Below are 144,179 nucleotides of genomic sequence, written 5' to 3'. Positions count from 1 at the left end.
GGACAGCAGAGGGAGGAATCCTCAGCAGGAGACACAGTACAACAGATATGTCCCAGGACAGATGTCAAAGAGTCAAATATCCAGGGCCACACAAGTATATTCAGTATTCCAACATGCAAAAAGACAATGACAGAAAGTACCATCAGGATGGAAGGCATGGAGCCACACAAAGTGCATATGCAGCTCATAGATGTCGTGCCCAGTATAGAATACTTTCTAAGCAGGGGCCCCCAGATATTACCTATACATCACCGGTCACAGATTATTTTTAACAAATCACTTCAGCTGCCATCTGTCATGTACAACTCTCAATTCTCTAATCAATTAGTAATGGCTAATGGCTATGAATGCCTCAGGTCATAGGTAGCAGAGGCACATATTTCAATACCACAGTCAGTGGGTGGAATGACATGAGAACAGGAGAATGCAGCAAACATAGCTCTTTACTGGTCTGTACATTGAAGATGTGAATGTAGGAAACTGCAGTGAGTACACCTGTTAGAGTTGAGACACTTTTACTGTGCACCTAACATTCAATCAGCCACCTCCCCCAACACACACATAGGGATAGGACCACATTACACCCCCACTGATGAGTCAAATCAGGAGGACTATTGTCAGCTATTCGTGTGGATACAGAGCAGTTACAAACTTACTCTCACCATACCTGTATGCCACTGGAAGTACTGATTGATGAGCTTAGTCCTAGAGTCAGCTGCACCTTCCTTCTCTACCTCCTCAACACTTACCATGTCAGTATTACCAGCCACTAGTCCAGCTGTGTCACCCTTATCTGTTAGAAATGGTATCTGGAATCTCAGGGCTAGATTGTGGAGCATACAGAAGCATGCTGTTCTCTGGCATACCTTTTGGGGTGAGTAGAGGAGGGCACCTCTAGATAAGTCCAGGCACCTGAATGAGGCCTTCAGGAAGCCAAATGTTCTTTCAATTACACGCCTTTTCCTCCCATGGGCCTCATTGAAAAGGAGTTCCCCTTCTGTGGCAGGGTACCTCACTGGTGTCAACAGCCAAAGAGGGTTAGGATAGCCAAAGTCACCTGTGGTAAAAAATGTAGGACCAGTTAAATTTCAAGTCTAGTGACAGAGAAGAATGTGATGACAGGTGCCATAACAGTGAAAAACCTTCATCTGCATACATACGAAGGAGCCAGGCCCTCTCTGTGTGTATTTGTGCCATTATGTGTGGTACATTGCTGTTCCTCAAAATGTAGGGGTCATGCACAGATCCTGAAAACTTGGTTGTGACTTGTGTGATGTACTGGACTGCCAGACACACCACCTGAACATTTATGGAGTGGTAGTTCTTCCTGTTCCTAAATACCTCTTCATTGGCACTCGATGTAACGCCGCGCTCAGACGCGGCATCTCTTTCTGTCCTCGCGGATGGAACGCGCTACCGATACTCGGAGCGCCGTTCCCCACGTTTTTTGACTACACATTCTGGGAAGCATATATTTCGCTCCCAGTCGCGCTACACTTACCTGTAGCCCTTTTTTCTTCTTTTTTTGTTGTTGGTGGGTTTGTCTGGTCTTTTTACCTGTCTCTGTCGATGTTGTGTCCATCTTGTCTTCTTCGTGTTTTTGTCCCAGCATGCTCTGTTTTTCTTTTATACTACTTTGTTTTTCCTTTACTGGTCTATGGGCTATCTCCAATTCAAGATGGTGTTCTTTCGTTTTCCTGTGATGTCACTTCCCTTTTCTCAGTATATAAATCAGTCAGTCTTGTTCCAGCTTGCGTTGCAAACACTTCCTTCTGGTTGTGCTGTTCGCTCCTGTTCTTTGTTCCTGCTTTTTGCCTTGGGAGATTTTTGCCTGTTCTTTGTTCCTGCTTTTTGCCTTGGGAGTATTTGCCTGTTCTTTGTTCCTGCTTTTTGCCTTGGGAGATTTTTGCCTATTTTTGTTTCCTGTTGTTTAGTCCTGTTTTTTCTTGTTTTTCTTCAGGAGTTCCTGTTTGAGTTTTTTTCCACAGTGTTGGTTTTTTTTCCCTCTGGGACTCCTTCTGGAGGGTACGGTCTGCTTTGACGTAGCCTGTCAAGCGGCACCGTGGCTACTAGAAGGGGTCGCCCTTATCTGGGAGTATCTAGAACCTGTAGAAGACTTGGTGTATTCGCCAACCCGGTATCCAGAGGTGAGAAGTCCAGCGCAGTACGTAACAGATTGCAACGACCAAAAGATTCCACGTTGCGAGATCGACATGGAAGATCCACAGGGGGAGGCGTCAGAAAATGCTCAAGCCATGTTGCAGACTGTCCAACAACAAGCCCAAGAGTTACAACAGTTACAGGCAGAGAAGACTGCGCTACAACAGGTCTTGTCTTCCCGATCAATGGACATACCACCCGTATCTGCCACTACTCCTCGATATTCTGGAGATCCTCTAAAGATGAAGGAATGTTTGGACGCCCTGACAGTTTTCTTTGCCTTTCGTCCACTCCAGTTTTCTTCGGATAAAGCTAAGGTGGGCTAACTGATCAGCGCCTTGTCTGGTCCGGCGCTTGCTTGGGCGACTCCTCTGGTTTCTGCAGAAGACCCAGTCCTGGCTAACTATTCCACTTTCCTGACTCTTTTCAAACAAATGTTTGAGAGACCAGGGGTAGAAGCAGCAGCTGAAGAAGCCTTATGTGACATTCAGCAGGGTAATCAGGATAATCTGCAGTATATAACCCGCTTCAAACAGCTGGCAGCCGAAACCTCCTGGGTGGAACGTACCTTCATAACCCTTTTCCACCGAGGCCTGCATGAAGAAATTAAAGATGAGCTTATACATTTTTCTCCAGCTTGTTCTTTGAAGGAATTAATGGATCAATCTATGAACATCGAATATAGACTTTGAGAGCGCAAGATGGAGAGACGTAGAATGCAAGCTCCATACCAGTCTGGTACCTTTCGTGCTAGCAGTCGGCGAACAGAAGATATTCCATCTGAAGCCCCTCCAACTCCCCCTGAAGAACCCATGCAGATAGATCTGGTTTGTGGGCCATTGATGGAGTTAGAAAGGGAGGAACGACGATGAAAGGGACGTTGTCTGTACTGTGGTAAGGCTGGCCACCTGATCCGTAGTTGTCCGGTACGTCCCTCAAGACCTGCGGGAAATGCCAGCTCCTGTAAGGAGGAAGGAGACGGGAGGAGCTGAAGCACCATCAATATGTTCCTCCAAAGAAAGCAGGTCCACCCTGTTTATTCTCTCGGTCAAGTTACAAAGTTCACAAGATCAAGAAGAACACCTTCTGGCACTCCTTGATTGTGGAGCCAGTGGACTCTATCTGGATGAGACCTGGGCTACGAGTAGAGGAATTCCCCGCATTCTTAAAGAGACTCCTGAGCAGGTTCACACAGTGGATGGTTCTCCATTAACCTCAGGACCTGTGGTGGCCTCAACTCCTACTCTTTATTTGACATTTGGGGGGCATCAAGAACATGTTGCCTTTGATCTTATAGCCTCACCAAATCACATCATGATTTTGGGAATACCCTGGTTAGCCCGACACAACCCCTATATCAATCGGGAAACAAGAACTAAATCCCTAACGTCTTCATTTTGTCAACAGAATTGTTTTTCCACTACTTCTTATTGGACTCCCAAAAGGTCCTGTCAGTCAACTAAGGATAACACTAACTCTATCAATATGATCCAGGGAGTTCCAGATTGTTATCAGGAATATATCAGGATTTTTCAGAAACCTAGTAATCCTTTTTTGCCGCCTCATCGCAGTTATGACTGTGCTATTCCTTTAATTCCTGATGAATTCGTCCCCTTTGGTCGAATGTATTCTCTGACAGACCAAGAAAAGAAGGTGCTAAAGGAATATTTAGACGATAACTTGCACAACGGTTTGATTACTCCTTCCACGTCCCCGGCTGGGGCTCCTCTCTTCTTCATCCCAAAGAAGACCAAGGATCTGCGTCCTTGTGTTGACTTTCGTGAACTCAACAGAATAACGATTAAGGATGGATATCCACCACCTTTAATCAGAGATATATTAGATGCCATTCAAGGAGCCAAAATGTTTACCAAATTAGACTTACGGAGTGCCTATCATCTCCTTCGGATCAAGGAAGAAGATGAATGGAAGACAGCTTTCTGTACCCCTTTTGGGCACTATGAGTACCGTGTTATGCCTTTTGGACTGACCAACGCCCCTTCTGTTTTTCAACAATTTATGGATTCGATGTTCTCTGATGTACTCAACCAATATGTAGTCATTTATTTGGATGATATCTTGATATATTCCAGTGATTCTGAGCAACATATAAATCATGTCCTGCAAGTCCTGGAAAGACTCAAGAAAAACCAATTGTTTTGTAAACCTGAGAAGTGTGAGTTCCATAAATCTGAAGTAAAGTATTTGGGGTTCTGTATTAATCAACACGGAATATCCATGGATCCTGACAAGGTCAGTGCCATATTAGATTGGCCTTCTCCAACGTCTATTAAGGAAACGTAATGCTTCCTTGGTTTATCAAACTTTTATCGTCAGTTTATTCAGAACTTTGCCAACCTACAAAGTTTCATAACACAAACAATTAAGAAAGAGAACCTGAAGAAGGGTTTCGTTTGGACCAAGGATGCTGAACATGCGTTTCAAGAATTGAAGACAGCCTTTACCCAAGCACCCGTGTTGTGTCATCCTGACAATACCAAGAAATTTATAGTTGAGATTGATGCCTCAGACAGAGCTATTGGGGCAGTTCTGCTACAAAAACAAAGCAACGACGGACTGGAACATCCTATCTTTTATCTGTCTCATATCCTATCAGAGGCAGAGTGCAATTATTCTGTACTGGAACGAGAACTACTCGCGCTCAAAGTAGCTTGTAAAGAATGGAAGCATTTCTTGATGGGTTCCAGAGAGCCTTTTGAAGCCAGGACTGATCATCGTAATCTCCAATGTCTTCGGAGTTTTCAGTATCGCAATAGTCGTCAGGCTCAATGGGCTTTCTTCTTTAGCCAGTACAATTTCGTGATCACGTACATACCTGGTTCCCAGAATTCAGTGGCAGATGCCTTATCCCGCAGATATCCTGACATAGCCCAGAACTCCTCTCCACCTCTTACTGAGTCTAGCAGAATCATCAGAGCTACTCAATCTTTTCAAGAACGCGTTCAGTCCAAGTACCAGTTTCTGTCTGCTTCAGAATGGGATAGAGTGACTCCTTTTTTGCAGAAGAAGGACAACTACTTCTATCATCAATATGCTCTTTTTCTACCTACCAAGAAAGTGCAGACAGAAGCTCTACAAATGTGCCATGATTCTCCTATAGCCGGTCATCGAGGTATCAGGAAGACCCAGGAGCTGCTTCAGCGATCTTTTGGTGGCCTTCGCTTAAGACAGACACTGAAACCTATGTGTCAGCATGCCCAGTCTGCGCTCAGACTAAGACACCCAGAACTAAGGTGGCAGGTTTATTAAGACCTTTACCGGTTCCTTCTGCTCCTTGGTGTACTCTATCCACGGATTTCATATGCTCTCTACCTACTTCCTCTGGTAACCAAGTAATCATGGTGACCGTAGATTCATTCACCAAGATGTCCCATTTCTCAGGCTTGAAGAAACTACCGACAGCCCCAGAAATTAGTCGCATTTTTCTGCGGGATATTTTTCGCCTCCATGGTCTTCCGCAAGAGGTCATTTCAGACAGAGGGCCTCGATATGTATCACGTTTCTGGAGGGCCTTTTGTCCCTTATTTAACATTGAGATTTCTTTATCTTCTGGTTTCCATCCACAAACTAATGGGCAAACTGAAAGAGTGAATCAAGAACTTCAGCAGTATCTGAGATGTTACTGCAATGCCACACAAAGCAATTGGTCAGAGTATCTTGCTCTTGCTGTGTTCTCCTATAACAACACAATACATAGTGCGAACAAGACCACACCCTTTTATTGTACCTATGGATTTCATCCGAGGGCTTTCACTACTGTTTCCCGAACATCCTCTTCTGTGCCTGCTGTCACTTCTTTTTCACAACAGATCCGTCGAATACAGGGCCTACTTCACACAACTCTCCTAGCTTCAAAACAAGCAATGAAACGAAAGGCGGATCGTTATCGACAAGCTGCACCTTTGTATCAAGTGGGCCACAAGGTGTGGCTTTCTTTCAGATTAATACCTTCCCGGTTTTCCACCAATAAGTTCAAGCCACGTTTTTATGGACCTTTTCGGATTTCGCAAGTCCTGAATCCTGTGGTTGTGTGTCTCCGCTTACCTCATAGCTGGAGGGTTCATCCTGTTTTCCATGTGTCCCAGTTAAAACTCTTTGTTCCTGATCCATACCATCGACAGTTCCAGCGTCCGCCTCCTCTTTCTATTAACAGACAGCCTGAGTATGAAGTCCAGGAAATCTGTGACTCCAGAATTTTTCGACGCAAACTACAGTTTTTGGTCCATTGGAAAGGATACCCTCTCAGTGACTATTCTTGGGAGGATGCTTCCTCCGTCCATGCTCCCTGTTTGGCCCGCCTGTCTTTTGAAAGTCATCCTGACAAACCTGGTGCCTCGGGGAGGGGACCTACTGTAACGGCGCGCTCAGACGCGGCGTCTCTTTCTGTCCTTGCGGATGGAACACGCTACCGATACTCAGAGCACGGTTCCCCACGTTTTTTGACTACACATTCTGGGAAGCATATATTTCGCTCCCGGTCGCGCTTCAATTACCTGTAGCCCTTTTTTATTTTTTACTGTTGTTGGTGGGTTTATCTGGTCTTTTTACCTGTCTCTGTCCATGTTGTGTCCATCTTGTCTTCTTCGTGTTTTTGTCCCAGCATGCTTTGTTTTTCTTTTATACTACTTTCTTTTTCCTATACTGGTCTATGGGCTCTTCCCAATTCAAGATGGTGTTCTTTCCTTTTATGTGATGTCACTTCCCTTTTCTCAGTATATAAGTCAGTCAGTCTTGTTCCACCTTGAGTTGCAAACACTTCCTTCTGGTTGTGCTGTTCTTTGTTCCTGCTTTTTGCCTTGGGAGATTTTTGCCTGTTCTTTGTTCCTGCTTTTTGCCTGTTCTTTGTTCCTGCTTTTTGCCTTGGGAGATTTTTGTCTATTTTTGTTTCCAGTTTTTTCATGTTTTTCTTCAGGAGTTCCTGTATGAGTTTTTTTCCCCAGTGTTGGGTTTTTTTCCCTTTGGAACTCCTTCTGGAGGGTACGGTCTGCTTTGGCGTAGCCTGTCAAGCGGCACCATGGCTACTAGAAGGGGTCGTCCTTATCTGGGAGTATCCAGAACCTGTAGAAGACTTGGTGTATTCACCAACCCGGTATCCAGAGGTGAGAAGTCCAGCGCAGTATGTAACACTCAGAGGGACAAGGGCTATGTGGGTGCCATAAATGACCCCTATCACATGAGGGATGTGTCCCATATCATGAAAGTGTCCCTTCACATGGGCCAAATCTGCACGTTGGGGGAACCTGGTGTAGCTGTCCAGCACAAGACTGAACATGGGCTGAGACATCCCTTCTGTCAAGCCCACTGTATTCTGAAAGGAGCCTGTGGCAAAGAAGTGTAGCACTGGCAGGACTTGTACTGGGAGAGGGATGCAATAGCAATAGGGCTGGTAAGAGATCAGGCTCTAACTGTGTACATAGATCCATGATGGTCTGATGATTCAGACAATAGGTCTGGATGAAATGTCTGTCCCCCATGGTTGCAAGGTCAGCTAGTGGATGGTACACTAATGGTTATCTCAATCTCCTCATTGCAGGATATCTAGGTAGAAAGGAGAGAATGTACATTAAGAAAAGCATTTGACACATGTTAGTGGGATATGTCAAAATAGCATACACCTACCACTGTAGGACATGCGTAGCACTGCTGACATACACCATTGTGGCCATGCTTAAGTACTTTGGACACCATCCTCGCAGCATATTGCTCTAATGTAATTCATATTGGACACATATCACATATGTTATGTACCATATGTGGCAGACTGAGCTGTCCTGCACTGTTCAAAAGAATAGTTGGGCGATATACCAATATAGTGCCACCACCAATGTGCCTCTTAATATCTAAACATGCCCATTATCAGATATTCTGCCACATCAGGTCACTATGTCATTCATGTCACATTTCTTTGCACTGCCATGATGGCACAACAGAGGCTTACTCCACCATTTGGGAAAATATGTGGATGGCGCACTTATTTTGGCACATCAATGCATTATATATACACAAAGTGGCAGCCACCTTTCCTGCTGCACTGGACAGTTGGAAGTGACATAAGTCTGCCGGCGAATGTCGCCATGGCAGTAGGTGGTCGCAACCGCCGTGCTACTTGTCATTGGGTGACACTGCTGCCTATGATGGACTGGACCCAATGGCAATGACGGTCCTGTATGTGGCAGCCATGACTGCCATTTTCTGCAGCCTTGCTCACTTGACTACTGACACTGTTGCTAGCAAAACTTCCATGACCTGAGCTGCTGTGTACTGTCTCTGGGAGCCATCATACCACATCCTGCAGGTGATAGGGCCCCAGCCAAAAAACCCAAAAGAGCTTGAGAATCTTGTGGAGGGGGTCTTACCCCTGTATGAACAGCTATATGGGGCACCAGAGGAGCAGGTGAGTCCAATGCCACAGTCATGTGTGATAGGGGTTGCATGTGACGGTGAATCAGGCAAGTACAGTGGTGAGGGAGTACATGCATGAAGAGGGCATAAAGTGAAGCCAAGTGAGCAGAGAGAATAGGTATGTGTGGGCACTTGGTAAGTCAGATGTGTTTAGGTCATTCCTGTTGGTATGGTGCCAGTGTACATGACTTTCTCTTTTTGTCTGTGTCATCCATACAGGTGAAAGCCCATCAGAAGAAAGGGATCTGGTGTGCCATCACCAAGCAAGTGCAGACCCTGGGTGTGCAGGGCTGGCGGAGCAGCCATTGTTGCAAGCGATGGGATGACCTGAAACGCTGGGCCTGGAAGACCATGGAGGCCCAGCTGGGGATGTCCTCCCAATAAGGGAGGGGTGCCCATTGGCCCTGACCCTCCTAATGGCCTGTATTTTGGCAGTGGCCTACCCTGAGGTGGATAGGTATTTGAGGGCAACACAGCAGCACAAGGGAGTGAGTTCTGACTGTGTCCTGGGACTTGGCTCAGGTTGTATGGGATAAGCTGCCTCGCTGTAGCTCATGTGACAATGTAGTTAATGCAACATGCATGTACACTAGTGGAAATAGGTAGTAAATACCCAGCCTGAGTATAAGTTGTAGATGTGCATTGACGGATTGCTGTCAGTGGATGTACATCTCCGATTGCAAGTCATCTCCATGTCTGCATTGTGGAGATGGTCTAATGACTTTGGCACATGTGTGACTCAATCCTGCCTTTACAATGGATGTGAACTTGTGTATTTCCCTACCCATTGAGTATGACCTGCTCCATCCATCTGCATTTGAGCATTTATGGCTCTAAGGTGTCAGTCCACTCCAATCTGTTTAGCACACCTGTATAGGTAACTGTGAGACTCTTATTTTATCACAGGTTCTATTTACGTCAAGTACTGGTAATGGTATTGACTTCATGTGAGGCAGCCATTACATTTCCATCACAGATATGGCCTCTATAGGACTGGACTAATTGCTTGATATTTGTATCCTCATATATTGGTTTTCTGCTATCTTTAGGGTATGTGAAGGCTGCTAAAGTAGGATAATTTGAAATGTACATTTGATTTGGTCTGATTGCAATCATCATGCCTTTCTAAGTGCTAGACTTGTGGGGATAAAACCTTGAACCCAATGGGATATTACTAGAGGTGGTAATTGCCTAGGCAGGCCTCATCATTGTCAATTTGTAATATAAATGCAATGTATACCCCTGCCCTAGCAGGTACAGTGCAAATTAGCTTAGTTTCTGCCTACATCATGTCACAATGGTTACTTGGGGGCACATTTGATGCAGTGGGACAAAGTTTGCAACCCTTGGCCTAGCTGAAGTGGGTGGTTAGGACAGGATTGTGTATTGTATGACTTATGAGATGTTGATGTAAATGAAATGTTGTATTTTATCTTCTGAGGCTGCCCTATTTAGTAGTTGGATGTGCTGTCAATGCAAAGGCAGTGATGTTGGTTCATGTGTGCATAATGTTTACATGTATTTACTGTCTGAAATGTGTGTTGTCTGGACTTAGACACAAGCATTCACGATTCTGGAATGGTGTGAGTGAGGGTTGTGTTATCATGTTGTGAAGTCCTACTATGTGTGTTTGCAGATCTTCCCCTGTGATTGAGTCAGAGCAATCAAATTGTGGTACCCCAGACTTGTGTTGTACACATCAGATGTCACCTTTATTGGTGTCTAACTTGTAGTGGCTTCATCAGTTATTAGATCTATATTGGCAACACTGTACAGAGTGTTAGGTCATCCATGTACTGTGGCAGGCAGCTGCTGTGTGGTGTATGAGTGGAGTAGTCTTCAATGTCATGGATATTTAACAAAGGGCATGTACTAATCAGCTGTCATAACTATACAGGCTTGATGTGTTTTGTTCAGTCAGCTGCACTTCTAATGAGTTAGAGCAGTATGGAGAGGTATGATGTGAAATCAGTGAGTCATTTGTACTTCATCCAGGGCATGATGAACATGCTAAAATGGCTTTGGTGGTGATCATGCGGATGACTTCATTCCTACTGATATACTAGGATTTAGATGTAGGCATGAGGGATGGCATACATGGGTGGGTAGTAGTGACATGTTGTGACATGATGTAGGAAATGTGTATTGGCACTTGAGATAGCCTAGCCAAAATATGTATTCTCACAGATGTGCATGTTTACATGTGTGTATGTGAGATATATGTAAGCCCTCTCTCACCTTCTCTCTCTCTCTCCTCCCTCTCTCTCTCTCTCTATTCATGTGCATCAGCATCAGCAGGCAAAGGTGAAGGGGCACAGGTGAGTGGGGATGCTGCAGGCATCGGGACCCGGAGTTCTGCTAACAGCAACAGCGAGGGACCCAGTGGCATGGAGGGCGAGTGGAGTGCCACAGGATAGACAGGATCTTCCACATCATCTTCTGAATCCTCCTCCATTAGACACTCCCTGTCGGATCCTTCTGGTACCACCCCAGCACCATCTTTGGCCGCCTCCTCCTTACTACCACCGCCCTCCCTGTAGCTCACCCACCCAGTTGGCTGTGCCCACTCTCTAAGGGGGTGGGCATCTCCTTTGCCAAAGGCACCTCTGCCCACAAGACCCACCACTGACATGCACACAAACAAGCCCGACCTGCAGACACACCAACACTCACTACCTGCACAGACTCCCCACCACCATCTCCTTCACAGACACCAAACCAGACTTACCTGCAGCCACCACACCAACATTCACTGATCCAGCCACAGCTCCTATCTTCCCCGCAGTCAGCACAATATCAGACCTGCAGACATCCACCTGAGTCACCACATCCGCAGACACCACAACCACCGAGACACCCACATGCAATACATATTCCATACCTGCAGACAGCACCCCAACAGTCAGCCACCCATCCAGCATGGCAACTCCGAGCACCTCCTCCCCCCTTCTTCCCAAGACACATAAGCACCTGCACTAACCCACCCAATAGACACCCAGCACCCACAAGCATTCCTCGCATGCAACTTCACCCAAGGCATCCCCCAAGACACCTCCCACAACCACTCCCTCTACCTCCACTCCCAAATCATTTTGCCATGACCACCCCGTGTGTCTAAGAAGCATTACCTTTCGGAGTTTTCCATGTTCCCTAATTCTCTCCCATGCTGTGATAACCCAAACGGTTTGTATCCCTTCCCAAGTCCATCTCTTCCACCTCAAAGTCCATCCCTACCTCCCCTGCCAGTACCCAGCCCAGTCCCCCTGCAAAGAAGTCAACCCTTCCCAAGTGTTCCCAGCCCTCCCCTAAAGCTCGCCCTCCCAAGCCTGAGCCCAAACTCCTCTCCACCACCCCAATCCCTGAGGTGCCTGTCTACCCCCTTGATGTCCCTACCGTGTGGAGGTCACAGAGCAGTCAGGAATAATGTAGGGCCACACAGAAGTGCCATTTGTGCCTTGAGCACTTTGAACTTTGGACAGGCCAATGGCCTTCTCTTTGTACATAGTTACTTATTTATTGGCATATATAGACATATTTATTATATCTGGGCCAACCAGTTGTTAGTTCGATGGTTACATATGTGTCCTGCCTTTCTTTACACATGGCTGTTTTAGTCTTGCCTGTTTTTGTTTGTGTGTGAGTGACATGTGTGTGTGTTTGTTGGTTGTGTTAGTTGTTGCATCTGGGCAGCATGTGTGGGTGTGGCCATGCCATTTGTCACACTGTGATGGCTGCGTATTGTTTGTAGGATATGTTTGTGTTTGGAACATGCATGTATGTTGATAATTTGTCAGTTGTTTGTGTTGACATGTCTAATGGTGGTTTTGTGTGCCCTTGTGTGGTTGTTGTGTGTACGTGAGTGTGTGTGGTGATAGGTAAGTCAGAAGCTTTGTGCGTTGTATTAGCGTGATATGACGTATGCTTTGTTGTATGGCTGCATGATTGTGATTATTGGTTGTCAGCTATTTTTACATGTTGTTGTAAGTATGTAGTGTCATGTGGAGGTGTGTAATGTGTTAGCTTGCAGAAGTGTTGTTGTGGTTATGGTGTAGTTGTGTGAATCGGTGGTGTTGCGTATTGTTGTGTTGGACTGTACCAGTGCGCTGTCTCTGCGGGTTGGTGTGTGTATTGTACATGTGTATTGGCTGTGGTGTGTGTAGTATGGGTATGCACGTGTGTAAGTGGGTGTGTGTGTGCATACATGGGTGTGTGGTTAAGTGTGTGTGTCGCTGTTGCCTGCCATCCCGGATGTGCATGCTGTGTATGCACGTGTACTTTGGGTTTTCCCTACAGTGTCAGATAGGTGTGTGTACTCACAGTTGTTATCGTTGTCACCGTCGCTGGTTCCGGAGTAATTGTGCAATCAGGAGCAGTAGGAGGACATGCAGTTCAGGTTCCATGGCGGCTCCAGACAGGTATGTGTTACAGAAAGTGAGTGTCTCCTTTTATATAGTTAGTTTCCACCAGGGTTTTTGTGGAGGTGCAACCACGGTGGAAACCTTGGCGGTGTGCAGCCTCGTAATATGTCTGGTGGGAACATTGTGTCTGCTGGCCCGGAAGTGACTACTGCCATCTGTGGCGGCATGACCATACTGATGGTACTGGTGGTGGTTTGGCTGTCTTCTGTTGGGAAGACCACCATGGTCATAATTTGGCAGTCTTCTCCACCGGCCCGTCGTTGGTACGACCAAGGCTGCCAACATAACGGTCCTGGGAACGCCAAACTTGTAATGGCCCCCATAATCTTTAGCCTCATAAGTATATGGCTAGCTATTGGATTTATTGTAGGGGCTGAGTTAACGCTGAGCAATACTATGGAATTATATCTAGTATATATAATTACCCTAATATGTCCCCTTATGGGTATAATTGTATAGATCAGACCAAATGCATATTTGTAATCTTAGCATGAAGTGACCAACGTAAGAACTCCAACTCACGACAATCACTGCGTTCGATAGTTTAAAATCCAATGTATTTATCTTTTTAAATTGATGGCTCCTATGTAATATTTTTTTAAAAAATAGGCCAATTATTATATCTTATCTTGACTGTATTAAAGCCTAAAAAGATGGAAGGAACATTGACGCGTGAGTGCTACCCCTCGATCACGCTTTTTCTTTATTTCTTTCACTAGGTCAGCACTGTAAAAGATGTATTTTTATAACAAATAACTCCATCCAACAAGGATTCCTTTGTTATTTCACATAATTAAGATTCGTGAGCGACCACAAGTACCTTAATAGAGTGCAATCAGTTGCCCTTTCCTTGATTTGTTCTCATTATGGTGGCCTAGTTGATAATATATCAACATAGTTCAGCGGTACTGCTATATAATTGACAGAACACAGCTAGCATGTTAGTAGTTAGCAGTTAGCAGCTGTATGTGCACAATGCGTGTATTACAACTCTTCCAATTTTAAAGTACTTGATATAATCACAAATTAGGTCTGGTATAAATGTGTGTTGTAATCAAAAGACAGAACAGAGTCAAATGCGAAATTTAGTGGCCGAAAGTCATAATTCGAAGAAGTTAAAATAAAGAGTGCAAATTCTTATTTTGAAATGTGGATCACGATGCTCACATAACAAACGAATGTGATTCCGAAGGGGAAAGAGGATGTCAAACGCCCGTTCCTCGGTGTTTGCATCTTGTCAGAATAATAAATACCTGCGCCTAAAATTGGGCCAGTAGGTCATCTTTTGAGAAAATTACATTCACATAAATGCACTCGTGAATTGACAGAACCTTATTTGTGATTGTGGTGTTGTTACTATTTGTAACCCGCACCTTCTAATAGACCTCTTTTCAACACTTTGATACTACGGAAATCAAAAGCATTGTGACAAGTTCTGGGAAGTTTTAAAAACACCCGGTGTAGTAAAGAACGGTGCTCCTGAAGTAAAGTTTTCACCCTTTTCTTTGGTGCGGTAAATGTTCCTCTTCTTTTCAAGCGCCTAATATCAAATTAGAGGTGCAATGCCAGAATCAACATCGCTTAAATTTGCCACTTGATACCATCCCTTGTGTCAATCTTACCCAGCCCATAGCCATATCTTGCAACCCATTTAGCATTGTTGCACCCCATACTTTCGCACCTCAGAGTGCATTAGGTGCTGTTTTTCCTTCTTAATAGGAGCTCTAGGGATATTTATTTCCATACAATACAGTTTTATATATTGGTGCGTATTAACGAAGATCTGTGAACGGGAAAGCCGTCACTGGTTCTCTTATCACATTTCTCAGCCACGTGAGGTGAGGGAGAGGGAAAGGTAGGAAAATAACGTATGGGTGAAGACTTGAGTCATCTTAACCAGAGGATCCATTATCGTTGTAGGATAGCTCTGTTTAAATAAACTGAGTAATTTGAACCAGAATGATTTTTGGCCGGTAAGTTTATTAGAATGTGGATCCGGCCCACTTTGTGGTTGTTCCTTAGCATTGTTCTTTTTATTTTTCAAACATAAGTCAAGTCATTATTTATTCGGCATATAATGCCATAAAAGTATAAAACATAAATGCATACTATAATAAGCAATTGATACAACTGACATGGAGCATAAATTGCAGCCCTATAAATTTGTTAGTGATTCATATAGATTTCTGATTTGAAATGCACCCTTAATAAAATTCAATATTGCACGACCTATCTCGATTGATGAAAGTCTTTGTATAAACTTCACAGCAGGCATATGTTATGCAAAACCAGCCTGGAGCAGTAACAGTACTATGAAAGTTGATCTAGTGTTTGAATGGAGAGGGCGAAACAAGATAAAGTAACACATGCATTGCTTTGAAAAACAATTACAGTGGCATGGGAGTAAAATATATTTCTATGACCTTGGGTGGGGAAAGCAACTTTAAAATGCATAAAATGTAATCTAAACCAAGTTAAATAAAAACGATGGCTTGGATTCTCGAACCAATATAAATATATTTTGGACTCTTTCACTGTAACTATTGGGACATATGCCTCCACAGACTTCAGTCTCAATGCACTGCATAATCTTTCATCTTCATGGAGAGATCTTACACTATCTTTAGCACTACTTTTTATTGACAGGGGATCGGAGAACATTTCTAAAGACCCCAGCTTATAAAATATTGCTTTTATGTATGCCAGCCACTGTATTTGATTAATATTTTGTAAGGAGAAACACTGTGCAATGCATTCTCCTACCAATTTTGCATCGGGGTTCTGCCAACATTTAGGGTAATATGTAAGAGCTCCTAGCGCCACCAAAGAGTCACTATTAGTGATGCTCCGGGGCGCTGTGCCCTTCGCCGTGTTTACAAGGTGACGTTAAGTCACTTTTGGTGGCTTAACGCCACCTTGTAAATACAGCCTCTTCACATGCAGCCCTTTGCATGGTAGGGGTGTGCAGTGGGTGTTGCTTCGGGCGTGTCACAGCAACACCCATTACATTTTGACGCTGCCTCAGATTTACGGGATTTCGTAAACCTGAGTCAGCATCAAAATCTAATGCTACTGTTGCATAGGCTCTGATTATTCTAATGAGACTACTGGATTTGAGCGGCAGAATCATCTGTCACCTAATACGGGTTTTGCTCCGGCTAACTAGCAGTACCTCAACTCTAACCAAGAGCAGGGATGATTGGGCAGCCGAACGCATGACACAATTGACTGCTCAGGGAAATCATGGTCACTCAGATCGCATCCGTTTCTCTCGGTTACATTAGTCTCACATATGGAAAGACAGTCAGAGGCAGTATATGTTTCAATAAGGTTTTAATGAAGCAACTGCATCTTAGATAATAAAACATGTACTGCAATAACCAGGATGATGAAGCATGACAGGATTAAAATTGTGACAAGTAGAGTAAAGCATAAAACATAATGCTACCATATTGTCACTAGAATCATTAAACTAATTCCTACCTAGGCTATGTTAGAGCACATCATGTTAAGCTCTAAATCTGCCCTTCAGGTTCCCCTGGGAAAACATCATCCCTCATACCTGAGCAAGAGGCCTAAAGTCTGCATAAGCAGCTGTAGCAAAGCATTCAGCAATCAGCATGCAGTCATGGTCATCTGGCTAGAATCTCCCTAAAACGTGTACAGGACAGGGCAGTGTTTTTATAATAAAACAGCTGACGTTCTAAGAAAATGTCCATATGTAAGGATGTGTATGTTTCTATGGGCGTTATCACGTTTACCGGCAACCTATCTTACTGCAGCCTTGAGAAAAGCACAGAGTGAAAGAAATGTCTTGTTTAAGAACACAGTGCTGGCCTAGGCAAAGAACAGCTAGATAGAGAGCAATAAAACAAGACCACAAATGTGGCTATTGTTAAAATAATAAACAAAGCTGAATAAAATATATCTGGGTTAAAGTGCACAGCTTCAGGCCTGGTTTGCTAAAATAATGTGTATGATACTGTAACTAAGATGGCTACACAACACTACCACAGGTGGTGTTAGCTAAATGCAACAAGGAGGAATACTTTTATTCCACCTATTTTTTTGCTTTTTCTCTGCGTGCTGAATTCTGCAGCATGCATAGAAAGAGCAAAATGCCAGACATGCTTGTTTATTTGCATGCGGGAAGGAGTCCCTTCCTTCTTATGAACAATCATTTCAAAATGCCGCTTTGGCACTTTTGTATGTGCTGCTTTTTGCAGCACACATAGAAGTGCCATATCACCATTAGTGATTGTTTATGTGCAAGAAGGGACACCTTCCCACAGAGAAACAATCAAACCCCTCAACGCAGGCAGCTTAATTTAGCACCAGCGCAGGGGACAAAACATCAATTCGGCACACCCCTGCATTGTGAAAATGATGGAGTGCAGCACTGCCAATTTTGGCGCAGCGTTGCACTCCGTCATTTTCTTTTAAATAAGGGCCTCAATCCATAATAAAAGTGGGGCAATTTTTATCTGATCCGCCAAAAAAGACAGACCCAGCTCTACATGGCTGATAAAATGTGCATTTTTTGGGGGGGCACGGAATAGCCTGTGACCAAACCCATTTTCAAAATGCTGCAGAGCATCTACATTTTGATAGCCCCAAACTCTTGCCCCGTAAACTGCATCCAAAATGCACTTTGTCTTAAATAGAGTGAGCATCTCCCTCCATGGTTTATGGTTTAGAATCATTGCAAAGCGAAAAAGCGCTTCACTATTCCTTGCAATTTGTGCGGATTTCATTAAAATATGTGCTTTCCAATTTAAGCTGGAGCTAAAAGTTATACCCAAATAATTAAGATGCTTTGTCTTTTTTATTAGGGTTCCTCCTATCCCATAAAACTTGGTTTTTACATGCTAAGGCCCACACAATATGATTTAACATTTGGACTGGCTTATTTTTAAGTCCAACCCCTTCTATGTGCTGTATGAAAAAGTCCAATCATTTCTGCAGCCCATTCGAGCAATTAAAACCACATAATCATCGCATAAATGTACGGGGAGAAATTTCGCACCCATCTTGCGAATGTCCACCCCTGCCTATGTAAGATATTCAGTTGTCCTATTCATATATAGCAAAAAACAGGAAAGAGGCTAAAATGCACCCCAGTCAGACCCTCTAAATGAATTTATTTGGGTCATTAACTGTCTGCGGACCATACCGTACGACAAACTTTAGATCATAGTGCAATCGTTTTAGTAGGGAAAGGATGTCTGACTCAAAGCTCATCTTCTCCATTATTGCCCAAGGTTTATCCCTATTTAGTAGATAAAAAGCGCTGGATAAGTCTATAAAGGCCATATGAATGGCTTTCTTTTTTGCTATTACATACTTCCTGGTAATAAGATATAAATTTAAGGTTTGCTCGATGATGCCAATACCAGGTCTAAACCCAAACTGCACAGTGGTTAAAATTGTATTTTCCTCTGCTCATAATTCCAAATGCACCACAATTATCCTCCCCAAGTCCTTAGTGGGAGAGTCTATCAAAGAGATTCGCCTGTATCATGAAGGTGACGATGTGTCTTCTTTTTTTAAAATGGGGACTAAAACAACAGTTTTATAAGAATCTGAGATTTTAACTTCCACTGCTCTTCTTAAGACTTTAATTAGGATTGCCCCCCACAGGGATATATCTGATATAAAAAGGTCTGCAGGCACCCGTCTGGTCCAGGGGCTTTACCAGGTGCCTCAGTAAGTGTAATCAGAGTTGTTAAAGGTAAAGATGATGCATATGATGCTAACACCCCCAATATGTCATCCAAAAGAGGCTGGGTCTCCACACTAGACTGAAACACTCTTATGTAGTGGGTTACCCACTCCTCTTCAGGGATCAGGGCTTCCATTTTTTATATATCCAGCTCAGATTAAAAGGGTGGTTTATGACCTCCCAAAATTTCACATTATTCCAAGGCCTTTGCCCTGATCTCCCTTGTTCTTGCTTCCACAGAGTGATTGTATTCTCGCCTTGCTATACACACACCCAGTGGAGAAGTGTGGCACAATGGTTAGAGTGGCAGACCCTCATGCAGAGATCTGGCCTGGGACCAGGGTACATTCCCACTTCGGTGTGTTTTGGGCTCAATTCCCTTCGACCAGATAATTCTTGCTTCGCTGCCTAATCTAATTAATAGGTCTCACTCTGTTACTCTGGGCAATAGCTTGCTTAATCTCCACAACGACCCTGACAGTGCTTGGATACCTGCCTTCACCCTGGGGGTTACCCAGGAGTGGGTGCCTCACAGGGAAAAGCCAGGAGGGGTTGTACAGTGCCTTGAGACCCTAACAGGTGATAAGTGCGAAGTTTTACAGTTTACAGTGGGCAATGCTGCACTGATTTCAAAGCATTTTTTAGACATTTACATGCTCCAAAGCATGCTGTTTTAAACAACTAATATATGGGAGTCCCAGTGATGCTTTATGGGCAATCAAACCCTCTCTAATTGCCCCACATTGATGGCTATATCCCCTTAACACCATTGAGCCCAATGAATCATCAGCCAGACACTGTTCCACAAATTCCCGATTCTCCTGTACTAGTTCATGCATGAAACTAGCTGGGTCAACCTGCTGACATTTTACCCATATAACTTTTTTTGTTAAACATCTGTTTTTGGCCTATTTCAGAAAAGTTTACCCTTTAATTGAAGATTGATACAGGCTGGGTTATGGTCACCAAGGCAATTGGGCATAATTGTATATTCTGAATCCAGGGGCCCAAATCTACTGAGGTTATTATAAAATCTTTATAATACTCGCTTTAGTCCCACCTGTGAAGGTGGAGACTGAATTATTAACATTGACCGTCAATTTGCTCAAAATCTGAAGATCAAACTTAATGATAATTACATACAAGATATCGCCTAGAGGACTATGTTCAAAGTTGATCTTGTTCACCCCTTCCTCATCCAGTGGCATACACATGCCTGACTATCTATTAATGGGCAGAGTGTAAAATTAAAATCCCCAACCCATGCCATGATTATTCTCTTTGTTGAATCGGACAGATAGGAATTCCTCTTAACTCTTGAATCACTTTCAACACGATTCTTGAAAATATTCTTATAAAAAGTGGTCAACAGTATATCCTGCTCAACCCTTACAAATACCAGGAACTGAGGAGTTGACCATGTAACTGCTACCTTTACTTTGTCAGTCTTAATGGAGACAAAAATCACAAATTGCCTCATGATCTGCTTGCTATTGAAGACAAGTGGGGTTGATAGACAGCATGGAAGCCATCAATGTTAAAAAGACTTGTCATCCACGTCTCTTGAAGACAAATCACATCAAATGTGATGATGAAGCTCAGCCAATCAGGTTTATCAAATTTATTGCATGTGCCTGCAATATTCCGTGTGGCCAAATTTAAACCTCTTTGGTGATCATTAAAATGTGAAGAAGGCTGAAAAGGTACTGTTAGAAATGGGGTCTTTTGTTGGCAGTCAGGTTACCCCCTGTCCAAGCAGGGACCCTCACTCTAGTCAGGGTAAAGGAGAAACACACTTAGATAACCCCTGCTTACACCCTTTGTAGCTAGGCACAAGCAGTCAGGCTTATCTCAGAAGCAATGTGTAAAGTATGTGTACCAACATACACAGTAATACAGTGAAAATACTACACAATAGACACCACACCAGTTTAAAAATATAGGGAATATTTACCTAAATAAAACAAGTCCAAAACTACAAAAATACAACATACACAACTTAAAATATGAATTTTCAAAAGAAAAAGAGTCTTATCACATAGAAAATAATGGAAACGATGATTTTGACAAAGTACCTGGTTAGCATCAAAAATAAAGCTGCGGCAAGCGTGCGTCAGAAAAGGCAGTGATGCATCAATTCCTTCCTCACAAGTGAGGCAGTGCGTTATTTCTTCTCCGGTTAGGCCGGCGATGCATTGTTTTTCTCCCTTGCAAGAGAGCGATACGTCGATTTCTGGACGGGGCATCTCGAATTCGGGTTGACTTTGAAACCTAGGGACAATGGGTAGAAAATCCTGTTGCACGATGTTAGAAAACAGCAATGCGTGGGGTTTGCGTCATTATCAGCAGCCGTTAGCAGATGGTGCACATCATTTCTCCAGCCATGATGCGCCGATCTCCCAGCTGTGATGCAGGTGGAGCATTGATTTTAGCTGTGTGGACGGCGGCGCATCGTTTATCAGATGGGTCGCAGATGGTGTGTCAAAAATGTCCCTGCACACCATTCTGTGTATGGATTTTCAGCTCTTGTCTGCCATCTTCACCTTTCAAGTGCCCAGGGACTGCATAGGGCACAACTTGGAAGGACAGGAGTCTCATCAGAGAGTCCAGGTTTTGGCAGAGGAAGTCTTTGATGGCCCTGAGACTTCAAAACAGGAGGCAAGCTCAATCAAGCCCTTAGAGATTCTTCTCAAGCAGGAATGTACAAACAAGTCCAGTATTTGTTCCCTTTCACAGGCAGAAGCAGCAACTACAGGATATCCCAACAAAGCATAGTCACAGGCATGGGCAGCACTTCTCCTCAGGTCTTCAGCTCTTCTCCTTGGAATATGTTCCTTTTGGTCCTAGAAGTGATCTTGAAGTAATCTTCAGTCTGGGGTTTTGGGTCCACTAATTATAATCCTTTCTGCCTTTGAAGAAGGAAAACTTCAAAGGAAAGTCTCTGTTGTTTCACAAGATCCTGCCTTGGCCAGGCCCAGACAAACACCAGGGGATTGGATACTGCATTGTGAGTGGGCAGGCAAAGTCCATTCAGGTGTAAGTGACCACTCCTCCTTCCAGTCTAGCACAGATGGCTCATCAGGATATGCACACTACACCCAAGCTCCCTTTTTCTCACTGTCTAGATGGGATTCACAAACCGCCCAACTGTTAAACTTACCCAGACATGCAATCCACAAACAGGCAGAGGCACAGAATGGTTTGAGCAAATAGACGCCTACTTTCTAAAAGTGGCATTTTCAAACCAAAAATCTAAAAGATGCATGTTTAAATTGTGAGTTCATAGACCCTAAACTCCATATTTCTATCTGCTCTCAAAGGGAATCTGAACCTTAATGATATTTAGAGGCAGCCCTCATGTTAACCTCTGAGAGAGATAGGCCTTGCAACAGTGAAGACTGAATGTAGCAGTATTTCACTGTTAGGAGATGTAACACACATCAGTACATGCCCCACCTTTAACATACACTTTACCCTCCCCTGGGGCTACCTAGGGCTTACCTTAGGGGTGGCTTACGTGTATAAAAAGTGAAGGTATACGCCTGGCAAGTGGATATACTAGCAATGTCGAATTGGCAGTGCAAGACTGCACTCTGAGACACTGCATTGGCAGGTCTGAGCCATGTTTACAGGTCTAATCATGTGGGTGGCACCACCAGTGCTGCAGTCCCACTGGTAGCATTTTATGTACAGGCCCTAGGCACCTCTAGTGCACTTTACTAAGGATTTTCTAATAAATCAAATAGGCCATTCATGGATAAACAAATCACCATTTCAATTTACACAGAGAGCATGCGCTTTAGCACTGGTTAGCAGTGGTAAAGTGCCCAGAGTCGTTAAGCCAACAAAAAATTGGTCAGGAAAACTAGGAGGAAGGAGGTAAAAAGTTTAGGGATGACCGTGCAAAAAAGGTTCATTTCCAAAAGGAGCAAGTTGTGTACCCAATTCCCGGTTTGCATTGAATTAGCGTCATTTGTTTTACACTAATTCAGCGCAAACCTAACTCTATATTTATACCTTGGCGCTAGACACGTCTAGCGCTAAAGTTATGGAGTTAACATCATTGTCTTTACTTAGACAGAAGCCATGTCCTTCGGATGTCCCGGCTCTTACCAGCTTAGAATGGAGAATGAATATGGGAAAGCTGCAGGAACTCCTCAGATCACTGCCTGGAACATCAGAAGAATAAGGACCACCCTACCGTACCCTTGGACTGCACTACATTCAGAAGGGGCTGCTCCTTTTGCACTCAAAGGGCTCCTCAAACAAAGGACATTGCCTGATGCAGGGAAAAAGAGTGAACACCCTGAGCAGCAACAGGTAGAAGAGTGCAGAAATAAGTTACCTGCAGCAGAGAATGAGATGCGTACCTCAGCTGACCAGTTACAGCATGATTTTCCTCGGCATCACAGGTGCATTGTGGGAGTTTGAGTGCTAACACCCAACAGTCAATCGAGAGCTTCTGAACCCTTGGCTGGTTCTGCTGGACACTTCTGCCCAAAGGAAACAACAAGTAAGCAGTTCTGAAAGTTTTGACTCTTTCAACAAAGTTTTGCTAAAAAGCTCCAGGAGGAGACCAGATTGACATAGAGAATCAAGTCACTGTCAATTTGGCCTGACCACGCTGGTTTGTTTCCTTGAAATCTCCAGAACCCCCACCGTTGACATTGAGATATTGTAGGGTGCCATAGTTGAATCAAACTCTGGCTCTGAGGAAACCAAGTACTTAATATCAAGAGAAAAGCTCCAAGAAAAAGACTGAGGACCTGATTTAGACTTTGGTGGATGAGTTTCTCCAAAAGTGACTCAATCAATCAATCAATCAATCACATTTATAAAGCGCGCTACTCACCCATAAGGGTCTCAAGGCGCTGGGGGGGAGGGGGTCAGTGCTCGAAGAGCCAGGTCTTAAGCTGCCTTCTGAAGGGGAGGTGTTCGGGTATGGCGCGAAGGTGACTGGGCAGGGAGTTCCAGGTCTTCGCTGCCAGAAAAGAGAAGGATTTTCCTCCGGCGGTGGTTTTGCGGATGCGGGGAACGGCTGCCAAGGCCTGACCGGTGGAGCGCAGAGTGGTGTAGAAGGAGACGCGGGAGTTGATGAGTTTGGGTCCGAGGTTGTAGAGGGCTTTGTGTGCGTGGGTGAGGAGTCTGAAGGTGATCCTCTTGCTGACCGGGAGCCAGTGGAGTTTTCTCAGGTGTCCGGAGATGTGGTGGTGGCGAGGTATGTCCAGGATGAGTCGTGCTGCGGCGTTCTGGATCCGTTGAAGTTTCCTCTGCAGCTTGGTGGTGATGCCGGCGTACAGAGTGTTCCTGTAGTCCAGGCGGCTGGTGACGAGGGCGTGGGTGACGGTCTTCCTGGTGTCGATGGGGATCCAGCGGAAGATCTTGCGGAGCATGCGGAGGGTGTTGAAGCACGCTGAGGTCACCTAGTTGACCTGTCTGGTCATCGAGAGGGAGGAGTCCAGGATGAAGCCGAGGTTGCGTGCGTGGTTGGTCGGTTGGGGAGTGCTGCCTAGGGCGGGGGGCCACCAGGAGTCGTCCCATGCGGAGGGGGTAGGGCCGAGGATGAGGACCTCCGTTTTATCTGTGTTCAGTTTCAGTCGGCTGTCTGTCATCCAGGTCGCTACTTCCTTCATGCCGTCGTGCAGTCTGGTCCTTGCTGATGTGGGGTTGTTGGTGAGGGATAAGATGAGCTGGGTGTCGTCGGCGTAGGATATGATGTCGAGTCCGTGTTTGCGTGCGATGTTTGCCAGGGGGGTCATGTAGACGTTGAATAGGGTGGGGCTGAGGGAGGATCCTTGGGGTACGCCGCAGATGATCTCCGTGGCTGCGGATCTGAAGGGGGGGAGGCGGACTCTCTGGGTCCTTCCGGAGAGGAAGGAGATGACCCATTCCAGGGCCTTGCCTCTGATGCCGGCGCTGCAGAGGCGGTCTATCAGGGTGCGGTGGCAGACCGTGTCGAAGGCTGCAGAGAGATCCAGGAGAATGAGGGCCACGGTTTCACCCTTGTCGGTCAGGGCTCGGATGTCGTCCGTGGCTGCGATGAGGGCGGTTTCGGTGCTGTGGTTGGCCCTGAATCCGAACTGAGTGGAGTCGAGGGAGTCGGAGGTTTCCAGGGCGGCGGTGAGTTGAGCGTTGACGATTTTCTCAATCACTTTGGCGGGGAACGGTAGGAGGGAAGTTTTTGAGTTCGGTGGGGTCTGCTGTAGGTTTCTTTAAGAGGGCGTTGAGTTCTGCGTGTTTCCAGCTTTCAGGGAAGGTAGCAGTGGTGAGGGAGGCGTTGATGACGTCTCGGAGGTGGGGTGCGATGATGTTGTCGGCCTTGTTGTAAATGTGGTGAGGACAGGGGTCGGAGGGTGATCCCGAGTGGATCGAGTTCATGACGCGGGTGGTTTCCTCGGTGGTGGTAGGGTTCCAGGCGAGGATGGTGGAGATGTCGTTTGCGGCTTCCGGGGGCGGGTTCATGTTGGTGGTCGTGAAGCTGTTGTAGATGTCGGCAATCTTACGGTGGAAGAAGGTCGCGAGGGAGTCGCAGAGGTCCTGTGAGGGAGGGATGGGGTTGGTTTCTGCGTCCGGGTTGGAGAGCTCTTTGACGATGCCAAATAGTTCCTTGCTGTTGTGGGCGTTGTTGTCAAGTCTGTTCTGGTAGGCTGTTTTTCGTGCGGTGCGGAGGCGTTGGTGGTGTTGGCGGGTGGTGTCCTTGAGAGCTGTCAGGTTTTCCTCTGTTGGGTTGAGGCGCCATGTCTTCTCGCGGAGGCGGCATTCTTTCTTGGAGTTTTTGAGTTCGGTGGTGAACCAGGAGTTTTTCTTGTGGTTGTTGGTGTTGGTTTGGGTCTTCAGAGGGGCCAGGAGGTTGGCGCAGTCGGAGATCCAGTTGGTGAGGTTGTTGGCGGCCTCGTTGGGGTTGCTGGTGCTGGTGGGTTGGTTCAGGGAGAGCGTTGCTGCGAGTTGTTCTGTGGTGATTCGGTTCCAGTATCTTTTTGGTGGTTGCCGGGTGTGGTGATGCACGGTGGTTTTCTTGAAGCTGAAGTGGACGCAGCTGTGGTCCGACCATGTGAGTTCGGTGGTGTGGCTGAAGGTGATGTGTTTGCTTGAGGAGAAGATGGGGTCGAGCGTGTGTCCGGCGTAGTGGGTGGGGGTGTTGACCAGTTGTTTCAGTCCCAGGTTGGCGAGGTTGTCTAGAACGGCGGTGGTGTTGTTGTCGGTGTGGTTCTCCAGGTGAAAGTTGAGGTCTCCTAGGAGGATGTAGTCGTGGATGAGAGTGCGTGGGGGTTGACGAAGTCTGCGATGTCTTCGCTGAACTTGGTGCGGGGTCCTGGTGGTCTGTACATGAGGGTGCCTCTTAGGGTTGTCTTGGGGTCGATGTGGATCGCGAAGTGGAGGTGTTCGGCGTCGGGAAGTGAGTTGTCGGTGTGGGTCGAGATGCTGATGGAGCTTTTGTGTGCGATGGCGATGCCTCCTCCGGTGCGGTTGAAGCGGTCTCTCCGGATGATTTTGTAGCCGTCGGGGATGGCTATGGCGATGTCGGGTGCCGAGGAGGGGTTCATCCAGGTCTCGGTGAGGAAGGCGATGTCTCGGTTCGTTGAGTTGATGAGGTTCCACAGTTCGATGGCGTGCCTGTGGACGGAGCGGGTGTTGACCAGGATGCATTCGAGGTTGCTTCCGGGGGCGTCGTTCTTGGTGGTGGCGGTGTGGGTCCGTAGGCAGGTGAAGCGGCAGTTGCTGCAGGTGAAGGGTCCGTGGGTACATTTGGGGGTGGCGCGGTAGCAGCCCGGCGCGCGGCCGGGGTTGAGGTTGGCGAGGGTGGCGGAGTCATAGGTCAAGCGGGGGGCGCGGGGGCCAGGGGTTCGGGCACTAGGCGCGGTCCAGGCGCGGACGGGCGCAGACGGGCTTGCCTTAGGCGCGCCTTCGGCGCGCCAGCGGCGCGCCCGCTGCGCGGCCTCGCAGCGGCCGCCATTTAAGGGGTAGGTGGGGAGGCGGGGTCAGCTGGGAGGCGGGAGGTGGGCGGGCAGGGGAGCTGGAAGCGGCAAAAAAGAGCGGCAAAAAAGAGCGGCAAAAAAGAGCGGCAAAAAACGGCGGGAAAAGCGCGGTAGGAGCGGCGGGAAAAGCGGCAAGACGGCGAAAAGGGAACAAGAGCCTACTAAAATCTACTAAAAAGGAGGGGCTGAGAGGGGAGGACGGCGCACGGCACTCGGGGGCACACGCACGGGATACAAGGAGAGAAAAGGGGAATTTCAGTCACTCAGGGGCACACGCATGGGATACAAGGAGAGAAAAGGGATTTCAGTCAGCACCAGCACAAGCTCAAGCACTCGGGGTACACGGGCAAGAAGGGGGGAGCACACTCACAGGAGAGGAAGGCAGTCAGGGACTGGAGGCGCTGCGTGAGCAGGGGAGCGACCTACCCGAGGGTCAGTGGTCGTTACCTCTGCCTCGCAGCGGCCGCCATTTAAGGGGTAGGTGGGGAGGCGGGGTCAGCTGGGAGGCGGGAGGTGGGCGGGCAGGGGAGCTGGAAGCGGCAAAAAAGAGCGGCAAAAAAGAGCGGCAAAAAAGAGCGGCAAAAAACGGCAGGAAAAGCGCGGTAGGAGCGGCGGGAAAAGCGGCAAGATGGCGAAAAGGGAACAAGAGCCTACTAAAATCTACTAAAAAGGAGGGGCTGAGAGGGGAGGACGGCGCACGGCACTCGGGGGCACACGCACGGGATACAAGGAGAGAAAAGGGGAATTTCAGTCACTCGGGGGCACACGCATGGGATACAAGGAGAGAAAAGGGATTTCAGTCAGCACCAGCACAAGCTCAAGCACTCGGGGTACACGGGCAAGAAGGGGGGAGCACACTCACAGGAGAGGAAGGCAGTCAGGGACTGGAGGCGCTGCGTGAGCAGGGGAGCGACCTACCCGAGGGTCAGTGGTCGTTACCTCTGCCTCGCAGCGGCCGCCATTTAAGGGGTAGGTGGGGAGGCGGGGTCAGCTGGGAGGCGGGAGGTGGGCGGGCAGGGGAGCTGGAAGCGGCAAAAAAGAGCGGCAAAAAAGAGCGGCAAAAAAGAGCGGCAAAAAACGGCGGGAAAAGCGCGGTAGGAGCGGCGGGAAAAGCGGCAAGATGGCGAAAAGGGAACAAGAGCCTACTAAAATCTACTAAAAAGGAGGGGCTGAGAGGGGAGGACGGCGCACGGCACTCGGGGGCACACGCACGGGATACAAGGAGAGAAAAGGGGAATTTCAGTCACTCGGGGGCACACGCATGGGATACAAGGAGAGAAAAGGGATTTCAGTCAGCACCAGCACAAGCTCAAGCACTCGGGGTACACGGGCAAGAAGGGGGGAGCACACTCACAGGAGAGGAAGGCAGTCAGGGACTGGAGGCGCTGCGTGAGCAGGGGAGCGACCTACCCGACTGATATTCCGTCCACAGGATTACGATGTCCATATGATATAATTAAATCATAATTCAGCAGATGTGATATCTGTCACGTTCGTGACTTAGTAACCTCATCCACCAAACTATAAATCAGACACTAAGGCACATATTTATACTATTTTTGTGCCGCATTTGCACCGCTTTTTGACACAAAAGTGGTGCAAACTTACAAAATATAGTTGTATTTTGTAAGTTTGCACCGCTTTTGCGTAAAAAAAATGATGCAAATGCTGTGCTAAAAAAGTATGAATATGGGTCTAAGTCCTAAGGTAAACTTTAACCAGGACCCAAGGCTCAACCTATCTGACCATGCTTCATCAGGGTCAGAATAAAACTTTGGCGCTTTATGTTTTTTGCCACTATAATTCAATTTGTTTTTATTTAATCTTAAAAAAATAATATCCTCTGTTCTATACATTGGATTTTTACCTTTTTGAAATCATTTTAAAGATAAAAATAGTCTTCATTTATTTAATTGACTTTTAGTAAATATAGCACTACATTTGACATTGGTCCTTTTACATAATTAGCTACTGTTGATGGTATTACAATTGTTATTCCTTGCAATGTTCAGGAGGTTTTCACAGAATCATCTATATCATTTTTGTGTTCTAGGTTAACCCCTTTGCCTCTCTCCTCCCCCCAGTGCTAATTCTTTTTGTCCACATAAGCTACCCACGCCAAATGTGTGGCCTAATTTTTCAATATTATCCGGAGTCTACAGGTGCCGGGATTTGTGGATTCCCCTTGAGGGCAATATGGATACATTTTCAGTGAAAAATGGGAAAGAAAGTGCTGTAGAAGAAAGCATCTGTTTTTATTTTCTATGCATACAGCATCAACAAAAGGTTTCCTGGGCTAAAATCACCATTTTCCAGCTTTCAGGAACAGGCAGATTTGTATCAGAAAAACAATTGTTTTCACAGTTTTGGCATTTTACTGTGACATAGCCCATTTTTTTATTTTTTGTGCGTTCAACATCCTGCCAGTTAGTGGCAGAATTGGGGATGAAACCAATGGTGGATCCCAGAAAGCTATCCATTTGTAAAGAACAGACAAAATTCCAAGTTCTGCAAGGGGCCATTTGTGTATATACTTGAAGGTTTTCCTGTAGAAAGTAACAGTTGAAATAAAAACAAATATTACAATTGAGTTTAAAAACAGCCATTTGTGTCTATGTTTTCATCTGTAACTTTTTCTAACTATGGCAGATTTTCAAAAGAAATATACCATCATGCCTTATTTTAGGTATTGGCATGTAGGTTCACCAAGAGCCCTAGGTACCTAGAGCCAATAACTGAGCTGCACCTTGCAATGTGTATTCATTGTATACCGGGTATACAGCAATTCACTTGGCAAAATATAAATAGAGAAAAGTAGGTATCAAGGAAATCAATGTTTTTCCAAAATAGGCGCAAGAGAGAGAGTTTAGCAGAAGGGGTTATTTGCACATCTCTGAATTTGTGGGTACCTATACTTGCATGTGAATTAGACAGTATTTCTCAAAACCATTGACACATTGCCTTATATTTGGAAGGTGCAAATGCAGAGAAATACAATTGGTAATAACACTTTGTTATAACTGTCAGCACTTGGCAAGAGTTCCCCTGTATGTTTTTCTTCTGACCTCCTGATTTTGATCTTGTGCTGAGTTTTGTTTTTGCTGGCTTTAAGGCTCTGGGCTCTTCATGAATGCTGACCAGTGCTAAAGTGTACTATGTGTTCCCAGGGCATGTAAATAAAATGTTACTAGTGGGCCTGTAGCACTGATTGTGCCGCACACGAGTAGCCTTGTAAACATATGACAGACCTGTCACTGCAGTGTCTGTGTGTGCAGTTTTAAACTGCCAATGCAACCTGGCGAGTGAACCCTCTTTTCAAGGCCCAAACCATCCCTTTTATTACATATGTCACCCCTAATGTAGGCCCTGAGCAACCCCATGGGCAGGATGCAGTGTATTTAAAAGGCAGGGCAGGTACAGGTGTGTTTTGCATGTCCTGGTAGTGAAATACTGCCAAATTCAGTGTTTACTAATGCAAGGCCTATCTCTCCTATAGGTTCACATGGGGATTGATTTTAAATATCTTTAAAGTGCTGTTTCCCACTTGGCGCAGATAGAGATTTGGAGTTTGTGGTATCTGAACTCACAATTTTAAAATACATCTTTTGCTAAAGTGGTGTTTTAGATTGTGAGCTTGCAAATGCCACTTTTAGAAAATGGGCATTTTCTTGCTTAACCATTCTGTACCTTTGCTTGGCTTCCGAATCCATGTTCATGAATCCACTCTAGACAGTAACACAAAGGGAGCTGAGGTGTGTCCTGCATATTCTGGTGAGTTTTCCTGGGCTAGAGTGGGAGGGAAGAGCTGGCACCGGCACTTGAAAGGGCTGTGTCTGTCCCCTCACAATACAGTCTCCTACTCCCTAGAGTGTGTCTGGGGCAGGGCAAGGAAGAGGCAGGGTGTTGTGCACTACAAAGACTTTCCTTTGAAGTTTGCCTACTTCAAAGCAGAAATGAGTATACATATTGGACTGTTAGTCCCACTACTTTAAATTACTTCTGAATCAAGAGAACGTCTGCCAAGGAGAAGAGCTTGATGATTGAGGAGGACCTGCCACTCTGCCTATTGCTTTGAAGTGCTGGCCTGCTGATGCTGCTGCTTCTGCAAGTCCTGCTTGTGAAGTTTAACTAAGGGCTTGGACTGAGTTTGCCCCTGTTCTAAAGTCTCAGGGCCATCAAAAACTTCATCTGTCGGCAGCTGAGCTCTCTTGCTGAGACCTCTACCCTGCAAAGTGGTGCCACATCCAGTCCTTGGGACTTTGATAGGAGAAGCTGGTAAACCCAAAGTTGAAAATCCGTGCACCAGAGCCAAGCAGCATAAAATCGATGAACGCCTGCACTGTGGCTGAAAAATCGACGCAGCACCAGTGAAATCAACGCAGATTAATTGCTGCCATGTATCCAGATTTTCCATGCATTGTCCCTGGGTGTCAAAATCTTCAACATCAACCGCACAGACCCAAGGCTGCTTGTCCAGAAATTGATGCATCCCTTCCCTATGAGGAAAGAATTGATGTATCGCATACCCAGCGGAGAAAGAATTGACGCATGGCCTTACTTGAAAGTAAGGAATCAATGTATCGCTTTCAGTTTTGATGCACGCTCGCCTCTGCTGCTTTATTTTTGATGCACACCAGGTACTTTGTGGTAAAACAATGACTCTTTTTACTTTAAAATTTGATATCTTTAATTGTGTATGTTGGATTTTTGTTGTTTTGTCTTGTTTTATTTAGATAAATATTCACTATATTTCTATACTGCTGTAGAGTTCTTTTGTGGTGTTTTTCTTGTGTTACTGTATGCGTTTGTGCAAATACTTTACATATTGCCTCTGAGATAAGCCTGACTGCTTGTGCCAAGCTATCAAGGGGGTGAGCAGGGGTTATCTGAGCTGTGTATCTCCCTTACCCTGACTAGAGTGAGGGTCCCTACTTGGACAGGTTGTAAATTGACTGCCAACTAGATACCCCACTTCTAACATTGGTGATAAGCAGTGAGGATAAGACTTTTATTTGTACTTTACATACACTGATTGGTGTACAGTAGTGTTTTATTGCAAACCTTTATGTAACCACATACTGTTTTTGTCTTGGATTTTTGCTTAACTTTTTTCCTTTTTGGGATCTCTCTGCCGCTTGAAATGTTGCACCTTTGGTGAACCTTATCCCCGAGCATGTCTCAGTCTGGGAGCCATCAGCAGTTGCTACAAATGTGGTGTTTGACCTGGAGAAGTTGGATATCTATAATGTGTCTCAGCTCAAGCAATTTTGTAAGGAATTCAAGTGTCCAATCAAAAGCTCCAACAGAAAGGGGGAGCTGCAAAAGGCCCTGAGGGTCTGGTTAATAGCAAAAGAGGCTAAGAAGCACACAGAGGAGGAGAATGTCACTGTGGATGAGGAGGTGCAGGCCACACATGATGTTTTGATAGATAACCAGAATCTGTCTAGGAGGGAGGCGGCCTCCAGGGCAGGTACCAGTGTTTCCTCCAGCGGTCTGACCCAAAAGAAGCTGGAGGATAGGAGGGCAAGTCAGAGGCATCAGCTGGAAATGGAAAAGCTCAAGCTACAGCATGAAAGGGCCCTTCAGCTGGAGCTGGCTAAGATAAGAAGGGAGGAAGAGAAAGACAAAATTGCTGTGGAAAAAAAGAGAATTGTTGTGGAGAAAGAGAATATGCTTTTAGCTCAGGAGCTGAGCTTGAAGGAGTTGGAATGCAGGAGCAAGTCCAGCACAGATGTTGGCAGCAGTTCTACAGTTCAGTCTGAGTCAAAGGTAAATAAGCCCAAGGCTGTGGTAAAGGATCTTGTGGCGGGTGTTGACATAGAGCAGTTGCTCAAGGGCACTGAGGACGCACAGGGTCCCTAAGAGAGATTCTGGGCAGGCCTGTGAAAGTATGTTTCAGTGGAGGGGAGGGATACCTTGTTGGTCTTAGAAATAGAGGATCAGGTGAGGTACCCTGTCATGAGGGACACCCTAACCAGGAGGTGTGTTCTCACCCCAGTGTTACAGGGTCACATTTACAGAGAGTGCCAAAATTGGGTCACAAACTTGGGTGGAGTATGTGGATTCTTTCTACCGAGCACTGAATGGTTGGGAAGCTATCCCCCTGAGGACAGTGACTGCATATACAGTGGCAAGGGCACTGAAGGGGATCTTTACCCTTGTGGGTTTCCTCAAGGAGGTGGTATCTGATTGGAGTACCAATTTCATGTCGCTGTACATGAAGGCCATGTGGAAGGTGTGTAGTGTAACATAGAAGTTCATCATGCCTTACCACCCTCAAAGCAATGGTTGAAAGGTTCAACTGTACCCTGAAGGCCATGATTATAGGTCTCTCAGAACCTGTGGGGCATAAGTGGGATGTCCTGTTACCATGCTTGTTGTTTGCCTAAAGGGAGGTACACAGATGGGGGTTGGATTCAGCCCTTTTGAACTTCTATAATGACACCCTGTGAAAGTGCTTCTCAGCCTGGTGAAGCAGGGTTGGGAGCAAGCTTCCCGGAAGCCACCCCAGGGTGTATACAGTTAACTGCTGGACTTCAGGAACCAGACAGCCCGCTTCCAGAAGCTCGCCCTGGAGAATTTGGAAGCTAACCAGGAGGAAATGAAACTATAGTATGACCAGAATACCACTTTGGTTGAATTTCAGCCTGGCCAGAAAGTGTGGGTGATGGCACCAGGAGAGCCCTGTGCTCTCCAAGACTGCTGGTCTGGGCCATTTGAAATGAAGGAGCACAAAATTGATTTCACCTACTTGGTGGACATGCAGAGTCCTAGGAACCCTTTGAGGGTCCTGCACATGAACCGCCTCAAACCACATTTTCAGAGGTGTGAGTTGACCATGCTCTTGGTCACAGATGATGGTTTGAAGAGGAGAGTGAACCTCTCCCTGTCTGCCTATCTTCCAAAGAGCAGGATGGGTCAGTGGTGGGTGTGAACCTCCCCCCTACTCTGACCCTAGAACAGCAGAGGGATTGTCAACAGTTGCTTGGGACAGTTTGCATCTCTGTTTTCACTCACCCCTCAGGTCACCAATTGGTGCAGCCATCTCATTGATTTTGGGGACAATCTACTCGTCAAGCACAAGTCTTACAGGGTGACTGACAGAGAAAGGAACAGCATCATGGAAGGAGGTCTCCAAGATGGTAGAGCTAGGGGTGGTTGAGCACTCCAACAGCCCTCGGCCCAGTCCTGTTGTCTGGTCTCCAAGGCTGCTCCACCTGGAGTCACACCTAAACTGAGGTTCTGTGCTGACTACCGGGGGCTAAATGATGTGATGAGGACTGACTCCCAACCCCAGAGCTGATGAGCTCATCAGCTGGTTGGGAGCTGCTAAGCTCCTCATTACATTTTACCTAACGTTTGAGTACTGGCCGATTGCCTTAAAAGAGGGGTAAGAGAGGTCAGCATTTGCAACACCAGAGGGGCACTACCAGTTCTGAGCTATGCCCTTTGGGTTGAAGAATTCCCTTGCCACCTTCCAGTGGCTGGTCAACCAGGTCCTGGCTGGGTTGGAGGGCCTCAGTGCCACCTAACTGGATAACATTGGAGCTTTTAGTTCTAGCTGGGGGGGAGGGTTGTATGACCTCCAGGAGGTGTTGAGGGCCCTGCAGAGTGCAGGCCTCACTATCAAGGTCAGTAAGTGCCAGATAGGGCAGGGGTCTGTGCTGTACCTGGGACATCAGGCAGGGAGTGGCCAGGTAGTGTTCCTTAAGGCAAAGATTGACACTACTCTGGCTTGGACATATCCCAAAATCCAGACAGAAGTGAGGGCCTTCTTAGGCTTCACTGGCTATTACATGAAATTTGTCAAGGAGTATGGCACTATTGTTGCCCCAGTGACAAAGCTGACTTCCAGGAAGCAGCCCATTCAGGTGATCTGGACAGAGGCATACCAGACTGCTTTTGACAACCTGGAGGAGGCCTCCAAGGCTCCTAACTTTTCCAAGACCTTTGTGGTGTAGACAGATGCTTTAGTGAGTGGTGTGGGAGCCATGCTCCCACAGCTTAATGAACATGGCCTAGGTCAACCTTTAGCCTTCATCAGATTACTTTCCCAGGAACAGAGTTAGAGCGCATTAGACTTTAGATCTAAAATTAGACGTTTTGGCCTAAACTTAGACTTTTTGTCTAAGTTTACCTATGGGAATCGGTCCCATGGAGGTTGCGGGCTCTGAACTCACAATTCAAAAATGCATCTTTTGGTAAAGTGGGTTATTACATTGTGAGTTTGAAAACACCACGTTTAGAAAGTGAAAAGGTTAGGGAACCCAGAGATCTGAACACAAAAACACATCCACATTCAAATCCAATCAAATATAACACAAACAAAAGGAAAGCGTAATTCACAAACAGGTTGTTTTTTCCAAAAAGTGCCATATCATATCCACAGGAAGACTGCACTTAAATGCAAAGTATTACATGGTAGGAGGTGACAACAATGTAACATTGTAACATTGCAAAGCCAAATAACACAGGCTGTCAAACAGAGACACAGAAATATACTGTAGGTTGTTTCAATAAATGGTATATATAATCATACATAAGAAGCTAATATTAGGAGTTAAGGAACAATTGTTGACGTAACGATTCGATCTCTAAACCAAAATGAGCAAGTTCATCATCAGGCCAAAACAATTCAACGTGAGAGGAAGTATGATGGTTATATGCCTGCTGCGAAAACGAAGAAAAAAAAAAAGGTTGGGAACAAGTGCAGAGGGAGATAAAGAAAATTATGGTTAGACCAACCGCTGTCTAAAACACATAGGGGGTCATTATGACCCTCGCGGTCAGTGATAATATGGCGGTACGTACTGCCAACAGGCTGACAGTACTTACCGCCATATTATGACATTGGTGGGTTGGCTGAAGCCAACCCGCCAATGTACCACTCCGACCACCATGGGGGTAACAGCAGCCGGGCTGGAGATATTCATCTCCAGACAGCGGCCGTCACTGTTCCGCCTGCTTGATTATGACCCCGCCTACTGCCATGGTTTTTGTGGCTTCCTTTATGCCACGAAAACCATTGTGGTAGGCACTATCAGTCACAGGGAATTCCTTCCCTGTCACTGATATGGGTCTTCCGACTCCCCCTCCCCCTCCAATTAGCCCCTCCCACCCCCTACCTCTCCACAGCACCCCCACCACCCCAGCAGCGTCCACCAGCAGAACACCGCCAGACCGTATTATTTCTCAAAATACAGCTGGTGGCAATCTACTGGCCGATCTACTGGCTGGCATGGCCACAGCTGGCATGGTCATAATACGGCAGATGGCTGGTAGCCGAGGCAACGGTCTTTTGGTGGCTGTTGCTGCAGTGTTAGGTGTTTTTTACCACCAATGTCATAATGAGGGCCATAGTTTATATACAGGAAGTGTGCCTGTTCTAAGTGACTAATTTAACTGAAGCATCCACGTAAAAAAGCCAGACCATTTAGTGCAATCTGGAAGCAAAAAAAACATGAAGCTCAAATTGTGTAGAAAGAGACATGACATAGCCAACAGTCAACCAAGCGAACAACTGTTATTGTTCAACATTGCTATGAATAGAAACTGCCACCATAAAATACTCAGTCATGAAGCCATGAATAGACAAACAACACACAAAACCACCAAGAATTGAATCAAGTACCGCAACGATTCAGACCACAGCTCAGCAACTTTGCTAGTCATTAAGTAGCGTTGTTCTAACATTTGTGTGATGGAGAGTTCTGAAATCTGTACAGAGTCACAAAAGTCTTTTCACCCAGCATGTACCTAAGTCTACTGATCAAAATGGTACCTCACTTGTGTGGGAAGGCATAGTGCCTGCAACAGGAACTGGTCCAAAACATAACATGGATACATCAAAAACAAATGCTGTGGTTTTTGGGCCCTACCTCAGCTGGTGCCTAGGGAAACCTAGCAAACCTGTACAGTTTAAAAGAAATAAGATAACTAGGGGGGACCTGTATGGAGTGACTTGTGTGGCTCTCACCAGATTGTCTTACCCAGAATCCCTTGTAAACCTCAAACTTTGACTAAAAAACATTTTCCTCACATTTTTGTGATGGTAAGGTCTGAAACCTGTACAGAGCCACAAACCTCCTATGACCAAGCATTCTCTTATTTCTTCTGATGACAATGGTACCTCACTTGTGTGGGTAGGCCTGGTGCCTGCAACATCAAGTTTTTCTACGCAAAACTGAGCCATTTTTTTCCAAAGTGGGTAGATGTGGTTTTTGGGCCCTTCCTCAGCTGGCACGTAGGGAAACCTAGCAAATCTAAATATTCTTGAAAACTAGACACCTAGAGGAATCTAGGGTGGGATGATTTGTGTGGCACTTACCAGATTGCTTTATCCGGAAACCCTTGCAATCCTCGAGTAAAAAAAACAAATTTTTCTTATATTTCTGTGATGGAAAGTTCTGCAATATGCATAGAGCCACAAAAGTCCTTCTACTCAGCATTCTTTTACATCTTCCGGTATCTCACATGTGTGGGTACGCATAGTGTCCACAACAGGAAAAGGCCCAAAATGCATGGCTACATCAAATTTTTCCATGCAAAACATGGGCAGCTGTGATTTTTAGGCCATATCTCAGCCAGCACCTAGGGCATTCTAGCAAACCTGTAAAATTCAGAAAAGTAGACACCTAGGGAAATCCAGGGAAGGGTGAATGGGGAAGCTCTCATCGCAACTTTTTACCCAGAATCTCTTGCAAACCTCAAATTTTGTCTAAAAAACACATTTTCCTCATATTTCTGTGATGGAAAAATCTGGAATCTTAGGGGAGCCACACATTTCCTACCACTCAGCTTTCTCCTTAGTCTCCTTATAAAAACAATGCCTCACTTGTATGGGTGGGTTATATGCCTGCGACTGGTAAGGGCCAAAACATATACAGTTTGAGGGGGAATCGAAGCAGGTCAAAAAGGAAATATTTTAATATGTTTTTTTAGGCTGACTCTGCTTTAGGCATCAACACAAGTGAGGTATCATTTTTATCTGGAGACCAAGGGGAATGATGGGAGGTAAGACATTTCTGGTTTATTTCTGTTTCCGGAAAATTATTACACAGAAATGCAAGGAAAATGTATGATTTTAGTCACATTTTGAGGTGTGCAGGGGATTGTGGGCAGGAAAATGGTGTTGGATGGATGTGAAACACATAACCCTGGACCCCCAGATATCTATTTTGTAGAATTCTGTGGGTCAGGTAGGTTTATCCAGGGGACAGCCAACCCAAGCCCCAAAAAGTGCATCTGTTCACCATTGTAAGTGAGATGATACTGGGAGTTAGCCAAACTCTCCTGGCCTAATTTGTAAAAACAACTCCCAAAAAAATCAAATATCCTCTTTTTTGCCACTGAGATGAAATGCTTTAGTCCGCAAGGAAGCAGAAAGTTTCTAAATTTTTGAGAGAGTGGGGCATGGCCATGCTCCTGATGGGTAGCCCCCACCCCTCCAAAAAAAGTGTTCCTGATGTGTAGTGGACTTTCAGCCCCACCGGTGGGTTCATGGGGGTGATTGCCCCCAGAAAGGCTGTTTCCCTATTTTGGGGGGCATGGCCATGCCCATGCTTGGCAGCCCCCACCAATACCAATAAAAAAGCAATCCCTGGTGTCCAGTGGGCTTTCTATCCCCCACCAGAGAAAGATGTGGGTAATTGTCCTCATCTTCCCCCAGGAAGGGGCAGAAAGATTTTTCCTATTTGTGTCTGGGGGATGGGGGCATTGTCATGCCTATTGTGGGCAGCCCCTATTTCTCTTTTACATTAAAAAAATCCCTGGTTTGTAGAGGCTTCCTACCTCCTGGGGAGGCATTTTGGAGGCTAAAGACTGAGGGGCATATTTACAAGAAATTGGCGCATCATAGATGAAGCCCCACTTTTCTTGCACCCCACTACCAGCACCTAACAACACCATGGTAGTGCCATATTTGTGATACAGTGCACCATGGTGGGTGTTAGGCCAATAGCATCAGAATTTTGACGCGACTGTGGCACTTTGCTGCACTACCATCAAAAATGTTTATGCTAGTGCAGTGAAGTGCAAGGAGGCCCATACTATGGGTGTGTTATTATAATGCCTGCTTTGAGCAGGCCTCAAAATGAGGCCCAAAATGGCACTGCACATTTTTGTAGGCCTCCTAGCTCCAGAAAACCTACAAGCATACATTATGCCTGGCACAGGCATAATGTGGTTTAAGGGGTCACAAAGTGGTGCAATGCATCCATTGCACCACTTTGTAAATATGGTGCAGCAAAAATGCCTCCTTAACACCACATTAGTGTCAATGTGGCACCAAGAGGCATTAGTGGCTTATGAATAGGCCCCTGCTTATATGCAAAAAAGTACAGGGGGAGCAAAAGCCTTTGACCAAGGGGCTACTCCCCCATTCCTGGTGTTTAGTGAGTAAATCCCTTTCCAATGATTCCTCTCCTGTCTGCCTAGGTGCTTGGCAGGCTGAGATAACCCCACACACACCTAGGCAGTGAGAGTAAAATGAGCTGATCAGGATAAGGATGGAATGGTTCTGTCCTCCGTACACAATTGCCAGTGCACATGATGGAACCATTCCATCATGTTCACCAAAGGGGTTACAAAATCTATACAGAATAAGAATGAAAAAAAATGCTTATATCCAATTCCTTCAGATAATATGGGGACCAACCATTCTGTATTCAAGATCCACAGTGTGTGGCTAAGAGGGGTCAGATGCCAAAATATTTTTGTTGCACTTCATGTCTTTGGTGGTAAATTAACTTGTGTATGTTCCAAACAGCTCCTACCACCATATCATAATACAAATAGTAGTATCTGACAAGAATTTTGTAAACATATGTTGTGCAGCATTTTGCTGGTGATGTGTTATTTTGTTGTTTCTTCTGCAATGTTTTTTGCACCATTATTAGGAAGTGATGTAGTGCTTTGCTTTGCTTTGTGGTAATTTGTTCAGTTTTGGCTTGCTTTGTTGTTCTCTGCCCTGTTACATTTTTATTGCATTGTTAAATTGCTTTCTGTATGCTATTGTTTCATTTTGTTTCATTTTCACACAAAAACATAACAGGACACAACCAGTCCAAAGGGAATGCACCACCAACGATGTCAGCCAGCCAGTACAGCTGCCAGTCTCCGAATGACCCACATGGAACTTAACCTCCAGGGCAAATGTAAACATTCCTGGCATGCGCTGCTTACATGTGCTTAAAGGAACTACACATTCAATACAACCACAACACAACCCCCTACATAACAATAAAATAAATAGCAAAAAATAAATAAACTGAAGAACCATAAGTTGGAATATGCCAAAAAATAAGGAAAGACATTTATTTTTTTACTAGAACCAGAAAGGTACCAGCATGGTGAGTAATTATTTCTTTTCTTAATCTTTCAATCAAGCCAGTACCCTTTTAGATCTCATGCTTGAATTAACTCAAGGCCATTTCCAGAAGCACCCCTCCTGGGAGAGTTATTAGATGAGGTCACAGCACTATAAGAACTCCTTACCCCCCACCAAATCACTGTGGATATTAACCCCTAGCAGGACAGTGTAAGTTCCAACTTGCAAACTGTCCCTGTTATCAGAGTACCTGACCAACCTGGATGTGCTGCATGTGTAACCTGTGTGAAGTTGTGCCACCTTTTTCTTGATGAAAGTAATAGCAAATGGACCTATAAACTCATTCACACCCTTCCTTTCCCACGTTGGTTTCTTCATTAGAACTAGATGCCCCACACTCCACTTCTTGTCTTGACTGATTGTTCTCATCATATCTGAATGTGTCAGTGATCCACTATCCTGAGATTGTGCAGTGAAATTGCTTGCTTCTGATTGCAGATGTATTTTCCCCACCAATGGCACCAAATGGGAATCAAAAGGTTCCTTCTATTGTTTCCTTTGAACTGTGGTTTCTCCTTTCTCAAATAGAAAAGCTGGGGGCTGTGACAAGTTGCTGACAGACATTCTTATAATAACAGTTCTAGACTAGTAGCACAGAATGTTTTACCTTAATGGGATGTCAATGTAATATTAAGATGCTATAAGTTGTAATTCTGGCATACCACTGTTATATGCACAGTCTAGCTGACCGGTATTCCATTGTGCACCACAGCACTTCTTTTGTTGGTCGGATGTCAATCTGTTGTATGCCATGCTAATGCACGCATTTACAAGGATGAAAATCATGACCGCTGTTATAACCAATGCACATTTTCCCAATTCAAGATGGCAGCCATTGTCATGCTCGATGACAAAGCAGCATAGCATGTTTTCACGTCTTCACCTACTGCTGCAATTGCTGATTGAGCCACTGGCAAGCATGCTGAGTCACCCAGGGACAGGTGGAAGAAGTCCAGTTTGCTCAAGCTGATTGAGCATCCAATGTAAGGTGAAAGTACTCTGTTCAGAGTCATTAACCACACACAAGATCTGGCTGAATGAAGCTGCTGAAGGAGGCTGGCCCTCTATTCATTGTGCAAAACTAGGCACACTGTGCAAGTGGTCCAGGCACCCACCATTGGTTTCCAGGGGTTAAAATGAGACCACCTAATGCTCCAATTTTTAAGGTAGCTGGTTGAACAGTTAGGCTAATTCAGGAGATATGGTAAGCATGTGTTATACTCATAAAATCAATCATGCAAAACACACACTCAATGAAAAAACTTGATACCAGAATTTATAAAAATACTTCAGACTTTTATATAATTTTTAAGACCAAAATGGTCTTAAAGTTTCAATAAACTTAGTCTTTCTGTGCGTAATTACGCACCCTAGGAATCAATTTGAAGGTAACCTATAAAAATGCATATAAAATCACATAGGTGAGTTACCAGTCTCTTTTTATGCACGATGGTCGATGAGGTTGATGGGCACACCGTGCCAGCTGGAGAGCCTCAGGTGGCTCCCGGTTCCGGCAGGAGCAGTGCTTGAAAGTCTCAGCACAGGGCTACTTGGAGGGACCACCTGGAAAAGGAGTTGGTTTGCAGATTGAAAGGTGATGCGTTTGGGTCCACTTCGGCTGTAGATGTTGCAAGGGGTTAGGAACCTGTGGCACACAGCAGGTTCCTCAATGAAGGGCTCAGGGCAGCCAGATGAGGGGTGAGTTGGAGCTAGAGATAAGTCTTCTTCCAGGGGCCTTGGAGGACGATTTGAGTGGTCTGGTGGGAGGTCCAAGGTGTTCTTGAAGTCACTTATTTGGCAATTCCTCCTAGTCCAGTTGCAACTCTGGGTGAGCTGTTTTTGCTGTTGTCCGATGTGCACTGACTAGTACCTTGGAGACTGGCACAATTCCGCCATGGGAGGGCACAGTGCCACCAACTTTGGCACACTTGTAGGTCTCATCTGGGCTGTAATTGGTGTGTCTTTGGGTCTAGCTGTGACCTCTGGTTGGGTAGATATCATCCAGTCGGTGCAGTGACCTCACCCGTTTGCTACTTCTTTGCATGTTTCTTTTGTTTCTTGAGTAGTGCCTCCACTCAGGATGGAGATCTGTGGCTATTTGGAAGGCCTGAGTTCCCCTGGGTCTTTTGAGGTCGGTCCAGTGGTTAGCTCCTCCGCAGCAGCGATTGTCAGGACTATGGTGCAGCAAGCAGGGGTCTTGGAGCCTCTTCTGGTGCAGCAGGTCCTCTGTTCCTGTCCTGTCAGGTTCTTTGGTGCTGTCTTCTTTTCTCCCTGATGAATCTAGTTTCTTGGTCTAAGAGAACCCACTAAATACTGAATTTAGTGGGCATTTTAGGGGGAACCTGATAGTGTCCAATGGGACTCTTACCCTTGGGTAGCTACACCTACTACACTGATCACTTCCTGTGGTAAGGGTCACTGCCCTAAACCTCATTGGCTATTTTCCTGCCATCCAACATGGAAGAAAATTAAATGGAGGGTCCACTTCACGTGAAAGCCCCTAGGGATGGTGCATGCTCAGTGAGACCCCTCCTCTTACCCTATGTGTGTTTTCCCACCTTTGCTCCTGCAAAAAGTGGGGTTTGCAGAGGGGAAGCCATCTGCTGCTAGCAGCAGGCCTGAGGACTCCAGTTTCAAGGGGACTAGCTCTTTGAAGTTCACTGCCAGGAGAGTGCACATTCCTGAGGGAGGGGTTGTTAGATCTATTGTTTTACAAACCAGAGACCCCAATGTTTGTATATTGGCGGTCTGGAGGTGGCATGCTGGATAGAATCAGTCAGCAACCATGCCAGTTAGGTTAGCTTTTACAGGGGGCACCTCTAAGGTGACCCTTGGGTATATTTAAGGATAAATCCTATACTGTTACCAGTTTGGATGTATCTTCCTGAGTTGCTTCATACCAAATAACCAAGGGTACAGAGTGGCCATCATATAACTGGGGAGCTCATGTTTGACCAGTGTCTAGTACATGTATTTAAAATGGCTGCTCAGATCACTTACTATGTCTCAGTTTTTGCAAGGACACAGTGGGAGCATATTGCTCATGCAACTATGCCCTCACATATAGTATGGTGCACTCTGCCTTAGGGCTGAATGGCCTGCTAGAGGGGTGATTTACCCATAACCTATGCAGTGTAGAATCGGCAGGGCACACAGGGATAGTCCCATGTCAAATTTGTCTTTTTAGGTTTGCCCTAGGACACTCAGCCTACAATGGCAGTGCAGGGTGCATCTGGGTGCAGTGACCTAGAGGGTGGCACAATCAGTGCTGCTGCCCTCAGGGGACTACCCTTAATACCCCATGCCCTGGGTACATGGGTACCCATTTAGTAGGGAGTTACAGGGAAAGTTAAGAGTGTATCCAATTGTGCCAAGCATCACAACAGTTTAGGGAAAGAGGGAACCTGGTTAGCAGGGGCCCTGGGCACTACAACTTCTAGGACACATCAACATCAGGCACAAAGAGGCCTCCTCTCACAGCTGCTCACTAAACCACTGGGATTTCAAACACTTCAATAAACATTGTAATCCTATTGCAATCTGTGGTATTCAGACAAAATGTTGAATCAAAACTTTCAAGTTGCACAAATATCGATTTTTGAATATTGTGACACAGAAATATCGTTAGTAAGAATATCATTGGCAGAAATATTGCTCTTTTAATGTAACAAATATTGATTTTAAGTTTCTTTATTTGTTTAAATGATATTTTAAATGTATATGTTTTAGTTTGTTTGTGTACTTGTTAATGTTTTTAAATATAGTTTGCACTTTTAAGCTACTTTTTTTATTTTAATCATACAAAATTAATTTATAGTGCTGTAGCCGGTTGAGAGGTTTGTAGGGTTGCAGGGTGGGAAGTATAAATCATTTATATATTTTAAATAGTTATTAATTATTTATTTTTTTATTAAGTGTGTAAAATGTGTAAGTATTATTTTAAGGTTTTTATTTTAGGTGTGGGTTGTTGGGTTTGTAGGGGTGTAAGGTGGGAAGTTTATTAAATAATAATGTATTAATCATTAACTTTTGATAAGCTAGTAATTATTAAATTGTTAAATAATGCTTAGTTAATTAACTATGTAAATTGTGTAATTATTATATTTTTTCATTTAGAAATATGTTAAATGTGCAACTGTAGTTTGGGAATTTAATAACATATTTATTGAATATTTTGATATTTTAATGATTTAAAAAAATATATTGTTTACTTGTTTTTATAAAGTTATGAAATTCATAATTGCATTAAATTAAGGAATGTTCTTGAAGTGAAGTACTTTCCCTACCGTTGCACAGATTGGAGTGGAAATAGTAGATTTGACCCCTCCTGAGTCCAATGCTTTCCTTACTGTGCACTGACTGTAGTAGGAATAGTACATTATACCTCTTCTGAGTCCAACTATTTTCTTACTGTTGCACTGACTGGAGTAGGAATAGTACATTTTACCTCTTCTGAGTCGAATGCTTTCTTTACTGTTGCAAAGACTGGAGTAGAAATAGCACATTTTATTCCTCCTGAGTCCAACCCTTTCACTACTATTGCACTATTGCACAGACTGGAGTGAGAATAGTCATTTTACTCCTACTAAAGCCAACACTTTCCCTACTATTGCACGGACTGGTGTGGGAATATTCAATTTAACCCCTCCTGAGGACAACTCTTTCCCTACTGTTGTACTGACTGGAGTGGTAAAAGTTATTTTTACCACTCCTGAGTGGAAAGCTTTCCCTACTGTTGCACCAACTGGAGTGGAAACAGAAAGTTTTACCACTCCTCAGTCTTACGCTTTCTCTACTGTTGCACACACTGGAATGGAAACAGTATATATATTAGTTTTAGAATTTTAAATGTTTATATTGTTTACAAATATATTATGAGTTTTTTGAGTAAAAATTATATTTGTTTTAATTAGTAATGCTTGTAATATATAATATATTTTTAACAATATGTATTTTGTACATTGTTTCTTTTTATGTGTAAATACATTGGTCGTGTTTTACATTTTTTCCAGTTTATTTCTTCCAGTTTTGACTGTCTATCTATCTATCTATCTATCTATCTATCTATCTATCTATCTATCTAATATTATTACATTGGAAAAAATGTAAAATATAAAAGAATTCCAAAAATATATTTTAATAGTAATTTTAAATTATATATGTGTAAATAAACATGCACATATACATATATGTGTGCATGGGTGTTTGTTTAAATATGTATTTATATATTTTTTGTATTATTTAAATATATTTAATATACAATAAATTACTGTTCCATGTTAATATATTTAATGTTTACTATTTTTAACTATATTTTTTAAATCACAATATTTTTGGCTATTTTTTTATATTTTTTCTTTAATTTTGTCATTGTCTTTATAGGTATAGGATAACGGGTTCGATATTTTTGCTCTGAGTATTTTGTGTCACAATATTTAGGATTCCAATATTCTGTCAGAGAACCAAAATCCATAGAAAGTCATGTATGGATCCTTCAGCGATTTGGTGGTGTGGGCTTGTCCCCAATCAAATGTTGCTCGTCGCCAGTGTTATGAGATAGAGTCCTGTAGATCAGCGGTTCCCAACTTGTGGTCCGGGGTCCCCTTGGGGTCCAGGAAGCCTCCTCAGGGGGTCCGCGACTGCTTAAAAAATTAAATAATATTAACAGATTAAGGCCCTCATTACGACCTTGGCGGGTGAGTGAAGCAGCCAGCCAAGATCGGACCACTGTGCGGCCACCAATGCAGCCCCACCCCGCCGTGGCCATTTGGAGATCCCCGCTGGGCCGCAACACAGCAGCCGGTGGTGTGCGGGCATGCGACGGGTGCAGTCGCACCCGTCACGCTTTTCACTGTCTGCTATGTCCGCGACTCCCCGTACCACCAGCCTTTAAAAGGCTGGCGTTAGGGGGACTCGTAATCCCCTGGGCAGCGCTGCCCTGGCAGATTACTACCGCCGGGGCCATTGTGGCGGGAAACCGCTGGCCCCGCCGCGGTCGTAATGACCTGGGAAGCACCGCCAGCGTGTTGGCGGTGCTTCCGTCGTTACAGCCCTGGCGGTCTTGTACCGCCAGGGTTGTGATGACCCCCTAAGTCCCCAGCTTTTAGTAATGACTCAGTGGGGCCTCTGTATTCCAAGAAAGATTCAGTGGGGGGTCCTTGGGCTCCAGTAATGATAAAGTGGGGGTCCACAGGGGTCAAAAGTTTGGGAACCACTGCTGTAGGTTGTCACAATGTATTAGGTGAAGTGCAACACCATCAACGATGTCAGCCAGGCAGTACAGCTCCCAGTCTCCAACTGACAGACATGGAACTTCACCTCCATGGAGACTATAAATATTACTGGTGTGCGCTCCTTACGGGAAAATACACATTCACTGCAACACAATACAACAACGTCATTACAACAAAAAGATAACACAATTCATTAATGCAACACAAAACTAAAAACTCTCAAATTCAGCAGATCACCATCACAACAAATGCACACAAACATGCAGAAATGTATTTTAAACATAACACCTCAACAAATAAACTTTCCAAATAGTGGCAAAATAGGCTAACACTTATACTTGCATCAGATTTCACCAAGGCCATATAATACCAGCGAAATATGTTTTGGGATCAGGCCCAGTACCTTTAATTATCCTGCCAGTGCTTATAAATCTAAAGAGCCGTTTAATAATTTCTACTCAGTCTACGAATGTTAATACTTCATGACCTTTCAGCCCCCAAACCTCAATGCATCTTTTTATGTCTTGCTGCCTATTAAAACACTTGGATGCGGTCGTCCAGCGCCCTCACTGTTGTTCGAAAATGTGCTAAAAGTGTGGCAGTACCCAGGAACGAATTGTTCAGTAATTATTATATCTACTGATATATTTCTTGTTCAGTATTTATGCCAATGCATTTAGATGTTCCATGCAACAGAAAATAAACAAGCGCAGCTTATTTAAAATTCAGCGCAGAATAGTCTATCCACAGAGAGTTTTTTTCATACATGTGCAGAAACTGCGCTGATTAAAGGAATCCGACTGCATTATTTGCAAGCAACCACAGCGAATGGCCTGATTGCTATTAATAAGCACAACCCTAGCACATTGATAATGTCAGAAAGGTCAGTAAACACAGTCAATTGCAGTATCATTAAACGCATGACATTTATATGTCGTTCCTCTAAACTTTAAGAGGTTGATGCACTGCATTCTTCATGCGTGTCAGCACACTTGAAAGCAATATATAATTATCAAAGTTCAGGTCGGAAATTCATCTGTTATTGTAGTGCTGTTGCTGACTACCAACTCATTCTCAAGGAAAAAAAAGCCTACTTACATCTGAAGAAGAAAAGAAAGTGTGGTATAGACTGCTTATTACTTAAGATTTCAGGTAGTGGTCCAAACAAGAATGCACAACTGTCCAACTATCTGGTGCATCACATCCAGGCTTGTGTAGACATAATAATCAGTTACCATATTGAGAAGAGAATCAGCAATAGGACAGCAGTGGCCATATTAGGAAGCCCCAAAGATATATAGGCCCTCATTATGAGTTTGACGGATGTGAAAACCTTTCCTTCAAACTACCGACAAGGTGGCTGCAGGCTTTGTTGCGACCACCTCCTAGACCTATTACGAGTTTCCTGCTAGGACAGCAGGCTGAAACCTCGGTTTCCGCCCACCAGCCTGGCAGGAAACAGGCTATAGCATTGTCTTCAGATTGTGATCGAGCTGGCGGCAATGCTGTAGACCGTAGGGTTTACTAGCACCCTTACAATGTTTACTGCACAGTAGACAGTGAACACTGCAACAGTGCCAGATGCATGGACATTGCAGGGGCACCCCTGTGGTCCCTAGCGCCTGTTTTCCAACAGCCTTTCCATGCAGTGAAATTGCCATGAAAAGGCTGGCAGGGAACAAGATTGCGATCTCTGCCACCGCCTGGCTGTCGGGATCACCGATCCCATAGGTGCTGGAAGAACCCTGAGGGTCTGTCTGCCAAGGTCTTAATGTGGCAGTCAGGCTGCCACAGCAGAAGCAGTTCTGACTGTCACTGCGGGGCTGGTGGTCTTCAGACTGCAAACCTCATAATGAGGCCCATAGTGAGTAGATTTCACTACACAACATCCAACACAGGAAACTCAACAGCAGTTTTACTGCCCAATTAGCACATCTAGAAGCTACATCTGCAATGATTTTATCAACAAAAGAACAGACAAAAATCGAAGAATCTTCAATTTAAAAAATATCGTTTTTTCAGTCACTCTACTCAGTAGGAGTTGCATTTTATCTCGAAAATGACCCTGCTGCTGGTGTTTCATTTAATATTAACTCAACAATGTTGTTGTTCAAATATGTTGCTGAAATGCCATGGTGTGCAGCAATCATTGGACATAATATCAAAAATAAGGCAATACTTTTTGTGTTCAGTAAAACAAAAATGATCTTGTTAATATAGCTTGCAATGTCATTTTTGGTTTATTTTGCCATTGTTTTTTATTGTTATATTTATTTACTTCTTGCTTTAACAATTCATTAACTTATTCAGCAATATATTTACTAATGTTTTCATACTTATTTTCTTATTTAATTTGTGTATATGTAAAACATTTTTTTAAGCTGATTATTATTTTGTTATTTCCAGGGGCTGTTGAGATTGTAGGGGAATAGAATGGAAAGTGTTAGACCTATCAGCCTAAGAGTGGTCTTCCCCCAAACTATTTGCCTTTTTGCCTCACAATTTTGCTGTCTCTTTTTGTTAGCCTTAGGGCTCTGTTCACGTTACCACTGCTGACTAATGCTAGAGTGCATGTGCTTCTCCCCTAAACATGGTAACACTGGTGTGTATACTATGGCATATTTAACTTATAACTCCCTTGTAAAGTGGTGTACAATTTACCCAAGCCCTGACAATTAAATCTCCTATTGGGCCTGCAGCACTGATTGTGCCAGCCACATAAGTGACCTTTAAACACATCTCAGGCATGCCACTGCAGAGTCTGTGTGTGCAGTTTCACTGCCACTTTGAATTGACACTTAAAACTGCTGGCCAAGATTTAAACCCTCATTTTATTACTCATAGGCACTCCTAAGCTAGGCCCTAGGTAGCCCTTAGGGCAGGGTGCTATGTAAGCAAAAGGCGGGACAACTAATTTGATCTTTTACATGTACTGGTAGTGAAAAACTGCAAAAGTTGTTTCTCACTACTGTGAGATCTACTCCTCTCATGGGCCAGCATTGGGAATGTCTAAATAGTAGCTACATTATGTTTCATATCATTGGAATGGTAATGATAAATCCTCTTTAATGGTAAAGTCGGATTTAACATTACTCTTTTGGAAATGCCACTTTTAGAAAGTGCACATACTCTGCTCTTACTGCTATGTGTCTCTTGCATCTTGTCTCCAATATATGTCTGGGATAGGTGACAAGTACAATTTGTGCATTTCCTCTAGACAGCCATAAACACAGAAAGGTTAGGTGTGTCTGAGTGCTTATCTTCATTCATCTGCATTCAAATGGGTCTCCTGGCCAGGAAAGGTGGCGGAGTGCTTACACTTGCATAGGAAAGTGCCTGTCCCCTCACACAAGGCTGATTGTCCCCTACAGGTTGTCTGGAGCCAGGGCTAGGAAGAATGGATCTCTGTGCACTTCAAAGACCCTTCTTTGAAGTCACATCCACTTCAAAGGCATGTTTGGATTTGACAAATGGGTCTCTGAAGCTACAAAATCAGTACACTACTAGACTTGTGAATAACTCTGCCTGGAGTAAGGAGTGCTCCAAGGAGTTCCACACTGGATTGCTTTCCAAAAAGAACTGCTCTCTGCCTTGATGAGTTATCATGCTGCCTGCTGATCTCTGTCCAGATGAGGAAGGCCAGGTCCCTCTCATCTGACTCAGAGTGACTCCAAGGGATTGTTGGCTTGCCCCCTGTTCTTCTGCAGTCTTAGAGACATCGAAGACTGCCTGCAACTCTGCTTTTACTGCTGTACTCTGGCACCTGTGAGTCCTGCCATTGCCTGAGGAGCCCCTCCAGTCCTGGGCCTGAGAAGCGGGTTCTGCAGCTGTTTTGATACAAAACTGATGCATTGTCACCTTTGCACCAATAGGATTTGATGCATCGCCCTCAACGCCGATGCAGAGGCTGTTTGACGACAGCGATTCTACAGCCCGCGGTGCCAAGTGATGGTGGTCTGCATGGCTCGAAGATGACGCATTGCCTTCATCTCTCTGAAGTTTGATGCTGACGTGGATCCCGACTGCGAGACCCGACACCAACGCATCAACCCGACTGTGCGAATCAGAACCGAGAATTGCCTTCACATTGCTTCTAGATGTCAACGCTTTGCTCCACCCAAGGTACTCTTTTAGCAGGCACTGCACAAGTCCTGGATTTTCCCTGGTTTAGTGCAACCTCAAGTTACCTTTTAGCACTAGAGATTTCTAAGCGTTATGGCCCTCATTACAACCCTGGCAGTCAGTGTTAAAGTGGCGGTAATACTGCCAACAGGCCGGCGGTACAAAAAATGGGATTTGGCCAGGGTGGTAACAGCAGCTGGGTTGGAGACTTTGGTCTCCAGCCCGGCAGCCGTCACATTTCAACCCTCGGGATTATGACCTGGCCTACGGCCATGGTGTCCGTTGTTTTGGTACTGACACAAAAACCATGACGGTAGGCACTATCAGTGCCAGAGAATCTGCCGACCCCACCCCCTACCCAGAGTCCTTCCCCACCTGCTCCTGCCCACGCACATATACACACCCACATGCGCACATGCATCCACAACACACAACAATCACAATCACTCATTTATGCATGCATCCAACGTGACTCACACACGCATGCACGCATCCCAAAACAAACACCCCCCACATACATACAAAGCCCCCCACCTCCATCTCCGGTTGGAGAACCCGACTTACCTGCTTTCAGTGGGTCCTCCGGCTGGAAACGGTCCATGGCGCTGCTGTCAGCAGCAGCGTCTGCCAAAAAAACAATGCCAGGCTGCATCATTGCTCATGATACGGTCAGCGGTGTTTTGCTGGCATGTCGGTGCCGCCTTACCGCCATCCGTCACCATGACCGGGGGCGGTGTTCCACCAGGTTTCTGGCGGAACACTGTCGGTGGTCATAATACGCATTGCCGGCTGGTTGTCATGGTGGCGGTATATCGGCGGCCGTCGCCGGTCAATACCGCCAATGTTGTAATGAGGGCCTATGTTTTTTTTTTTTTACATTTATATCTTGACTACTGATTTGAATTTTGACATTTTGGTCTCATTTTGCTCAGATGACTATTTTCTATTTTACTAAATCTGTGTGCAGTCTTTTTGTGGTGTTCTCATTATGTTTCAGTGAGTGTGTGTTGCACAAGTACTTTACACATTGCCTCATTAGGTGGGCCTTTTTGCTCTGTGCCAAGCTACCAGAGGGTGAGTACAGGTTATCTCTAAGTGTGTTTCTACCTTACCCTGACTAGCAGTAGTGGTTCCTGCTTGTACAGGGTGCATACTCTGACAACCAGAATCCCCAGTTCTAACAGGAAATGTTTTAAAATATAAACTAATTTCTCATGGAAATAAGGATTTTTTTATTAAGTAATTTGTTTAGGAATAATGTGAATAATGTAGTTTATCATTTATAATTTATTATGTTTTTTAGTAACTAGGGTAGAAATTACTTTTAAACATAAAAATAGTGTTATTTAAATTTTATTACATATTTCCAATTAAGTCAGAGGCTTATAAATTAAATAAATGTTTTAATTACATAATTAGTGTTCATGTATTGTTTTCGTTATAGGTGGAATGTCTTTCATTGAAATTACTTTTGGATGATCTCTGTTCAAAATTTGTGTCGATATACTAATGTAAATTATTTTAGTTAAAATTATTTGTTTTTTGGAAAATTTAAATGCATTTCAATTAAATTTAACATAAATACAACACAAGGGGCCTCATTACAAGTTTGGCTTGTGGCAATGTTGCTGTGCGCTGGGTGCGAGAGCACCCATCACGCTGTTCACTGCCTGTAAATCAGGCAGTGTAAAGCGCAACAGGCTTCTCATGGGGGCCCCTTCTCTGCACACGCCAAGTGCATGAGCAGTGCAAAGGCCCCCAGGGGGCCCCTGGCACCCCGGCTCCTCCAGCCTCTGCATGGTGGTGAAAAGCTGGAGGACACGGGGTCGCAATCCTCAGGGCAGATCTGTTAGCAGCACTGCCCTGGCAGATTAAGATCGCTGGCACCTCTAGGCCATTGGCCGCCACAAATATGGTGATGCTGGCAGTCCGACGTGGCACTTTTGCCACAGTCGTAATGTGGAGGCCAGATCGCTGCATTGACGGCAGTCTCCTCCAGCCTTTGCATACCAGTGGAAAAGCTGGAGGACACGGGGTCGTAATTCCCAGGGCAGAGCTGTTAGCAGCCCTGCCCCGGTGGATTCAGATCACCGGCACCTCTAGGTCATCAGCCAGCACAAATGTGGTAGTGCCTGCAGTCCGACCATGGCACTTTTGCCAAGGTCGTAATGTGGAGGCTGTCCGACCGTCACCTCGAGTCTGGCGATCCTAGGACCGCCAGACTCGTAATGAGGGCAAAGGTATTTTATTAATATTAACATTAACATTGTATTTTTTATTAATGTTTAGAGATGCATATTATAAATATTTAACTTATTCATTCTAGATGTATGTTAATTTATTGGGAGAAAAGGAGTTTTTATTGGTCAATACTAAATAAATTATGTTTGCATTTACTTATTTAAACTATGTCATATGTAATTCAATGCTAATATTTTAAATATATAATATCATGTTTGTTGTTTGTTTTTATTGATATTAGGTCAGACTATTTTATAAAACCTTTTACTGTTGTTGGTACGACCTAAAGGCTCAAAGATGGCAGTAGCATCTCCTCTGTACATGTTTGACTTGAAAGACTAGAAAAGCACCAAAAGACTCAAGAAGCAGATTTACCCAAAAACGAAAAAGTGTGGTACCTCAAGGAAATGTCATGGTTTCTCTTAGACAAACAGGGATAGTCAACATTCCCACTGAAGAATAAGTAATGCAATTAGCATCCATTATGTTCACTTATTCAGATATTTACCCACATAGAGAGGCTTTACAAGGGTTTTTGTTCTGTCATGCTTAACTCCCTGCATTTGTACGAAATTCAGCCTGACAATAGTAGATGTATAGTTTGTCTGGGGTAGTAAACCCTAAAATAATGAGCCCACCAATCACAGAATTTTAACCCCAAATTCTTGGTTTGCAAAAAGACTGTTCATTTTTTGGCATAGTTATTATGATGACCCGCTCCACTCAAACCTTTTTAAAAAAAATGTAATGTACTCTCTCCCTCAGCTGAAAAGGTCTGACTAACTATGCCAAGCATAACAAAATCCTAGCATAGATAGCATGCACCAAATTGGATACATGATTGCTTCAGGAAGTGCATCTATCCCAAATAATTTAAACAAGTTTTGATCAGTTAGGTATTCTAGGAAACAAGCCTGTCCTCTAGAAGGAGATGAAGACATGATGTTAATTATCAAAAGACTTGTGATGCATGTCCACTGTAAGGCTGATTTTGAGTTTGGTGGTCTTGGGACTGTCATACGGTCTTTGGCCATCTGACCACCACCTCCTTGGCGGTCTGACCACCCGATCACAATTTGTGGGGAGGGACTGGCACTAGATCGCCACCACCACTGACATTTGAGCTACCACAGAGGTGGTGGTATAAACAGCGGTGGTCAATGGTGGCATGTGTATTATGACCTGTTTTTCTGCTGTTCTTTTCATGATGGGGACACCACCATGAAAAGGTGGGGGGAAATACAGATAAAGTGCCACAAAAAAGGGCCTCAAGTTGAATAAGCCCAGATGAATTGTGGCTGGGGCCCTTGTTGTTCCCTCTGATGCTAGTAATGTTGGTGCGCATACTGTTTGCCATGTACAACATGGTGCATGGAAACACTGTGCCCAACATGCTAGAGGCATAACAGTATAGCTGGCATTGGCTTCAGACCTGTGGGAATGCTGTAATGCATCAGTCAGGATGCCATCGGCTTAGTGACATTTTCCCTACCCCTGCTGCGGTGGACTGGTGGTCCGACCGCCAAACTCACAATCGTGCCCTTATTCTGACCCATATGGTAAGTTTGCCTTCACCAAACTGGGCATTCATTCTTCACAGGTTATACCAAGCTCCATATATCTATTGATACCAATAGCTTCATTTTCCTTGCCAAAGTAGACAGCCTATGTCAGTTACTCAGTGTTTCCTGCAAGTGGAGACTAGAATATTACCCACAATCGGGTGTTCAACTGATCTGCTCCCCCTAATGATCTCAACAATTCAAGAAAAGGATGATTTTATGGGTCTTGATGGTGGATCTTGCACGTTTTAAACCATGGATCCTCCTTTACTCAAGAGACAGATATTATGCATTTTTATTTTTTGTCCAATGCATTGAGACTTGAATTGATTAACTCTTGCTCTCTTCATCTTTAACACTGAAGCAGGTGGACTGTTTACTTTTAGACAGCAGCATCTCACATCATTCACCTGTATAGCTAAAGATTTATCATGAGCTTCTCCAGAAAAGAGCCTGGTTCTCTGAGATGTCAGCTTGGAATATGAATTATGCAGGTGGGAAACAGAAATTGCAAATGCATCAAACAATATATTACCCATAATGGACACTACAGCAACTCAATCCACATTTTGTGGGCGCCTGCAAGGCCCATGTGAGGAGGTAAAAAAGAATGGACTGTACTCTCAGTTGTAGGAAAGCTAAGAGAAGCAACTATGTTTAGAACAGGAATAAAAAGTATTGACTAAATTATACATATTCTTGGAAGACACCTTGAAATGTTTAACCCTTTAGCTGCTAGGCCCCCACCAGTTCTAAGCCTTTTTTGGCTATTTGGGGTAGTTTTTACTTAGACCCCCATAACTCTTTATCCACATAAGACACTCATGCTATATTTGTCTCCTTTCTTTCCAACATACTACCGATTCTAAAGGTACCCAGGAGGGGACTGATAAATTAGCTTAAATACAGCGTAATTGTTTTTTGTTTTTTGTGGGGAGGGGTAAAGAAAGGGCAGATGAAGATTCTGTTTTCCCCTGCTAATGGCATCAACAAAGGGTTTGCAGTGCTAAAATCACAATCTTTCCAGCTTTCAGGAACAGACAGACTTGAATCAGAAAACCACATTTTTCAACAGAGCTTTGGCCTTTTACTGGGACATAGGCTGTTTTTTCAATTGATTGTCCTTCCACTTTGTGGTAGGAATGGGCATGAAATCAAAGAAGGATCCTGGAAAGCTACACATTTCTGAAAAGTAGATACAATTCTAAATTTAGAAAGGGGTCATTTGTGTAGATCTTAGAGAAAGTAACAGTTGAAATAAAAAATAAATATTGAAATTGAGTTGGAAAAATAGCCATTTGTGTCAACACTTTCATCTGTAACTTCTTCTAACTACGGCAGAATTTCAAAAGAGATAAACCATTGTGTCCACTGGACTCTTCTTGTGGTGGGACGATATAGGGCGTGTAGGTTCACTAAGAACCCTAGGTTCCCAGAGGCAATAACTAACCTTGCAATGGTTTCTCATTGTGTACTGGGTATACAGTAAGTAATTTAGAAAATATAAATAGATCTCAAGGAAACATATGGATTTCCAAAATGGGCAAAAGATATGGAGTTTAGAAGCAGTGGTTATTTGCGCATTTCTGAATTTGGGGATACCCATATTAGCATGTGAATTAGAGGACATTTCTCAAAATGACTTCATTCTTACACATTGTCTTACATTTGGAAGGCACAAATTCAGAGAAAGACAATGCATAATAACTCGTGTTCTACTAGTCTGTGTTCCCCTAACTCTCCCGATAAAAATGGTACCTCACTTTTGTGGGTAGACCTATTGCCTGCAATAGGAAATGGTCCAAACTGCAGGTAGACTCAGCAAACTTTTTTTGCAATGTGCCTAGCTGTGGAATTTGGATCCTAGCTAAGCTGGCACCTAGGGAAATCTAGCAAACCTGTAAATTTTTTTAAACTAGACTCCCAGGAAAACACAGGATGGGGTGACTCGTGTGGCTCTCACCAGGTTCTGTTACCCAGAATCCCTTGCAAATCTTAAAATGTGTCTAAAACACATTTTCCTCACATTTCTGTGATGGGAAGTTCTGGAATCTGAGGGGAACAAAAAATGTCCTACCATGCAGCATTTCCCTTGGTCTCCCAATGAAATTGATACCTCACTTGTGTACATGGGCCACCCTTTACTTAAATTTAATAAAGTTCCCGGTGGCTAGTTGGCATTCTGCCCTTCCCGGGGGGGGGGGTGGCAGATTAGGGGCTATTGCTTCCATCTGCTACCGGGGGGGGCAAAAAGATGGTAATTTAAACAAATTAAGGAGGCACAAGTGCCCTTGCTCCCCCTCCCTGGTGGCCTAGTGGAGTGGATCCATGTGTGTGGATCATCCCCCCGAGGCTAGCCCCAAACAGGGATTCACTAGAGAAAGGTTCCTTTGAAACTGTTAAAATTGGTGATCAGGGGGCACCAAAGAAAAATGAAAGCAAATGAGCAGATAAGCTCATTTTACTTTCATTTTCCCCACGGCGCACCTATTGTCATTAGAGGGAAGATATATTTTTATTCTTGGTTGCTGTGGAAGCTCTTCTCCCACAGCCAAGGCTAAAAAACTTGAAATTAAATCCCTCTGGTGCCCCCACCAGAGGGATTTCATGTGCCATGTGCTTGGATGGCTGGGAGCCTCTCTTTTTGAGCTGGCCCGACCAGAGAATAGGTCTGTGGAGAGTCCCGACGCACTGTGGCATCTTACAGCTCCCCGCTGTCCAATGCATGCATAGGGTTAATTAAAATGATACATTTTCTATACTTTTCTAGAAGCACACTTAAGGGCATATTTATAATGAGTTAGGGTACAGCTTTTAATGAGTTAGTTCAAGTCTTTTTGCTGCGCTGCCCTATGCCAATTCGAAAGGGAGGAATGCACTGTGTTTCTGAGATACAGTACATTCCTGTCCATTCACCCAGTGCCAAAGTACAATTTGGTTCCTAACTCCAAGCCAGGCGCCCTTGCACCATGGTAGGATTGTTTTTGTGCAGAAAGGGGCACCTTCCAGCACAAAAACATTACATGGAGGCTTTTCCTCTTTCTATGTGTGCTGGGTATGCATCAAAACCCATGGGTGTTGTATGTTTCATGGGAAAACGTACTGCAGCACTGTTGTAACACCCCCTGAAGCAGTTTAAGGCAATGCAGCAACTTGTGCTGCATTGCCTTACACCATATCTACATGGCCCTGAAAATCCACTTGAATTGGCTTTATGTGACCTCTTAGATATACGACACTCCAGCAGCACACAGGGCTTATAACTATGCTTCTTAGTACTGGCACTTAGTCAATGTGTCAACCTGAATCAGAAAGCCAATTGCACTGCAGCCATTACACAACCCACTAAACAATATCTGAGCCAGGCATGTTGAAGATAATGAGCAATCATATGAGATGTTAAAGGACAATCAATGGACTCCAAACCTTCTTTAGTTACGTAATAAAACACTAAATAAAAACTAGAATACAATATGTACCTGAAACATGAACAATAGATCCCACTCCCACATGATTGCTATTATTAATACATAAAAATCCTACTCTCTTTCTGCAAATTTTAAGCACTAGTCTAATTCTATACTTGTAGACTTCCTTGCTCTAATACTGACCTCTCTTGTCACTAAAGAATTCAAAGAAATCACTCAACCAGAACTGGCAAAATCTTACCAGATCTTAACGCTTCTCCCTACTTCAGTGACTGTAGCACTATCTCCTTCATCAAAGAGATTAGCCCCTCCTGCATTCAATTAAGTACCAATGTCACACTTTATCAAAACATTGTTCTAGATCATCTAAAGATGGTTTTCACTACCTCCTAAAAAAAAACAGGAAGGACCCTGAAGAACCTAATATCTATCACCTTTTGTCAAGCATCTCCTTTCTAGCCAGTCCCTGTAAAGTTATGTGGAAGGTCAGGTAAAACTGTTCATCTCTGAAACAAAATCTTTTGGCTAATTGATATCCAGTACGTTTTCAAGTCTGATGATACCAGTGAAATGGCAATGAGTTAAATTGTAGACTCTGCAAACATATCCCCAGGAAAAAGTGAATCCTGCATAGTCACTTTCCTTGATGTCTCTGACATTTTTTAAATCTACAAACATTTCATTTTGCCAGGATATTTGATGAAAGGATAGATTTCATGTGGGTAGTATTGTTGTAATTTACATTTTTTCTTTTCACTTTAGGGCCTGATTTCCCCTTATGTGAACATCATGTGCTAAATATTTAATCAAAACTAAATATGTTTGATTAAATCAAGTGCACATTCTTTTCATATTGTTCTGATACAGCAAGTATGATAATCCACATGAGGCCTACATGAATGTTTCTGTGGTTTAATCATTATATTCAACGATTTTGTGTTTCATCCATACCATGGAATTGTGGAGTTCCTAGAAAGTTTGCCATTGTGTGTTACTGTAAGAAATTGGGTTATTAGATGCGCAGGATGTGAGGCATACATAAATGATTGGTCCACAATTGTCTCCTTAACGGGAACCAAATACCCTATTATACCATTTGACTCTCTCAGGGTAGCGAAGCAAAACCCACCAAGGCCTTCTAAGGAGGGAAATGTTGTATGGGCTATTACTCACCATTCATTGGCACTCACTAATTACACTCTATAAATTATTGTCCACACAGTGCTTTTTCTTTCCAAAAGAAACGGACATTCATAAATAATTCCAGAATTTGTAAAGTGCGGCAAATCACATGTGAGGGTCTCAGGGCACTAAACTATAGGCACATGGAGATGAAGGGCCTTATTATAAGTATGGTGGTACAAGGATCGCCACACTCGTGTTGATGGTTGGATGTTCATACTCCGGATAGTCTGACTGCTCAAATATGACTTAGATTGGTGGACATGCCTGAAAACCGCTGTCCCCACCAGGATCACAAATCCCGACGGGTTGACGGTTGTCAGACTTGTAATCAGCCATGGCGGTGCTTAACTCAGTGTTTCATGGCTGATTACAACCCCACTTTCTGCCAGCCTTTTCATGGCGGGGACCTTGCCATGAAAAGACTGGCAGAAAGCCAGTGCTGGGGACCCCCCAGCCTAGCACCGTCAGAATGCCTACTGTCTGCTTTGCAGATAGTGTGCCTTCCAAGGGTGATGGATGCCCCCCTCTATGCTTCGATATAGGAATCGGCTCCCTTAAAGGTATGCATCTCACAATGTTCCCACCAGTCAGCCTAGCTGGAACATTGTAATATGTACAGTTGGAATGTCTCCTCCAAGGCGGAGATGCCCTCCCATGAGTTTGGCGGTCCCACCGAGAGAACACCAAACTCGTAATGAGGCTATACGTGATTTGCCTCGAATCCCTTTGCACAGAATGTTGAGCTGGCGCCAAGACTCGAACCTGGTACCCCCAGTTCCGAAGTAGGCAGCTCATGCCGTTGCACCACATCCTCTCACTCTCTCCTCATTACACACATACATCTGAATACTGAGCAATATTTACAAATGTGTATATATAGGGTAGATGGAATTACTTTTGGTCACATTCTAAAATCACATGTGACCCCTAAATGGTCATGATCCCCAAAAGCACAGATACCCAGACATAAACAGGGTAGAACATCACAGTATTAGGTGTCTCTTCTGGCTTTTGGCTGTGTCATGCGGTCACCATATCACGATATAAGGCATGCCTGTTGGCTTTGTCAAGGGGTCACTACCTCAAAAGGTAGGGCAATCCTATTGGCTTTGCCAAGGAATTACCGTATAAAAATGTAAGGCAAGACTATTTGCTTTGTCTGGGTCACCGCATTATAAGACCAATAACCACATGATCAAAATGATTATCATATCAATGAAATCACTAACTGTGTCTGTATGCATCATCCTTGTCAATAAAATATTAAAATGTGTATCAAATATCACTGTCAGCAATGTTATGAATAAAGCATTAAAATCAACATAACATGTGCCTAACCACTGCCGGTCCCCTGCACTCCATGCTGCTCCAAGAGTACTTTAAAAATGATGAAAAATTCTCCCGAAGTCATGGATTCTGGGACCCAAGAGGCTTTTGGCTAGTGTTTTTTAGAACTCACCAGTGGGCTGCAGCAACTCTTGCAGCCCATAGCAACACCCCCTAGTATGTTGTTGGCAATGCCACTGCCCAGATTGTAGGGCCACCTACAAGCAGAGACAAAATGTGTCAACATGCCCTAATAGGGACTTATGGTTTCCCCTACAGTAGTGAATATCTTATTAGCAACTTCCCCACTGTGCTTGGAAGAGCTGTGTGTCTTCACAGTCTTGTGTTTTTCTAGGGTAGGGTGGACCTGGTCCCCCTTGGGTGAACTATAATCCCCAAATGTTGTTGAGAGGACCCGAGGCCCCTGTTACTCCACAGGCTCCCTGTGTTTGGCAGGAGCCATCCTCTGGTGAATGCTGCTCCTACCTGAGGTGGTCCTAGTAGGCTGAATCAGAAGCAAGCATACCACAGTTACCACCCCATCCCTGATAGGACAGAGAATAGGTCTGGGGAGAGTAACTGATTCATGCTTGCTTCCAGTTCAAATGAAAATGATTGCCTCAGCGTCAACCATTTGGAATTGGCCCACCCCAGTCATATTTTTCAGGAAATGCAGTGGAGAATTATTCACACAATATTGTGTTTCTTTTCTCTGGGGATGAAATGCCACATTCTTGAAAAGACCCTAACTTGGAACCTGTTGGGCTGACTTGGATGATCTTGGGCTTATTTTACTTCAGTGGCAAGCAATTGCCACCTGGAGCATTTCCAACAGGGCCATTGGTTCTCAGGGGGCACAACTTCTAGTCACCTGGTTTTACTGGCTCCCTGCACCAGCATTCCTACTCTTCCTGCCCCCAGGTCATATTTCCTCCTGGCCAGCTTGCAGGGTAGCAGTGGAGTCCAGGTATTCCCCCATCTGGTCCTCAAGTGACATAAAGGGGACCGGTGTCACTGACCCTGGGAAGACCCATTTAGTCCTGGGGTCAGCTGAAGACAGCTCATAAGGAGGTTTGTCCTTCCAGCTGTCCATGGTGTTGCTGCTGTTTAAATCCAAGTGCATTGTTTTCATTTTCTTTTTATTATTGGGATGCTACTGTTATGCCCAGGACCAGACTGTGGCTGGGGAACATCCCTTTGTCTAACCCTAAAACTGTTCAGTTTATCTATTTCCCCTGGGTTTGGCTCCTGCCTGAATAGTGAAACAAAGGCTGGATCAGGCCTGGTATCAGGTTCCTTTAGGTGTGCCAGAGGCAGGCTCCTTTGAAGCGTAACCAGTGCAGGGCACAACATTCTCCTAGTCATCTTGTCAGGAAGACACCCTACCTATACATAGATGCCCCATTTAGTCATTGTCTGACTTCAAAACATGAGAGAGGGATTATAAGCACAGGCAGCTTGACACTCTGAGAAAAGCCCCAGAAACATTAAGCAAGAAGATTCCTAGGTTAAAAAAATGTCATTTTAAAAATAATAGTATAACATTCGACCCTACTATTAAAGAGGATTTTAAAGAACACATGTGTGAAATAAAGATTTTCTAGCACCTACTAATCTAAATTTAGCTATTAATAAATGTAACAGTGTAGGTGAATGAGTCCCTATCGCAATTGCCAGCCTCCGCACAGGAAATTGTTTTTGTGCATAATTCACCATTCTCAACATGATTTTCTATATGTCATTCTTTTAGATATGTGCACCCTGCCTTCATGGGAAATAAGGCCTACATAAGGTTGACCTACACAATTAAAAGGAAGATTTAGGCCTGTCAAAAGGGGTATTTTGACAGGTTATATTTGCTGTTTAAAACTGCACAAGGCTGGTTACCTCTGTGCAGCTACCAGGCTGCACACAACTGTAATCTCTCACATATGGGCTGCACCCGTGCGCATACATATGTAATTGTAGTTGTATCTATATAGTCCTTAATACCCCTGACAGGATGCCAAAGCACTTATCAGTGAGTAGCACGCTTCTCCAGAACTCAAAAGGATTAGTGGTGAATTAGTATGGTATTAGCATTAGTATAGAAAGGTATGAGTTAATTTGAGCCTAGAACATGTGACTCTGATAGTTGGATTGAATAGAATAATGGAGAGAAGATTCCAAAAAATGTTAATTGGGAGATCATCATAGTAAGATGAGGTGTGAAAAGAGTAAAGAAGAGATGGAGGAGGGAAGAGTCTGTAGAAAGGATTAGGGGATCACAGTAACAAAATGAGGTTTATGATGAGTCAAAGGAGAGAAATATCAGGGAGAATCTAGTAAGGGTTGTTTGGCAGATCATAGATGTAAACTGAAGTTTGGGGTGAGCCAGGAGAGGTAGAAGAGGGAACCGTCTAGTAAGAGTTATTTTGGTGATCACAGTAGTAGAATGAGGTTTGAGATGAGTCACAGAGTGGAGATAGAGGATAGATTGACAGAGGTATGGGTGAGACAGCGTAATGCATTGGAGAGAGTGATTTTATTATATATTTTTACCTCTTTTTTTCTTGTACAGTAGGACTAAAGTAATAAATATTTAGATACATGATTAGATAGAAAGGGAATATATGGGTAAGGAAGATTATATATTGAGATTTAAAGTTGTATCATATAACAATAGACTTTGAAGTGTTGCATTTGAAGTTAATTTATTTGTGCTCTTTTATAACATTATTTTTATCTTTCCTCACTATTTCAATAGTGAAATGCTTGTAGAAAAATAGTTCAGATACTTTTTACCTATTGTGATAGATAAACAAAACAGAGACTCATTAGCACCTAATCAAACAACTTATATAGAAACTATGCAATGACCTAGGAACATTTGAATTGTAGCAATATATATCTATATAACTTCACTGAAAAAACAAAGGTCACAGGGACATTATAGTTTGGAAATAGAATTTAAAAGAACATAGTAATTCACTCAACAAACCAAAGGTTACAGAGACCTTATAGCTAGGCTCACATTTTAAACATGTACTACCACAGAAATTCACCATATCCCAAGTAATTATAACTCATGCCATAAGGTAACAATAACTCGAGCCCCCCATGCACAATTTTTTCATCTAACGTTTTACTGCAAACATTACATTCATATTATCATGAGGTCATGAGTGCCGTAATTTGTGAGGTAATTAGCAGTTTATGGTGAGGGCATGAGTGATAGTTACCTTAGAACACGAGGCCAGTCCATGCAGACAACCTCTATACCCATCCAACCCTGCATGACCACCTCCCAGGCTGATCTTGACCCCAGGGACCCCATCTCCTGGGGCCTGGCCTAAACACATGGGGGGTCATTCTGACTCCCGCCGGGCGCGGTAGCCACAGGGCCGGCGGGAGCCGCCAGAATACCGCTGCGCGGTCAGAAGACCGCCGCGGTTATTCTGAGTTTCCCGCTGGGTGGGCGGGCGACCGCCAGAAGGCCGCCCGCCCGCCCAGCGGGAAAAACCCTTCCACGAGGATGCCGGCTCCGAATGGAGCCGGCTGAGTGGAAAGGGTGCGACGGGTGCAGTTGCACCCATCGCGATTTTCAGTGTCTGCATGGCAGACACTGAAAATCTTGGTGGGGCCCTGTTACGGGGGCCCCTGCAGTGCCCATGCCATTGGCATGGGCACTGCAGGGGCCCCCAGGGGCCCCACGACACCCCTTACCGCCATCCTGTTCCTGGCGGCCGAAACCGCCAGGAACAGGATGGCGGTAAGGGGGTCGGAATCCCCATGGCGGCGCAGCTAGGATTCCCCAGGGCAGCGGGAAAGCGGCGGTACACCGCCGGTTTCCCGTTTCTGACCGCGGCTGTACCGCCGCGGTCAGAATGCCCAGGGATGCACCGCCAGCCTGTTGGCGGTGCATCCGCGGTCCCCGGCCCTGGCGGATTTTACCGCCAGGGTCGGAATGACCCCATAATCTTTTTGACTGGAAGGGGGGCAGGTGCCCTCCCTCCCCATGCCAATCTTACTCCGGTACCCCACTCCCTGGGGCCCGGCATAATTATTTTTTGGGGGGTGGCCATGGAACCCAGGACAGTGGCTGGGCCATGTGACCTAGGTGGCCCCCAGGGCACCCAATCACAATGTTGGAGACTGCAGGGGGAGCCTGAAGGCACCTGCAGTCCCAGGTGGCTCCCTACCTCCTGTGGGAACTGGCATTGATGTCTCTTTGTAAGAACAGTTTCCTCTGTCTCCCTGCCTGCCACTTTGCAGGTAGGGAGACAGAGGAAACCTCTGCTGACAGCGAGGAAGAACTGCTTGACAGCTCCCTCGCTGTGAGCAGATTGTTTGCTGTGACAGGCAGCTATGTTCAGGGGGTGGGCACCCTGGGAAATACCAGGAGCCAGCCCCTTGAGGCCCCCTCCAACATGAAAATAGCCCTGGGGAGGTGGTGGTCCCCAGGGCTTGGGGGGTGCAGTCCCCCTAGACTTAATTTCCAAAATGCCCATGGGAGGTGGCAGTCCCCTGGCTGCAGGAGGCTACACATCCCCGCACAATATAATTGAAAAGTGCCCTTGGGAGCTGGTGGTCCCTGTGGCAGAAAGGGGTGCGTGACCCCCCTGCATAGAAATTGTGAATGCCCCACACCCTGGCCCACCCAGGGGCTTGTAAAACACAAGCGCAGGAGCTTTTCATGAAATCGCAACATCATTGTGAAATTGCGGCAATTTAAAAAAAAAAGTGTTTTTCAACTAGGGGGGCACTCTGGGACCCCAGCACCAGAGCTAAGTGGTCTGGCTGCCAATACTTCCCAGTGTTGGCATATATATATAGTAACTGAAAAAATCTTGTGTCCTAAAGTAATAATAAATCACACCCCCGCCATGCATAGTTATCTCATCAATAATTTTACTGCAAATGTTACAGTAACATTATCAATGGTGTTTTAAAAGATGTCATGAGTGCTGTAATTTCTGGGGTAATTAGCAGATGTAGGCAGGTTAAAAACACTTTTCGTATGGTCACATGGTCCTAACTATAACTACCCACTATATCCATAAGTAATATATACATTAATTGAGCAGGCCTAAATAGTACGTATAGTATGTACAAGAAAACCTATCACACATATTTGTACAAAGAAAAACAGACATACATAGAAATATACATAGAATCAAATAATAAATGTTTACATTCACAAGTATATACATTATATTGCTGTTTGAGTATGGTGGTTATGTAGTAAAGAGCCAAATCTTGAGTAGTCTTCTTGAGTAGTCTTCTTGAGATAAGATAGTTATCCATGGTTCTTATATTTAGGGGTAATGAATTCCATAGTTTGGCCACTTGAACAGAGTAAGATGTACCACCTATTGTATTTTTCTTGTATAGTGGGGTTTTGAGGCAAGGTGACAATCTTGGGTGGAGATTCTTTTGTTGAATATATTTGGTGATTTTATGTCCGAAGAAAAGCGGTCCAGTTCCATCTATTGCTTTGTAGGTGATACAAAGCAGTTTGAAGGTGAATCGTCTGGCACTGGCAACAAATGTAGGGCCCTCAAGGCAGGGGGGATGTAAGCTTGTGGCTTTACATATAGGAGTAGTCTGACAGTCGAGTTATAGTAGACAGAGAAGATCCATGGTAGAGGCCATTGATTTAACCCAGCTTAGACAATACAAGAGAGACAGTAGCCTAGACCTTGCGTGGAAATGCTAAGGGGGGAAGATGCGTCGCAGTGTTTTCATGGCGATGAACCTTGATTTGCTAATTTGTCCACTTGGGCATTCATTGTTAGCTTGGAGTCCATGGTAACTCCAAGATTTCTTACTTCTTTAAATACTTTTAAGAGGTGGTCCCAGAATGTCAGGCCAGGTGCTGAGTGGGTCATCATTTTGCAAATCACCACATGTGAGTATTTCTGTTTTAGAAACATTCAATTTGAGATGGCTCCATGTCATCCAACAGCTCTTAGGCAACTGAAAATTTGGGATTTTCCATTGTCTTTGGGGCACTCCAGTTTAAGGAGTATTTAGGTGTGCCATCTGAATAGTATTAGCATGTGAGTTTAAATTTATTGGCCACTACTGGTGATGACTTTTGGGGGTTATTATGGCCCCTGCGGGCGGTATTATAGTGGGGGTGGTACCGCCAAGAGGCTGGTGGTACATACTGCCATATCATGACATTGCCATTTGGCAAGAGCCAAACCGCCAATGTAACACACTGACCGTCACGGCGGTAACGACTACCGGGCTGGAGAATACAGTCTCCAGCTTAGCTGCCGTCACTAGGGTGTCCACAGGAATATGACCCCGCCCACCGCCATAGTTTCCGTGGCTTTCTTACCACCACAAAAACCATGGCGGTAGGCACTATCAGTGCCAAGGAATTCCTTCCCTGGCACTGATAGGGGTCTACCCCGCCCCCTCCCCCTTCCAACACCCCCCGACATACACACACTTACATGCACAAACATACACATGCATACACACACACATACCCACATTCACCCACGCATGTATACATCCATGCACACTGACATACATGCAAGCAAACATGCATTCCCACAATACAACATACACGCACACTAACATCCATTCATGCACACATGCATTTCACATGCCCCACACCTGCATGCAAGCACACAGAAACATACACACACACCCCCACACACACACAGACAACAATCCCCAAACCCCCTCCCCTGTGAGATCACCTGACTTACCTGCTTGCAGCGGGTCCTCCAGCAGGCGACGGGATGGGGCGCTGCTACCATCAGCAGCGTCCGCCAGCAGAACACCGCCAGGCTGTATCATGTGTCATGATACGGTCTGCGACAGTCTAGTGACGTGGTGCTGCTGCTGCCAGTAGCGCCACCTTACTGCCGTCCACCGCCACAATCGTAGCTGGAATTCCACCAGCCTTCTGGTGGAGTTCCGGCTTCGGTCATAATATGGCAGTCGGCTGGTAGCCACGGTGACGGTCTTTTGGAGGCCGTCACCTTGGCTGTACAGGGCATTTACTATCTATGTCATAATGAGGGCCTTTATGTACATGTTGAAAAGCAATGGTAAGGTGACTGAACCTTGAGCACCCCACTTTAGTGAAGTATGGTTTGGATGAGAAAAGGAGAGTCTGGATGACGTTTGTTCTCTTTTGAAGATAGGATGTGATCCAGCTGAGAGCAGTCCCCTCCATGCCGGCTTTGTATAAGGGTGGCATGGTTAACTGTGTCAAAAGCAACTGACAGGACCTCTGTGGTCTCATATATTTTTAAGGTCACCTCAGACAGTGATGACAGCTTATTCTTGCCTATTCCCGAGTGGAATCCTGCTTGGCAGTCAGAAAGTATGGAGATATCGTCAATAAATTGTGACATTTGGAAGAATGCTGCTCTTTTTATCAGTTTTCCCATGAAAGGTAAATTTTTAATTGGTCTGTAGTTGTTGGGGTCATGCGGGTCAAGGTTTGTTTTCTTTAATAATGGGTGTAAGTATGCCTTTTTTAGGTCTTCAGGAAAGATCCCTGTAGTTACAGAATTATGGATTGTCCTTCTTATTGGTGTGGCAGCAGAGGGAGATAAAAGAATGTTCTTGAAAATGTTTGGTGGCCAAGCCTCAGAAGGGCAGCCAGAAAGTGTGCTTGCTTTCACCAGATGCATAAATTTGCTTTGTGATATTTTTTTAAAAGAATGCTGAGGCTGGGTTGGCTTACCTTTTGGAAACGGGTTAGTGCTGGTAGTTCTCTTTTGTTTTAAATAGGAGTCCAACAAGTCTGCCTTGGTTGTGTAATGATTTGCCAGTTTGTCTATGAATCCTTGAGTGATGGGATGAGTTCCTTCCTGCATTTAAGTTTTTGAAATTATATAAAATTCTTCATTTGCAGATTTAGCACTTTGAATTCTGTCTGAATAGTTCTTTTTTAGCTTTTTTGATTGTTGATTTGCATATTATGTTAAGTTTAATTAAGTGAGGTGTTTCTCGAATACTGTTTATTTGTCACTAGATTTGTTCCAGCCTTCTGATTTGTTGTTTTATCTATTTTAGCTCTGCATTTCTCCAAGGTGCTTGTTTTCGTCTGTCCTGTTTTGCTGTTCCGAGTGGCATAAAGATATTGAAAACTTCCTGTATCCACTCATAATGTTTTTTTAACAGAGCTTATTGTGTCTAGATCTCTGATGGATGTTAGTTGTGTTTCTAAGTATTCAAAATCGAGTTTGTTCCATGGTCAATAGAAGGATACATGTAGGGTGGTCTTGGGTGTGTTGATTTGTGGTGTTTTATGTTGTAAAGATACCAACTGTTGTCTGGCCATGTGGCTGGTGTGATGTTTTGAAAGGTAACCAGGTCTGAATTTGTCAAAATGACATCTAGGATGTGCCCAACAACATGTGTTGGACTGTGTACAATCTAATGTAGGTTTAGTGTGACTAGGACAGTGATGACAGTTTTTGGAAGGGGCATATTGGGTTTATAAAACCAAATGTTTAGGTGTCCAAGAATGCATAGGTTGGAGTATGCTGTTATAAGGTTTGAAACTCTGTCTGTAAATGGGTCCGGGAATGTTGAATTGCTAGGTAGTGGTCTGTAAAGGAGGAGGGAGTTACAGGAATAAGTTGGTGTTGGGTTGTTAGGGCCTCAGAAACTTGTATGGAAATGTTGTACATTTTGCTGAGATTTATTCTTTGATTGAATATAATAACTAGTCCTCCTCCTCTTTTGCCTATATGCTTTTGTACGAAGGTTTAAAAGTCTGGAGCAATGGCTTATTGCAGCACTGGAGCCATGTCATCTCACATCTATGATTCTGTTAAGAAGAGTAAGTCAGGTTTTTTGTCAGTGAGTAGGTTGTAGACGTGGTGTTTGTGTTTAGAGAGTAATCAAGCATTTATTAGTAGGCAGTTTAGAGATTATGCTTCGGTACTGTTGTGACTGTATTGTAGAAGAATGATTAGCATATTTTGAAATTGTAGCAGGGGTGTCATTAGTCCTGATTTAAGATGTTTGAGGGTCACAATTGAATATTTGTTCTATATTGTGTTCCTTGTCCAGCAGGCTTAGAAGACATTTTGTTGGGTTTGTGTGTGTCATTGGTGGAGATGGTGATTGACAGTGAGATGGTGATTTGAGTTGTTTTTTGTAGAATAGTCTTGTGTAATGGACATAGGGATGCAAAGTTGGGAAGAGTGGCATGTTGTTCATTGTGTTTGTGTCTGTTTAGGGTGGAAGGAGTATAGGTTAGGAGTGGTGGTGGAGCATGGTGGTCATATTCTACGGCTCTAAATTGTGCAATGGATGAGAGGCGTGTGAAAGAGTGTGTTGTTTTGGTGTATTTGTTGTTGTTGTTGAAGAGAGAAACAATGGGACTAAAGATGGTCTTCATGATAACAAAAGGGGTCTGGTAGGAGAAAGTAGAAGATATAGCTGAAGTGTGTGTCTGGATGCATTAAAGTTTTGTATTATGTGTCTTTGTGTTAATGATGAATGAATTTGTTATTGGCATAGGAGAGAGTTGTGTTTTGTGTGCGAATGAAGGTGCCATAGTGTAGTAGTTGGGGTAGAATCGTGTACAGGTGTGGTGTGTGGGGATTTTTAGTGGTTATTGAGCAACTGCAATCTGTATGAGGTTTGTTTGTGGTATGTGAGTAGAATTCCTTTTCTGATATTTTGTTTCGATGTTTGCTGATGTGAAAGGTTTAAGGTGGTAGCTGATGAATGAAAAATTGGGCAGCATCTCTGGCCCTAGGCCTGACCTGGCCCAAACAGGCAACTGCCCTTGTCCGCTTTGACCTTAGCCTCCATGCCCCGGCAGATACGCCTTAATAGATCTATTGGCTGATGTAATCCAAGACCTAACCAATCAGAACCCTAACCATAAACCCTACAAAACAATGGGAGGTCTCGCCGTATTAACCAATCACAGCATAAGCCCTATTATCGAAGCAAAACTCAAACTGCAAGCCCTAAGTCTAATAGGAGACCTATCCCTAGCAACCCGTCATAATTTTAGACCTAAACCTTTAGTCCAATAGAAAATCCAAGCCCTATCAACCAATCAAATACTCTAGCTCAAACAACCAATCGAAACTCAAGCCCTACACCCTTAGTCCAATAGAAACCCTAGTAACCAATCGGAGCAAAAGATACAACAGCTCGTAAAAACGTATTTATGGGGAAAGAGGCATTAATCACAGGCTGCTTGTGCAGAGGGCAGGGAGGTGCTGTTCTATTTAGAGATTTCTTGGATACAGACAGGCTTAAGCACACTTTTAGGCTTCCTAATTCACCTCTTCAGGTAATGCCCAATTCTGAAGCCACCAAAACACTGCTTTTCATGCACCTAAAATAACCACTTTCTCAAATCAAAAACGAATGCTACATACAGTTTCTAAAGACAATTGAAACCATAAAGTAGATTAAGCAGTCTCATAAACACACTCTGGTTAGCAATTGAGGTGTGTTTTGCCTAATTATATTATGGGGATGGGGGGGCGTGAGACCTAGTACACTATTAGGAAAACCTAGGAGAGAAATTCCAGCGGTCGCAGGCAGAAATGAAACAGCAGTTAAAAGTACAACATTCGCAGAATCAAAGAGGTAATTTCAACCAGTCATATGTGCGGAAAAACACTTTTTTGGAAAAAAGCATACAGAGAAAGTCAGTGTTCTTACCACCTTCTTTGTATCTTGATCACTGGGCTGTCTAGGGCACAGAGAAGCTGGGCTCACAAAATGAAGGATGTTGTCTTGGGGTTTCCTCCACAATCTTAAAGGGCAAGTGCAAGTGTGACAGGAGGGCTCAGGGTTTCCTGGGAGTGAGATAGCCTATCAGCAAGCACAGGATGCTGGTGCAGGGAGGCAAAGAGGTGCTGCCCTATTCAGAATATCCTTGGATACAGGCAGGCTCAATCCAGACTTTCAAGCTTCCCAATTCACCTCTTCAGGTAAGGTCCAATTCTGAAGCCACCGAAATACTGCTTTTCACACACTTAAAATAATGACTTTTTAAAGCCAAAAATGAGTGCTATATACACTTACCAAAGACAGCTTAAATCATTAGGAAGATTAAGCAGGATCGTAAACACACTCAGGTTAGTCACTGAGGTATCTTTTGCCTATTTACCTTGCAAGAGGGGACAGGAGGCCTAGCACAGTATAGGGGAAAACTAGGAGAGAAACTTAAGTGATTGCAGGCACAAACAAAACAGCAATTTTAAAGTACAAAATTCTCAGATCAACAAGGTAAATTTAAACAGTCACAGGAAGGGCAAAAAATAACTTTTAGAAAAAAGCAGCCATGCACGCAAAGCCTGTGTTTCTTACCACCTTCTTTGTCTCTTGCTTACTGCGCTGTTTAGGGCACAGAGAACCTGGACTCTCAAAGTGGAGGGTGCTGTCTTCGGGTTCCCTTTACAAACGTACAGGGCCAGTGCAGGTGTAAGAGGAAGACAGAACTACACTAATTCAACAGTTCTTCCAGTGACACACAGGTAAGGAACTGTAACTTTACCTTCCATTGCAGTTTTGTGTTTGACATTGGACATGGCAGCCTGATTTCCCTATTTCTATGGCCACTTACTGTACCCTTTGGCATCTCTATTTTCAGATCTCTGTGCCCCTATCTGGTCCCTGGTGTGTTTACTGCTGGCCACTACAGCTCATACCTATTTAAATATTATAGCACATTTGAATTGCAATGTTTAGAGTTCGTTAAACTAATACATATCTCAAACAATTGATGGACTCCATACTTGAATTTGTTCCAAGGGTGTTTATTTAGGTGCTAATAAGTGGAGGGGGTATTGCAATGGGCTGGGTTGCTGATGGAGGAATGTCCAGGTTAGAGTCCAGTCTATTTGTATCACAGGTGCATTGTCCAAGGGGACATAGGAAGGGGAGCAATGGCAGTTCAAGGTGGAAAGGGTGACAGAGTGGGACACAAGGGTGACAATCAGGAGAGTCTTTTTTTCCTGGAGGGGGTCTTGGAAATGTTCTCTGGCTTTTGCCTGAATCGCAGGGACCGTTTGCGGGGTGGTTCTCCTTTTTCAGGGGGTGGGGTGCTGGTGGCCTGTTGTTCCTGTGGCGGGGCCTCCTGTCCACTAGCATCAGAGGAGGTGGAGGGCTGTTCTTCGGTGTAGCTAGTGTCAGGGGCCCGTTGGTGTTCCACTGCCTCCCTCATGGTGTTGGCCATGTCTGCCAGTACCCCTGCAATGGTGACCAGGGTGGTGTGGATGTCCCTCAGGTCCTCCCTGATCCCCAGGTACTGTCCCTCCTGCAGCTGCTGGGTCTCCTGCAATTTGGGCAGTATCTGGCCCATGGTCTCCTGGGAATGGTGGTATGCTCCCAGGATGTTGGTGAGTGCCTCGTGGAGAGTCGGTTCCCTGGGCCTGTCCTCCCCCTGTTGCACAGCAGACCTCCCAGCTTCCCTGTTGTCCTGTGCCTCTGTCCCCTGAACCGTGTGTCCACTGACCCCAGGTCCCTGATCGTCCTGTGTATGTGGGGTTGCATGGGTTCCCTGTAGTGGTGGACACACTGCTGATTGGCGAGTACTGGGGACAGAAGGATGGGCCTGGTGGGAGGGTGCTGTGATGGTGTTTCCTGAGGGGGGATGCCCTGTGGTGGGTTGGGACTGTGCCTGGGTAACCGACTGTCCAGTGGTCCCTGACTGGCCAGGTTGGTCATTGTGATCCAGGCATGCAGAGCTGCTGTCATCACTGTGGGCCTCTTCAGGGGGAGGGACTGGATGTGGCTGGCACCTCCTCTATGGTGACATTGAGTGGGGGTCCTGTGGGGATGTAAATGCAATGTTATTGTTTCTGAGTGTGCCATCTTGTGCATGGGTATGTTTTCCTCTATGGTTGTTATTAGCAAGGCAGCTTTGGCTTGTGTGAGTTGTGATTTGTTTGGCTAAGTGATTGTCACTAGTGTGCATGCTGTGGTGATGGGTGTCCATGCAGGTCTGTGATGGGGGTCCATGCATTGGTGTTGCATGCAGGGCTTCGTAATGGGATGGGTGGGTTGTGATAGTGGGGTATATGTGAGGTGGTGGGGTGATGGGAGAGGGCAGGGGTTGTTGTTTGTGATGGCATGCAGGTAGAGTGGGGGATAAAGTAGTAAAATGTGACTTACCAGAGTCCAGTCCTCCTTCTACTCCTGCCAGGCCCTCAGGATGCATGATCGCCAAGACTTTCTCCTCCCATGTTGTTAGCTGTGGGGGAGGAGATGGGGGTCCATCGCTAGTCCTCTGTACAGCTATCTGGTGTCTTGCAACCACGAAACGTACCTTCCCCCGTAGGCCGTTCCACATTTTCCTGATGTCATCCCTTGTTCTTGGGTGCTGTCCCACAGCATTGACCCTGTCCACGACTCTCCGCCATAGCTCCATCTTCCTTGCAATGGATGTCTGCTGCACCTGTGATCCGAATAGATGTGGCTCTTCCCTGGTGATTTCCTCCACAATGACCCTTAGCTCCTCCTCTGAGAACCTGGGGTGTCTTTGTGGTGCCATGGGTGTAGTGTGAGTGGTGTGTGTGAGGGTGTGTTGGGTGATGTGTTGGGGTGTGTGCTTTGAGGTGCGTGGATGGTTGTATGGGTGATGGTGTTTTGTGGCTCAGATTCAGTGGGTGCTCGTGGCTTGTCTCTCTCTTACTTGCCAAAATCTTTGGGTTGTAAAGGGTTTTGGGTAGTGTGTGTATGTGTGTTTTATATTGGTGTGAGTGTGTGGTGTGTGTATATGTATCAGGTGTGTGTAGTTTGAATTGTCCAATGTGGTGTCGTTTTGTATGTGTGTGTGTATTGTGAGTGCAGCGGTCTGTACCGCCAATGGTTTACCACGGTTGAATGACTGTTGTGGTGATTCGTGATCATGATGCTGTGGGCGTATTTCTGCTGGCATAAACGTGTGGGTTTTGTTGCCGCCAGTTTACCACTGACCTTTGGGCTGGCGGACTTGTGTGTGTGTCTGTATAGTGGCGGATTTCTATGTGTGGGTCATAATACGGGTAGCAGTATACGGCTGCAGTCGCGGTATGTTGGCAGCAGTCAGCATGGCAGTAAGCTGCACTTTCCGTCAATGTTGTAATGAGGGCCAAAGTCCTTTGTGACAGGGGGTGAAAACATCCAATCCTGTAACTCTAAAAAATTCTAGAGAACATAAAAGTATTAAAATGTCTCTCTTCTAATTTGGCTTACTTCTACCAAACAATAAACATTCAAATTGGAAGCTGTAGGACATGGGCTCCGCCCATTTAATTCCATAGAATTATTTGATTTATTCACTATCTGGCTCTGGGGGCTAATTCACAAAGTTAAACTTAGACTTTTGATGTAAACTTAGGCCAAATGTCTAAGTTTACATCTTTGGAACTTCACAAAGGACTTTTACGAGTAGTATCTTTGAGTCCAGACTTAAGGAGGCTCCACCCAACTGCAGACCTAAAGATGCTACTCGTAAATGCCATTTGTGAATTCCGTAAGTCATAAATTTAGATGTTTAGTCCAAGTTTAGACCAAGTGTGTAACTTTACCTTTGTGAATCGGGCCCCTGGACTTTTATTGTGAGTGAGTCCCACCAACTGAATCTCACTCACAAAAGAGTCTGTGGAAATGGACTGTGAGTGGCAACCACCAACGTCCACCTTTTCAAATAAGGCCCACTGTTACAGATGGGTTCCATCAGGGATTGGTGCTGACATGATGTAAGCTTTATAATGTAAGCATACATTCATACTGTAGGTCAGTAGTGCTTGCCAAAAAGGCTGTAGGCTCATTGTACCATACATAATGGGCAAAATCGGCACTGCTACACACTTTCAGAAAACTGTTGGACTGTTCTCTGGAATAGGGAAATTAATTCACGCCACTTCTGTCCTGATACAATTCAACTGGCTCCCAATCAAAAAAGGAAGTACAATGAAGGTGACTGGCATCAAAAATATCTCCACTCTGAGACTCCAAGCTATTCTCAAAGACACGCAGCATATCAAGTGACCAACAATTCATGCATATTACAGAGACCGTCCTGTTGTATATCTCCATATGCAGAACAGAATTGGCACTGAAACAATCCTTCTACAAAGAAAAGAACACCTCATGCAGACATGCTATCGATGCCTGCATGAGTTGTTCATGTCTTTGTAGTGTTATTCAGTTACATTTTAGCCATAGTGAAGTTTCAAATACGTGCCTGCATGCTTTATTTTCATAAAACATGTTACTATGAACCTCTATATTCCACACCTTTTGATTTTTGGTTTGCTTCACCTCCATTTTGCTGTTTTTGTCCGGCCCTTGTGGCTCACATTGTGAATGGAAATGTTGGTCCTGTGGCAATTCCGGTAGGCTGGAAGCATTCAGTGAGCGTCTTTCTTGATGAAACACCAAGGTAATGTCAGATTTGGTGTCACTTCAGATGGACTGAAGAACACTGCCCAGAGGCATTCCTTAATTTGTGCTTGTTGTTTCCAGTCTGGAGCACCAGCACTTATATTTTAGGCCCAGCACTTTATTTTCTGCCTCAAGCATTTTCTGTAAGCATGAGACACATATGAGAAAGATGGAGGAACAGAAAAACCTAAAAGCGTCACAATAGGTGAAAACAGAAAGCTACAAGAGTGAGCTGAAGGGCAAGGGAGTGGCTGTAACTGGATTGAAGAGGCCCGAGCTGGCTTCAGGATTAAGTTGCCTCAGTATTCCGTGCTCGCACATTCAATTGCAGCAGGCACATGTTGAGGAGTAGGGCTTTGGTCACCCGCACGTTTTTATTTACAACTGAAGCACTGCTCAGAGGTGATTTTTGTTTTTGTTTTGTTAGCAACTGTAAATGCCATTACTTTCATTTGTGTACAGATTCCAAATAAAAGCCTGGATTAAAACGTTCTCATATCCCAACCTACGTACCTTCCTTTCATTGTTCTCAATGTCATGGTCTCAAAATGCAACACTAAGGCCCTCATTACGGCTTTGGCAGTCTTTTGCAAAGACCGCCAAAGCCGCGGACCCCGCAAGACCGCCAGTGCTGGTGGTCTTCCGCCCACCAAATTACGAGTACTGCAGGATTTCTGACACATTTTGGGTGGAAATCCTGCACTAGTTGTGCTGGTGGTTGGAAGCGAATGTGTGGTTCCACCACTGGCCCCGCCCCACCAAAAGGACTCCACCAGCAGTATTATGACCGGTAATATGTCCTGGCGGTGTCCTGATGGAGGTACACTGCTGGCAGGGGAACTGCCCTTTTCCATTCCCTGCCGGATGACCTCCTCGCAGGACAAGGTAAGATGGGCATCCGACAGGGGCGGGGGTGTTAGGGTGGGGGGTGTTGTGAGTGCATGTGTGAGTGAGTGTTGTCTACGTGTGTGCATGTAAGTGTGTATGCGTGTGTGTATGCATGTTTGTATGCGTGTGTGTATGCATGTCTGTGTGCATGGTTGAGTACGTGTATGAATGTTGAAGTGAATGCGTGTATGGATGCATGTGAGTGAGTGCGTGTATGAATGTATGGATGCATGTGAGTGAATGCATGTACGTCAGTGATGCTGAATGAGTGTATGGGGGTGTGTGGATGTCTGTGTGTGTGTGTGTGCGGCGGGTGCTGTACTAGGAGGTGGGTGGGGAGAGGGGTTCTGTACTTGGAGGGGAGGTGGGGTGGGGGAGTGGGAGCTGTACTAGAAGTGGGGGTGGGAGTTCTGGTATGGAGGGGGCTGGGGGGGCATTGGGTTTGCTGGGGGGGTGGGGTAGTTGTCTGCCAGTGAGAGGGAAGAAATTTCCTGTCACCAGTAGCCTTTCCACAAGGGTTTTCCTGGTAGTGCTACCGCCGAGGAAACCCTGGTGGAAAGCGGACTCCGAAAACTGCTGGCGGTCTTCATTGGACTGCTGAGTCAGAGATGCTAATCTCTGGCCCAGCGGGTCCAACAGCCCTGGAGGTATGAGCGGGAATGTGGCGGGTTGACAGAGGCCAACCCGCCACAGTCATAATGTGGCGGTCTTCACCGCCAGCCATGTTGGCGATGGGACCGCCACCGCGAGGCTGACGGTCATGAGACCGGCAGACTCGTAATGAGGGCCTAACTCCAAAGAAGACACCATCAGCTCTCTCCTTTGATAACTTGTTCTCATAAGCCATTTGAAAAAACATCAATGGGTGTGTCTGCTGTACCCTCCCAGTCTTTCTGTGAAACTTCACCACTGACTATGATCTGTGGGGTAAAACCCGTGCAAGGATGTGTACACAAAACATTTTTAGAATATGAGCAGTTTACACTGTTACATAAGTTAGAATCACTTCTCTAATACATAACGAGGTAAGTAATGTAATGTAGTAATTATGTCGTCAGAAACAGATTGGAGTGGTTTGCAGACATGCGAAAACATTAATGAAGTATATTTAATTAGTGTTAATGAGATCCTCAGTAAAGTTGATGGAACTTTATAAAACATATCTTCTACTTCGGCATAATGCCTTTAAAACATGTTAATCAACGCACAGTAAGATATCCTATGAGCCCAATGAAACTGCATGTAAAGATGTGCTTCAGCCCTCTGAAAAGATGTAACTTATTCTGATCAACCTTTTCCCTCTTAGAATATGGCAAACACCTATTAAGAACGCCAATCTATTTTCAACACGTACATTGAGATGCTAAGGTCTTCGCTTCAGGTTAAAGAAATAATCAGCAGCCAGCAAGACTAATGCATCTTCTGAGATTGCTTGTGTCCTAACCCACAGCTTCCCAAAGTGCTCAATTATAATTGGACAGGGAAATAACCTGGGCAGAGGGCTGTGTCTTTTGTGCTATAAATGCTCCGTCTTCCATTTAAAGCGCAGGTTATGTCATGTGGATGGGATTCCAAGCAAACATATTCAGCATATAATATAATGTCTGTTTAATTAAAGCTGGATATCTGTCCTCGAGTTAATTTGTCCCAACTCTGTTGCATTTAGACATGCTTTCTCAAGTTTGGCATGCAATTTCGTAGGCCTAGTCTACCCACCTGCTTCCTTCCTTTTGAAAAAGAGCAGCAAAGGACATGGCACCCGTTTAGGCACCATTCCAAAATCAGATAAAGAAGCAAAGGTGGAGTGCCGCATAAAATAGCTGTTCTTATAAATAGGTTTGCTGCTCGTAATAACATTTTTTATCTTTGTCGCAGTTGCTTGTAATCTGCCGCTAATGAAAAGAGAATTCTTCAGAAACATCTTCCGGGAGATGTTCTCAGTTTTCAGGTGTGACGAAGTCATGTGGTCAACAACATTCAGGTAGGTGAGCAAAATAAAAGCAGCAGCAGTGATGGAATTATATGGTTAGCGAGCGAAAAATGTATCTCTCAATTAATTAAGGAAACACTTAAAGAGGCGTGAGGAAAATCCATGGACCTCAATTCGGGGGTCTCTAGTTGCCGCTTGCAACCCCTGGCACTACATTTGCGACCACCTTTCCTCAAAGGTGACAAAGGGGGTCATTCTGACCTCGGCGGTAAAAGCCGCTTACCGCCGGTCAGAAGACCGCCATAACACCGCCGCGGTCGCGGTAAACCGCCACAGTCATTCTGACCCGCAACTGGCAAACCGCCAAAAACCCGACATCAACAAAAGTCCGCCACACCAAAGGTCAGCGGGAAACTGGCGATGACCAAACCTCCACCGTCACGCCAACAGAAATACGCCCATACCATTCCGACCCACAAATCCCCGCAGCGGTCTTTCAACCGCGGTATTCCATTGGCGGTACACACCGCCGCGCTCAAAATACACACACCTTTACAAAACACATCCACATTGGATAATTCAAAATACACACACCTGAGCCACATACACACACCACTCCCACACACCCAATTAAATATAAAACACACACCCACATCACCCACAAACCCCTACGACCACTATTGCGACTGAAGGACAGAGAGTGACAGCACAGAATAGAGTACACCATCACACAGAGGCAAATCACAACATCACCTACACAATATCCATGCACAAAACACCATACACCACCACACTCACCACACTCTACAACACATACACCACCCCTCACCTCATCCACACCACCCCATGGCACCCCAAAGACACCCCAGGTTCACTGACGCAGAACTCAGGGTCATGGTGGAGGAAATAGTTCGGGTAGAGCCCCAGCTCTTCGGGACACAGGTGCAGCACACCACCATTGCCAGGAAGATGGAGCTATGGCAAAGAATAGTGGACAGGGTCAACGCTGTGGGACAGCATCCACGAAATCGGGACGACATCAGGAAGCGGTGGAACGACCTACGGGGGAAGGTGCGTTCCATGGTATCAAGGCACAACATTGCAGTGCAGAAGACTGGCGGCGGACCCCCACCTACTCCCCCAGAATTCACAGCATGGGAGGAGGAAGTATTGCACATCCTGCATCCTGAGGGCCTCGCAGGAGTAGGCGGAGGAATGGACTCTGGTAAGTCAAATCTTCACTACTTCATTCCCCCCACCCCACTTGCATGCCAAATCATACCCCCACCCCCATCACACCAACTCCTTGCAAATGGCTCACCATCACAACCCACCCATCCCAAAACTTAGCCCTGCATGCGTCCCCAAAGCATGGACACCCATCACCAAAGCATGCCCACTGCACACACCCATCACCCCCACAAGCCACCGTCACAAAACCCCCCACAAGGGAATGCCAGCACTGGGGTACACGGCCACCCACCCATTACATGAAATGGCACACACAGAAGCAATAACCATACTCTTATACCCCTGCAGGACCCGAACGCCACCACACCGCCACGGAGGGTCCAGAGATGTCCATCCCACCCCCAGAAGAGGCCCCCAGTGATGACAGCAGCTCTGTCTCCCTGGACCCAGACGACCAGCCCGGCCCATCGGGGACCTCGGGACAGTCGCTTCCCCACGGACAGCCACAGGCTACAGCAGACCTAACCCCCTCTGGGAACACCAGCACAGCTCCCACCCAGCGGGCCCATGCCTCTGTCTCCAGGACACATCAATCAGCGGTGTGTCCACCACTACAGGGCACCCAGGTTGACCCACCACCCCAACAACAACAGGGACCTGGGGGCAGTGGTAGTGGGCACACGGTCCAGGGGACAGAGGCCCAGGGAAACAGGGCAATGGGAGGGCTGCTGTGCGACAGGGGGTGGACAGGCCCAGGGAACCGACTCTCCAAAAGGCCCTCTCCTCCATCATGGGAGCATACCACCGCTCCCAGGAGACGATGGCTACTGTACTGGCCAGGTTCCAGGAGATCCAGGTACTGCAGGAGGAACAGTACATGGGGTTCAGAGAGGAACTGAGAAACATTAGTTCCGCAATGGGGACCATCGTCGTGGCCCTTAACCAGATAGTCACCACATTGCGGGACCATGTGGCACCACAAAGGGCCCCTGTCACTAGCATGGACCAGGAACAGGCTGCCACCTCCGCCGGCGCTATTGGACAGGAGGCCCCCACACAACGACAGGCCACCAGAACCCCACCTCCTGCAGAAGAAGAACCACCCCGCAAGCGGTCCCTGAGATCTCAGAAGAAGACAGAGTAGGATGCCAAGACCCCCGCCAGCAAAGGATACCCCCTGATGTCATCCCACTGTCCCACATTATCACCCTGTCCAAACTTAAACTGCCCCTGCTCCATCCTTCCACAGGCATATGGACAATGCACCTGTGAGACTGAAAACTGGACTCTGCCATGGACATTACTCCACCATCACCCATCACCGTTTTACAATCATGTCCCTAAATTTAGCACTTTAATAAAATCACTTATTGCATTAAAAAAATCTGGAGTCTGCTTGTATTTTGAACAAATGTATTAGACATAACGGTGCCAAAATGTTCTTTTACATTGTGATGACAACATACCACTGTCACACAGCTGTAGTCCATGGGCAAACAAAGCAGAGGTCACGCAGTGGGGCCCACAGCTCTGAAAACGGAAGGGAAAGTCACAACTCAGTTAACAGGAACTGGGGGGAAACTCAGACAGTAGAGAGGCAGGAGACTTTAAGTAAATGTAAAATGGCGTGGTTGATTCGTACCTGTGTGCTACTGAAAATACTGTTGTATCACTGTGTCCCTGTTGTCTGTGTCGTCCCCGTCGTCTTCCTCCTCATCACTCTCCACAGGCTCCACAGCTGCTACAACACCACCATCTGGACCATCCTCCTGCAGGAAAGGCACCTGGCGTTGCAAAGCCAGGTTGTGAAGCATACAGCAGGCCACGATGATATGGCACACCTTCTTTGGTGAGTACATTAGGGATCCACCTGTCATATGCAGGCACCTAAACCTGGCCTTCAGGAGGCCGAAGGTTCTTTCTATAATCCTCCTAGTTCACCCATGGGCCTCATTGTACCGTTCCTCTGCCCTTGTCCTGTGATTCCTCACTGGGGTAAGTAGCCACGACAGGTTGGGGTAACCAGAGTCACCTATTAGCCACACACAGTGTCTCTGTAGCTGTTCCATCACATAAGGGATGCTGCTATTTCGCATGATGTACGCGTCATGCACTGACCCAGGGAACTTGGCATTTACATGGGAGATGTACTGGTCAGCCAAACAGACCACCTGGACATTCATCAAATGATAACTTTTTCTGTTCCTGTACACCTGCTCACTTTCACTGGGGGGAACCAAAGCCACATGAGTCCCATCAATGGCACCAATGATGTTGGGGATATGGCCAAGGGCATAGAAATCACCCTTTAATGTAGCCAAATCGCCCACCTCAGGGAAAACAATGTAGCTCCGCATGTATTTCATCAGGGCAGACAACACTCTGGACAAAACCTTAGAAAACATAGGCTGAGACATCCCTGATGATATGGCCACTGTTGTTTGGAATGATCCACTTGCCAAAAAATGGAGTACTGACAGAACCTGCACCAGAGGGGGAATCCCTGTGGGTTGGCGAATGGGGGACATCAGGTCTGGCTCCAGCTGGGCACACAGTTCCTGTATAGTGGCTCGGTCAAGTCTGTATGTCAGTATGACATGTCTTTCTTCCATTGTCGACAGGTCCACCAGCGGTCTGTACACGGGAGGATTCCTCCATCTCCTCGCAAGTCACAGCGGACTGTACCTAGGAAGGACAACATGGAGCACAGAGTCAAGCAACCCACAGGTACGTAACCACAGCTTGCACAGTACACGATTCGCTAGGCATTGAATGGCTTGTATGATTGGCAATGCAAGGCCTAGGCCTGTGTGACGCAGTAGAAATTAAGCCATGTGGGCCCTTGAAATGGCGGCTGCCTGACCTGTGAAGTGTGACAATGGGATGTGAGGTCAATGCGCTGGCGTGGCACACCGTGGCGGTAGGCGGTCGAAGACCGTGGCGCAAAGCAGCTTTGGTTAACATTGAACCCTATGGGTCTCATGAGCCAATGATGATGTGCGCCGGCGGTCGCGGTACGCACCGCCGCGGTACGCACCGCCGCGGGCGTGACCACCATTTTCTATCTGCTTAATCACTCGAGACCTGATCATCCACAGGAGAGGACCTATACTGCAAGTGCTGCTGTGACCTCGGTCTGGAAGAGACAATGGCTGCTGCGACTGGGGAAAGGGCCCCTGCCTTCACATCTGAGGAATTGGAGAAACTTGTTGATGGGGTCCTCCCCCAGTATGCGCTACTCTACGGTCCTCCAGACCAACATGTAAGTACACAGGGAGCACGTTGTATGGGCTATGCCTGTGTTGAGTGGGGTGGATGTAAGATGGTGGGGAGGGGAGCGAATGAGGAATGCAACGCACGACAGATGAGAGCATGTGCCACATGGCAAGGTTGGGGAGGGGGGGCCACTCACATCGACCATGCAGAAAAGTGATGATATTTCTTTCCCCACCCTGTACATGTCACATAGGTCAGCGCCCATCAGAAGATCGACATTTGGCGTGCCATCGCCAAGGATGTCCGGCCCTGGGGGTCCACAACAGACGGGGCACCCACTGCCGCAAGAGGTGGGAGGACATCCGCCGCGGGAGCAGAAAGACCGCCGAGGCTCTGCTGGGGATGGCCTCCCAACCTAGGAGGGGTGCCACACGGCAATTGACCCCCCTGATGTCCCGGATCCTGGCGGTGGCCTACCCCGATTTGGATGGGCGCGTGAGGACATCACAGCAGACACAAGGGGGTGAGTATCAGCACATTCTGCTATATTAGCGCACAGTGGAGGTGTCTGGGTGGGGGAGGAGGGCTGTGGCTATCTCTAGGCCAGGGCAGTTTCTGTAGGCTAGGCCCCTCCATAAGGCATGGCCCTGTGCCCCCGTTCCCCACCTCTGTAGGGTGCTAAGTACAGCTATCCATGGCCCAGGCTCACCTATGTGTGCATTTGTCGTCCATAGACTTGTAGGCCAAGTCACAATAATTGAGTAGTGTACCCCGAGTGCGCGGCGTAGTGCAGGGGGCTTCTGTGTCTGTCCTCTCCACCAACGGTGTCGCCAATGCATGCACTCAACATGTCTTTCTTTCTTCTCCCCCCCTTTTTTTTGGTCTTCCTGTTCATGTGTGCATTAGCATCATCAGGCGGAGGAGAAGTGGCATCGGCGCACGAGGGAGCTGCATCTCACATGGCCCCAGAGGGCCATGCAACCGACTCCGAGTTCACCAGTGAGACGGAGGGCGAGGGGAGCTCCACAACGGGGACCCGTGGAGATGTCAGCGACACCGACTCGTCCTCGGAAGGGAGCTCCCTTGTGGTGGCGGCAACATCCGTGCCCACCGCAACAACAGGTACAGCCGCCACCCAGTGCACCAGCTCCGCCCTCCCAGCAGCCCCTCAGCGTTTGCTCCGTGCCCGCTCGGCCAGGAAGCCGGGCATCTCCTTCGCCCCAGGCACCTCAGGCCCTGCCCCAGTTACCCCTGCTGCCCTCAGTGCGGAGATCATTGACCTCCTCCAGACGCTCATTGTTGGGCAGTCAACCCTTTTGAATGCCATCCAGGGGGTAGAAAGGGAGGTGCATCGGAGCAATGCATACCTGGAGGGCATTCATTCGGGTCAGGCTGCCCATCAGCGATCGTTCAACGCTCTGGCCTCAGCACTGACGGCAGCCATTGTCCCTGTCTCCAGCCTCCCTCCTCCAACTCCCTCCACCCAGTCCCACTCCCCTGTTCCTCTGCCTATCCCAGACACACCTACAGACCAGCCTGCACACACATCAACACCCAAGGGCAGCTCATCCAGACATAAGCACCACAGATCACACAAGCATTCACCCAAGCAACATCCACATGCAGACATGCCAACAGCCACTGCCTCCTCTGTGTCCCCCTCCTCCTCGTCTCCCTCCTCCCTCCCTGTGACGTCTCCACTCACACCTGCATGCACACCACCATCAGCCAGTACGTCCATCACCAGCACACCCACCAGAACACTCCGCACACGTGCAGTCACCACCCCCACTGCCATATACACGTCCCCTGTGTCCTCTCCCACTGTGTCTGTCACCCCCTCTTCCAAACCACACAAACGCAGGCAGCCACCCACCCAACAGCCATCCACCTCACGACAGCCTCCGTCACAAGCACCTTCACCCAAAGACAGCACACTTGACTCTCCTACAACCACATCCTCTTCCTCCACTCCCATACCCACTGCACCTACCCTTCCCATTGCTCCTAAAAAGTTTTTCCTCTCCAAAATTAACCTCTTTGCATCACCTGACCCACCCCCTCCATCTCGTAAGAGTCCAAACAGCACCTCAGCCACCACAAGCCCTGCACCTACTAGGACCATAGTTCAGGGCTATTGGAGTCCACCAGCTCCTAGGGCAGGAACATCGGCCAGCAGCAAGGGGACAGCCAGCCCACCCCTGGGAAAAGAACCAAAAAAGGGAAGGGCCGGCGCGACAGGCCTGAGACGGCTGCCCCCAAGGACACTACCCTTGCACCGTCACCTGGCACATCCATAAAGGGAGGCAAGGGCCCCAGAGATTCGGCGAAGGAGGGCAAGGGCAGCAGGGCGGACAAGTCCGGCAGCAGGCGTGCTGCCCAGGAGGGCCCCACCAGCCCCATTTTGGGTGTGACGGAGGACACCCACGGGCCCAGGACTCCAGCACAGGAGGGCCCCGCAAGCGAAAGGTCAGATGGCGACTGAGCGGGAATTATTGGCCAGATCTGGTTCCCTAGGAACACAAGACAAGCACCGCTGAACAGGGCCCGCTGTAACAAGCACCGCTGAACAGGGCCCCGCCGTGACAAGCACCTCTGAACAGGGCCCCGCCAAGACAAGCACCGCTGAACAGGGCCCCGCCAAGACAAGCACCGCTGAACAGGGCCCCGCCGTGACAAGCACCGCTGAACAGTGCCCCGCTAAGACAAGCACCGCTGAACAGGGCCCTGCCGTGACAAGCACCGCTGAACATGGCCCCGCCAAGACAAGCACCGCTGAACAGGGCCCCGCCGTGACAAGCACTGCTCCGCTGGGCCCTTCCTGTCAAGCACCGCTCCGCTGGGCCCTTCCTGTCAAGCACCGCTGGGCCCTTCATCTCAAGCAGCGCTCCGCTGGGCCCTTCATCTCAAGCAGCGCTCCGCTGGGCCCTTCCTGTCAAGCACCGCTCCGCTGGGCACCGCCGTCTCTGAACTGCTCCGCTGGGCCCATCCTGTCAAGCACCGCTCCGCTGGGCCCTTCCTGTCAAGCACCGCTCCGCTGGGCCCTTCCTGTCAAGCACCGATCCGCTGGGCACCGCCGTCTCTGAACTGCTCCGCTGGGCCCTTCCTGTCAAGCACCGCTCTGCTGGGCACCGCCGTCTCTGAACTGCTCCGCTGGGCCCTTCCTGTCAAGCACCGCTCCGCTGGGCCCTTCCTGTCAAGCACCGCTCCGCTGGGCACCGCCGTCTCTGAACTGCTCCGCTGGGCCCTTCCTGTCAAGCACCGCTCCGCTGGGCACCGCCGTCTCTGAACTGCTCCGCTGGGCCCTTCATCTCAAGCACCGCTCCGCTGGGTACCGCCGTCTCTGAACTGCTCCGCTGGGCCCTTCATCTCAAGCACCGCTCCGCTGGGCCCTTCCTGTCAAGCACCGCTCCGCTGGGCACCGCCGTCTCTGAACTGCTCCGCTGGGCCCTTCCTGTCAAGCACCGCTCCGCTGGGCACCGCCGTCTATGAACTGCTCGGCTGGGCCCTTCCTGTCAAGCACCGCTCCGCTGGGCCCTTCATCTCAAGCACCGCTGGCCCATTGGCAGGGCCGGATCTGTGTCGGGCAGGGCTTCACAAAGCACTCTGGCCAACATGCCTCCTCCATAACCAGTGGAGTCTGTAATCCACCTGATGGACTGTGGCTTTGCACTCCCCAGGATGGCACAGTGGGCAATCCACCCACTGTAGAGACTTGAGAGACTGTGGCTTTGCACTCCCCAGGATGGTACAGTGGGCAATCCACCCACTGTAGAGACTTGAGGGACTGTGGCTTTGCACTCCCCAGGATGGTAGATTGGGCATGGAGGCCCCTCGTGGATCTGGCGTCGTGGACTCATGTGGCTGAGGTGCCCCCCCTTCCCTTCCCCCTGAGGTGCCTGTAGTTTTATTATCTGATGCCCCAGCAGTGTTCTCTCCAATGGAATCGGGTCTCGTGTGTGGGCTTTGCCCATGTGTTTATGCACATTGGCCCACGAACAATGGAAGGTAGCCAATATGTGACAGACTTTTGGGCTATGTATATATTGTTCATGTTGTAATATATTTTATTTATATATTTCATATTTCACTTAACTTCAAATATGCTATAATATACTTCAATTTTAATGATAATTTTATATTGTCTTTGCATTATTCCGGGGGGTTTGGGGGGTGTCACTCTGACTTGTTGCTCTGCATTGGTGTGTAGGGATTTAGGGGGGGGTGGGGGGGTGGGTGTCTCGCGTATGTGTGTGCCCGTAACCTTTTCTCCTCCCCCCTCCCCTGTGTCGTAGGTGCAGTACTCACCGTTGTCGTCTGCGCCGGCATTCGTGCACCTGATAGAGGAGCAGGTAGACAATAGCTGGTAGGATGTTTAATTCGGGTTCCATGCTGTCCAGATTCCTCGTGGAGTGTATAGAGGTGAGTGTTTTCCCGTTCGGAGTCTGTTTCTGCCATGTTTTTATCGGCGGGGCTCCCGCCCCGGAAAAGGTGGCGGATTGGTGGGTCGTGATAGTGTGGGCGGTACATTGTCTGCCGACTGTCTGTTGGCGGTGACCGCCGCGCTGTTTGTTTGTCCCGCCATGGCGGTCGGAGTGTTAAAGTGGCGGGCTGTGTTGGCGGTTCCCGCCAGGGTCAGAATTCCATTTTTTTTACCGCCTGCCTGTTGGCGGGTTGGCTGCCGCTTTAACACCGACCGCCAGGGTTGGAATGACCCCCAAAATCAGTGCCAGGAACAACGGGATAGCTCGCTTTTATAGACATCGTTTCGGGCTCCAATTTCCTCCTTTTGTTCAATGTTTTATGACAAGAAAAGTGTGTAGTAACATTCACTGTTATTATAATGAAAAAATAGAGTCCAATTAGCTGGAATGTGAACGTTCCTCACAGCTGAGGTAAGTAATAAATGCTTTAAAATGTATGTTGCTTGTATATGTGCACGTGAGAGCGCATTTATGTGAGGGAGTCTTTGTGTGATTGTATGTATGTGTAAGGATGTGTGTGAGTGAACGTAAAGATCACAAGGTGTATGATGTCAGTTTACTACCTCTGGCCTTTTGGCAAATTGACGTTTTTTGGGAGAATCGCCCAATCTTTGTGTTTAACTTCATGGTAGGAATATGCCAAAGATTGGCACGGACATACTTAATACTTTATTGGCATTGACCACCAGCCACAGGCCTTAATTAATGGCATTGCAAAGTGGTACCCTCCCTACTGACTTAAAACCTATTGCACTGTTTTATCATATCATATTTCTATTTTTTTTATAGTGGTGACACAATGACAAAGTCATTAAATCCTATTGATAATGGCACCCCCTCATACTGTGTCTACAATAATAGAGAGTATTGTGATTATACGGTTGAGGGCTTGCTGTGGGCGTACCACCAATGATATGTCCATCTGCCTTATAATACATATTTGTAACTTTGTATTTTCTAGTGTGCATAATCAAGTAATTTTCATTTTTCATGAGAAAAAGAACTGACTAGATAATGATTTATTGGGTGATGTTGTTGCATACCAACAAGCTGGGGCTACTTATCTATTGAGTATTTAATCCATGTTTATATATTATATTCTGCACTGAATAGATGTTGGCAAAAGCTTGCTAATGAGCACATTTTTAATTGATGATGCTTTTCTTTAAATTTTTGACTGGAACAAATTGTGGCTTGGTCTAATTGTAATAAGAACTGGATTTTGAGGATATAAATGTGAAAGATATAAGCAGTGTTTTAACCTCTTAGAGCTGAGCCATTTTTCAATATTTGATGCATTTCACATTTAAGCCTTCCTAATGTTTACTTTCCCATATGTTGAAGATTTTAAAGATGCCTATGGGCTATGTATCCTCCTGGCAGGAATCGAGAAACTAGGAGAAACTAGGTAAAATATATCAATCTTTTAGGATTTAGGGCCTCATTACGAGTGTGTCCAAGGACCGCCACACTTGGGTTCACGGTCAGACCGCCTAAGTACAATCCTGGTGGGCAGACCAACCAGGGGACCACTGTCCACACAAGGAACTTTGTTTCTGATTGGCTGACGGCAGTGTTGGTTGTAGTCAGCCAGGGTGCTGTTGAACTCAGTGCTGCCTGGCTGATTACAACCTTGTTCTCCGCCAGCCATTTCATGGCAGTTTCCCCACCATGAAAAGGGTGGCGGGGAACAAGTGCAGGGGGCCACAGGAGGTCCTCTGCACTGCCCATGCCCAAGCATTCCGAGAGTGCTATGAGATAGCACTCGGCTAAGCTCCCCTAAGGGAGCGGAGTACTATATCGCAGCACGGTTCCTGCTGCACTGACCAGCAGGAACATGTTTTGTAATGTTTCCACCAGTCAGCCTGGTGAGAACATTGCAATACGCACAGGGGGTAGGAGCGCTTCCACCATGGTGGTGGTGTCTGCCCTGTGAGTTTATCGGTCCCATGGTGGGACTGTCAAACTTGTAATGAGGGGCTTTGTTTTGAAAAATTGAAAATATTCTGTGCAAAATAGCATAAACAAAATATTTGCTTTTCTAATATCGCCATCTTCCTCACTTTCAGGAACAATCAGAGTTGTAAATAAATATCATAATTCTTGCATTTTTCTACATAGGGGGTCAATTTTTTCTATATTTTGTGGCTTCAATCTGTGTACAGATTATAGTGGAAAGAGGTGTAAAGCCTAGAAAGCTATACATTTCTGTGAAGTAGATAACACGTTGAATTCAGAAAGGGGTGATTTGTGTAGAATATTCATGGTTTACCCAAAGTAATAATTGCTGAAATCAAAAATACTGTTAAAAAATAGGAAACAACAGAAATAGCTGACATTTTTGTCTATACTATTTGGCCTAATAGCTAATTCGAAATGGAAATATTCTGTTAAATATTCTGTTATGCCCATCAGACATTTCTGGGATTACAGCTATGGCTCTTATTGGGTGAGGAATAGCCTGATGCTTGGCCAGGCTGCCTCCATCTTTAAAAAATATATATCTTAACCCTGGTGCTAGTGGGCATAGTGCCCCCCTGTGTGGGAGGTTGGTGGAAACCTTCAATCACACATCCACGAAGAGCAGAAAGACGGACCTTTTTTGGGAGGGAGTGTTTGCCCTGAAACAGGAGTGCTACGCTATGCCAAACTAAATCCCTGATGGTCTAGAGGGCATTGCGCCCTATCTGGGGATCACAGGTTGAGGTAAACACTCCCTATCTGCTCATAGGGGGGAAAGAGATTATTTTGCCCTTCTCAGGGTGATGACATGGACCGATGTCCTACTGGGACACCCCACTTACTTTTTCCCATTAACAAATATTCCTGATGTCATAGTCGGGTTTGTACAGATTGACAGGAGCAGCAATTGATGCCTAGGGGTACAAGAAACCTCTTCAAAATATTTAAGCTGGAGGAGCACCTTCCAATGTCCAGGGGAGGTTCTCCCCCCAAAAAACACCTTCTTTTCTTGTCTAGTGAGTGGATCCCTGCTTGGTGATCAAACTTGTGCAGTTCCCAGGCACTATTTCTGGGAAAAGAACATTATCATCTTTCCATCCCTACCTCTACCATCTTGGTCATTGCACGAGGACAGAGTTATTCCCCAGCACAGCCCAAAGTGAAACTAGTCAGCATCCTATGGAATGGGTTGGTTTAATTTTTGTCACTTTTTTGTGAGCATGCTCTGGGTGATGCATGACACAGTGACTAGTAAATCATTTCAGGATATGACAGAAGTTATTTTCCCACATTCTGAAATAATTTTTGAAGAGACAATCCTTTTGGTGTTTGCAAGCTGTGTGACTTACTGCAAACAATCCTATAGTGCCCCTGGCTGCATGAAACTGAGATAGCAGAACCTTTCACCTCTTGTGCAGAGCTACTCCGCCCACCCTAGAAATGTGGCCAGCAAAATTAGCAACCCCTCCTCTGTGGTCATTCGGAACTGGTTTTGGGGGCAGCTACTCACCACTGGGATTGCTGCCTGACTGGCTAAAAGGACAAAGGAAGGGGAAAGGTTCAGGTAATAGCTAAATCGACCTGAGATAGAGGAGGCTTCTTTGAAGATAATTGAGTTCCTTGGCCATTTTCTCAAAGGAACAGAACACCTCTCCACGCCCAAGGCATTTGCTTCACATCAAGGGGGATAGTCAGCCCCTGGGGAACTGTTGTAAAACATTTATCGCAAATTTGTAATACATATTTTGAAAAGTTCAAGACTGAACTTTTCAGATGGTTTGTAGGAGGAGATAGCATCATTTATTTGGAGCAATAACTCTCAAAACCTCCTTAGAGAACAGCTAACCCTGCTGCAGTGAAAATAGCTTTTGTGAACTTGCAAGGGCATGTTTTACATTAAACTTATATATGTCCTACTTTTGAATTTCAGACACCCTGGCTTATTGGCCATTAAGGCATTAAGGCATACTTGGGGGTGACTCGTTAACACTTCAAAGGAGGATTTAGACTTCTCAGAAGGCTACTAGTGGCAGGCCTGTAGCCATATTTTGAATTGTCCATCTGTTGGTGGCACCATATGTACTGCGGTCTAATAATGCCATTTAACTTACAGGCTTTGTTTACATGTTTTATCATATACTTTGGACTTAGGTAAGTTCAGTATGCTAATAAATAAAGTGGCAAGTTTCAAAATGTTTTAGCAATCAGAGAACATCCACTGGGACCTGGTTAGTGGCGTCCCAGTGAACAGAGTCACAAAACAAGCACTATCCATCTGAAAAAACATGAGGGATCATGTAAAAGAGGCATTTGCCCACCAGAGGTAACGCTGACGATGTGAACGTCAGAGCTTACACATTTTAGAAGTGCCTGCGTTTTTTTTAACATTTAGAGGCTACCATAATAATTTTAACTGGACCACTGGCTCTGTGGCTTGTTGTATGGCTAACTATGAATGGATAAAAGATGATGTCTAAATGCAATTTCATATATCTTGTAATAGGTTGGGCAAGTGCTCCCATTTTCATGTGCTTTGTCAAGTGCTTTCATTATGGAAATGATTGTAAGAAAAATTGCAAAAAAATACCTTTTATGTAGCCCAAATGGATAGCAATGTAGAGAAAAGTATCCAATGGATTGCATTGCAAATCTAGTATTTCCTCCAGGAATTGCAGCATTTTCAGTTCATTCTAACTGCTAAATGAGTCCCTAATTAATTAATGTCATCATTTTTCTGATCACCTGTTTACCAGTGAGCACCCCAAGTTCTTAAACAACACATTTTGTTCTTATTTATTAACACCCAGAAGCCATTCCGTACCTATAAAACAACCAACTCAATGACATCATCAACTAAGCTGCCTTTTAAGAAACCTATTGCATCTGGTGCTTAAACATCAATTATCTTGTCAACATTTCAAACCTGCTTTCAACACACATGCTGTTCTAAACCTAGATAATTTCTGGGTCAAAGAGATCATGACCAAATTAATGCCTCTGGTGTGGTGAAGAGGTAATGTACTATTCAGATAACTGAGGAGAGAGATTAATACTGGTAACATTTAGTAACACAAGAAAACAGAAATGGGCTGCAATATGTAGAATATTGATAGAAATAGGGCCTCTAGTCGGCAGTCAGTTTACACTCTGTTCAAGTAGGGACCCTCACTCTAATTAGGGTAAGGGAGATACACAGCTCAGATATCCCCTGCATACCCCTTAGTAGCTTGGCACAAGCAGTCAAGTTATCTCAGAGGCAATGTGTGAAGTATTTGTACAACCACCTACTGTACAAAAGTGAAAACACCTCAATGGGACTCCACGATTGTTTAGAAAAAAATTAAACAATATTTATCATATCAGTCAAGACTACAACAAGAAAAATCCAACAAGTAAAGATATCAACTTTTAAAATATAAAGAGACTTAATCCAAAAGAATCAATGGATGCATTGTTTTGGCACAAAGTACCTGGCATGTGTCAAAAATAAAGCCACAGGGTGAGGGTGCATCAGAAAGGCAAGCAATGTGTTGATTCCTTACTCGCAAGTGAGGCAGTGCGTTGATTCTTTCTCTGCTGGGTAAACAATGCGCCAATTCTTTCCTCGAAGACAAGGGGATGCATCAATTTCTGGACGGGCAGCCTTGAGTCCGTGCAGGGATGTTGAAGATTTGATGCCCAGAGATGATATGTGGAAGATTCAGATGCACAGCAGCGTTTAATCTGTGCTGAGGTGGCGATGCATTGATATCAGTGGTGCTGCATCAATCTTTCAGCTGTGGTGCAAGTGCTGCATCAATTTTTCTGCCGCTCAGCATGGGTGCATGTATGAAGAAGGATACACAGCAAGGTCCAGCCTTTATACTCGCTAAAGTAGAAGCAGCAACTGCAGGTCAACCCAGTAAAGTATACACCGAAAAGGGGCAGTACTCCTCCTCACAATTGAGTGGGCAGTCCTCCTCCTCACAACTCTTCAGCTCAAGTCCTTGCCAGAAGTTCCTATTGATCCAGAAGTGTTCTAAAAGTCTGGGGTTTTGGGTTCAATACTTATACCCCTTTCTGCCTTTGAAGTAGGAAAACGTCAAAGGAAAGTCTTTGTGCCTTTGAAGTAGGAAACTTCAAAGGAAAGTCGTTGTGCTACACCAGCTCCTGCCTTTTCCCTGGCCTCCCCCAGCCAAACTCTAGTGGGTTTAAGACAGTATTGTGAGGGGACAGACACATCTCTTTCTAGCCCAAGAACACTCATCATGATATGTAGGACACACCTCAGCTCCCTTTGTGTCACTGTCTAGAGTGAATTCACAAACAACCCAAATGTCATTCGGATCCATATGTGTATTCAGCAGCCAGGTAGAGGCACAGAATTGTTAAGCAAGAAAATACACACTTTCTAAAAGTGCCATTTTCAAACTTACAATCTAAAAAACAACTTTACTAAAATATGTATTTTTAATTTGTGAGCTCAGAGACTCCAGCCTCCACATCTCTATCTGCTCCCAATGGGAAACTGTACTTAACAGATATTTAAAGCTAATCCCTATGTTAACCTATGAAAGAGATATGCTTTGCAATAGTGAAAACTGAATTTGACAGTATTTCACTATCAGGACATGTAAACACCTCAGTTTATGGTGGATCCTAATTAGTTGTTATGGGAATCAGGAGTTTAGCTTAGCCTTCTGGCTTGCAGCCCTAGGCCCCATCACCTAGTGATTTTTAACCTAATTTACTTGTTCTGTCTTACCCTATTTATTTGATTATTTGTTTCAAAATGGCTGCTCTGTGCATAGTTAGTGAAAATGTTAGAAATGGGGTCTTTGGTTGGAAGTCAGGTTACCCCCTGTCCAAGCAAGGAATCTCTCTCTAGTCAGGGTAAGTCAGACACAATCCAAATTATACCGTGCCCACCCTCTGGTAGCTAGGCACTGAGCAGTCAGGCTTAACTTAGAAGGGAATGTGTAAGGTATTTGTGCAATAAATCATGCAATAACACAGTAAACACCACAAAAACACACCAGATAGTGTTTAGAAAAATATACAATATTTATCTGGATAGTTGCACGTCAAAACGATCAAAAGGCAATGAGCATAAGTTGAGATATCACTGTAAAAATGATATAAAGTGTCTTTAGTCTTTTAAAAACAATAAATGTCTCTTGCAAGCACAAAGTACCTGGTTTGCATTCAAAATCTCTGCAAAGAGACAGCAGATGAGGCGATGCGTGGAAAACAGGGAGGTGTGCGTCGGTTTCACCCCTTCCCACACAGACTTGCGTCATTATTTTTCACGCACGGGAAGACTTTGCTTTGATTTCCAGCACTCAGACTTGGATCCTCTTCGGGTTGTGGGGTTTTTGGACACCCCGGGGTCGATACATGGAATCCTGGGCTTGTGGAATGAAGACACAGATGCTGCGTCGATTCGGAGGGCATTGCATAGAAATTTCTCCCGCACAGCAGGTGCTGCGTTGATCCCTCTCTGGAAGTCGGGCTGCGTCATTCCGGGTTGGCTGTGCATCGATCCAGTGGACCGAGCAAGGATGGAGGAGAGAGCGTCCCAATAGTTTTCTTGGTTACTGTTGAGGCCATAGGCACTGCCAAGTAATGGAGGACCATCGAGGCATCCCTATAATAGCACATAGCGACCTTCAGTGTCTATGGTGGTGTCCAATACCTGATGAAGGACTCGTGGACGGACCCAGATTAGGGTTCCCAGGGTGCATGCAGAATAAGTAGGTGCATAGGTTTGGCCTACCCAGCATCTACACAACCTTTTTATCTCAACTGTTGTGATATGTGTCTCTTGTAGGAAACCTGTGTGCTGATTTTGCCTCTTAATGTAGGAGTATACTGCATATCTTTTGTGGGAAGTATGCAAACCCTGTACATTTAATGGGAGGAGACATAGGCCCTCATTCTGACCTTGGCGGGCGGCGGAGGCCGCCCGCCAAAGTCCCGCCGTCAGGTTACCGTTCCGCGGTCGAAAGACCGCGGCGGTAATTCTGACTTTCCCGCTGGGCTGGCGGGCGGTCGCCTTCAGACCGCCAGCCAGCCCAGCGGGAAAGAGGCTTCCACGATGAAGCCGGCTCGGAATCGAGCCGGCGGAGTGGAAGCTGTGCGACGGGTGCAGTTGCACCCGTCGCGTATTTCACTGTCTGCGCAGCAGACAGTGAAATACATGTAGGGGCCCTCTTACGGGGGCCCCTGCAATGCCCATGCCAGTGGCATGGGCACTGCAGGGGCCCCCAGGGGCCCCGCGACCCCCCCTACCGCCATCCGGATCTCGGCGGTCCGACCGCCGGGATCTGGATGGCGGTAGGGGGGGTCGGAATCCCCGCGGCGGTGCAGCAAGCTGCGCCGCCGCGGAGGATTCAATGGGGCCGCGGTACACTGGCGGGACCCCGCCAGTGGTGCCGGTCCGACCGCGGCTTTACCGCCGCGGTCGGAATCCCCATTGGAGCACCGCCGGCCTGTCGGCGGTGCTCCCGCGGTCCTCCGCCCTGGCGGTCAAAGACCGCCAGGGTCAGAATGACCACCATATTGTGTATCATGGGAAGCCTGCATGAGGAGTGGGTAGTATTGAGAGTGCAGAGGCTGAGGGAGGCTTTGGTTCACTCAGCAGTAGCCCAACCTGGCCCAATGCAGTTGGACATGGCAGGTGTGGTAGGTTTGCTGCAGTTTCAATGGATTGGGGGAGCAATGTGGGGGCTATATAATTTTAGTAATCATAGCACTTAGACGTGCCTTCATTGAAACCCTTGATTGCTCTATTGCTACGAGCAACAAGTCCAGTTTGTCCGTTTGAGAGGCTGATGGGGAGGCCCTTTCCTGATGGTTGTCAGGTATGGTGTTGGGCTAGGGCTCAGGTGCCTGAGCTTAAGATGATGAGGACAGCGTGAATGACCAGAGCCTGCCCATTCTGTGGGTCACCAGAAAGGTTTGTCTCAGGGGCACGAAATCCAGAAGCATATTGGGAGAGAGTTTTTGATGTGGAGGACCAGCAAGAGGGAAAAGTCTCAGTGGTGTAGAATCAGGCTTGGAAGCAGAGAGTGGGTGGACGCTGTGACACTACTCCTTGCCTAGTGTGATATGAGGTGCTATGGTATCCCACTGCTGTAGAATGTGTGGGGCGGAATACAGGCCACAAATGCATGCCACCCCTCACCCAATTGGAGCAATGTCTGTGAAGCCTGCCTCCAAGGAGTCTCCTTCAGGGGAGTCCCACTGCGTACCTCGAGTATGACGTGATGTGGGGGGAGACTCCTGCCCGTGTGGCACCAGTTGGTCTGCAACACAGTGCCTGTGGCCTATGGAAACAGATCCAGTGCTGCACAGTCAGCTGTGGTAGGTAGCACCCCAGTCTTGCAATGGCAGCTTCCCCATGCTCCACATGCCTCAAGGGGGGCCAGCAGCGCAGGGGCTCCAGGTGTGTTCCTTTTTGTCCCCGGGACAGAGCCGCAGCAGTGTGGAGAGGGGCATCCTGTGGTCACAGAGCCCATGTATGTCTCAGGCCAACTCCCATTCATTGGAGATCTTAGCATCTTCCACCAACAGGCTGGGGAGAGAGTCATTGACACAGGAGTAGGCTGCAGGAGCCAGCACAGGCCAAGCAGCGAGGTAAGGACAGGGCAGGTCCAGGATGCAGCTGGACATATCGATGCAACTCACCTGGTGTAACCTGAGTCCTCGGCAGGCAGTAGGACGACAACTTCCAATGGTGCACAGCATGCCCCTTCCCAAGGCAGCTGCCACTAGGACCCTTATGTCACACCTCTCGAAGGGGGAGGCCCCAAAAGGGTCATGTTGTGTGGTCATCTTGGGTTTCACCTCTGTGAACTGCGCGGGGGTTGGGACCCAATCACAGCCCAAGCGGCCTATCACCTGAGTGGTCTCCCCTCCTGGCCGAGTCGGCCCCGTCATTCACAGGTTACAGGCGGAGGCCCAAAAGGGTATGGTCAGCCACTTCAGGTACTGAAGGTTATATTTCTGTCCCCCTCGGTGCCATCTTGCGGGATCTCATGACTGCTTGGTTAACGTTTTGCGCCCTGGCAGACGGAGCTGCACAGACTCCTGTCATCCATCTCAGTTGGCTTGGCCACACCACTGATAGAACAAGGTTTCTTGAATCTCATTCTCTTGCTGAAATCATGAAAAAGAATCCCCCACTGGTCTTATTGGCCTATGATACTTGATTTGAATTGTAAGAAAAGACTTAGGCCCTCATTACAACATTGGCGGTAAATGCCGCTTCCTGCCATGCAGAAGACTGCCAACACACTGCCGCGGCTGCGGAATTCCGCCACAGCTATTACGACCCACAACTCAGAACCCACCAAAATCTAGACACCCACACAAGTCCGCCACACCAAAGGTCAGTGATAAACTTGCGATAACAAAACCTCCACCGTCACGCCAACAGGAATACGCCCACACTATCACGACCCACGAATCCACGCGGTGGTCTTTCAACCGCGGTATTCCATTGGCGGTACACACCGCCACGCTGAAAATACACACACATTTAAACACTACCACATTGGGCAAATCGAAATACACACACTTGATACACATACACACACCACTCCCACACACACAATACAATGTAAAACATAAACCCACATTACCCACAAACCCTTACTACCCAAAAATTTGAGGAAGGCAGAGAGACAGCAAAGCAAAGACGACACCAGCATACAGAGGCACACAACACCATCACACATACACATACACACACAAAACACCACACACCCTTAAACATTACCCCACACATCACAACACACACCACCTCACACATCACCCACACCACCCCATGGCACCGCAAAGACACCCCAGGTTTTCTGAGGAGGAGCTCAGGGTCATGGTGGAGGAAATCATCCAGGTAGAGCCACAGCTATTCGGATCACAGGTGCAGCACACCACCATAGCTAGAAAGATGGAGCTATGGCGCAGATTTGTGAATAGGGTCAATGCAGTGGGACAGCCCCCAAGAACACGGGATGACATCAGGAAGAGGTGGAACGACCTACTGGGGAAGGTGTGTTCCGTGGTCTCAAAACACCACATTGCGGTTCAGAGGACTGGCGGTGGACCCCCACCCCCTCCCCCACAACTAACAACATGGGAGGAGCAGGTCTTGGCTATACCGCATCCTGAGGGCCTTGCAGGAGTAGCTGGAGGAATGGACTCTGGTAAGTTAAATCTTTAACTACTTCATCCCCCACCCACCTGCATGCTATCAAATACCCCCACTCTCACCCCCATCACTCCAACTCCTCACATATGTCCCACTATCACAAACCACAGCCCAACACCAAGCCCTGCATGCAACAACAAAGCATGGACACCCATCACCAATGCATGTCCACTACAGATACCCACACAGACCCCTAAACAATTATCACACAAGGTCCAATACAGGAATGGAATCACTGGGGTACAGGGTCACTCACCCATTGCACACCATGGCACACACAGATGCAATAATCAGGCCTTTAGACCCCTGCAGGACTCCTTCCCAATGGCACTGGACAGGAGGTTCTAGACATGTCCACTCCCCCCCCACAGAACAGGCCCACAGTGATGACAGCAGCTCTGTCCAACTGGATCTAGATGACCAGCCTGGCCCATCTGGGACCTCGGGACAGTCAGTTCCCCTCACACAGTCACAGGCCACCACATAGCCTCCCCCTTCAGGAAACACCAGCACAGCACCCACCCAGCGGGCCCATACCTCTGTCCCCAGGACACGTCAAGCAGCAGTGTGTCCACCACTACAGGGAACCCAGGCTAACCCACCACCCCAAGACCAGCAGGGACCTGGGGGCAGTGGTAGTGGGCACAAGGTTCAGGGGACAGAGGCCCAGGAAAACCGGGGAACTGGGAGGGCTGCTGTGCGACAGGGGGAGGACAGGCACAGGGAACCAGCTCTCCATGAGGCCCTCTCCAACATTATGGGAGCCTACCATCATTCCCAGGAGACAATTGCAACAGTACTGGCCAAGTTTCAGGAGACTCAGTGGCTGCAGGAGGAACAGTATTTGGGGTTAAGGGATGAACTCAAATCCATCAATAACACCCTGGGCACCATTGTAGGGGTGCTGAAGGAGCTCGTGAACACCAGGATGGATACTGTGGCACAACAAGGGGCCCCTGACACTAGCATGGATGATGAACTGCCCACCACCGCCGCCGGTGCTAGAGGACAGGAGGCACAGCCACAGGACCACGACACCAGCACCCCACCCCCTGCAGATGGAGAACCACCCCACAAGCGGTCCCTGAGATCAGGACAAAGACAATAAACAATGCCAAAACCCCGCCAAGAAATAATACCACCCTGATTGTCATCCTTCTGTCCCACTTTGTCACCCGGTCCATCCTTAAACTGCCCTAGCTCCACTTCCTATGCCCCTTTGGACAATGCACCTGTGAGACAAATAGTCTGGACTCCTCCATGGACATTCCTCCACCATCACCCCTGACCATTTTACAACCCCCTCCACTATTTAGCACTTTAATAAACACCCTTAAATCACAAAACAATCTGGAGTCAGTCTGTGCTTTCACAATTGTGTATTTGCAATAACTGAGGGAAATAGCAATGTCCATTGTATTGTCAACATACCTATGTCACACAGCTCTAGTCCATGAGGTAACATAGCAGAGGTCACACAGTGGGGCCCACATCTGTGAAATCGAAATGGAAAGTGACAAATCAGGGTCCATACACTGGGTGAAAGTTACAGACAGATGAGAGGTCGAACAATTTTATCAGATGTAGGAGGCAGTGAGGTCTTCTTACCTGTGTCTCACTGGAAGTATTGATGGATCACAGTGTTTCTGTTGTCTATGTCCTCTTCGTCTGCCTCCTCTTCTTCACTGTCAACAGGCTCCACAGCTGCCACAACACCTCCTTCAGGACCATCTTCCTGGAGAAAAGGCAACTGTCGTCGCAAAGCCAAGTTGTGCAGCATACAGCAGGCCACGATGATCTGGCACACCTTCTTCGGTGAGTAGTGTAGGGAACCACCTGTCATATGGAGGCACGTGAACCTGGCCTTCAGGAGGCCGAAGGTCCTCTCTATAACCCTCCTAGTTCACCCATGTGCCTCATTGTAGCGTTCCTCTGCCCTTGTCCTGCGATTCCTCACTGGGATCAGTAGACAGGTTGGGGTAGCCAGAGTCAGCTGCAAATGTTGAGGGACAACTGTTAGACACACACTAACCCTTAGGGACAACCCCAGACCCAGACAACTATTCACACTGTATAGGGTCCATGTCCTCACCTATTAGCCACACAATGTGCCTCTGGAGATGTCCCATCACATAAGGGATGCTACTATTCCTTAGAATGTAAGCGTCATGCACTGAGCCAGGAAACATGGCGTTCACATGGGAGATGTACAGGTCAGCCAAACACACCATCTGCACATTCATTGAATGGTACCTCTTCCGGTTTCTGTACACCTGTTCACTCCTGCGGGGGGTACCAAGGCCACATGTGTCCCATTAATGCCACCTATGATGTTGGGGATATGTCCCAGGGCAGAGAAGTCACCTTTCACTGTAGGCAAATCCTCCACCTGAGGGAACACGATGTAGCTGCGCATGTGTTTCAGCAGGGCAGACAACACTCTGGACAACACGTTAGAGAACATTGTCTGGGACATGCCTGATGCAATGGCCACTGTTGTTTGAAAGGACCCACTTGCCAGGAAATGAAGTACTGACAGGACCTGCACTAGAGGGGGAATTCCTGTGGGATGGCGGATAGCTGACATCAGGTCTGGCTCCAATTGGGCACACAGTTACTGGATTGTGGCATGATCAAGTCTGTAGGTGACTATTACATGCCGCTCTTCCATTGTCGACAGTTCCACCAGCGGTCTGTACACCGGCAGATGCCGCCATCTCCTCACCTGCCCCAGGGGACGTGCTCTATGGATGAGAACAATGATCAGAGGGACAGCCAACACTGAGGTACAAAATAAACAACTTTTTTTGCACACATTTTTCAATCCGCTATGTGCCTGTCTTAGTGTGTATGCAAGGCCTAGATATGTGTGACGCATTTTAAATTAATGCCATGTGGCCCCCTGAAATGGCAGCTGAATGACCTGTAATGTGGGACACGGGGATATGAGGTAACTGTGCTGGCGTTGTACACCCTCGCAGTAGGCGGTCGAAGACCGCAGCGCAATCCTGCATTGGTTAACATTGGACCCTATGGGTCCCAGGAGCCAATGATAATGTACGCCAGCGGTGACGGTACGCACCGCCGCGGACGTGACTGCTATTTTCTCTCTGTTCACTCACTTGATACCTGATCTTCGACAGGAGAGGACCTACACTGCATGTGCTGCCGTGACCTCAGTCTGAAAGCGACAATGGCTCAAGTGTCTGGGAAAAGGGACCCTGCCTTCACATCGGAGGAGTTGGACAAACTAGTGGATGGGGTCCTCCCCCAGTACACGCTACTCTACGGTCCTCCAGACAAACAGGTGAGTAAACTGTGAGCATGCTGTATGGGCAATGCCTGTTTGGAGTGGTGTGGATGGGAGATGGGGGGGGGGAATGAGGCGTGCATGAAACAACGGTGAGTGTATGTGCGTCAGGGCAATGGTGGGAACATGGGCCGATGAATGTGACGGTCCGGACAGTTATAGTTTTTTCTTTTCCCCTGTACTATTCCTGTATGTCAGCGCCCGCCAGAAGAAGGATATTTGGCATGCCATCGCCAAGGATGTCCAGGCCCTCTGCCATAAAAGACGGGAGGACATTCGCCACTTGAGCAAGAAGACGGCGGAGGCCCAGCTGGGGATGGCCTCCCAGCGTGGGAGGGGTGCCCGTCGCACCATGACACCCCTGATGTTCCGGATCCTGGTGGTGGCGTATCCGGAGTTGGATGGGCGCTTGAGGGCATCACAGCAGCCACAAGGGGGTGAGTATCGTCACATCCATCTGATTCAGCATGCATTGGAGGTGTCTGGGTTGGGAAGGTGGGCTGTGGGTTGCCCTAGGCCAGGGCGAGTTTTGTAGGCAAGGTCCCTTCGTGAGGCAGGCTATGTGGCATCCCACCCCACCAGTGTTAAGAGCCATCTACCCCTAGTCTGGCTCATATGACTTCTATGTGTGCAGCAATCAGGCATAGGCCTTGTACCCCATGTCCCTGTGATCAATTAGGGAACTCTAAGTGCATGGCGTAGTGCAGAGGGCTGCTGTGTCTGTAGTGTCCGCCAACGGTAGCAGGATTGCATGCACTGAGCATGTCTTTCTACTTTCTTTCCTCCCCTTTTTGTGGTCTCCCTGTTCTTGTGTGCATTAGCATCATCAGGCGGAGGAGCTGTGCCATCGGAGCAGGAGGGAGCTGCATCCCACATGGCCCTGGAGGGCGAGACTACGGACTCAGAATTCACCAGTGGGACGGAGGGTAAGGGGAGCTCCACGGCGGGGACAGGAGCTGAGACCAGCGACACTGACTCCACCTCTGATGGGAGCTCCCTTGCAGTGGCGGGCCCCTCTGTGCCCACCGAATCTACAGGTACAGCCGCCACCCCCCTTACCAGCACCGCCCTCCCAGCAGCCCCTCAGCGTGTGCCCCGTACCAGCTCACCCAGGAGGCTGGGCATCTCCTTCGCCCAGGCACCTCAGCCCCTTCCCCAGTCAGCCCTGCTGCCCTCAATGAGGAGGCCATTGACCTCCTCAGATCCCTCACTGTTGGGCAGTCTACCAATTTGAATGCCATCCAGGGTGTAGAGAGGCAGTTGCAACAGACAAATGCATACCTGGAGGGCATTCATTCTAGTCAGGCATCCCAACAGCGAGCATTTCAGACTCTGGCCTCAGCACTGATGGCAGCCATTGTCCCTGTATCCAGCCTCCCCCCTCTAACTTCCTCCACCCAGACCCAATCCCCAGTACCTCAGCCTATCCCAAGCACACCATCAGACCAGCATGCACACACCTCAACACACAAGGGTAGCTCTGGCAAACATAAGAACCACACATCCCACAGGTACTCACACAAGCATCATACCCATGCAGACATACCAACAGCCACTGCCTCCACTGTGTCCCCCTCCTCCACGTCTCCCTCCTCCCTCCCTGTCACGTCTCCACTCACACATGCATGCACTACATCTTCAGCCACTACGTCCATCACCATTACGCCTATCACCACACACTGCACACGTGCAATCACCACCCCCACTATCATTCACACATCCCCTGTGTCCTCTCCCAGTATGTCTGTGAGCCCTCCTCCCAAACTACACAAACGCAGTCACACACCCACCCAACAGCCATCTACCTCATGACAGCCTCCAGCCCATGCACCTTCACCCAAAGTCAGCAAACGAACACCTCCTACAACCACTACCTCTTCCTCCACTCCCAAACCCCCCTCCATCTACCCGTCCCAGTGTGTCTAGAAAACTTTTCCTGTCAAACCTTGACCTCTTCCCTTCACCTCCCCCACCCCTTCCGTCCCTTAGGGCCCGCCTTTCCAGGTCCCAACCCAGCACATCAGCCACCACATCACCGGGAACAGTGGTGCCAGCAGTAACCGGCTTCTGGAGTGCGCCGAGCAGCAGGGCAGCCAGTGTCCCAAGGAGCCAGGCAAAGGACATTCCCCCACCTCCAAAACAAAAGAAGTTGCCCACAGCCCGGAGGGAGAAGGCCAAAACACCTGCCACCAAGGTCTCAGCCAGGACAACATTTGGGAGTGGCAAGACAGCTGGGCCACTAAGGTGGGGAAGGGCCAGAGAAAGAAAGGGAAGTCGCTGCCAACCTGCACAGCGGACAAGACCGCAACCGGCATCGCCACATGCACTGCCGCCAAGGGCACCGCTGCTCAGAGCACTGCTGCCAGCAGCACGCTCAGTGAGCCCCCCCACCAGCACCGCTGCCAGCAGCACGCTCAGTGAGCACCCCACCAGCACCGCCACTCAGGACACCCCCGCCAGCAGCCTGCTCAGTGAGCCCCCCACCAGCACCGCTGCTCAGAACACCGCCGGCAGCAGCACGCTCAATGAGCCCCCCACCAGCACCACCGCTCAGGACGCCGCCGCCAGCAGCACGCTCAATGCGCCCCCCACCAGCACCGCTGCCCAATGAGCGCTGCAAGCACCGCCGCTACTGAGGCCACCGCCAGCACCCCCAGCAGCCACGCCACATCCTGTGCCAGGGGCACCACCGCAGACATGGCTGCCATCCCCAGTGGTCAGTTGTACGAGGCTGGTGGTCAGTTCCAGGGGCCTGGACAGCTTCCATGTTGCCCCATCATCAGTGGAGTGTCAGATCCACTACCGCACTCTGGGCACAAAGCCCCCTCCAGAACCAGTGGAGAATGACATTCACTACCTCTGTCCTTGGCAGGATAAAGCACTCTGGTCATAAAGCCCCCTCCAGAACCAGTGGAGACTGTTATCCACTTGAGAGACTGTGGCTTTGCACTCCCCAGGATAAAGCAGTAGGCAAACCACCCACTGGAGAGACTTGTGAGACTGTGGCTTTCCTCTCCCTAGGATAAAGCAGTGGGCAAACCACCCACTGGAGAGACTTGTAAGACTGTGGTGCAAACCACCCACTGGAGAGACTTGTGAGACTGTGGCTTTGTACTCCCCAGGATAAAGCAGTGGGCAAACCATCCACTAGAGAGACTTGTGCTACTATGGCTTTGCACTCCCCAGGATGAAGCAGTGGGCAAACCACCCACTGGAGAGACTTGTGAGACTGTGGCTTTGCACTCACCAGGATGAAGCAGTGGGCAAACCACCCACTGGAGAGACTTGTGAGACTGTGCCTTTGCACTCCCCAGGATAAAGCAATGGGCAACCCACCCACTGGAGAGACTTGAGAGACTGTGGCACACCCCACTCCCCAGGATAAAGCAGTGGGCATGGAGCCCCCTCGTGGAGCTGGCGTCGTGCACTCATCTGGCTGAGGTGCCCCCCTTCCCTTCCCCCTGAGGTGCCTGTTTTATTTCAATCTGATGCCCCTGCAGTGTTCTCTCCGTTTGGATCGGGTATTGAGTGTGGGCCTCGCCCATGCATTTTGGACCCAGTGGTCCACGGACTATGTAGGTGCAGTACATGGACTTGAATTCTTGTTGTTCATTTTTGTTAATAGTGTATATATATTTTTGACTAATGGATGTCTATTGATTACAATGGTTACAATCATTTCCTTTTGTCCTTGCGTTCTTCCAGGAGGGATTGGGGGGGTGTAAATGTAATGTTTCAGCATGTATTGTTGTGTGTGTTGTTGTGTGCAAGGGTGGGGGTGTTGCATGTGTGTGTCACTCTTTTTTCCCTCCCCCCCCCCTGTGTCGTAGGTGCTGTACTCACCGTGGTCGTCGCAGCCGTCGGTTGTGCTCCTGGTAGAGGAGCAGGAAGACAATCGCAGGTAGAATTTGGAGTTCCGGCTCCATGGCATCCTGGTTCCTCGTGGGGTGTGTAGAGGTGAGAGTTTTCCCTTCCAAGTCTATTTTCCGCCGTGTTTTTGTTCGCGTTGAATCCGCCCCGGAAAAGGTGGCGGATTGGCCTCTCATAATGGTGTGGGCAGTACATTGTCTTCCGCCTGTCTGTTGGCGGTAACCCCCATGCTGTTTGTTTGTACCGCTGTGGCGGTCAGACTGTTAAAGTGGCTGCCTATGTTGGCGGTTTCTGCCGCGGTCATAATTCCTTTTTTTTTTACCACCGGCCTATTGGCGGTCTTACTGCTGCTTTAACATCGACCGCCAGGGTTGTAATGAGGGCCTTAGTTAACTTAAACTTAAGCATAACTGTTTTTCTGCAAAGCTGTCAAAGGGTTAAGCACAGATTCATTTAGTGAATTTTGTAGTTTACCCTGATAGGGATTGTGGCTGTTGCGTGAGAAGGGCTGATACCTTCCCTAACTGACAACCCAATTTCTCACAAATCTCTTAAACATGGCAAATGAACTAAACAAACAAATGCATGCAATCAAAAGTCCTTAGTATATTGCCAAAAGTCCATTCCCAATATTTCTAAAACATCTACCTACGACAGCAAATCCCATCCTTACTGCATACCTAGTGCCAGTGGCTTCTAATTCCTTCAAATTATCTTTCAACCCTGTACTATTCTTCATAAATTGTCTTATCTCTTTACTCTTTACAGGGATAGAGGTACAACATTGTTCAACCTTCAGCATCTCATAGACTCTGCCCTCTTTTGCCAGCAAAGTCTCTAATGCATGTCTAAGGGAGGTCCAATCTGCTGAACCATAGACCTAATAGCTACTAGCTCTGTATCTACAGCCAGCGCAAGCACTGGTAGCAAGTTTGTTACAACTGTGGAACACTTTCTAATCGTTAAATTGTTGTGAACAACCTCTACTGATGGAATCATAGATCCAAAAATGTCTCCTATTATTTGTGAAGTACTACTACAACCACATTTATGTATAATAGATCCCTTCCAGGCATATCTAAATTATTTGCATGATAACTCTTTGGAAACAATAGGGCAAGGTAAGAAGTGCCAGGCCAACTTCTCGGCAACTTAAAATAAGTATACTGTCCATAAACACAAAAAAACACACTCCAAAAATAAATATACTTATTAGGTATTGGTGGCCCCCAGTAGGTGGTCATATTTAGGACCTAATTTCCATAGGAAAAGCATTTTGGGACAGTCATTTTGGGACTCTGCCCCCTGGTAGGTCAGGTCCTGGGGGCATAGGTAATTATTACAATTTGGGAAGGGGGCACATACGGCCACCTTGCCTAAGGACACTTTGTGTCCTGGGGAGTGCCACCTCCCTAGGGCATTAATGTAGTAAAATAAAAAGAGGGGCTGCATGGCCCCCTCCATATGCCTATAAAGGCCCTGGGGGCTATCACCTCCCCGGGGGCCAGGCTTATATGTTAGAAGGGGACACTCAGACGTCCCTCTTTTTAAAGTGCATTTTCCACAGTGGCAGCCACCACCCGGGGCACAGAAGGTGTCAAAAGGGGAGGGTAGCCGCGTGTCACACCACAGGCCACACTCGGCCCTCAGGGACCACTACCACTCTGTGGCATTGGCAATATACCAAGTGAGCGGAAGGCCATGCGTCCCCCCAGGCCAATTACAGCCCTGGGGACCACCAACACCCCAGAGCCTCCCCTGTGCAAACAAAAGGAAGGGGGGCCTGCGTGACCCTCCTCCTTGAGCCACTAATATCCCTGGGGACAGCCACCCTCTGGGCTGGCTTCCTACCCCCCGAGGTGCCCACCCTTGGGATATAGCAGTTTGCTTTCGCTTGGTAGGAGCTTTGACAGATCTCGCCAAGGGAGAGCAAACTGTAAGTGTGCCTGGAAAACAGGTGAAATTATTGCTCCAGCACACAATAAGAAGCAATATTTTGTGCCGAAAGACATGCAAGGTGCCAGGCCCTTTGGCCAACACCTACCATGGACAGCTGAAGGCTGTACATGGTCTGGGGCTGGATGTCTTTGGAGGGTTGGCCAGAGGACCTTGCTGTAGGCCAGGGCCTGTGGCCAACCCCCTACCATGCACGGAAGAAGGCTGTGCATGGTACCAATCCCTGTGGCCAGCCCCCCACCATGTACAGCCAAGGTCATGCATGACACTGGGCTAGATGACTACGGAGGGTTCGCTGCAGGGCCTGGCTGTAGGCCAGGACCTGCATCCAACCCCCCTCTGGCACACACAGCCGAAGGCTGTGCATGGCTTGGGGCTGAATGTATGCGGGGTGGGCCACAGTGCCTATTTGCAGGACAGGACCAACAGCCAATCCTCCAATGTTTCAAGAAAAAAACATAGAAATTCACTGAAAAAAGACAAATGTTACAGGGACTTTATAGTTATGTTCTGACTTCACTTGTGCAAAACAATGGAAATTCAGCTGTTATAGTTAGTTATTTCAAATATCTGTAACTCATGCCCTAAGGTAACTATAACTTGCGCCCTCACCATGCACTAAAATTATTGATAAAAAAACTGTGCATGTTCGGGTGTGAGTTATATTAAAATTATGGCACAAGTTACAGTTACAAGAACAGTTGCATTTCTGTGGTTCCGTACGTGTAAATTCAGAACCTAACTATAACATCCCTGTGACCTTTCCTTTTTTCAGTAAATTTTTATTTTTTATTTTTTATAATGCACAGATGTAAATATAACCAGTACTGCGCAATGCCTTTGGCTGTGTGTGGCAGCTGTTGGCCACAGGGCCTCACCTATGGCCAGGTCTGGGAGCAAACCGTAATGCATGCACCTAAACTCAAGCTGCGCACCACCTTCGGCTGTGTGCAGCATGCAGTTGGATGCAGTGGGTGTTTTTTTTTTTTAATTTTATTTCTCTGGATTCACGATCCAACAGTGGATCCACCAGCCCACAAGTAGATCAATCTATCTGTATATAAATATATATATATATATATATATAAATATATATATATATATAGTCACTAAATGGAAAGGCAGTACTCCACAAGACTTGATAATAGTCACCAGTGTAAATAAACACCATTACTGACACATTTGGACTAGCATAGTCTTGATCCTGGTTAGTGAGTGCATTGCCTATAGCAACCATATATAGTATCCCTTCATTTGCCTTTATGCAGCATTCTGGGATATGTAGTTCCAATCATTTTAAATATGTTTAAAACAAAAAAAACATATAATACAAGTTGATTGACAATCAAACACAAGTATCAAGTCTCTTGGAGTGCTGCATATCCATTTGGTGACTTTATACTCACAGGGAAATGGTCCGTCCCTGATTCAGGCCTCAGTTGCTGAGCCCGCTGTGAGAGGACTGTTTGGTTTGTGGGTATATACATGTATATATATATATATATATAAATATATATATATACATATATATATATATAATCTGAAAAAAACAAAGGTTACAGGGAAGTTATAGTAAGGTTCTTAATTTACTCGCACAAAAAAAAAGAAATTCAGTTATAGTTAACTCAGGTAACTATAAAGCTTGTGCCCTAAGGTAACTATAACTTGTGTCCCCACCATGCACAGTTTTCTTAACAATAATTTTATTAAAAATGTTGCAGTAATAATATGATGCCATAGAAGGAGTAACTAGCTGTGCATGGTGAAGGCGCAAGTTATAGTTACCTTAGGGCGTAAGTTATAGTTACTTGAGTTAATTAGAACTATAACAGCTTTTCTGGTTTCGGTTGAGTAAATTCAGAACCTAAGTATAATGCTCCTGTAACCTAGGGTTTTTTCAGTGAACTTCTTTTTTTTATAGCATTCACAGATGTAAATATAACCAACACCGCACATGGCCTTCAGCCATGCATTGGAGCAGTTGGCTGAAGAGCCTGGCCTATGACTAGGCCCGGTGGCCAAACCTCCTGCATGTACCCAAACCCAAGCTGCACTCAGCCTTTGGCCATTAGCAGCATGAGGTTGGATTCAGTGGATGTTTTCTTTTTTTAAATTTTCTCTGGATCCGTGGATCCAACAGAGGATCCTTGGGTCCATGGATCTAAGGATCCACCCATGGATCCGTGAAACCGCGGATGAGATGAAAAAAAAAAGAATTGGGCACTTTTTTTGCCCATGAGGTGTCCCTAACCCTCTATGTGTCCTATGGGGTCAGGATACGTGTGTCCTGATCCCTTATGTGTTTTTTTCCCACCCCCTGAGCCGATGCGACAAAAGAAAATGGTGGGTGCAACTTTTCTGTCAGGTTGCAGCCCGTCAATCAGAGTCTTGATTTTCTACTGGATATGTAAATCCAGACCCGGGTCCAGATCCACAGAAGATCTGTGTCCCTATATATCTATATTTTAACTCTAATACCTCAGAAACCACTGAATGCATTTACACCAAATAATAAAAAAGCACAATCTGCATACCAAGATCTAGCTTACTGCCAAACTTGGTGTAATTATGTTCAGCAGTTTGGGCTGTAGGCGTGTTAAAAAATTAGAAAAATCCCATTGACATAAAATGGTGAAAAAGTGTTTTAGGACCCGACTTTTACTCAGCCCCAGCTTGAGGGATCACCCAGAAACCTTCAAGACAGCTGCTGAACTGACCAAAGTAGAGGTTTTGAAACTTTCGTGAAGATTCAACAAGCTGGGCCAAAGTTATTGACAAAACAATAAATGTTCCATCTATGGGAAAATAGTCCTAACTATAACTACATAGTTTCATTTCAAAAGCTTCACCAACGCATTTCGGCAATCGCCTTGATCACAGTACAGTATAATATATATATTTTTTTCTTACTAGGTAATATGTAACTATACAACTTTCCTTTTTGTTGCCAATACAGTTTCAACTTAGGATAAATTCCCTTTGCCTTATTCTTATCTTTCTTGTTCTTCCAAACATGCTGCAAAATTCCTTTTTTCCCATTCATCAACGGTACATTTGAACCCTTTTTGTTCCTAAATCATGGATGAATCATTTTCTCTAAGGGACTTATGACGTATGTCAGATTCAATCTATGGGCACAATCAGTATCAATATTATGAGAGGAGGTCAAAAGAAATACCAACCTGTATCTATTTCATCTGCCTCAGGATGTGGGTTCAGACATTTATTGAAAGGAGCTTCAGAAATGATGGTACCATCATTCAAATAACAATATTCAAAGTTTATTCGCCTATATAAAAGGCTTAAATACTTCAAGTGATACCATAAGAAGGTGGAATACGATGGTATGAATCTCCATCCGCAACTGAAGCAGGCAAGTGACCACATACATATCAGTCCTTTACTTCCAATCTGCATGTGTACTGCATGTGTACTCATATAGCAATCTAGAAAAGACATTAGCAGAAAAGTCTCGGAAACATGCTTCTGTAAAACTTTAATATCAAAACTATATTCATCTACAATGGAATGACCAAGCATATTAGGCTTAGAGGTGGACCTAACAGGCCTGTCATCAGCAGGAGAAATCAAACAATCATTTCTCTACAGTCAGAACTTTTGAATAAAATACCAGCACAAAGACTTATAAACTCTACACCTTTGCTACTTGTGCAAACGACAAATCTTTTTCATTATCACAAGTAGAGGTTAGCTTCCTTGTGAGACATTGTTAGCATACTCAACCCTCTCCTAAATTGAATCCTTACTCTTCTACTGTAGCCTGGGCGCTAGGGAATCTTTGTATTCAATAATTGCAAATTGTCATCATAGTTTAATTCATAGACATGTGAGAGTGTGAATTTCCTAACATGTTTATTAATGATTTTGGTATACAAATTACGTAGTGAATTATCATTTAAAAACAGGTGACTTTTGAAAATTGTCGCCACAGTTCATTTCTGTTCCTAACTGAGCAAAATTCTAATGAAATGCTGTGGTTATTTTCCATAATTCAATGCTTATATAAAAGTGTGCTTGATAGTTTAATAGATGCGTCCACAGCTACCCCTAGTGGTATTTTACAAGGCCATGTTTAACTGAATTATTGAATAAATTGAATGTTCTATTGTTTGAGAATGTTACTAATACGTGGCTTCTTCCTCAAGGATGGAAGTGAATGTAGCAAGTTAGAAAGTTTCTTCGTAAGAAGAGAAGGTTAGACGAGATGGAACAATAGAGCTACAGATGAGACGGAAGAGGAACAGTTACTGTTGAGAATATGTCCTGGTTAATGTGATTTTAGGTTATTAATTAGAATTATTATTGCCTGAATCGTAAGCACCCAATGAACTGACTAATCATAAGCTTTTTGAAGATTAGTATAACAACCTGAGCAGGATTTTCTTTAGAGAGAGATTTTAGATTTTAGAATTGGAGACCTGGAGAACTGGAGATTCAAGTCATATTAGCAGTGTGGGTTTAGCTGTTGTTAGGCCTGATTCTTCTGAAGACTTACCTGATGATGTCCCCTTTCTGAAGTAGACTAATTGTTTGTTATATGTGTCTCTTTCGCTTTGCAGGTACCAGCTGCAACTTAAAGTTTGATTGTTGTATATTAATGATGTTTTATAATAACCCGAGTTAGATAGATTTTTCTAAATTTCTCTTTCTAAATTCTTTTATATGAAGCCCAACATGTTGATGCTAATTTGTGGTTTGTGAGGGTATTAATAATGAATGCTCAAGATTTATATTGATACTCTTTGAATGTTTGTACTAATGCATACATTGCCATTATTACCGGTTTTGGTGTTGCTAATCAGTGTTATTGTTTTGGAGATTATTTGCTTGACTGTTTTGATTAAACTCAGATATATTAGACATTCTAATCAACCATTATTAATTCTATATGCTTACCATTTGTGTTTGAGAGCTATTTATGTGACATTAGTATTGTTAATCCAGGGAAATACATTTTATAATTCTTAATAAACTGGTGTGGTTATTGTTTGAGGTTCAAGATCTTTGATTTTATTTATTATTGTTGATAATTACATTCCTCTTTGATGACATCAATCCTATGTCGCTTCGATCCATTGACCTCTTGCGCAGAATCCACTATTCAGTTTAAGTAATAGCTAGTATTTTGTGGCACAGCGACTGTTGCTGTGTGTGCGACTGCCAGGGGGGCTCAAATACTGCAGTTTTCTTGTTCATTCTGATCATAGGTGATTAAATCAAGTTCACTGTTAATGTAGTAAGTCTGCTCAGGGGCAAAGTTACTTCTGGAAACCACCCCTGCACTTTTCAATCTCTTGAGTACGTACTGTTTGTCCTTACTGTCACCCAACCCACTTGACTTGGGCTATTGAATAAAAGCTTGGGAAATGTGTTCAACTGATAGACTTAGTCTTAATATCTCTCAATCCATTGGCCACTCTTTTCTCCGTTGTTCGCTTCTGGTCACATTACTCAGCCCTACACCGGGATCTTTACCATCAACCAACAGAGCATGAGGCTGATTCACTAGGGTTAATCCTGATTTACCCATCACAGACTAAGAGCTTGCTTCAACTTGTTGCATTACTTCTAGAACTTGAACCATAGGGGTTGACTCTGATGTTTTTGGAGGTTCACTTCACCCCCTCTACTTCTTTATGGTACATACAAAGTCAATATTGCAATTCAGCAGCAGCCTTTACCAATACTTTGTCTGGATCGCCCCCTCACTGGGTATGGGAGGCAAATATTCAGTTCAGCAGTACACAATTCTTGACAGAGGTGCTGATCACCAAAATTACCTTGTGAGGACTTCTCCAATAGGACTGCAGACATCAATTTTGGACATGCTTCTTAACCATAACCCAGTCACCAGACCTAGATCATGGTACTGTCCTTGTTGACAATGGCAGCTTCAACCTGGTTACAAACAGAATGCACCACATCAGACAGTTTTCAGCAGTAGTCAAGAATTGTATCACCTGTGATACTCACAAGCGCATTGGCATGTACAACAGGCAATCTCACGGCCCTTCCTCTGAGTATCTCATGTAGAGACAGTCCTATTAGCTGATTAGGAGTGCTTTGGAGACTCAACAACACTAAAGGTAAGGCATCTGCCTACTTCAATTAGGTACAAGCACACACTTTAGCCAGTCAAGACTTCAAAGTCTAATTCCCCTGTTACACAAAGCCAGAAGGCTTGGGTTGGTAACTGCAGTGCTGTCACCGTTCCACCTGAAAACCCACACACAGCATTCTCAGGACTTCATTATTAAAATGAGTCATGCGGTCTGCCTCCACAGAAACTGAAAATCCAATCCTGGGTATCAGTTATTGCAACAGTAACTTGGCTACAGCAAGATTGTAGTTCCAACATGATGAGTACACTTAAACCCAATTGGAGTAAATATACACTAAGACCAAGACATATCTGTTAGACTTGGCATCCTTGGTGCGATCTGCCCTAACTGTTTGCCTCTGTTTCCCAGGTTGTTGATGTGTGCTGGACTCTTTTTTTGCTGTTTTCGATACTCTGGGCACTTTAACACTGCTGTCCAGTGCTAAAGTGCAAGTGCTATTATGTAAAATGTATGTGTAATTGGTTTTCCATGATTGCCATATTTGATTTACTAGTATGACCCTAGTACAGTGCACTAGAGGTGCCCAGTGCCTATAAATCAAATGCTACTAGTGGACCTGTAGCACCGGTTGTGCCACTCACATGAGTAGCCCTGTAAACATGGATCAGACCTGCCACTGGAGTGTCTGTGTGAAGTTTTAAAATGCCAATTCGACTTGGCAAGTGTACTTCCTTGTCAAGCCTAAACCTTCCCTTTTCTTACATGCAAGGCACTCCTAGTGTAGGCCCTAGTTAGCCCCATGGGCAGGGTGCAGTGCCTGTTTAAGGTAGGACATATACTAATGTGTTTTATATGCCTTGATAGTGAAATACTGCCAAATTCATGTTTTACTGTGCAAGGCCTATCTCTCTCATAAGTTAACATGGGGACTGCCTTTAAATATTATTAAGTGCTGATTCTCTTTGGGAGCAGATAGAAATATGGAGTTTAGGGTCTATGAACTCACAATTCTAAAATATATCTTTCAGTAAAGTTGGTTTTTAGATTGTGTGTTTGAAAATGCCGGTTTTAGAAAGTAGGCACGTTCTTGCTTAAACCATTCTGTGACTCTGTCTGGTTGTGGATTCCCTGTCTGGGTCAGTTTGACAGTTGGGCTGCATGCATCTCTCCTCTAGACAGTGACACAAAGGGAGCAGAGTTGTAGCCTGCATATCCTGATGAGCCATCTGTGCTGAGAGGGAGGTGAGGGGTAGTCACTCACACCTGAAAGCGCTGTGTCTGCCCTCACACAATACAGTCTCCAACCCCCTGGTGTGTGTCTGGGGCCTGGCCTGGGAATGACATGATCTTACAAACAAGAGAGACTTTCTTTTGAAGTTTGCCTGCTTCAAAGCAAGGAAGGGGTATAATTAGTTGACCCAAAACCCCTGAAGTTTAGATCACTTCTGGAATCAAGAGGAACTTCTGCCAAGGAGAACAGCTGAAGAGCTGAGGAGCAGTGCTGCCCCTGCCTGTGACTGTGCTTTGTTGGGCTATCCTGCAGTAGCTGCTTCTGCCTGTGAAAGGGGACAAAGACTGGACTGTGTTGTGCATTCATGCTTGAGAAGAATCTCCAAGGGCTTAAACTGAGCTTTCCTCCCGTGTTGAAGTCTCAGGGCCATCAAAGAATTCCCCCTGTCAGCACTTGGACTCTCTGCTGAGATTCCTGCCCTGCCAAGTGGTAGCCTAGCCAGTCCCTGGGCCCTTGAAAGGTGAAGCTGACAGACAAGACCTGAAAATCTACACATAAAACACCATGCGTGGAAATTTATGGCCACCCTCCGCAGCGCGAATGATAAAGGATGAGCAGCCAGCTTGGTGGCTGAAATCAAGGCTAAACCTGCATCACGGCTGGGAGATCCCCACATAGTGCGGTTTTCTAACACAGTGAACCTGGATTTTCCATGCATCGTCCATGGGTGTCAAAGTCAAACGGACTCTGCGTGGATCCGAGGTGCCCGGTCTGGAGATCGACCCATTGCTCTCTTGCAAGGGAGAAAAATTATGCATTGTCTACCCGACCATAGAAGGAAACAAAGCACGGTCTCACTTGCAAGTATGGAATCGATGCATCGCTACCCTTTTCCGATGCACGCTCACCCGTGCTGCTTTATTTTTTACGCTAACCAGGTACTTTCTGTAACAACAGCGTTCTCATTGTTTTCTACGGATTAAGACTCTTATTCTTTTGAAAATTCATATTTTGACTTGTGTATGTTGGATTTTTGTTGTTTTGGTAGTGTTTGATTTAGATAAATATTGCCTATTTTTCTAAAGTGGTGTGGTGTCCATTTTTTAGTATTTTCACTGTAATACTGTGTGTTGGTACAAATACTTTACACATTGCTTCTGGAGTTATGCCTTCCTGCTTGTGCCAAGCTATCAAGGGGGCGAGTGGGGGTTAACTGAGGGTGATTCTCTTTTACCCTGACTAGCGTGAGTGTCCTTGCTTGGACAGAGGGTAACCTGACGGCCAACCAAGGACACCATTTCTAACATTGGTGATCAGCGGTGAGGATTTGACTTTTATTTGTACTTGACATACAGTGATTAAGTGTACAATACTGTTTCCAGTGCAGACCATTACGTGACCACATGTAGTATTTTTTTTCTTTTTTTGGATTTTTCCCCACTTCCATAATTTTGCTGTTTTTTATTGATTTTGAACTTGATTGGGAACTCTTTTTCTGCCTTGGAACTTTGCACTTTTGTTGATGCTTCGTCACGTCTCAATCTGGTGATACATCAGCTGGATCTGCTTTTGACTTAGGGAAACTGGAAAGCTATACAGTTGCTCAGGTCTGCAAAAAATTTGCCTGTCCCATTAAGGGCTCCACCGGGAAGGAGGAGCAGCAGAAGGCTGGGTGACAGCCAAAGAAGCTCAGGGACACACAGAGGAGGAGGAGAAGGGAGAGGAGGTACAATCCTGGGCCTGTTATGTCCAGGGAGAGAGACACCAGGGCAGGTAGCAGTGTGTCATCCAAAGGTCTGACCCCTGAAGAGTTATAGGACAGACAGACAGAGAGGGCTCACCATTTGGAATTGGACAAGTTTAGGATGCACAGGGAGATAGAAGAAAGGAGTATGGCCATAGAGGAGAAGAAGATACCAGTCCAGTCAGGATGGTGGCAGCAATATCACAGTGCAGCCTGAGAGGATGGTGCACATTTCTAAGGACCTTGTGAAGGATTACAAAAGGGAGGATGACATATTCTTGTGGTTGAAGCGGTATGAGCCTGCTTTCCATATGAATCTGGTCCCTGAAGCTAACTGGGGGTGGGTCTGTGGAAGCACTTTGAGGTCGAGGGTAGGGATACTCTGACATCCTTAGACGATCTTCCGGGGCTCACTTACTCTATCATGAAGGACGCCATACTCACAAGGTATGATCTCACCCCTGAGCAGTATAAGGACAAGTTTAGGTCCTATAAGAAGAAGGAACCCCAAACATGGTTGGAATGTGTTGATTCTTTTTTCAGGTCACTGGATGGTTGGGTGAAGGGTAGTACTATGACAACGTATGAGGGGCTTTACAATTTAATTGCTTTGGAGCACTTGTACAGGTTATGCCTTCCAAAGAATCACCAGCACCTAATTGACAGCAAGCTGACTGATCTCAGGAAGCTTGCACAGGAAGCGGGTGGTTGGGAGAGCACAAGGGTCCAGAAGAGGTATGGGGAGACACGTGAAGGGTGGGCAGGGTCCCTCTCAGAAGAAAGGGGGTAAGGGTAAACAAGGGGTGTTCTCTAAAGGTCCCCAACCTAGTTCCCAGGGTAAGGATTCCCAGCCTTCCAGTGAGAAGAAACTGTGGGTCAACAAAGGGAAACCTGTGTAAGTGTTATGCATGTGACCAAGAGAGGGGACCTCAAATGCTCAAAGAGTATACCGGCACCCACTGGTGCTCAGTATCAGGGTCTGGCTAGTGTAGCGCTTGGAGAGGAGTTTGTTCCAGGTGGGTTGGAGCCAGCTGAGATGATGCTTTTCTCACTAGGGGACAGTGAGATGGTCCGGAGAACCCTAGGGCCTGAGAACACTAAGAAATAAAGGCAGTGGGTGACTATTAATGGGCAGAGGGTGGAGGCTCTGAGAGTCACAAGAGTCAGTGTGACTACAGTGAGGAGTCACCTAGTGTCTGAAGAGCAGATAGATCCCCATGTACTTCACCAAGTAGTTGCAGTGGACAACTCAGAGCACCTGTGCAGAGTGGCGCAGGTTCCCTTTGAATGGGGGGTTTCAAGTTCCTTGAAGGTAGGTGTGAGTCCAACAAGGCCTGTGGATTGTTTTCTTGCAAATTAACTGGAGGATTCTCCGTGGAAGGAGGTGGAACACAGGTCACACTTGGAGATGTTGGGTATGCCTTGGAGGGTATGCGTATCCACCAGGTCAAAGGGAGAAAAACAACTCATTGCCGACAGGAGAGGGAAACAATGCACTGCCTCACTTGTGAGTAAGAAATCAACGCACTGCTACTCTTTTGCGATGCACGCTCGCCCGTACGGCTTTATTATTTACTCTAACCAGGTACTTTGTGTAACAACAACATTCTCACTGTTTTCTAAGGATGAAGACTCTTATTCATTTGAAAATTCATATCCCGACTTGTGTATGTTGGATTTTTGTCATTTTGGTCTTGTTTGATTTACTAGAATATTAACTATTTTTCTAAACTGGTGTGGTGTCCATTTTTGTAGTGTTTTCACTGTATTACAGTGTGTGGTTGGCACAAATATTTTATACATTGCTTCTGAAGTTAAGCCTGTCTGCACATGCCAAACTACCAAGGGTGTGAGCGGGGGTTAACTGAGAGTGATTCTCCTTTACCCTGACTAGAGTGAGGGTCCTTGCTTGGACAGGGGGTAACCTGACTGCCAACCAAAGACTCAATTTCTAACAATATCGTACCCCGTTTCACACAGGCATCTCAATAAAGTCCATCTGTATCCTGTTTAAGGGACTTCCTGATCTCCCCATATGGCTCATGATAACTGGGGTTCTTCTCTTTACTTGTATCTGCTGGCAGCAACACACCAGTGACCCTTGATTTCAGAAACAACAAACTGTCAAGTAACAGAGGCTTCCCATCTGCTAAGATCCGGGTTTCATTTAATTCTTTTCACACTAGCCAAGTCTGTTGTCCTGTTTCTAGCACCTCTTCCTGTAATTTGTTAACGTCTGCCAAGTATTGCAAACAAACAAATAATGAAAGTTAGGTGCCTCTTAAGGCTAATTTTAATATTCCCCATTAAATGCACTGGGCCATAAGCTCAGTACCATCTGTATATCTGTTATAGGCCATCTATTATTAATTTCTGCTTCTGTGTGCTGCATATTCAACCACTGAAATTTCTTGTGGAATCAACAAATCTTCAAGTAATCTCATGCCATATTCCTCACGCCTTATAGGAGACCCAGATGAAGTAATACATTCTCTCTGTGACCACAATCTTCCCTCTCACTGAAAAATAACACACACTCTTCACTTCAGACTGCAGTCCCAGAGCCAGGTCACATCAGAGATTGTCTCTCAACTCTAGGACGGGCTTCATGCTATTGTCATTCCCTGGTATTGGATCAGACTCATTCTTTTGCATCAACCTCTGTAGAGGTTTGGCCACTAAGGAGAAGTTGAGTGTCCACTAACAGCAGTAGTCCACAATTTTCAAAAACATCCTTACTTCTGTTCACGTGGAAGGGTTCATTTTCAAAATGGTAGAGATTCTCTCCGAAGACACCTACCTTGCTTCCTTCTCAATCTGATGTATAGGACATCTTTCTGAAAGTTCTGTAAATCAATCAGGGAATCCTTGTGCCTATTCTCAGCCAGCTTATTGAACAGAACAATGGTTTCTTTTCTGCAAGCCTCTTGCAACATCAACACTACCAACAGGTCATTGATGTATTGCTCCAGACCAGAATTACATGGTAACTTCAAAGACTCCAGACTTCTTTTCATGATTTGGTTAAAGATTTAAGGACTCGCCATATACCTTGTGGAACTCGGCACAATGCAAAAATTATTTTTTGAAACCGAAACACAATGAGAAACTGACTCTCCTCAGGCAACAGAATGGAAAAAAATGATTTGACACAAATCAACCACTGTGAACCACTCAGCTTTATAGGGTATCTGGAACAATTTCACAGAGGGATTCAGTACCACAGGACAATGTGGAACAAAAATATTATTATTTTTTCTCAACCAATCAGTTCCTTACCAAATAACTTCATCCCAGAGTTACTCATGTTCACTATTGCTTCATCATCTAATTGAGCTTGAAAGTTCCTCTTCAAAGGTTTACTTCTAGAGAGACCCATGTCATACTCATTTGCCAATTCTGTTAATTTCTTATGTACTTGAGCTGCACGCTGGGTAATATCTTTGCTCACATATATAAGCTCATTTTCCTGATACTGGTTTGCATGACTAAGATGGAGATTTCACCTAACAAACTCCTTTACCTCTTGTCTAACTATCTCAGTCTCTCTGTTGTCTGGGGATTCCTAAAACAAAGTGACACTTGTGAATTTTCAGTTGTAAGTGTAATAGCAGTAGCAGGCATTCCAGTAACAGCTATAAGACCCTATGTACATCATAACCACAATTACAGAGAAATCATAGTAAGAAGCAGCTCAGTTTTTGGCTCTAGGTATCATGTGTTTTTGAAGAACCTACCTTCTGACTTCAATTCCAGAAGTAATTTGAAGTTGTGGGGTCAGCGGTCCAATACTTATACTCATTTCTGCCTTTAAAGCAGGCAAACCTCTTTGTAGTGCACAAGACCGTGCCTCTTCTTTGCCCTTCCCCAGCCACAAACCGGGGGTTTGAGACTGCGTTGTGTGAGAGCAGGCACAGCACCACTCTAGCCCAGGAAGACTCATCAGGATATGCAGGGCTCACCTCATCTCCCTTTATGTATCTGTTTAGAGTGAATTCACAAACAGCCCAACTATCAGTCTGACTCAGACATGTTTTCAGCAGTCAAGCAGAGGCACAGAATTGTTAGGAAAGAAAATCTATACTTTCTAAAAGTGGCATTTTCAAGCAGACAATTTAAAAAACAACTTTACCAAAAGAGGTATTTTTTGATTGTGAGTTCAGAGACCCCAAACTACTATTGGAGAACTAGGCCTTGCAATAGTGAAAGCCAGATTTAGAGGTATTTCACTATCAGGACATGTAAAACACACCAGTGCATGCCCTAACTTATAAATACACTTCACCCTGCCTGTGGGGCTCCCTAGGGCCTACCTTAGGGGTGCCTTACATATACTAAAAGGGACGGTTTGGGCCTGGCAAGTGGGTGCAATTGCCAGGTCGACATGGCAGTTTAACATTGCACATACAGACACTGCAATGGCCTGTCTGAGACATGTTTACAGGGCTACTCATGTGGGTGGCACATGCATTGCTTCAGGCCTACTAGTAGCATTTGATTTACAGGCCTTGGGCTCCTCTGGTGCACTTTATTAGGGACTTACAGGTAAATCAAATATGCCTATCATGGAAAAACCAATCACCAATACAATTTAGACAGAGAGAATATACATGTTATCAATGGTTAGCAATGGTAAAGTGCCCATAGTACTATAGCCAACAAAACAGGTCAGGCAAAATTAGAGGAAGGAGGCGAAACATTTGGGGATGACCCTGTAAACAGACTTTCCCTGGTGTACTTGGATTCCTTATTGGCATCAACAACTATGGATGGTTTGGATATGCGGAGTCTCCTTTTAAGGCATGGGACATATGTTCAACAATGAGTCACTCACTTCATTATTATAGTACCTGGCATTGAAGACACAGACTTAGGACAGATATAATTTACCAAACAGTCAGTCTCTCTCTGGGTACATTTGACATCATCTGGGGTATGGTGCTGTTCTGCATTATGAATGAATCATGGGCTGAACTTGTGAAATGTAGAGATCCGCCAAACATATAACTTGCACATTGATGGAATGGAAGTTCTTTCTGTTGCAGTATACTTGTTCATTGGCCTGGGGTGATACCAAGCCAACATGTGTGCCATCAATCGCACCCGCCACATGTGGGATGCATGCAAAACCATAAAAGTCAACCTTCACATGGGCTTAATCCTAATATCAGGAAAAATGGATATAGCTGTCCAGGTGTTTCATCATTGCTGAGAGGACATACTTCAACATCAAACTGAATATAGGTTGGGATATAAAAGCAGCTTGGGCCACTGTCTGTTGGAAGGACCCTGTGGCCAGGAAGTGCAATACTGGCATGACTTGTACGATGGTAGTAGGCTGGTTGGATATCTCATAGCTGGCATTAGATCTGGCTCCAACTGATGACATAAGTCCGCTATTGTTTGCCTATTCAGATGGTAATGTTGGAAAATGTGGCATTCTTCCATTGTCTGAAGGTCTGGCAGTAGACGGAAGACAGGAGGTTGTTGCCTCCTCCCTCTCCCTGGGCACCTATGAATAAAAATACATGTTTTCTAACATTAGTCATTGTGTCCACAGAAATATACATTATGCATCTCATTGATACAATATGACAAGCCATGCCAGTACTCATCGCAGCTGAAAATACCATAAGGGTCACATATGACCCCCATGGTTTTCCAGACATGTCTACATGTATATGGACCAAACTCAAAGATTTGCAACAAAATTGCCCTTCAAAATGTGGCTCGATATCCCTACCACCAAATGACAGTCGGTGGGGGTGGACTGTGCCTCACAGTTAAATGCCATCTGTGTCCTGTAACATACTAAAATGGTGTTTCAGTAGTAGCACCTACATGACAAGACAAGATAAGCATGTTTGTGTGGTTAAAAATACATTTTCGGATATGTGGCACAGTTTATAAAGCCCAGTACAGCATTTCAAACCACCAAAATGTAGGCTGTCTGACCTACTCCACTGGACCTTAGGAACAGCACGTGACCACTGGCGGAAGTCATCATGGTGGTTGCAACCGCAGCCGACACAGCCATAGGCTAATGTTGTTGCCAGTGGTAGTCACAGGCCAATAGCTGTGTCTGCCAGCAGTGACGACTGCATGCGTGTGGAAGTGACTGCCATGTTCTGCAGATTCATTCACTTAGTTTCTGACACTACTGCAAGCAAGTCTCCCATGACCTGAGCTGCAGTGTACTACCTCTGGCAGCTATCATGCTACATCTATCAGGTGATAGGGCCCCTGCCTTCTATCCAGAAGAGCTGGAAAGTCTAGCAACTGAAGTCCCACCCCTGTATAGACACCTCTATGGCTCAGCAGAGGAGCAGGTAAGTACCTCATCTGCACAATTTTCTCTGTACTTAACCATTGTTTCCCTCCTCACAGGCAAGAATGTGGCCGTGTGTGCCAGTTTGACTACGCATGTGCCTGTTGTTTTAGTCTATGTGGCTTCAATGGTAGGGACAATGTGCAGGTATGGGTGGCCAGTGCCATATGTTATGTTCATTAATATTGCGTTGTATGGGTATTTTGGGTTCTTAGATCCGCTTTGTATTGGATGTACATAATTAGATGAGGAGACATTACTGCCATCCAATGACATCTCCGTGCATGACAGCATAAGCTAAGTATGTATATTGTAGGCGTCAGTTCAGGGCAATGTTATATGAGTCAGTTGAGGGTAATGTGTGCAATGTGTATAGTGCTACAGATTTCTGAACACATCCACCCTTGCTAAACGTTTGTTTGGAAGGCATATCATGAGTCACTCTGCTCTTCAGGTTGCCACACACAACACATGCCAAATTGATGTTGGCTACATGATGTACTGTCATGCATGGAAGTGATGAAAATGGAGGGTCATGTAGGTTCTGTCTGCTCAGTCTGCAGAGACCAGGTCCTGTCACATGTATTTCCCAGTATAGGACCTAGTCTATGCTGGGGTAGAGACACTGGGGCTATGCAACTGTGGCACTGTGCCCACTCCCTGTACCCCAGCAGATCCAGTCACATGTCAAATGTGAGGCTCTGATGGTAAATATTGCCCAGAATGCCTAATTTCTTTGAGTAGATTAGGTAGGGGTACCAACGTAAATCATTAATCTAAGCCATATGTGCCCTTAGCATAATTGTCAATGTGAGTGTTTGACTCATTACAGAAAAAGGAAGGTTTGGGTCTGACACGTGGGTACACTAGCCAGGATAAAATGACAGTTTAAAACTGCAAATGGAGGCCTTGCAGTGGTGGGCCTGAGACATGTTTAAAGTGCTACTGTAGTGGGTGGCATAATCAGTGTTGCAGGTCCGCCAGTAGTTTTTAATTTATAGACCCTGGGAATATATAGCTCACATTATTAGGAACTTACAAGTCAATTAAATATACCAATTGTGGAGAAGGCAATAGCTCCATGTTTTAGAGTACCGAACACCCTGAGTTTAGCACTGTTTGTCAGTGGTAAAGTGCATAGAATCCAAAAGCAAGCAAAAATGAAGTCAGAAAAACAGGACGTCAGAAGGCAAAAAATTATGGGAAACCATGACAAGGATGCCAGGTCTAACACTTTAGTTGCCCTAGTATGCTGTATTTAAAACACTACCCTGAACATGTACTCTGCCCAACATACCTTTATAAACCCCTCCCCCCCCCGGATTGGCCACTCCCTGTTCCATCTTCTGAGCATAAGATAGACTTCCTAAACTCCTCATGGGGAGGATATAATCAAGGGAGGGAGTTGTCAGCCCTTTTAAACAATGTCCATTCTCTGCACAGACACACCCACCACATCTTTGATCTTTGCAGTAGTGGTGGACTAGATGTGCTCTTTATGACTAAAACCTGCATGAATGAGTCTTCTGCTCCAGACATTTCATTGGCTATTCCTGAAGGGTATTCATTGGTCCATTGTGTCAGAAGCCACCAACTGAGAGGAGGTGTGAGGATAACCTTTAAACAGCCATTGTCATGGTCTAATTTTGAGCTTGGTGATCTTAAGGGGTCAGAGAGTTTAGGCTTTCATCTTGTGCTATCTGCTCAAGTTTCTTTCTCTGAGGCATTAATGTATCATTCCCCCAAAGAGGCTTTGGCCCTCATCTTCTGCAATGGGCCATCTTCACTGCCTTAGAGTTTTTTAACCTGCATGTCAATGACCCACGGGACTAGTTGTTATCTTTGCTTATTGAGCATATGCTCTTTTTGAAACTGTTCCAGTTGGTCCTAGCTCCCACTCACATTGCTGGACACAATATCAACCTGGTTTGTTCCAGCTATTTGCTGTCGATTTGCCTCCCCAAGCCTGCCCTGTGGTCCAACTAGCTGATTTCTTTTAAACTGGACATCAGATAAACCTTCCCAGCAGAATAAGGTGGTGAATTGTACTGTCTTTAGAGTGTGGAAGAAGCTGTAAACTCCAGACAGGGTGGATTTTCTGCCCAATACCTGTCCTTTTCTGACCGATGATTTCAAGCAAAATAAGGGGGATGTTAACACCTCGCTAACTGGGCAGCAGATGCTCTAGCTCCAATATAAGAGCTAAAGAAGAGAATGGGCAGACTCTCTGCCTGTTGGTTATCTGTGCATTTGGCAAGGAATGCAAATCTTGTAGAAAGCTTGAACACATTTGGCAGTGTGACTATGCTTCAGATTGTAAAGCTCTGTACAAATCTGCTCTCAGAGCCTAAACAGGCTCAGAGCCAGTTTTTTGCGGATAAGATCAACTCTACCGATCAGAGATCCCGTTCCATTTTCCAGATTGTGAAGTCTTACACCTATCCGCAGTTTTGTCATCGGGAAAATGCTCAATCCATCCAAAGAGCTTTGTAATGTGTTGGCTGTTTTTCCAATCCAAAATCACTGATATCCAGAAATTGTTGCCAGCCCTAAAGGAGAATTTCTCTTCTGTTTGCCATGTAGACCAAGTAAACCTTAGGAACCAGTTTGCTCACTTTAGGCCTCTCTCCATGGAATGCTCCAAAGAAGCTATCCTTAAATATAGATATGGCTTTCCTCAGGATGCTTGCCCCCTGTTTTGCTAGTGGCAGCAGTGATATTGTCAATCTGGTGATCAATTCCATCTTTATCCTTACCCCTCTTTGGGGGTCATGCCTACCCCGTAGAAACTATCTAAAGTAGTATCTTTGCTTAAGAAGCCTATTCTGGACCCCAGGATGTTTTGTAGGCCCAATACTCTTCTTCTGGCCTTTTAAAAAATGGTTTAAAAATCTGTCAATATTCAGGTCTCAGAGAAGCTTGAGCAATGCAAGTTATTACAATCCAATCAATCTGGCTTTCGTTCCCACCATAGTTTGGAATCAGCAGTACCAGGGATTTCCAACCATATCAAGTTGTCATTGTACTCAGGGAAAAATGCAGCACTGATCCTCCTTGGTCCGTCTGCTGTCTTTGATACCATACTGCACTCTGTTTCCCTGCACCGATTGTTAGCTGTGGGTGTGGGGGGGGTATTGTGTGGGATTGGTGAAAGTCCTTCTCAGCCAAAAGAGGCTGCATATTCTGGATTGCCCCTTCATCCTTGGAAGTCAAAGAAGTGTACCAAGGAGTTCCACAGGGCTCTTCACTCAGCCCTACTCTCTTTAATGGTTTATGTCTCTCTTGGCTCTGTAGACAAGCTGTTTGGATGTAAAGTAATTTCTTACATTGATGACACTGAGCTGTTTTTGCTTTGGATAGACCCATGCCTCCGATTAAGAATCTTCCACAGGCTGCATGTGTGCCATCTTTGACTGGATACAAAGCAGACAACTTGAATGCAATGCAGACAAGACAGAAATGTTCCTATTTTGTTCACATGAGTCCAACTGGTGGGAAAATCCATGGCTCTCTGTGTTGCCAGCCCTGTCACCTCCTTCCTTGGTGGTTAAAAACCTTGGGTTAAATTTGGACACCACCCTTTCTATGAGACCACAGATATCTACGGTGTTGGGCCAATGCTTCATGATGCTCTGTAGTCCTAAGAAATTCCTATCCCTCCTGCCTTTGGAGGTGAGAAGAGTAGTGATCCAAGCTTTGATCACCTCACACTTGGATTATGCAAACACTTTGTATTTAGGAGCAGCAGAAGCTCTGATGAATCTCCTGCAGGTGGTCCAAAATGCAGCCGCTAGGCTTCTTCTGTGCCTTCCCAAATGTTTTTCGGCCTCATAAGCACTGGGCGCTCTGCGCTAGTTGCCCGTTAAGAAACAGATCCTGTTATAAGTCGTAGCTTGGGTCACAGGGCAGTGTACCTCTCTAGCCCTGGCTATTTAGTGGAGAGATTCATCAAGTATGTCCCTCCCCGAGTGCGACAATCAGTTTCTGCCACACTTCTGTCAATTCTGCACTTCAAGCAAGTTTAGGGGCAGCAAAGCTTTTTCTTTTCTCTCTGCTAAGGCTTGGAATGACCTCCTTTGTGAATTATGCCTGATCTCCTCTAAGACCACATTCTGGAAAATACTTTAGACCTGATTTATACTTTTTTAGCGCTGCATTTGCATAATATTTTGATGCAAAAGAGGCTCAAACGTAAACAATTTAATTATATTTTATAAGTTTGCACCACTTTTGCATAAAAAAATGACGCAAATGTGGTGCTAAAAAATATAAATCAGACCCTTAATACTTGGCTCTTTTCTGCAGGGCCGTAGGATTTCTGTGGATGTATGTGTACCAGGTGTTTGTCCATCAGTGCCAGGAGATCTGTTGGAGTTGATGGTCGCTTTACAAATTAATTTATTCATTCATTCTCTAGTGTATAAGCCACTGGGTTTGGTAGAGTGATAAAGTCGATATCAGATAGGTAGCCAATTACCTAGTCTGGGCCTGCCTCCTCAGCAGTGGATAGGTTGGCATGATATCGTTCAAAGCCTGTTGCTATTTCCCCATTTGTTTTTCCACTTTGTCTGTCCAATATCTTTGTTCTCCTAATTGCCTGAACTTTTGGCTCTATGTTTACATAGCAGGATAGGCCCAGCATTGTTGGCAGTGATCTGAGTTATTTCTTGGCCTGACTTGGGGGGTCATTACGACCTTGGCGGTATAAGGCGCTTACCGCCGTGCAGAAGACCGCCAATACACCGCTGCGGCCGCGGTAGACCGCCACAGCTATTATGACACACATCTCGGAATCCGCCGAAATTCAGACACCCACACAAGTCCGCCACACCAAAGGTCAGCGATAAACATGCGGAAACAAATCCTCCACCTCCACGCCAACAGAACACGACCATGCTATTACGACCCACGAATCCACGCGGCGGTCTTTCAACCGTGGTATTCCGCGCTCAAAATACACACACAGTTCCAAAACACAGCCACATTGGACATTTCGAAATACACACACCTGATACACATACACACACCACTCCCACACACCCAATACAATATAAAACACACACCCACATCACACACAAACCCCTACGACCAGAATTTCTGAGAGAAGGCCAGAGAGAGACAGCACAGAATAGAGAACCCCATCACACAGAGGCACACTACACCATCACCCACACAACACCCATGCACAAAACACCACATACCACTACACTCACCACACTCATCAACACATACACCACCCCACACATCACACACACCACCCCATGGCACGCCAAAGATACCCCCGCTTCTCCTAGGAGGAGCTCAGGGTCATGGTCGAGGAAATCCTACGGGTAGAGCCACAGCTATTTGGATCACAGGTACAGCACACATCAATAGCCAGGAAGATGGAGCTATGGCAAAGAATAGTCGACAGGGTCAACGCTGTGGGACAGCACCCAAGAAATAGGGAGGACATCAGGAAGAGGTGGAACGACCTACGGGGGAAGGTGCGTTCCACGGTATCCAGGCACCACATCGCGGTACAGGGGACTGGCGGCGGACCCCCACCTCCTCCCCCACAACTAACAACATGGGAGGAGCAAGTCTTATCCATCTTGCATCCTGAGGGCCTCGCAGGAGTCGTTGGAGGAACGGACACTAGTAAGTCAAATTTCAACTATCATATCCCCCACCCTACCTGCATGCTATCACCCCCCCCATCCTCACGCCCTCCCCTATCACTCCAAATCCTCACCTATCTACCCATGACACCAACCACCCATCCCAACCCCAAAACCTGCATGACCTAACTAAGCATGGCTACCCATCACTAAAGCATGCACACTGCACAGACCCCCAACACCCCCCAACTATCACCACACAAGCCCCCACACAGGAATGCCTGCACTGGGGTACATGCACACCCAAACATTGCACATCATGAAACACACACATGCAATAATCACGTACTCATACCCCCGCAGGAACCTGAATGAACGTCACCACACCAGAGGGTCCAGACAACACCACTCCACCCCCAGAAGAGGCCCACAGTGACGACAGCAGCTCTGCCCCCCTGGATCTTGATGACCAGCCCGGACCATCGTGGGCCTCAGGACAGTTGGTTCCCCTTGCCCAGCCACAGCCCAACACCGAACTGCCACCCTCTGGGAACACCAGCACAGCACCCACCCAGCGGGCCCAAACCTCCCTACCCAGGACAGGTCAATCATATGTGTGTCCACCACTACAAGGCACCCAGGCGAACCCACCACCCCAACAACAACAGGGACCTGGGGGCAGTGGTAGTGGGCACACGGTCCAGGGGACGGAGGCACAGGAACACAGGGGAACTGGGAGGGCTGCTGTGCGACAGAGGGAGGACAGGCCAAGGGAACCTACTCTCAACGAGGCCCTCTCGTCCATCATGGGAGCATACCACCACTCCCAGGAGACAATGGCAACAGTACTGGCCAAGCTGCAGGAGACCCTGCGTCTGCAGGAGGAACAGTATTTGGGGTTCAGAGAGGAGCTCAGGACCATCGGCTCCGCCCTGGGCACCATTGTAGGGGTGCTGACGGACATTCAAAAGACCTTGAGGGACACCGTGGCACTCCAAGGGGCCCCTGACACTAGCCACGACGATGAAATGCCCACCACCTCCGCCGGTGCTGGTGGACAGGAGGCACCGCAACAGGACCAACACACCAGCACCCCATCCCCTGCAGACGGACCACCACCACGCAAGCGGGCCCTGAGATCCAGGAACAGGACAGAGCAAGATGTCAAGACTCCCGCCAGGAAATAAGACCACCCTGATCGTCCTCCCACTGTCCCACTTTGTTACCCTGTCCAAATCGGAACTGCCCCAGCTCCACTTCCAATGGCCAGATGTGCAATGTACCTGTGAGACTAATAGACTGGACTCTGCCATGGACATTCCTCCACCATCACCCATCCCCATTTCACAACCCCCCTTCATTGTTATGCACTTAAATAAACACCCTTGAAACACTAATAAAACTGGAGTCAGTCAATGATTGTGAACTTTGTATTGTCAATTACAGTGTTAAAAAAGGTTACCCATTGGAAGGTCAATATACCAATGTCACACATCACAAGCCTTTCAAGGGTGCAAGCTGTTGACACGTAGGTTACCACAATAGTGAAACTGAAATGGAAGGGGACAACTCAGTTAACAAATAGGGAGTGAAATGTAGGTACAGGATAGAGGTAGACGTGTGAAAGTTAATAATATGTGAAACATGAAAATGTACTCACCTATGTCTCACTGAAAATATTGCTGTATGACTGACTCCCTGTTGTCGTTTGAATCTTCATCAGCTTCGCCCTCATCACTGTCCACAGGCTCCCCAGGCTCCCCCGCTGCAACAACACCGTCATCTGGATCATCCTCCTGCAGAAAAGGCACCTGGCGTCGCAATGCCAAGTTATGGAGCATGGAGCAGGCGATGATGATGTCACACACCTTCTTTGGTGAGTAGAATAGGGATCCACCAGTCATATGGAGGCACCTGAACCTGGCATTCAGGAGGCTGAAGGTCCGCTCGATCACCCTCCTAGTCCGCCCATGGGCCTCATTGTACCGTTTCTCTGCCCTGGTCCTGGGATTCCTCACTGGGGTCAATCGTCATGGCAGGTTGGGGTAACCAGAGTCCCCCAATAGCCATACACGGTGCCTCTGGAGTTGACCCATCATATCAGGGATGCTGCTATTCCACAGGATGTAGGCGTCATGCACTGAGCCTGGGAACATTGCATTTACCTGCGAGATGTACTGGTCTGCCAAACAGACCATCTGGACATTCATGGAATGATAACTCTTCCTGTTCCTGTACACCTGTTCATTCCTGCGGGGGGACCAGAGTTACATGGGTCCCATCAATGGCACCTACGACGTTGGGTATATGTCCAAGGGCATAGAAATCACCTTTCACTGTAGGCAAATCCTCCACCTCAGGGAAAATGATGTATGTCCTTACGTGTTTCAGCAGTGCAGACAACACTCTGGACAAGACGTTGGAAAACATAGGCTGGGACATCCCTGATGACATGGCCACTGTTGTCTGAAAAGACCCACTTGCAAGGAAATGCAGCACTGACAGCACCTGCACGTCAGGGGGGATTCCAGCCGGATGGCGGATTGGTGACATCAGGTCTGGCTCCAACTGGGTACATAGTTCCTGGATTGTGGCACGGTCAAACCGGTAGGTCACGATGACATGTCGCTCTTCCATTGTCAACAGGTCCACCAGCCGTCGGTACACCGTCGGATTCTGCCATCTTCCAATATGTCCCAACTGATGGTGCCTAAGAAGGACAACAGCGAAGAAACTGTCAGCATTCCTCCAGGTATGTACCCACAGTCACACACAAGACTACAACAGACAATTAACCCATCCGGGAAAGGTTTTGAGTGTAGGCCTCGGTATGTGTGACGCAGTAGTAATTGAAGCCATGTGGGGCGGCTGCCTGACCTCTAAACTGGGACAATGGGATTGTGGGGTAACTGCGCTGGCGTTGGACACCGTCGCGGTAGGCGGTCGTAGAGTGCGGCGCAATGCTGCATTGGTTAACATTGGACCATATGGGTCCCAGGAGCCAATGAACAGGTGCACCGCCGGTGATGATGCGCACCGCCGCGGACGTCACCACCATTTTCTATCTCTTCAATCACTAGATACCTGACCTTTGACAGGAGAGGACCTACACTGCTAGTGCTGCTGTAACCTCGGTCTGGAAGCGACGATGGTTGCTGCGTCTGGGGAAAGGGCCCCTGTCTTCACTGCACAGGAGTTGGAGAAACTTGTGGATTGGGTCCTCCCCCAGTACATGCTACTCTACGGTCCTCCAGACCAACAGGTTAGTACACAGGGAGCACGTTGGATGGGCTAGGCTTGGGTGGAGAGGGCTGGGTGGATGAGGGAAGGGGGCAGAGTACATAGAACAGTTATGCATGGGGATGAATGGGCCACAGGGATAGAGTTGGGAGGGGGCCAGTCACAACGACGGTGCAGTAGGTAATGACTGTCCTCTTTCCTTGTGCATGTCATGTAGGTCAGAGCCCACCAGAAGAGGTACATTTGGGGGGTCATTCTGACCTCGGCGGTAAAATGCCCTTACCGCCGGTCATAAGACCGCCATAAGACCGCCGCGGCCGCGGTCAACCGCCACGGTCATTCTGACCCACAACGGCCAAACCTCCAAAAATCCGTCCTCCACTGCAGCCCGCCACATCGGCGGGCAGCGATAAACTGGAGATGACCAAACCTCCACCGTCACGCCAACAGAAATACGCCCATGCCATTACGACCCACGAATCCACACGGCGGTCATTCAAACGCGGTATTCCATTGGCGGTACACACCGCCGCGGTCAGAATACACACACATCACCAAAACACAGCCACATTGGACAATTTGAAATACACACACCTGATACACATACACACACCACTCCCACACAATCAACCAACTATAAAACACACACCCACATCACCCACAAACCCCTGCGACCATAATTACTGAGAGAAGGAGAGAGAGACACAGCAGACAATCCATAGCAAGACACACTGAGGCACACTACACCATCACACACACCACATAGTAGCACAAAGGACCACACACCAACATACTCATCATCACATACACCACCCCACACCTCACCCACACCACCCCATGGCACCCCAAAGGCACCCACGCTTTTCGGACCAAGAACTCCGGGTCATGGTGGAGGAAATCCTAAGAGTGGAACCCCAGCTCTTCGGCTCGCAGGTGCAGCACACCAGTATAGCCAGGAAGGCGGAGCTATGGCAGCGGATCGTGGACAGGGTCAACGCGGTGGGATAGCATCCCAGGAATAGGGAGGACATCCGCAAAAGATGGAACGACCTACGGGGGAAGGTCCGATCGATGGTCTCCAGGCACAACATCGCAGTCCAGAAGACTGGCGGCGGACCCCCACCCACCCCTCCCGAATTTACATCGTGGGAGCAAGAGGTCTTGACCATCCTGCATCCTCAGGGCCTCGCTGGAGTAGCCGGAGGAATGGACTCTGGTAAGTCCCATCTCAACTACTATATCCCCCCCACCCCACCAGCATGCCAACCCACACCCCCACCCTCACCCCCAACCCCCCAGCACATATCCTCCCTGACAATGTCTCACAAGCACAACCCACCCATCCCAACACCAACTCCTGCATGCCAACACAAATCATGGGCACCCATCACCTATGCATGACCACTGCACTAACCCCTCCCCCCCACTAAATACCCTCACAACACCTCCCTCAAGGGAATGCCTGCACTGGGGAACAAGGGCACCCATAACATGCACGCTATTGCACACACAGAAACAATAACCAAACTCTCTTACCCCATGCAGGACCCGAACGACAACACACCAGCCAGGAGGGTCCAGAAGTGTCCATCCCACCACCGGAACAGGCCCACACTGAGGATAGCAGCTCTGTCGACAGTGAACCTGATGACCAGCCCGGACCATCGGGGACCTCTGGGCAGTCGGTTCCCCTCAGGCAGCTACAGGCCACACCAGACCCGACCCCCTCTGCCGACACCAGCACAGCTCCCACCCAGCGGGCCCATGCCTCTGTCTCTAGGACAGCTCAATCAGCGGTGTGTCCGCCACTACAGGGCACCCAGGCTAACCCAACACCCCAACAACAAGAGGGACCTGGGGGCAGTGGGAGCGGGCACACCGGCCAGGGGACAGAGGCCGGGGGAAACCGGGCAGCTCGGAGGGCTGCTGTGCGACAGGGGGGGGAGGAGAGGCCCAGGGAACCCACTCTCCAAGAGGCCCTCACCACCATCATGGCAGCCTACCACCACTCCCAAGAAACGATGGCGACGGTACTGGCCAGGTTCACTGAGATCCAGGCACAGCAGGAAGAACGCTACATGGGGTTCAGGGAGGAGCTGAGAATCATCGGGACCGCAATGGGGACCATCGTCCTGGCCCTCCACAGGATAGAGGACGCGTTGCGGGACCATGGTGCACCACACAGGGCCCCTGTCACTAGGCCGGACCAGGAACAGCCTACCACCTCCGCCGGCGCTAGTGGACAGGAGGTCCCAACACCTCGACAGCCCCCCAGAACCCCACCTCCTGCTGAAGAACAACCACCCTGTAAGAGGAGCCTGAGACCAAAGAAAAAGACAGAGTAGGATGTCAAGACCCCCGCCAGCAGGACATACCCCCTGAACTCTTCCCACTGTCCCACATTGCCACCCTGTCCAACCATGAACTTCCTATGCTCCATCCTTCCCCAGGCAAAAGAACAATGCACCTGTGAGACTGAGAACTGGACTCTGCCATGGATATTCCTCCACCCCCACCCATCACCCTTAGAATCACATGTACCGATATCTAGCACTGTAAATAAATCACATTTTGCACAATAATCTGTTTTGAGTCATGCTGTCTTATTAACAAATGTATTACATATTACTGTTGAATTTCTGTTCTGTCAATTAGTCATGACAACATACCAATGTCAATACGCTGTATTTCATGGGCGAACCAAGCAGAAGTCAGGTACTGAGTCAGACAGCACTGAGAAGGGAAGGGAAAGGCAAAAATTACTGAAAAACATCTGTGGGGAACTACAGAAAGTACAGATGCAGGAGGCTAGAAGCAATTGGGAAATGGCGTGGGTGATTCTTACCTGGGTGTCACTGGAAATACTGTTGTATCACTCTATCCCTATTGTCTGTGTCGTCCTCTGAGTCTTCCTCCTCTTCACTCTCCACAGGCTCCACGGCTTCTACAACACCACCATCTGGACCATCCTCCTGCAGGAAAGGCACCTGGCGTCGCAAAGCCAGGTTGTGAAGCATACAGCAGGCCACGATGATATGGCACACCTTCTTTGGTGAGTACATTAGGGATCCACCAGTCATATGCAGGCACCTAAACCTGGCCTTCAGGAGTCCAAAGGTTCGCTCAATCACCCTCCTAGTACGCCCATGGGCCTCATTGTAGCGTTCCTCTGCCCTTGTCCGGGGATTCCTTACTGGGGTCAGTAGCCACGGCAGGTTGGGGTAACCAGAGTCACCTATTAGCCACACACGTTGTCTCTGTAGCTGCTCCATCACATAGGGGATGCTGCTATTTCGCATCACATACGCGTCATGCACTGACCCTGGGAACTTGGCATTTAAATGGGAGATGTACTGGTCAGCCAAACAGACCACCTGGACATTCATCGAATGATAATTTTTTCTGTTTCGGAACACCTGCTCATCGTCTTTTGGGGGTACCAAAGCCACATGGGTCCCATCAATGGCACCAATGATGTTGGGGATGTGTCCAAGGGCATAGAAATCACCCTTCACTGTAGGCAAGTCACCCTCCTCGGGGAAAATGATGTAGCTCCGCATGAGTTTCATCAGGGCAGACAACACTCTGCTCAAAATCTGAGACATTCCAGATGACATGGCCACTGTGGTCTGGAATGACCCACTGGCCAAAAAATGGAGGACTGACAAAACCTGCACCAGAGGGGGAATCCCTGTGGGTTGGCGGATGGGGGACATCAGGGCTGGCTCCAGCTGGGCACACAGTTCATGGATAGTGGCACGGTCAAGTCTGTATCGAAGTATTATATGGCGTTCTTCCATTGTCGACAGGTCCACCAGAGGTCGGTACACGCGAGGATTCCTCCTTCTCATCGCAAGTCCCAGCGGACGGTGCCTAGGAAGGACAACATGGAGCACAGAGTCAGCCAAAACACAGGTACGTACAGACAGCTTGCACAGTTAAATAATGGCAATGGGTTGAAAGGCGTGTATGTGTGGCAATGCAAGGCCTAGGCCTGTGTGTCGCAGTCAAAATTAAGCCATGTGGGCCCTTGAAATGGCGGCTGCCTGACCTGTGAAGTGGGACAATGGGATGTGAGGTCAATGCGCTGGCGGGGCACACCGTGGCGGTAGGCGGTCGCAGACCGCGGCGCAAAGCCGCATTGGTTAACATTGAAGCCTATGGGTTTCAGGAGCCAATAACGAAGTGCGCCGGCGGTCGCGGTACGTACCGCCGCGGTACGCACCGCCGCGGACGTGACCGCCATTTTCTATCTGCTTAATCACTCGAGACCTGATCATCCACAGGAGAGGACCTATACTGCAAGTGCTGCTGTGACCTCGGTCTGGAAGATACAATGGCTGCTGCGACTGGGGAAAGGGCCCCTGCCTTCACGTCTGAAGAGTTGGACAAGCTCGTGGATGGGGTCCTCCCCCAGTATGCGCTACTCTACGGTCCTCCAGACCAACAAGTGAGTACACCGGGTGCTAATGGAATGGGCTATGCCTGTGTGGATTGGGGTGGATGTAAGTTGGTGGGGTGGGGGGCGAATGAGGAGTGCAACGCCCGACAGATGAGAGCATGTGCCATATGGCAAAGTGGGTGGGGGGGGGCCAATTACATCTAACATGCAGGTCATTGATGAGTTCCTCCTTTCCACCCTGTACATGTCTAATAGGTCAGCGCCCATCAGAAGATCGACATTTGGCGTGCCATCGCCAAGGAAGTCCGGACCTTGGGGGTCCACAACAGACGGGGCACCCACTGCCGCAAGAGGTGGGAGGACATCCGCCGCGGAACAAGGAAGACCGCAGAAACACTGCTGGGGATGGCCTCCCAACCTAGGAGGGGTGCCAGTCGCACCATGACCCCCCTGATGTCCCGGATCCTGGCGGTGGCCTACCCTGAATTGGATGGGCGCTTTAAGACATCACAGCAGACACAAGGGGGTGAGTATCAGCACATTCTCCTATCTTTCTGCGCAGTGGAGGCGTCTGGGTGGGGGAGAAGGGCTGTGGGTGACATTAGGCCAGGGCGCTTTCTGTAGTGTAGTCCTCTCCGTTAGGCATGGCCCTGTGCCCCCGGCCCCCACCTCGGTAGGGTGACAAGTACAGCCATTGAAGGTCCAGCATCTCCCATGTGCGCGTTTGACGTCTCTTGGCCTGTTGTCTTAGTCAGTAGTACTGAGTAGTGTACCCCGAATGCGCGGCTTAGTGCATTAGGCACCTGTGTCTGTCCTCTCCGCCAACGGTGTTGACATTGCATGCACTCAACCTGGTCTTCTTTTTTCTCCCCCCACCCTTTCTCTTCATCTTCTTGTGCATGTGTGCATTAGCATCATCAGGCGGAGGAGATATGGCATCGGAGCACGAGGGAGCTGCAGGACACAAGGCCCCGGTGGGCCCAGGAACAGACACCGAGGGCACCAGTGATCCGGAGGGCGAGGGGAGCACCACGACGGGGACCGCTGGTGAGAGCAGCGAAAGCGACACGTCCTCGGATGGGAGCTCCCTAGGGGTGGCGGCAACATCCGTGCCCCCCGCCTCTACAGGTACAGCCGCCACCCAGCGCACCAGCCCCGCCCTCCCAGCAGCCCCTCAGTCTTCGCTCCGTGCCGGTTCGCCCAGGAAGGCGCGCGTCTCCTTCGCCCCAGGCACCTCAGACCCTGCCCCTGTTGCCCCTGCTGCCCTCAGTGCGGAGCTCATTGACCTGGTAAGGACGCTCATTGTAGGGCAGACGACCCTTTTGAATGCCATCCAGGGTGTGCAAAGGGAGGTGCAACAGAGCAATGCGTACCTGGAGGGCATTCATTCGGGTCAGGCTGCCCATCAACGAGCGTTCACTGCTCTGGCCTCAGCACTGACGGCAGCCATTGTCCCTGTTTCCAGCCTCCCTCTTCTGACTGCCTCCAGCCTGTCTCTGTCTTCTGTTCCTCAGCCTATCCCATCCACACCATCAGACCAGCCTGCACACACCTCAACACCCAAGAGCAGCTCATCCAAACACAAGCACCACAGATCCCGCAAACACTCACCCGAGCAACACCCAGATGCAGACATGCCAAGAGCCACTGCCACCCCTGTGTCCCCCTCCTCCTCGTCTCCCTCCTCCCTCCCTGTGACGTCTACACTCACACCTGCATGCACCCCAACATCAGCCAGTGCTTCCATCACCACCTCACCCTCCAGTACAGTCCACACTCGTGCAGTCACCACCCCCACTGCCATGTACACGTCCCCTGTGTCCTCTCCCACTGTGTCTGTCACCCCCTCTTCCAAGACACACAAACGCAGGCACCCACCCACCCAACAGCCATCCACCTCACGACAGCCTACAGCACCAGCACCTTCACCCAATGACAGCACACCTGACTCTCCTACAACCACCTCCTCTACCTCCACTTCCATCTCCACTTCTCCTACCCTTTACCTTGGCCCTAAAAAACTTTTCCTGGCTAACCTTAACCTCTTTCCCCCCGATGACCTCCCCCATCCATCTTCAAAGAGTCCCAAGAGCACCGCAGCCACCACCAGCCCAGCTTCGGGTGTCACTGTTGTGCCTGGGTTCTGGAGCCCACCCTTTGCCAGCAGTGACACATCGAGCTGCAGCAAGGACACGTCCAGCCCCCCCCCCGGCAAGAGGACCCGCAAAACCAAGGACCGCCGTGCGAGGACCGACAGGGCTGCCCCCAAGGAGCAATGTGCGGCCACTTCACCACCCACACCATCTGGGGGAGGCAAGGGCCCGAGAGCCCCATCAAAGGAGCGGAAGGGCAGCAGGAGCGCGGAGAAGGTGGACCCCACATGCCACATCCCAGCTGGGAAGGAGGACACTAAGGAGGCCAGGAGTCCGTCCCCGAAGGGTCCAGAAACGTCACGGTCCGAGGGCGACTGAGCAGGGAGTCGAGGCCAGGTCTGGCTCCCTTGACCTGCTGGATGAGCACCGCTGAACAGGGCCCGCGGTGCAGAAGAGCACCGCTGAACAGGGCCCCGCCGTGGAGAAGAGCACCGCTGAACAGGGCCCGCAATGCAGAAGAGCACCGCTGAACAGGGCCCCGCCGTGGAGATAGGCACCGCTGAACAGGGCCCGCGGTGGAGAAGAGCACCGCTGAACAGGGCCCGCGGTGCAGAAGAGCACCGCTGAACAGGGCCCCGCCGTGGAGAAGAGCACCGCTGAACAGGGCCCGCGGTGCAGAAGAGCACCGCTGAACAGGGCCCCGCCGTGGAGATAGGCACCGCTGAACAGGGCCCGCGGTGGAGAAGAGCACCGCTGAACAGGGCCCGCGGTGCAGAAGAGCACCGCTGAACAGGGCCCCGCCGTGGAGAAGAGCACCGCTGAACAGGGCCCGCCGTGGAGAAGAGCACCGCTGAACAGGGCCCGCCGTGGAGAAGAGCACCGCTGAACAGGGCCCGCGGTGCAGAAGAGCACCGCTGAACAGGGCCCTGCCGTGGAGATAGGCACCGCTGAACAGGGCCCGCGGTGGAGAAGAGCACCGCTGAACAGGGCCCGCCGTGGAGAAGAGCACCGCTGAACAGGGCCCCGCCGTCTCAAGCACCGCTCCGCTGGGCACCGCCGTCTCAAGCACCGCTCCGCTGGGCCCTTCTTCTCAAGCACCGCTCCGCTGGGCCCCGCCGTCTCAAGCACCGCTCCGCTGGGCCCTTCTTCTCAAGCACCGCTCCGCTGGGCCCCGCCGTCTCAAGCACCGCTCCGCTGGGCCCTTCTTCTCAAGCACCGCTCCGCTGGGCCCTTCTTCTCAAGCACCGCTCCGCTGGGCCCCGCCGTCTCAAGCACCGCTCCGCTGGGCCCTTCTTCTCAAGCACCGCTCCGCTGGGCCCCGCCGTCTCAAGCACCGCTCCGCTGGGCCCTTCTTCTCAAGCACCGCTCCGCTGGGCCCCGCCGTCTCAAGCACCGCTCCGCTGGGCCCTTCTTCTCAAGCACCGCTCCGCTGGGCCCCGCCGTCTCAAGCGCCGCTCCGCTGGGCCCTTCTTCTCAAGCACCGCTCCGCTGGGCCCTTCTTCTCAAGCACCGCTCCGCTGGGCCCCGCCGTCTCAAGCGCCGCTCCGCTGGGCCCTTCTTCTCAAGCACCGCTCCGCTGGGCCCCGCCGTCTCAAGCACCGCTCCGCTGGGCCCTTCTTCTCAAGCACCGCTCCGCTGGGCCCCGCCGTCTCAAGCACCGCTCCGCTGGGCCCTTCTTCTCAAGCACCGCTCCGCTGGGCCCTTCTTCTCAAGCACCGCTCCGCTGGGCCCCGCCGTCTCAAGCACCGCTCCGCTGGGCCCCGCCGTCTCAAGCACCGCTCCGCTGGGCCCTTCCTCTCAAGCACCGCTCCGCTGGGCACCGCCGTCGCAAGCACCATTTATGGTTCACTGTGCCCACCATGCCTCCTCCTTGACCAGTGGAGACTGTCATCCACCTGATGGACTGTGGCTTTGCACTCCCCAGGATGGTCCAGTGGGCAGCCCACCCACTGTAGAGACATTGAGAGACTGTGGCTTTGCACTCCCCAGGATGGCCCAGTGGGCAGCCCACCCACTGTAGAGACATTGAGAGACTGTGGCTTTGCACTCCCCAGGATGGCCCAGTGGGCAGCCCACCCACTGTAGAGACATTGAGAGACTGTGGCTTTGCACTCCCCAGGATGGCCCAGTGGGCAGCCCACCCACTGTAGAGACATTGAGAGACTGTGGCTTTGCACTCCCCAGGATGGCCCAGTGGGCAGCCCACCCACTGTAGAGACATTGAGAGACTGTGGCTTTGCACTCCCCAGGATGGCCCATTGGGCAGCCCACCCACTGTAGAGACATTGAGAGACTGTGGCTTTGCACTCCCCAGGATGGCCCAGTGGGCAGCCCACCCACTGTAGAGACATTGAGAGACTGTGGCTTTGCACTCCCCAGGATGGTCCAGTGGGCAATCCACCCACTGCAGAGACTTGAGAGACTGTGGCTTTGCACTCCCCAGGATGGTCCAGTGGGCATGGTGGCTCCTCGTGGATCTGGCGTCGTGGACTCATGTGGCTGTGGTGCCCCCCCCTTCCCTTCCCCCTGAGGTGCCTGTAGTTTTTACATCTGATGCCCCTGCAGTGTTCTCTCCAAAGGACTCAGGTCTCCTGTGTGGGCTTTGCCCTTGTTTCTCAAGACTTTGGCCCACGGACATGCTGAAATCGTAGGTTGTGCAGGACTTGATACTTCAGTTATACACTGATGTGTGTGTCATTAGTTTTGTTGTGGATATCTTTCATGGTTGTACGCTAATTTTCTGGAGCTTTTTGGTACATAAATATTTATTCCAAATATGATTATGTCCTAGCATTTTTCAGGGGTGTTTGGGTGGTGTCACTGTGACTTGGTGCGCTGCATTGGTGAGTACATAGTTGGGGGGGGGGGGTCGCATATGTGTGTGGCCGTAACCTTTCGTCCTCCCCCTCCCGTGTGTCGTAGGTGCAGTACTCACCGTTGTCGTCTGCGCCGGACTTCGTACTCGTGGTAGATGAGAAGGTAGACGAGAGCAGGTAGGATGTTTAATTCGGGTTCCATGCTGTCCTCCTTCCTCCTGGAGTGCGTAGTGGTGAGCGTTTTCCCGTCCGTAGTCTGTTTCCGCCGTGTTTTTATCGGCGGTGCTCCCGCCCCGGAAAAGGTGGCGGATTGGTGAGTTGGAATAGTGTGGGCGGTACATTGTCTGCCGCCTGTCTGTTGGCGGTGACCGCCGCGCTGTTTGTTTGTACCGCCGTGGCGGTCGGAGTGTTAAGGTGGCTGTCTGTGTTGGCGGTTCCCGCCAGGCTCAGAATCCCATATTTTTTACCGCCAGCCTGTTGGCGGGTTGGCCGCCGCTTTAACACCGACCGCCAGGGTTAGAATCACCCCCTTGGTGTGCCATCGCCAAGGAAGTCCGGACCCTGGGATCCCATCAGAGACAGGGCACCCACTGCCGTAAGAGATGGGAGGACATTCGCCGCTGCAGCAAGAAGACGGCGGAGCCTCAGCTGGGGATGGCCTCGCAACGTGGGAGGGGTGCCCGTCGCACCATGACCCCCCTGATGTTCCGGATCCTGGCGGTGGCCTACCCGGAGTTGGATGGGCGCTTAAGGACATCACAGCAGACACAAGGGGGTGAGTACTACCTCATCATATGGACTTTGCGTGCAGTGGAGGTGTCTGGGTGGGGGTGGTGGGTTGTGGGTGTCCCTAGGCCAGGGCGAGTTAGGTAGGCAAGGCACCTCCGTTATGTAGGTCATGTGGCACTCTACCCCAGCTCAAAACAGAGGGAAGTTGATGTATAGTTGCCCCTTTGCCATCCATGTGGGCAGATTACTACCATTGCCATGTAGGCTATATCCCAGAAATAGCATGTGCAAAGGTCAGGAGCACGGCGTAATGCATGGGGCTGCTGCGCCTGTCTTGTCCGCCAACGGTAGCGGTATGCCATGCACTAAAACTCTCTTTCTTCTGTCTCCCCCCTTTTCCTGCTCTCCCTGTCCATTTGTACATCAGCATCAACAGGCGGAGGTACAGTGGCACTGGAGCACGAGGGAGCTGCATCCCACATGGCCATGGAGGGCCACACCACAGACTCTGAATTCACCAGTGGGACGGAGGGCGAGGGGAGCTTCACTTCGGCCACCAGATCACCAACCAGCGACACGGACTCGTCTCCCGATGGGAGCTCCCGTGTGGTGGCGGCACCATCTTTGCCCCCCACTTCTACAGGTACAGCCGCCACCTCCCCTACCAGCACCGCCCTCCCAGCAGCCCCTCAGCGTGTGTCCCGTGCCCGCTCACCCAGGAGGGTGGGTATCACCTTCGCCCCAGGCACCTCAGGCCCTGCCCCAGTCACCCCTGCTGCCCTCAGTGAGGAGGCCATTGACCTCCTCAGGTCACTCACTGTTGGGCAGTCTACCATTGTGAATGCCATCCAGGGTGTAGAACGAGAGTTGAAAGACGGTAATGCATTCCTGGAAGGCATTAATTCTGGTCACGCTGTCCTTCAGCGAACCCTGCAATCTCTGGCTTCAGCACTGATGGCAGCCATTGTCCCTGTGTCCAGCCTCCCCCTCCAACCTCCTCCACCCAGACCCAATCCCCTGTACCCCAGCCCATCCCAAGCACACCTACAGACCAGCAGGCACACAAGTCAACACCCAAAAGTAGCTCAAGCAAACATAGGCACCACACACACCACAGGCACTCACACAAGCATCACACCCATACAGACACAGCAACATCCACTGTCTCCACTGTGTCCCCCTCCTCCTCTTCTCCCTCCTCCCTCCCAGTGTCATCTACACACACACCTGCATGCACCACATCTACAGGCACTAGGACTCGCATCAGAACACCCAGCACCACAAGCCGCTCACCTGCACTCACCACCTCCACTGCCATTTACACGTCCCCTGTGTCCTCTCCCAGTGTGTCTGTGACGCCCCCTCCCAAAGTACAGAAATGCCGGCAATCACTCACCCAATATCCATCCACCTCACGACAGCCTCTAGTACCTGCACCTGCACCCAAAACACCTAAAGTGACACCACCTACTCTACCTCCACTCCCAGACCCCCTCCAACTACCCATCCCAGTGTCTGTCAGAAACTGTCCCTCTGTCAAATTGACCTGTTTGCCCCCACCCCCCTCCAGTTCATCAGTCCCGTCGTAGCGCCTCAGCCAAAAAGCCTCCAGTACCAGTGGTGCGTGTTCCAGGTTTTTGGAGTGCACCGTCCACCAGAGCAGGCAGTAGGACCCGGAGCCAAGGCACTGTCAGCCCACCCCCTGTAAAGGCACCGAAATTGGAGAGTGGACGACGGGACCGTGTCAAGACTCTTGGTGGGACAATAAGTGAAATGGGATCAAAGGCGATTGGTGAGTCAGCTGTAACTCCAAAGAAGGTGGGGAAGGTTCCGAGGAAGTCTGCCCAGCCTGTTGTGAGTGTCACGGCGGAGAAGTGCGCCATCATTTCCGGCAGTCCAGACACTACCGCCAGCACCGTCTTTACTGGTCAGGAGACCACCGCCAGAGTCAGTGCCCAGGAGGGCTCAAGTATTGTTACTGGTCAGGAGACCACTGCCTGAGTCAGTGCCCAGGAGGGCCCAAGTATGGTAACTGGTCAGGAGACCACCACCAGAGTTATTGTCCAGGAGGGCCCAAGTATCGTTAATGGTCAGGAGACCACCGCCAGAGTCATTGCCCAGGAGGGCCCGAGTATCGTCACTGGTCAGGAGACTACCGCCGGAGTCAGTGCCCAGGAGAGACCAGGATCCCACAGCCCCTCTGGGCGATGATGGAACATCATGCCACACCCCAATGTCCAGTGTGGAGTTCTGAACCGCCATCTCAGGCTACCGCTGAACAGTCCATAGCCAGCCATGGCAAAGCACCGCTGAACAAGGCCAGGACCGCCATGGTGAAGACCGCTGAACAGTCCATAGCCAGCC

This window comes from Pleurodeles waltl, chromosome 1_2, assembly GCF_031143425.1.
Source record: "Pleurodeles waltl isolate 20211129_DDA chromosome 1_2, aPleWal1.hap1.20221129, whole genome shotgun sequence".
NCBI classification, from domain to species: Eukaryota; Metazoa; Chordata; class Amphibia; order Caudata; family Salamandridae; genus Pleurodeles; species Pleurodeles waltl.
The sequence above is the reverse complement of the archived record's forward strand: the minus strand, read 5'-3'. Positions refer to the sequence as shown.